The following is a 144,179-nucleotide window of genomic DNA, read 5'->3' on the forward strand; positions in this document are numbered from 1 at the left end:
AAACCGTTAATAACATTTACATAAACTTTTGACATGTCCTGAGACCCACTGAGATTGCGAGTTATAACACACACACAGTAGCACACTTCACTTCCTGACCGCCCCTTCTGATGTGCTCTATTAATATCTAAAAACTGAGACCCTGGATGACCAAAAATGTTGACATGTCTGGATGGCATGTCAACAGTTTGTGTAATTGACAGTTACTCTTTAAGTTAACACTAAGAATTGGGCTTGTTTAATGGAGCCCCGCAACCCCCTTTCCCAATGGTGGCACTTCCGAGTTTGGCTGCATAATGCTACACCAATCAATGGTGAGTGCGTTGTCTCCATTTAATGTGTCCAAACACCTAAGTCAAAGTTGGACAAACTGTTGACTTAACTAGGACTGGCGGACTGTCTAAAGTGTATGGAGGCCTCCCGACTCTCCCCCAGCAGATGATGTCAACAATGAGTCTGATATGTTAGATTTCAGCTATTCAACGCTCTTGTTCTCAAAATGGTAAGCCAACACCAGAGCCACCTGACAGCAGTCAACCACTCTTCTCTCCAATGAGAACACATGAATAGTTCGGCCACGCTGAATGTTCATGTGAATGGGGAGATCGGGAAGGATGGTGGTGGCTGAACAAACATTGGTCCAACAGCTTTTGTAAGTGTATGACCACTTTTAGAACAGACAATCTCAGGATGCGGTCAAATATATCTGGATATCCTGCTCAGTTTTTCTTTGATGTAGTAGAAAAGTGTCAGAGGACATCTGATGATTGAAATGAAATGATCCCATTAATTTGAATGGGACAATTTAGATTAATGCAGCTCCTCTCTCTGAAGGCAGGATGGCCTGACATGCCCAATGGGGAACATGTTGTGCAGTATTTCCCTCTCTAGCAAGCAGAAATTACTGGACAGCGGACGCATAGACAACTGATGCACCTCGCCATCAGTTGTGGTCGGTTACTGAGCTGGATTGCCAAATACATGTGACGGTGCCCTAAGAATGTGCCAGTTTTTTTTAGGATAGCGTCACATGTGGTGCATCCGAAGCGCATTTGACACTGCAGATGCACTACTGACTGTCCCTAGAGTGGGCCTTCTTCTGTGACTGTGTGTCCTGCTTTGGTCTGCTCATAGCAGCAATCCGCTGCAGCGAACTGCAGGTTGTCACGTACATGTGCGGCGTACTCACAGACATCGTGGACACTGCCGGCCTAGCTCAGGGAGAGCGATCTTGATGTCTATGAGTACAATGCGCATGCGCGCTGCAACTCGCAGATCCCTGTGTGTATGTTTGTAAGGGCGGATTGCTGCTATGAGCAGACCAAAGCAGGAGACACGGGCACAGAAGGCAGTCAGTAGCGCATCCGTAGCATCAAATATGCTGAGGATGCGCTATGTGTGACCCTTCCCTTAAACTGTATCCTGCTGTTTGATAAATTTGTTGAAGTTCAGACCAGCTATTCACCGGCTTTCACAGTGCCAGAATTCTTGCGCAAAATGTGCGACATGTCAACGCTTAATTCTACTGGCAGTAACGCAAATGTTATGTCTGTTTGGTGTCGATGGGAAATGTTACATGTGATTGCTTCTATGAAATTCTGTGCCGTGGAAATGTGTTTTGCTCTTTTTAGTTTCCTTATTATATCACATAAACATTAAGTAGTTATTGTATATTTTCCAGTCATTTACACATTTGAACCGTTGAAATGTATTTCTTTACGACTCAATAAAGATCACAATAAGACATTCTTTTCATCTTGTGTTATTTTGTTTGCAAGTGGTGAAGAAGTGATGAAAGAGCAAGAAAAAGGCAACAGGCGACCTCCTCAGATGTGGAGTCGGTGGTGCCTGTACTGGATGGAGCTGCTGAGCTATCCGCGGGACTTGTCATGTCTTACCATCTAATGAAGTACTCAAAGGCCATTCTGACATTTTATTCAAAACAGTGGCACAAGGCCATTGACTCCCAATAGCAAAACCATGGGGTCTTCTCTCCTTGATATGTTTGCTGTGACTGCAGTTCTCCAGCAGGAGGCACCTCTTTGTATAATGTAGTTTGATGTGGCAAATATTCAAATAATACATTGCAAAACATACATCATACATATTAATGTGAATATTGTTGTGTGTGCTGGTTAATCAAAAACCTTTTAGGCAGTAATTAAATTTTTTTGCTACAATTTTTTTTAGTTAGCTTAAGAAGCGAAATAATCACTAAAAGTTATATATATATATATATATATATATATATATATATATATATATATATAATATTTAATAATATATAACAGTAATAATATATAGCAGACTTAAAGGGGTATTCCGGTGGGAAACAAAGTTAATTGGTGCCAGAAAGTTAAACAGATTAGTAAATTACTTCTATTTAAAAATCTTAACCCTTCCAGTACTTATCAGCTGTTGTATGCTGCACAGGATTTTTTTTTCTGTCTGACCACAGTGCTCTCTGTTGCCACCAGAACAACACAACTTCATGTGGAGCATACAGCAGCTGATAAGTACTGGAAGAATTAAGAGTTGTAAATAGTAGTAAATTTTGAAATCTGTTTAACTTTCCGACACCAGTTGATTTAAAAAAAAAATTTCCACTGGAGTACCCCTTTAAAAAAGGCTTTCTAAAATTATTGGGATGACTACAATACCTGTTACGTCCTCTGCGTAGAAGCAATGGAGCTGTGCCTAGCAGAAAAAGAAGAAGCCGCATTGCTTGCATGATTGCAGTGGCCCCTTCAATTGACAAACTAAGTTACAGTAGCTGGAGCCCTCCCATTGATTGGATGTTAAAGAGGTACTCAACCCAAAGACATCTTATCCCCTATTAGAAGAATAGGGAATAAGATGTTTGATCGTGGGGGTGCCGCCGCTGGGAACCCCCACGATCACTGAGCAGCACCCGTCATTATACACAGTATGCTTAGAACACTGGATTCCTGCTGAGGGAGACATGACGTTACACTACGCCCCCTCCATTCATGTCAAGTCCACAACCCCCCCACCCCTAGCAGAAGCACTCTCTGAGATAAACCTTTCCTGTGCATATGAGAGCTATTGTATGTACAAGAGGGACTACAGCCTCTTTCCTTACATTTTGGCTAACTTTTCTCACACTGGCTACATTTCCTGTATTTCACTCCCTGACCTTTCTTTGCAGGTCCACTATTCTCCAAAGCTCCAATACCTATTTTCCTCTTTGTCTTCCATGATGAGACTCCATTTGGATGCTTTCTTCAGCACGATAATGATCATTTCTGGTCATTCTCTATTAAAGAGGTGCTACCAACGATTTTTTTTTATTAATCCTATATACCCGGGCTGCCACCATTAAAATAATAAACTTTAACTTACCTCCCATCGCTCCCGTCGTGCCGCAGAAATCTGTCTCCCATCCTATGTCCCCAGTCTTCCTGGTTTTGGGGCCCGACATGTCACACTGTCCCACATTGGTCAGTCATTGGCTCAGTGTCAGTTTGATGTAATGGACCCAGGCACCAGAAAGGCTGAGCACGGACCTGTTATATGACACTGCTACTCAGGCCATCACCGTCTGAGGCAGAACATTGATTAGGTGAGTGCAATGTGATGCATCTGGTGCAAAAAGCAAGAAGAAGACGAGGGCCGAAAAACTGGAGACTAGTATCAGCAGCATGGGGGTATCGGCAGGAGGTAAGTTAATTATTTTAATGGCAACAAAGGGGGCATAAAGGATAAATAAACAATTTTGTCTGAGTTCCCCTTTAATGACACATAGGTATGCCCTCTGCCTGTGCCATGCCTGTTTGTTTCTGTTTATGCCTCTGTAATTGAATTAACTTGTATAAGATATCAGAGGTTTATGACGGACGTTGGATGTCCTGTTTGACTGTCTTGTTTGTTTTTCGGTTCTTCGGTTTAAATGGGTACCATGACAAAAACTTTTTATATGTTGTACATTTTGGTAAAACATTACTCTTTCTAATATACTTCATAAAAAATATTATATCCTTTTTAGAGAAACCATGGCTTATAAAAAAAAAAGACCACTAGGGGTCCCCATACCATCCAGAACATAATCCTGTCCGACTGCAGCTTCAGCTTTATCACAGCTGAAGCACAGGCTGGAAAAGAGTCCAAGAAGTGAGGGCAGGACTAGCACTCCTCTGTGCTCACTCCTGTCCTATCAGACTGCAGCATGCAAAAAAAGGAGAAGGGGGTTACCGTGTAGACTGCAGTGATTGAATGAGGAGACCCAGCACTCAGGTAGGAAGATGAGCCTTGCAGAGTGAGGACATGCCCCTCAAAGCACAGAATGACAAAGCATGTGAGCAACAGATATTTGTGAAAGAAATATAGGTGCTAGACACATAAAAAATATATTTACATGACCAGGATTAGGTGCTGAGTAACATTTTTTGTGGGATGTGAAAGGTACTGATTTAAACAGAGAAATATAAGAAATAGAGAGAATAAAATGAAAGAAGGATATGAAAAAAAAAAAGAAGAAAAAGATATGTTGAAAGGAAGGGAGTGGGAAGCGGTAGAACGAGAAGTGGATATATGCAATAGGAGCCTGTAGTGTACATTTTAATATTGGAAAGAGATCTTATTGAAGTATCAGCCGGGAAATGAATACGTGGCTCTCGCTGTCGCTTGGCACTCATACACATAGTTTACATTCTTCTCTATTGTCTAAAAGCAGAGAAGCAAACTGGGAGCTGAAATAACTGTTTCCACCATTACAGATGTCACTAAGGAATGTGAGATATACGCCCGCCCTGTCACCGTCTTCTCACTGTTATCTTAGAGGAGTTATGAGTAATGTTTCACTGAGAGATTAACAATTTCATTACCTTCTGAATATTTTTTTATAGATTTGTTTTGTTTTGTGTTAGCATTTGTGAAATTATTATTATTATTATTTCATAGAAATATAGAAGATGGGAGAAAAAGACCACATGGTCCACCCAGTCTTCCCTGATAAAAACTACAGATCATGTAGCAAAAAATGAGCCCTCATATCGCCCCATATACGAAAAAATTAGAAAGTTATAGGTGGTCAAAATAGGGCAATTTCAAACATGCTAATTTTGTTAAAATGGTTTGAGATTTTTTTTTAAGCGGTACAATTATAGAAAAGCATATAACATGGGTATCATTTTAATTGTATTGACCCAAAGAATAAAGAAAACATGTCATTTTTACCGGAAAGTGTACAGCGTGAAAACAAAACCTTCAAAAATTTGCTAAATTGCGGTTTTCTTTTCAATTTTCCCACATAAATAATATTTGTTTGGTTGCGCCATACATTTTGTGGTAAAATAAGTGATTTGATTACAAAGTACAATTGGTGATGCTAAAAACAAGTCCTCATATGGGTCTGTGGACGGAAATATAAGAGAGTTATGATTTTTAGAAGGCGAGGAGGAAAAAACGAAAATGCAAAAACAAAATTGGTCTGGTCCTTAAAGGGGTACTCCGGTGCTTAGACATCTTATCCCCTATCCAAAGGATAGGGGATAAGATGCCTGATCGCTGGAGTCCCGCCGCTGAGGACCCCCGGGATCTTGCACGTGGCACCCCGTTTGTAATCAGTCCCCGGAGAGTGTTCGCTCCGGGTCTGATTACCGGTGACCACACGGCCAGCGGCGTGTGACGTCACGCCTCCGCCCCCATGTGACGTCACGCTCCGCCCCTCAATGCAAGCCTATGGGAGGGGGCGTGATAGCTGTCATGCCCCCTCCCGTAGGCTTGCATTGAGGGTCGGACCAGAAATGAGCAGCTTTGGTATTTTTTTTAATCTGACGAAATTCCCCGTGCAGTTTCCTTATGATTATACTTCAGTAGTTAGGACATTTCTACTAGTAGAGATGCCACATTTGATTATGATTATTTTTACTTTTTTTCACATTGTTTTATTTGAAAAATGGGAAAAGGGAGTGATTCAAACTTTTTTTTAGGAGAGGGGTTTATTCACATTCATATATATTTATTCCCCATAGGGCACTATTACATGTAATCATTGAAATGCAAACACTAAACAATTTTGTGCCATTGAATAGCATTGATCAGTGTTATCGGCACTCCATTACTACAGGCTGCTGAGGCTGCCTGCACATTTGGAGCACCAATGGGACAGGATGGAGTTAGATCAGCTGATCTGGGCACCACGTTTTTGCCACGGTGGTCCAAATAAGCTCAACTGAGCTACCCACAACTTGATTTTGGCACTTTTAGATGCCGGGATCAACATTGTTCATGGCATCTAAAGGCCTGATCAGTGATGCCTGCCATTAGCCATGGGTCCTGGCTGCTTCCAGCAGCCGGGACCCATGGCTAGTGCCGGGCATCACTGGACATCACCCAGTACCATGACTAATGCCGGGCATAACTGGACATCACCAGGAACAGGGCGGCCCTAGGGATTAACCCCTTAACGACAATGGACGTAAATGTATGTCATGGTGCATGAAAAAATAAAGAAAAAAATAAGGGAAAAAAATTTAAATATCCCCTCCCCCAATAAAAATGTCAATCAATAGTTTTTCTCATTTTACACCATCCCCCCTCCCCCCCCCCCCAAAAAAAAAATAAATTAAATTTTAACAAACATATTTTGGTATCGCCACAAGTGTAAAAGTCTGAACTATCAAAATATATGTTTAATTATCCCGTAGAGTGAACAGCATAAATGTAAAAAAAAAGTCCAAAACTACTGCTTTTTTTGTCACATTTTATTCAAGAAAAAATGAATAAAAAATTTATTAAAAGTAAAATATAAGCAAATGTGGTAGCAAATGTGGGCGCAAAAAATGAGCCCTCATACTGCCGCCCCGTATATGGAAAAATTTGAAAGTTATGGATGGTCAAAATAGGGCACTTTCAAACATATTAATTTTATTAAAATAGTTTGAGATTTTTTTTAAGCAGTACAATTATAAAAAAGCGTATAACATGGGTATCATTTTAATCGTATTGACCCATAGAATAAAGAAAACATGTCATTTTCACCGTTAAGTGTTCAATGTGGAAAAAAATTTTGCTAAATTGTGGTTTTCTTTTACATTTTCCCACATAAATAATATTTTTTTGGTTGCACCGTACATTTTATGGTAAAATAAGTGTAGTCATTACAAAATAAAATTGGTGACGCAAAAAACAAGCCCTCATATGGGTCTGTGGATGGAAATTTAAAAGAGTTAGGATTTTTAGAAGGCGATGAGGAAAAAAAGAAAAAGCAAAAATAAAAATGGCCTGGTCCTTAAGGCCAAAATGGGCCTGGTCCTTAAGGGGTTAAAGGGGTTATCCTCTATGTACAATGTTTTGGGTTGAAAGGTTTCCAGAACATTAGGCTGTTCACAGAATGTCTTGCACTTAAACTTTCCCTGATCAGCATAATCGTATGGGAGAACCTGGGTAAGAAAGTACTCAAAATTTCTCTAGCACCCCCACAGGTGAAATGGGGCATTGCACACTTCCTACTGAAATCAATGGCTCCAGATATACCAGGTCATCCAGAGACAAATATAAACTATTTTAGCTGTTCTCTACCCTGGCAAATAGATAAGGGGCCCTGAAAGCAGGGATAATCTCAAATTTCTCGAAACTAAAATTCTAAACAGCAGCTCACCCTGTCGGTCCATTTCGTATCTGTGTAAACAACCTATTTTCTATTCTAAAATAGCCGCCTCAGACATACGGTGCGTTTTGCTCCAATTCACACGTAAGCCCGCACTGACAACTTTTGTGTATTTTGATAAACAACCCCCAATGGAGAATTGCCTGAAACTAAAAGCTCCTCCGCCTCCTCCAGAAGCAGACATAATCTCTCGCTATCTTATACAGATAAGAAGATCCTTTAGCATTTTAACAATTTTCCTTGTTTGATTTTTTTTTTTTTGTGTTTACTACTTAAATTAAGTGCCAGGACACCGCTGAGTGTACAGCTGGTATACAACCATCACAACGGGGATATTTTATCCAACTGTTTAATGCAACTAGTAAATTGCTTAATAAGAAGATTGTAAAACATTTATTAAGTGCTTCCTGTCAAATCAATAATTCATTATTTTTCTCAGGATCTCGCTTTACAGGTCTCGTTTTTAAGAGACAAGGTCACCTTTTTTAACGTTGGGGTGCAGACGTAATACGGATGTAATTAGCGGATAATGGTATACATGGCAAAATCGCACGTGCAAAACGAAGCATTCGTCATTTTATTAGGACTGTTTTTCTTTTTTGCTGGCATAAAATCTAACTGAATAAGTAATAATGTCAAACGAGGCAAATTAATGGTTAATTAAGTTATTTGGGTTTCCCGTTCGTGAATCGCGCTGTGCTTAGACAAGGTAACTTTTTTTTTTGCCTTACAATGAATTTGGGATTTAAATTGGCGCTGGGGAAAATAGCTACTGTATCAAATCAGTGCAGAACATGATACATACAATTACCCAACTCATGTCAAGTATCATCTCCGTATGCAATTGTCATTGCGCTAATTGCCGTCGAAACAAAAGAGTTTTGCATATTTGCTTTTGAGATATGTGTGTTCTAATTAACAAGACACTTCTGAAAACAATACCGGGAAAAATTCTTTTTTTTTTTTTTTTCTCAGATACTAGAATTTATTTCGACTTGTGAATCTCCCACAGCTTGTTCGGAGAGACGTGACAAGTTGCCTTTTGTCCAATTTTTGGTTGATTACCTGATTACAAATCGCGTTCCTTCCACAAAATGAAGATAGGAAAGGGCAAGATCAGATTGAGGGCTTCCAGGTAGAAAGTAAATCGAGACCACACAAAAAAACACCAGCAATAAGAGATGGAGAATTGATTTGGAACAAATTTGTTTTAAAGTAAACAAAATCCCAAGAACTTGTCTTTATCTTCATTTATTTTGAATTTAAATATTTTTACAATTTTTTTTTTTTATTTGTAGGGTCAAATTGTACTAGAACAGGGATTTCTGCTTTTATATGTGGTGAGCGGAGTTGAGCGAGCTTTCTAAAACTCTTGTTCAACGCAAACGGCAGTGAGGGGGTTAAGTTTTTCACAGTAAACCTGTGAATTCGCTGGTCTACTGTAAGGTCTTGGTGGGCTGAGTGCTACGTGCTGGCCAAGCAAGGAAGGAACTGAGCTGAGCAGTGCTCAATGTATACAGTGAAGAGAGTGATATTTACCATCTTGTTGCTGGTCCAGGCCTCTAGCGATGATGTCACAAGTGGGTGGGGCTACCCCAGAAGAGGCCCAGACCAGCGACAACATGGTATGTATCCTTCTTTTCGCTGTATACATTATACAGCAATATATGGCTGTATAATGCAATTCAACCCCCCCTCCTGCCCTCCAGGACTTAACTTGTGCTACATTTGGGGGGCTCAGCCCTCAATCTCACTCCCTTCCCTGTCATTGCTTCTAGACTGAATTTGGGCTTGAGGTGAATAGCTGCTGTAAAAATGCTTTTCTGTGCAACATACACCGCTCTCTGTCCCTCTCTCTCTGCAATAGAACACTGATGTGAGTGGTTGCAAGATGGCTGGCGATAATATAGGGCAGTGACATCACAGGGGTGACTGGCTGCTGATAGGCTGCATGCTGCATGTGATTCAGGGTCATCCCGCCGCCCCTTGTTCCCGCCTTCCCAGGATTCCTTACCCCATGTCCTCACATGTAGATCCACCATTTTGGATACCCGGCCTCTGGAGCCTGGACAGCACTAAATGGAGTTTAATGAAGCGATTTGCGTGATCCAATCACAACGATATTTGCTTTCATTACAAATTGATTTTTTCCTGAAATTCATAACGAATTGGGATTCCTCAGATTCTATTCGCTCATCGCTAAAGGCAACCCTTAAAAAAAATTCTGAGGAATTTTTTTGTGAAATTGAGACGGAATCCGAAATTTATTCTGAATCAGTTTTCCCATCACTATGTTCCAGTTTTTAAATACATCCCTAAGGATGCAAATACTATGGAACTATATACCATGTGGCATTTTTCCATATTTAAAGGCCGTATCCTGACAAGACGATTACATTACCTGGTTTCATCGTTTCACTCATCATCCGCCGTTCTAGTTCTTTCTCTGTTTGTTCCATCAGCTCCTCCAGGAGGTTCTGCACATAATCTCCCCTCCTCTGTATCAGTTAAGCTGCATCTTGCTTTTTATCCATTTTGGTTTTGGAAGCTTCAGTAGTCACTTACTAAAATGAAACAAATGGAAAAACATTTTTGCACTTGTCATTTTACGGGCCAAAATAAGAAATCATTAATCATGGAATTATACTTAGCCCATCTTATGTGATTGCTAAATACACTTTGATTTTCATTCGAGAAGCTTCTTCTTCTGTTTTTTTTCCTCCGGCTGCGGGAGCCAGCTCAAGGCAAAAATTAGAAACTGGATAATGTCCAATAGCGAAATGTAAAATTGTAGTAAATTGCTTGTCTGTAGAAATACTGGGCATTGTTAAAGAAAAATAAATATTTTTTATGGTTTCTTCTGAGTTTGTCATTTTAACCTCTTTCGCGCAAGGTGTAACTAGATATTTCTCTGCAGTAAGGCCTACGGTGGGAAAAATACTTGAGGTTGGACGTACTGAGATATAAAGTGAAAGATAACAAAGCACAATGTCGTGCAGATGTTAGAGGGACGTTATTTATGAAGTGCGGTGATATGAAAGCTGCAGATATTACTCCTGTCCGTATTTTGCATCAGGGTGCTGGGAAAGTAGTTTAAGATCTGCAAATAAAAAATACAGTCTGTTTAGAAGTAGGTATGGTTTGTAATGTTAAACATGTGATTGCACTGACTTGAGAAATGAAAAAATATTTGTCTCTAGCTTAAGAAATGTGGATATAGTTAAGGTTTTCATTCGTCTGAATTGGAACCCTTGATTTACCTTTCATGGACAGTGCAGATCAAGAGTCTTTTTCTCTCTCCTCTCTCCAGCACAGATCATATGGCTAAGCTCCGACCCCACTTCGTATAGTCCATCTATCGGTGACTGTTACCAGGGACAGATTTCCCCTAACAACAGGCAGTGGACAGCAGATTGCAGGGAAGTGAAACATCAATTGGCCAATATTCCAGTGCTGTTTTTCTGGGATAAGTGGTGAATTAAGTGGTTAACATAAACATTAAATTAGGTCTATAAAAGGAGGAAAGTCATTTGAAATGACAGTGACCATTAAAAGACACAGAATTTGTCACCATACATTCTCAAAAACATATTAGTAAAACCCTTTACAAGCTGCAACTCACAAACACCTAGTGGCCACATACAGTGGGGCAAGAAAGTATTTAGTCAGCTACCAATTGTGCAAGTTCTACCACTTAAAAAGATGAGAGAGGCTGTAATTTTCTTCATACCTCAACTATGAGAGACATATGACATGAGAAAAAAAAATTCATAAAATCACATTGCCATATTTTTAAAGAATTTATTTGCAAATGATGGTGGAAAATAAGTATTTGGTCACCTACAAGCAAGATTTCTGGCTCTCACAGACCTGTAACTTCTTCTTTAAGAGTTTCCTCTGTCCTCCACTCGTTACCTGTATTAACCCCTTAAGGTTTTTCAGTTTTTGCACTTTGGTTTTTTCCTCCTTACCTTTTAAAAATCATAACCCTTTCAATTTTCCACCTAAAAATCCATATTATGGCTTATTATTGCGTAACCAATTCTACTTTGCAGTGACATTAGTCATTTTACCCAAAAATTCACGGCGAAACGGAAAAAAAAATCATTGTGCGACAAAATCGAAGAAAAAACGCCATTTTGTAACTTTTGAGGGCTTCCGTGTCTACGCAGTGCATATTTCGGTAAAAATGACACCTTATCATTATTCTGTAGGTCCATATGGTTAAAATGATATCCTACTTATATAGGTTTGATTTTGTCGTACTTCTGGAAAAAATCATAACTACATGCAGGAAAATTTATACATTTAAAAATGTCATCTTCTGACCCCTATAACTTTTTTATTTTTCCACGTACAGGGCGGTATGAGGACTCATTTTTTTGCGAAGTGATCTGAAGTTTTTATCGGTATGATTTTTGTTTTGATCGGACTTTTTGATCACTTTTTATTCATTTTTTAATGGTATAAAAAGTGACCAAAAATAAGCTTTTTTGGACTTTGGAATTTTTTGAGCGTACGCCATTGACCGTGCGGTTTAATTAATGATATATTTTTATAGTTTGGACATTTACACACGCGGCGATAACACATATGTTTATTTTTTTTTTATTTACACTGTTTTATTTTTTTTTATGGGAAAAGGGAGGGATTCAAACTTTTATTAGGGAAGGGGTTAAATGACCTTTATTAACACTTTTTTTTTGCAGCGTTATAGGTCCCATAGGGACCTATAACACTGCACACACTGATCTCTCATCCTGATCACAGGCGTGTATTAGCACGCCTGTGATCAGTGTTATCGGTGCTTGACTGCTCCTGTCTGGATCTCAGGCATGGAGCAGTCATTCGTCGATCGGACACCGAGGAGGCAGGTAAGGGCCCTCCCGGTGTCCTGTAAGCTGTTTGGGACACCGCGATGGTCCCGAACAGCCCGACTGAGCAGCCGCGATCGGTGATGTCCTGTATTAGCCACGGGACCAACCCGATATGACACGGGGACTCCGCGGCATATCGCGGGAGCCGGCGGAGGACGTAAATATACGTCCTGCGTCGTTAAGGGCACCTGTTTGAACTTGTTATCAGTATAGAAGACACCTGTCCCCAACCTCAAACAGTCACACTCCAAACTCCACTATGGCCTAGAGCAAAGAGCTGTCAAAGGACACCAGAAACAAAATTGTAGACCTGCATCAGGATGGGAAGACTGAATCTGCAATGGGCAAGCAGCTTGGTGTGAAGAAATCAACCGTGGGAGCAATTATTAGAAAATGGAAGACATACAAGACCACTGAAAATTTCCTTCGATGGGGAGCTCCACGCAAGATTTCACCCTGTGGTGTCAAAATGATCACAAAAACGGTGAGCAAAAATCCCAGAACCACACTGGAGGGGCCTAGTGAATGACCTGCAGAGAGCTGGGACCAAAGTAACACACTAAGCCACCAGGGACACAAATTATGCAGTGCCAGATGTGTCCCTCTGCTTAAGCCAGTACATGTCCAGGCCCGTCTGAAGTTTGGATGATCAAGAAGAGTATTGGGAGAATGTCATATGGTCAGATAAAACCAAAGTAGAACTTTTCGGCAAAAACTCAACTTGTCATGTTTGGAGGAGAAAGAATGCTGAGTTTCATCCAAAGAACACCATACATACTGTGAAGCATGGGGTGGAAACATGAAATGGAGGTTATCAATTTTTTTGCTAAGGGACCAGGACGACTGATCCGTGTAAAGGAAAGGATGAATGGGGCAATGTATTGTGAGATTTTGAGTGAAAACTAGTGTTGAGCGGCATAGGCCATATTCGAATTCGCGATATTTCGCGAATATATGGGCGAATATTCATCATATATTCGCAAAATTCGCATATCTGTAACATTCACAGTTTATTTTTGCATATGTGGAAATTAGCATATTCAAAAATTTGCCTATGTGAAAATTTGCCTATGCGAAAATTTGTATATGCAAATTTTCACAAATGCGAAAATTCGCACACCAGTCTCAAACAGTTGTATTAGAGCCTTCTTTACACCACACAAGCTGGAAGCAGAGAGGGATGATCACTGTGATGTGTACTGTGAAGGAAAAAAAAAACTATTCGTAATTGCGAATATATAGTGCTATATTCGTAAATATTCGCAAATTCACGAATATGCGATATTTGCGAGCAACACTAGTGAAAACCTCCTGCTATTAGCAATGGTATTGAAGATGAAACGCGGCTGGATCTTTCTGCATGACAATTAGAGATAAGCGAAACGAACATGACGAATCCGAATTTGTAACGAATTTCATGAAAAATTTGATTCTCAACGAATGTGAATATCGACTTGATTCTATCGTGTGAATTGCTTCATTAAACTACATTTAGTGCGGTCCAGACTCAATGGAATCTAAAATGTCAGATCCACATGTGAGGACATGGGGCAAGGAACTCTGGGAAGGAGGGAACAAGGGTAGGCATGATGACCCTGAATCACATGCAGGATGAAGCCTATCAGCCGCCAGTCACCCCTGTGATGTCACAACCCTATGTAATCGTCAGTCATATTCCGGCTAGTCACTTCATCCTTTTACTGCAGAGAGATAGGACTGTTAGCGCTTTATGTGTCACACAGAAAAGCTTTTTCCAGCAGCATTTCACCTCCTAGTCACATCAGCGTTCTGGTGGACAGAGAGCAGCGTGTTTTTCACTAGAAATTTTTTTTACTGCAGCCATTAACCTCCCAGTCACTTTCTACAGCATTGTATTACAGAGAGGGGCAGAGAGCTGTATGTTGCCTCATATATTTGAACAAGCAGGCTCAGCTTGAGAAACCTCAGCAGAGGATGGAGGGGAAAAAAATTTGGCGCAACTCTGTGTCTTTGTTCCACAATAAATGGTCTGCTGGTTATACTAGTCTGTAGACGGCATAATACCCAGCAGTCCATTCCTAATAGTCTTTAAGTGATTGCAATTTTGGGTTTAGTACACAGCGACTGTATGCTGCAGCACTGTTGTGTAATATATTCTTTTTAAGCATACTGCAGCACATTTTTCTGCCCTCATAAGTGCATACCACGTACGTACATCTAAGTAGTGTACTATTTTGTACCTGTTAATCTGTGAAGGGCCTAGATACTGTGAAAGGCCACTCAAAATTAATCACAGGCTGGTGTTTTACTCCAATAAGTTTTTTAAGTTTACTGTAGCGCATTTGTCTGCCCTCATAAGTGCATACCACATACCTACATCTAAGTGGTGTACTATTTTGTACCTATTAATCTGTTAAGGGCCTAGATATTGTGAAAGGCCAGGCAAAAGTAATCACCGGCTGGTGTTTTACTCCAATATGTTTTTGAAGCGTACTGTAGCGCATTTTTCTGCCCTCTTTGTTCCACAACAAATGGTCTGCTGGTTATACTAGTCTGTAGACGGTAAAATACATACCCAGCAGACCATTCCTAATATTCTGTGAGAGAGTGCAATTTTGGGTTTACTACACAGCGACTGTGTGCTGCAGCACGGTTGTGTACTGCTGGTGTTGGGCACAAATACTTATTTAAGGGTACCGCAGCGCATTTTGATGCCCTCATACGTGCATGCCACAAACCTACATGTAAGTAGTGTACTATTTTGTACCTGTTAATCTGTCAAGGGCCTAGATACTGTGTAAGGCCAGGCAAAAGTACTCACCGGCTGGTGTTATACTCAAATACTTTGTTAAGCGTACTATAGCTAATTTTTCTGCCCTCATAAGTGCATACCACATATTAATATCTAAGTAGTGTACTATTTTGTGCCTGTTAATCTGTTAAGGGCCTAGACACTGTGAAAGAACAGCCAAAAGTACATGCCTGCTTATGTTCTAGACAAATAATGTTTTGCTTAGTGAAGCGTATTGTACTCCCCGCATATACGCACTAAGTATGTCAGGCAGAGAAGCGCCAGGACGTGCACAGAGGAGTGGCAGAGACCTAAATTCATCAGGCACAGGCAGAGGTCGCAGAAGACTAGAGGCGAGTAGCAGGAGGAGTCGCAGCGAGAGGCCTGAGCTCCCGGTATCAGCTAGCGGTCATGTCTCGACCAGCAACCCATCTGCCATCATCGATTGGTTAACACGGTCATCCACTTCATCACAAGTGACATCTGATACCCCTAGTAAACAGTCGGTGGGTTCCTCAGATACAACCCTCAGTTGGCATGGCCCAGGAGCAGTGCCTGTCCTCCCATTGCATCTGTCTTATGCTGTTCCCTCCCCTAAAGAAGTGTCTTATGCTGTGGGTTCAGCTCCACTATTCAGTGAGGATGATCTAATAGAGGACAGTCAGCAGCTACTGCCCAGCCAAGAAGTGGAGGAGACATTCGCCGCTTCCTCCGCTGGGCAGGCAAGTAGTGATGAGGAGAGTAACGTGGGAGGCGGTGTTTCCAGCGTTCAGGGTCCTGAAGCAAACACTGTTGAGGAACCTGAGGAGGACATCAGTGATGTGCAGACACTTGTTGATGATGATGAAGCCGATCGCATCAGGAGAAGAGGGTTGCAGGTTGCCCGTGAGGCAGCAACTGAACCAGCAAGGTGGTAGCATGGTTAGCAGTCAGCATGGTGGCAGAAAAGGAAATTCTGGAGCCAAACGTGCCCAGGGGAAACCTCCTGCTTTGCGGCAGCCTACCTTCCCAGGAGGTAGTGGAACAGTGATTCCTGGAGACGGCGGCAGTAGCAGTAGCAGTCAATTAGTGTGGACTGTTGGTGGGAAAATCACCTACTCGGCGGTGTGGCAGTTTTTTTTATCAATCATCCGGAGGAGGTTAACATAGCCACATGCAAGATGTGTCGGCAGAAGGTGAAGCGTGGCCAGGGTCCCAATGTTGGCACCACGGCCCTGCATCATCATATGCTGTGCCACCATAAAGCGAAGAGGCCTGGGAGAACCGTGATTCCTATCTAGTGGTCAAGCCTGCTGCACCACCCAGGGGCACCGCGCTCCCTCTTTCAGCCATCCAAGGCTCCACCACCTCAGCCAAAGGGAGCTGTGTGTCATACCCTCCTTTTGTCTATCCAATTAGTCAGTCAGTCCGCCAACAATCCCTCTGTGAAGCCATGTCCAAGAGACAACAGTATTCTCCTGCTCATCCAACGGCGCAGAAGCTGAATGTGCTCCTGTCCAAGTTGCTGGTGTTGCAGTCCCTCCCTTTTCAAGTGGTGGACTCTGCATCTTTCAGAGAATTAATGGCTTGTGGCGAGCCGTGGTGGAGAATGCCAAGCTGTCATTTCTTTGCGAAGAAGGCAGTACCAGCCCTGCAAAATTTTGTGGAAGAGAAGGTGGGCCAGTCCTTAAGTCTGTCGATGTGTGCCAAAGTGCACGGCAGCGCCGACGTCTGGAGCTGTAATGTGGTCAGGGACAATACATGTCCTTTATGGCCCACTGAGTGAATGTGGTTCCTGCACAGCCACAATACCAACTTGGACAGGTCACACCACTTCTGCCTCCACGCTCTCAGGTGGTGGGTCCTGTGATACTGTGCAACTCCACCTTCCACCGTGTCCTCAGCCTCCACTGCACGGACAAGTCTCAGTGCCCCTCCAGCATACTATTTGTGCAGGGCACGGCGGTGTCATGCTGTTCTTCACATGGTTTGCTTGGCGAACGGAGTCACATAGGGGAGGAACTGGGGCATGGCTTACTCGACAAAAACTAGAAACTGGAACCATAGTGACTTACAACGGGAAGAACATCTTGTCTGCTCTGCGACAAGGAAGGTTGAGCCATGCACCCTGCATGGCACACGCGTTCACTCTGGTTGTCAAGCGGTTCCTGAAGTGTTCCCCCCATTTGGAAGACATTATAACAATGGGAAGGAAACTTTGCATCCACTTGTACACCGCAAAGCACACCCTCCTTGAGCTGCAGCGTCAGAACAGTATTCCCCAATATAATCTGATTAGCGACGTTGCCACACGTTGAAATTCCACCCTTCATATCTTGTACCGACTATATGAACAGAGAAAAGCCAACTCACCTTGAAGATCCGCTGGACCTCTGGGCAGCCAAAATTGATTTGTGGCCGCAACTAGCAGAGTTTGCCCGGGAAAAGCCGTCCTGCCCGGCTAGTAGTGTGCCATCAGAGCGGGTGTTTAGTGCGGCGTGGGTCATAGTCACCTTTTCTAGCTGACCTTTGTGAAGATGAATCAGGCATGGATCAGCCAGGATTTCCACCCACCAATGCCTAATGCTTCAGATGTAGATTAACGATGGTGCTACACCAACATTTCACAAATATGTATAGTGCCAAACAGATTTAAGGCGCTGCTCCCTAGTAACAAACATTCCTCCGCATCAGACCTTTTTTCCCCCACCTTCATCACCGACTACTGGTATTACCACTCACCGCACCACTCTTCAGGACTCCTGATGCTGCTGCTGCCACCTCCAGGCTGTCTCATCTGCCACCATATGGTCTCCTCATGCTTTCGCCACCTCCAGGCTGTACCATTCAGCCACTATATGTTCTACTCATACTTCCACTAACTCCAGGCTGTGTGATTCAGCCACTATATGGTTAACTGATGCTGCTGGGCCTAGGACATTACCTAAAAAAAAAATTATGGTAGCACTAGGTACAATAAATCTTCAATTTATATTTGAATATTCATCTTTTAATCTTAGGGATTGTGAAGCCCTATTGTCTCCTCATGCTGCTGGGAGCTCTAGGCTGTGTCATTCAGCCACTATATGGTTTACTGATGCTGCTGGGCCTGGGACATTACCTAAAAAATGTTAGGTTAGCACTAGCTACCATAAATCTTCAATTTAAATTTGAAATTCATCTTTTAATCTTAGGGATTGTGAAGCCCTATGTCTGTTTATTTGTTTTTGTATTTTTCTGTTTAGGTGTGTATTCACACAGTAGTTTGTTCAGAGCAGTTTGCTATTCCACCTGGATAGGGAATAGTTAATGCTCTGAGCGAATGAAAACTCGGGTGGAGTTATTTAGCCAGCGTTCTCCTGCATTCTGGTGCTGGTTATTGAGTGCAATACTACTATGTCTGTTTGTGCTATATTTTGACTATGTCTGCTTGAGCATTTACCTTGTATTTATCTTGCCATTTTATCTGGGTTTTTAGCCATGGTTATATAGCATGGTCCTTGCATTTTAATCTGTGTTTCATTAGTCGGTTTTAAGATTGTGTCTATTCAGCTTTGTCGGTGTTCACACTATGTCTGAGTCTTGCTTGTTACCTGTGCCCTGTATGTTATATTCCTGTTCTGGAGTTTATTCAGACTAGTGTTTCATGTATTATATTTCCGTTTCCTACTGGGTCAGCATTTTGTCCACACAGGGAAGTGTGTCGGCTGGCCAGTAGCCAATTTGGCTTTATTATTAATGGCTACTCCTCTAGTGGAGTGGGGAGTCCAGTTTGTATTTGCTGTGTCCCAGTGTGAACAGTGTCCTATATTTATATCCTGTTTGGTTGATCTGATCTTTGTCCTTTGTACTTGTATCTGTGAACAGTGTTCTATTTTACCTGTTCAGTTTAGTGTTTTGGCTCTCAGTTCTTCTGTTTATCCCCTTCATCTCCTGGATTCTGCTGTATACTCATATCATGCCTAGTCTTGTTCATTTTATCATGTCTGCTGTTTATCTGATATCCGGTTTATGAACTGTTTGTTTATTCACTATATTCTGCTCTGTTTGTGAGTTTATTTGTATTCTGTTTGGTATTTCTGGTTGTCTAGTAGTTTTCCGTTTCTGTTCTGGCCTTTGACCGACTATGTATTTTATGTGTTTTTACGCCACTGCACTAGCGCAGGAAGGGACCGGCGCCCAGTTGTCGATCCATTCTTTAGAATGGATGGGCAAGTAGGCAGGGAGAGATGTTTTAGGGTCAGTTTAGGGCTCACTCTCCCTGTCCCCTGGTTGATCACTGACGCCTATTCTCTCCTCATGCTGCCCTGAGCTCCAGGCTGTGTCATTCAGCCACTATATGGTTTACTGATGCTGCTGAGCCTGGGACAGTACCTAAAAAAAATGATGGTAGCATAGCTACCATAAATCTTAAATTTGAAATTTGAAAATTCATCTTTTAATTGTAGGGATTGTGAGGCCCTATGGTCTCCTCATGTGGCCGCCAACTCCAGGCTGTGTCATTAAGCCACTATATGATCTCTTCTTGCTGCTGCCAATTCCAGGCTGTGTCATTCTGCCAGATTATGGTCTCCCCCTGCTGCCGCCACATCTAGACTCATTGTGTCATTGTGCCACCATGTGACTCCTTGTTAGTTTGGGTCTTGTGGTCATACAGTAGTATTTCAAAGTAAACACTGGGACATTAAACTTGGGAATCTAATATGAATCTTAAATTTTAATTTAAAAAAATTGATGTAATCTTTTCAAGACTGAGGCCCTATGGTCAGTGACATCATATTACCTATGGAATTATCACAAGAATCCAATGAAACAGCTTGGAGCGATAACAATAAACCATAACTGATTAAATGAAACATTCACACTTTCACAGTCAGGGGGGCGCTGAGAGGCAGGGGCTGAAACAGGTGGTATCTTTCCAAGCTGAGGACCGCAAGCTTGATTTTAAGATACAAGAAGCTGATTGTGCTCCTGTCCAAGTTGCTGGAACTGCAGTCCCTCCCTTTTCAAGTGGACACTCAGAGTATGGGGGTGCACTGAGAGGGGCTGGAACAGGTGGTAGCTTGCCTCATGGCGGACCGCCAGCTCGATGATCACCAGAATGGGTAATTAAAAAATTAAAATAAATTAAAATAAAATAAAAAATAAAATGACATAAAAAATCTGCCACATCCAGATGCTCTGCGGCAGTGATTCTAATAGCGATGCCTGTAATCTGCATGTCACCCCGAATAACAGTATTATTTCACTTACACAGCACACAGCAGTGTTCTACACCCCTATTGAGCCTCTCTGTAGGCCAGCAATAGGTGTTTTTAATAGCGATTTGCCAGGAATAAAATCGTACCGAACAAACTTTTTCGGAAAATTTGGCAAATCGGCTGAATCTAATTTTTCGAAAATTTGCTCATCTCTAATGACAGTGATCCCAAACACACCGCCTGGGCAACGAAGGAGTGGCATCGTAAGAAGCATTTCTAGGTCCTGGCATTGCCTAGCCAATCTCCAGATCTCAACCCCATAGAAATTCTTTGGAGGGAGCAGAAAGTCTGTGCTGCCCAGCAACAGCCCCAAAACATCACTGCTCTAGAGGAGATCTGCATGGAGAAATGGGCCAAAATACCAGCAACAGTGTGTGAAAACCTTGTGAATACTTACAGAAAAGGTTTGACCTCTGTCATTGCCAACAAAGGGTATTTAACAAACTGAGATGAACTTTTGTTATTCACCAAATACTTATTTTCCCACAGTAATTTGCATATAAATTATTTAACCCCTTAAGGACTGAGCCCTTTTTCGCAATTCTGACCACCGTCGCTTTACGAATTAATAACTCAAAAATGCTTTTACGGAATATTCTGATTCTGAGATTGTCTTTTCGTGACATATTCTACTTTATTTTGGTGCTAAATTTTTGGCGTTACTTGCATTCTTTTGGGTGAAAAATCCCCAAATCCCCAAAAATCCCCAAATTGGAGAATAAGTGTAGTTTCCAGGACAACACCTTAAACATGTGTTTACCTCTCTCGTAAAGATAAGATGATTTTAACTGTAGTAGGGCACCATGAAAACTGCATTGTGTGCAGGAAGCATGCGTTGTATGCCTCCTGCTCAGTGAATACTCACTCAGCCAGGTGCAGAATGGACTTCAGTAAAAATGAACAGAATTGTCAATTACCTTCTTGTAGGCAGTAGACAATACTCTACTCTAATACTGCCTCTTGATTGGAAATCAATATTGTAATAAAGCATGACAAGAGGCACTCACCACAGCTTGTGCTCAAAAGAGTTTATTTCTTTTGTGCAGTTAACATTACAGCATGACCGGTTTAGGACTCCATGCTGTGGAGCTGCACAGTGTCCTAACCTGGCCATGCTGTATTGGAAATGAATGCTTATTGTAGAGCAGCAGGGACTGCTATCAAAATGATAGGATTCTCTGCTTCAGGGCAAAGTAAAAATACCTACAGGAATGCCTTTGTCTGTGGTGAAGCCTCAATGGAGTAAGTGCCCCAATGATTTCACCATGCACAGGCTTCTGCAGTCAATCACTGTCACATGCAAGAGTAAGTACATGTAAGCGCTAAGGCCAGTATTTGGCTGTAGCAGCCTGTGCACAATGTACAGAGATGTCACTGAGAAACTTCCGACGTGCAGTGGTGCGGGATTGAGAGTAGAGGTGTAAGTATTTTTTTTTCTTTGTATTTTTTATGTCAACCCTTCCCTGCTTGTCAGCCCTTTTATGAAAAGGGATAGAAAACCTGTTTATTTTAAGAAATGCATTTTTTTTGGCTGTACATATTTTATTTTACATCAGTTATACATTTAATTTAGAATCCAATACAAATACTGAAAAAATAGGTTTTATTGCATTTTGTGTTTTCTACAATAAAATGTAAATTATTTTATTTCAATGACTAACAAAGGAAAAGATAACACTAAAAGATAAAGCAACAAAAATTGAATAAGACACAGGTAGCAATAAGCACTAGGCTCAAGCTAAGAACTGAAGTCTCTACAAAGCCCATAGCCATGAAGAAGCTTTCACATTACAACCCAATACACACCTAGCAAGTACCAGGAGAACATTGACTCATTTCCATCAGTATGAAGCACAAGAGGAGGAATGAAAACCAGTGATGTTATTTTCCTAGATGCAGAAAGAATAACTTATCAATCCGCCTGGAGAAAGAAAATAATTGGAGACTATGTAGCCAGCAAAAAGATAGAAAAAAACTATATAGAAAATAAGCAACATGTCCATAAACCTAAAAGGTTTTCTTCTATAATAGTCAATGAAATACATAAAACCCATAAAAAACGTATAAACTAATGAAACTCTTAAGGACGGCAATGGAGAAACAGCTATCAATGCCGAGACTAATGAGAAAAGAGGAGAGGGTCAAAGCGAACGAAGACAAGAAAGCAAATATCAATGATAATTGGTTAGGAAGAATAAATATGGCTGCTTTCTTTCAAAAACAGTGCCACATGTGTGCACAAGTTGTGTGTGGTATTGCAGCTTAGCCACATGTCTCTCAACAGAGTTCAGCTACACTAAAGCGCATAATATGTTTGTTTTAGTTAAAGGGGTTATAGAGACCCAAGCTAGGCTCACCGAACTTTCAGAAAACTCGCTCAACTCTACTCTTGGGCATAGAGTTCACCAGAGCTTCGTAGGTTATCACTGGAGTCCTCTTCCACTCCTCCATGACAATATCACAGAGCTGGTGGATGTTAGAGAACTGGCAGTGACAGGGTTAAGTTGTGCCGATACATCCATCTCCTCGCTGGTCGGGGCCCCTTCTTGTGAAGCCACACCACTAGCGATGACATCACTAGGGGGCAGAGGCCCGAACCAGTAACAAGATGGTAAGTATCAATCTTTTCACTGTATACATAATCCAGCCATATAGATGGCTGTATAGTGAATACCCCCCCCCCCTCCCCAGGGGTTAACTAGCACTAATTATCTCATTCCTCGGTAGGCTGAGCTGTACTCACGGCTCAACCCCAACATTACCAAGTTCGCACAAGCCAAACCTGGCAAACCCCCTGAAAATGTAATCAAATCTGGGTTCTGGGGGCTCGGATCGCTGAACTCTACCCAAGAGGCCTAAGGCAGTGCTGGAAAGTAATGGTGGCAAAATATTGACACTCTGGGCCAATTTGAACATTTCCACTTTCCACTTTTGTTGCCAAGATTAAGACATTAAAGGGGTACTCAGCCCCTAGACATTTTATCCCCTATCCTTTGGGGACCCCCGCAATCTCAGCTGCAGCACCCCAGACATCTAGTGCACGGAGCAAACTTTCCTCTGTGCTGTATGACTGGCGAGGGGGACTAGCATTGAGGGGGCATGACTGTGACATCACAAGTGGGGCATAGCTGTGATGTCACAGCCATGTCCCTCAATGAAAGTCTATGGGAGGGGGCGTGACGGCTCTAAGCAGGGAGATCGCAGGGGTCCCCAACAGCGGGATCCCAGCAATTAGACATCTTATTCCCTATCATATAACCTTTGATCTCCCATTTAATGGCTGTGTGTTGAGTTATTTTGAGGGGACAGAAACTTTATATATATTCTATACATATATATATAGGCTTTTATTTAAAAATTATATGGGTTTATATATTATCTCTCAATTTTCTGCGGTAAATATTTAACCTTGGAAATGATATGAAGCCATGTTCCCTTCTTGCGGGTAATTTTCTGTCTTATACAGGTTTAACCCACTTAGACAGTGTACACACAGAATAACAACAGAATTAGATGTAGCCTACAGCTTCTCTGAAACAATGGTCAGAAGGAGTTTTAAGCGATTCCCCGGAGACATTATACAAATTAATTACTCCCACAGAGAAGTAACTTCTGGGAAACACTATATACTTGGCTGCCTTCTGAATCATTGTCTTAGGCGCTGAGTATTCAGAGCATGACACCGGGCATTTGTAAGATACATTACAGACAGTGTCACAATTATTTAAGCTCATCAGTAAAAAAAAAAATCTAAAAAAAAATAAATAAATAAAAAACACTTTTCCATTGGGCCTAGAAAGTACAATAGATAAGCTAACCGAATCAGTAAAAGTACAAAGAATGTAAATTCATTCGAAAAAGATAATATGCAAATATTTCACAGAAAATTACATTTGGAAGACATTAGGAAACCAAAGATTGAGGTCATTATTTGCTAAATATGTGCCATATGCCACCGTAAATGCATTTTCCCAGAAATCCATTCTTCTAAATTATAGTATAGCAGGAAAAGGAGGCAATTTGCAGTAGGCCCGTGTTAAAGCCCAGACAGAACGGGGACTTCAGCTGTACAATGCCCAGTACGGACAGTGGTCAGATCTGGCTAATGACTTCTTTCCACTATGGCCTGAGGGAATCCTCCATGTCTGGAGAAAAGAAGGTTTTATTATCATCATGGATTTTTTACTGTTAAAAGATGGTGGGTTCAAGATGGTGGGTTCACACTGCGGAATATCCGATGGGATGTATTCCTGGCAGACATTCTGTGCACAGCCATGACATGCGCAATCTCCATAGATGGCCATGCATTTCAAAGTGGATTCCGCCAAAAGAATGAACATGAGTCCGGAATTTGAGATTCTGCAGCAGAATTTGCACTGTAACGAAGGGAGGCCTTAACAATATAGCCTTAAAGGGGTATTCCGGGACTTAGACATCTGATCCCCTACCCAAAGGATAGGGGATAAGATGCCTGATCACGGGGGTCCCGCCGCTGGGGACCCCCGGGATCTCGGCTGCAGCACCCACCTCAACGGCTTCCGGCAACACTGGATGCTTCGGATCCCAACCACGCGAGCGAAAGAGCGTGACGTCACGACTCTGCCCCCGTGTGATGTCCCGCCCCGCCCCTCAATGCAAGTCTATGGAAGGGGGCGTGATGTCACAACGCTACGGCCCCGTGATCGACAGTAATCAGACCCGGAGCGAACACGCTCCATGGACTGATTTTAATGGGGTGTGGCGTGCAAGATCACAGGGGTCCCCAGCGGCGGGACCCCCGCGATCAGGCATCTTATCCCCTATCCTTTGGAACAAATTTATTAAATGGTCACAGAGCATTGATATTGTGTGTGCAGGTACACATTTTCTGAAATTTCACTCTTCACATACACCAAAAGGCCAAGCTAAGTCTGGGCTGGTGCATTTTTGTGACCTTTTGGTGTTTTGTTTTGTTTTTTGCGCCAAAATTTTAGACTTTTAAAAAAAGTGGTGGTTGATAATTCATAACCACTGCATAAAAAATAATCTTAACCTGTTAAAGACCCATGACATACCTGTACGCCCTGAGTCCGCTCCCGTTCTCTAACAACGGCCAGGACCCGTGGCTAATTGCAATCAGTGCCGCGTGCCATTAACCCTTTAGACACGGCGTTCAAAGTTGAACACGCGTCTAAAGTGAAAGTAAATCATTGCCGGTTAGCTCAGGGGGCTGTTCAGGATGTCCGCGGTGAAATCACGGCATCCTGAAAAGCTGTGAGACAGCGGGAGGGTCCCTACTTGCCTCCTGGTGTGCGATCGCTGAATGAGCAGTCAAGCGGCAGAATCATCGATCACTGGTTTCCTATGAGAAACCAGTGATCAATGTAAAAGATCAGTGTGTGCAGTGTTATAGCCCGTATGGGAGCTATAACATTGCAAAAAAAAAAGTGAATAAAGATCATTTAACCACTTCCCTAAGAAAAGTTTTAATCATCCCCCTTTTCCATATAAAAAAAAAAAAAAACAGTGTAAATAAAAATAAAAATAAACATTTGTGGTATTGCCGCGTGCGGAAATGTCCGAATTATAAAAATATTGTTAATTAAACTGCACGGTCAATGGCGTACGAGCAAAATTCCAAAATAGTGTCTTTTTGGTCACTTTTTATATCATGAAAAAATTAATAAAAAGTGATCAATAAGTCCGATCAATACAAAAATGGTAACGCTAAAAACTCACGGCGCAAAAAATTAGTCCTCATACCACCCCGTATGCGGAATTTTTTTTTAAACGTATACATTTTCCTGCATGTAGTTATGAAAGTACAACAATATTAAACCTATATAAGTAGGATATCATTTTAATCATATGGACCTACAGAATAAAGATAAGGTGTCATTTTTACCGAAAAATTTACTGTCTAGAAACGGAAGCCCCCAAAAGTTACAAAATGGCGTTTTTTTTTTCAATTTTGTCTCACAATGATTTCTTCTCCCTTTCGCTGTAGATTTTTGGGTAAAATGACTGATGTCATTACAAAGTAGAATTGGTGGTGCAAAAAATAAGCCATCATATGGATTTTTAGGTGCAAAATTGAAAGAGTTATGATTTTTTAAAGGTAAGGAGGAAAAACCAAAATGCAAAAACGGAAAAACCCGGGTCCTTAAGGGGTTAAGGGGTTAAAGGCCAGTGGCAAAAAAAAATTAATAAACTGGTGCCAGAAAGTTAAACAGATTTGTAAATTATTTCTATTAAAAAAATCTTAATCCTTCCAGTACTTATCAGCTGCTGTATGCTACAGAGGAAGTTCTTTTCTTTTTGAATTTCTTTTCTGTCTGACCACAGTGCTCTCTGCTGCCACCTCTTTCCATGTCAGGAACTGTCCAAAGCAGGAAAGCTTTGCTGTGGGGATTTGCTCCTGCTCTGGAAAGTTCCTGAGACAGACAGAGGTGTCAACAGAAAGCATTGTGGTCAGACAAAAAAGAAAATCAAAAAGAAAAGAACTTCCTGTGGAGCAAACACCAGCTGCTGAATACTGGAAGAATTAAGATTTTTTAATAGAAGTAATTTACAAATCTGTTTAACTTTTTGGCACCAGTTGATTAAAAAAATGTTTTTCCATCGGATTACCCCTTTAATAGCCGATCTGTACACACTTTAAATAAATTTAAAAAAAGTATAAACCAAAAAGTCGCAAAAAGTAGAGCTGTTCCAAATGTGCAACAATTATACAAACAGAAACATTTAACATTTAACGCAATGATAAATGCCCCCCCATGTCCTTCAGATGAAGATGGCAACTATTTTTTTGGGTGTCTCCTCAAGAGTTAAAGGGGTATTCGAGGCAGAACCTTTTTTTATATATATCAACTGGCTCCGGAAAGTTTAACAGATTTGTAAATTACTTCTATTAAAAAATCTTAATCCTTCCAATAGTTATTAGCTTCTGAAGTTTTCTGTCTAACTGCTCAATGATGATGTCACGTCCCGGGAGCTGTGCATGATGGGAGAATATCCCCATAGGAACTGCACAGCTCCCGGGACGTGAGTTATCAGAGAGCAGTTAGACAGAAAACAACAACTCAACTTCAGAAGCTAATAACTATTGGAAGGATTAAGATTTTTTAATAGAAGTAATTAACAAATCTGTTTAACTTTCCAGACCCAGTTGATATATAAAAAAAAGTTTTGGCCTGGAATACCCCTTTAAAAGTTGTTACTAAAAGCAGACTAATTCCATTATTCAGATACAGAACACCGGTAAAGCCATAATGTTCCAAGCAGACACCCCAGCGTCTTGTTCCGACTCCATTTCCCCCATCGCTCCCCGCAGAACCGAAATAAAATATAAAATATTGCATTTCTTTTAAACATCACAGATTTTATACATGGTTGAAAATAAAGATGCAAATCACCAAACAATAAATTCAAAGCTTTGTTACAAACCCCCTGAAGAAACCCGAACAAATCATAACTGTCAGGGCGATGGATGATGAAAGTTTTTGGCACGGGAAGAGATACAAATCATTTCACCGTTCTGAACATTCCTCCGTCTTTCCTAGTTGCGGGCACATCATCAACCTTAATGATGGGAGCCATCCACGAAAATAATTCCTGAGCCCCAGGAATACACACCTACCTGACGCCATTAGATAGTATTCAACAAACAACATCAATCTCCTTGTGAGGGTGATTTACAGTCTATCCTTCAAGATTGTTGTAGAGATTTCTCGAGCACATCCAACATTGTCAGGCCGGAGATCTCTCCCTCTCTCTAGTTTGCTCTCCAGCCATAAAAAAGTACTGAATGTTGAATAATTTATTTTATTCCAGTGCATAATGTACTCAGTTAATGCAAAAACAACTAGGAACCTTCCGTCAGAGATCTAGTTAGACTTCACTTGGGGCAATTATTTAAGGTGCCCATACACATTTGATGAGAGACACCCAAACCTGCCGGGACCAGCCTATTATCTAAAAGGCTGAAAGGGGTACTCCCACGCAAGACATCTTATCCCCTATCCAAAGGATAGGGGATAAGATGTCTGATCTCGGGGGTCCCGCCGCTGGGGACCCCCGCAGTATTGCATGCGGCACCCACCTGTTTTTTGTGCCGAAGTCCTGGAGGGTCTGAGTCGCGACTACGGGAACGGAAGTCTGTGACATCAGGACTCCGCCCCCGTGTGACGTCACCCCCGTCCCCTCAATGCAAGTCTATGGGAGGGGGCGGCGGGACCCCCTAGATCACACATCTTATTCTTTGGATAGGGGATAAGATGTCTAGGGTGGGAGTACCCCTTTAAGGGTATAGGCAGGGCTCAAGTCCTGCAGGATCGCATGGGAACTGAGTTCCTGCACTTTTTCCACCGCAGAAACACCATTCCAATTAGTTGGAGTCCTGCATGAACAGCCCTTGAGTTGAAATTTTGGGTGAGTTCCCACACATTTTTTTCCCCCAACACCCAACAGTGATGTCAGAGGAATGAAGGATCGGGCATGTTGGATTTAATTTGTCCATATTTTTTTTTAAGGCACCTAAAGGGGTTTTACCACAATAAGAAGATATCCTGTGGATCGGTACGTGTCTGATCAAAGGATCCTGACCAAAACACACAAAATGCAAAGACTGGTCAGGCACAAAAAGCAGGTGTGAATACACGCCAACACAGAGAAACACAGAATACAGACATTACACATATTCCAGGTTTATAGTTTGTCTTTATATTCAGAGAATCAGTCATATGGGCGTAAACTTAATTTTAAAAATAGGAATGACTACCAGGTGATGGGAGGGATTATACAGTCAGGGGTGTGAATGTTATACATTTAGGGGTGTGTACTTCAAGCTATTAATTCTTTTTTGGGTTGGCCACAGGTCTAAAGGTGTCTAAAACTAATAATAAACAGGCACAAGATATAGAAGACATTTTTGGTGTGCAAAATGTGCCAGGATTCTGTTGCACCTGTAATATGACATCTGCAATATTGTTTGTTGTCATATGTAGGATGAGGTGACCTTCTTCTACATGTGGAGATTTTATAACCTAGGATTTGCAGCAATAATGAGATATATCTAACCATCTATTCCTACCTGTATACAATCTAGTTGGAGGCTTCTACCTAAAAAATATATATATAATAAAATATATATATATATATATATATATATATATATATATATATATAATAAAAATAATAAAAAAGATATATAATATATGTTAATAGCTTATAATATGCTATTAACAGCCAAAAGGATTCCTTAGAAAAATGTTATCTAAAAGAAGGGGGCAAATTCAACAATAACTATGATTCCTTTCTACTTCTTTATCCTCTCTTAATCTACAGTTCAGCACGACCCTAAATTTAAAGCTATTTATCATTTCATGGAAAGAAATCATGCTTCTAAATGTTACTCACTAGGTCATGCAGATGTTTTACATGTGTTTGTTATGTGTCTAGCTTCTGTATTTGGCTCACAAATCCCTCTGTTCTGCTGCTCACTCATTCTGACATCCACTGTTCAGGAAGGGCCGTGACCGAGGCAGGCACTGAGCCTGCCCTCACTCACCATGCATTCACTTCCTTCCTGAGTCTGCTGTGCTGTGCTGGGTCTTTTCATCCAATCACTGAAGGCTGCTCTGTAACCCCCTCCTCTCCGATTTCAGACAGAAGTGAGCACAGTGGAGTGCTAGTCCCGCCCTCATTTTCTGGACATTGTCCCAGCCTGTGCTTCAGCTGGGACAAATCTGATGCTGCAGCCAGACAGGATTATGTTCTGGTTGATATGGGGACCACTAGTGGTCTTTTTTTTTTTATAAGCCATGATTTCTTAAAAAAAAATGGGAGGGAAACATATGTTTATGAAGTATATTAAAAAGCATAATACTTTGCCAAGATGTACAACATTTAAAAACGTTTTTCATGCTGACAGTGCCCATTTAGAAAATTAAAAAATACAAATAAAATAAAGTCTCTATATACACAACAGCTACACTCTCTCTTTTCTTCAATGTTGAAGGGGTACTCCACCAAAAAAGATCTTATCCTCTATCCAACGGGGATCTCTGACGTGGCACCCCAGTCATCCATGCACAAGCGAACTCCGTACTGTTCCGGATGGCTGGCAATTACAGCCGTCATGCCCCCTCCCATAGACATGAATGGAGGGGGCGTGGTGTGACATCACTAATGCGGAAGCGCCAAGTTTCTGTGTTTCGGAAGTCGCCGTTGCCGGCCTGGAGATGGGGATAAGATGTTTTTTGGCAGAGTACCCCTTTAAGAGTAAGGATTTATAATTTCTCTAAACAGCGCTATCACCCATCCATAGGTTGTTTTTGGTATTGTGATTTAAGGCTATTGCTTTTAAAGTAGCTCATCTGCAACTTTAGACACAACCCATGAGCAGTCATGGTGCTATTTCAACAAGAAAAACAGCCATTTTTCCCCTAATCCTATCCAATCATTTTAACAAGCATCTTAAATTCTCATACACCCTTAGAGCTGCCTTGTGTTCTCCTCCACTTTTATACAGGAATAAATGTGTAGCAGCTGTAATGTAACGTATTTCATCACTTCAAAACCTGTAGCATATTATACATAGTTGAATTTCCAACGTACAGTTTAGGAAAAAATAAAGAAAAAAAATCTGTAATTTCTAGAACTCTTGACCTACTTTTAAGTTCTTAAAGAAGTGCGTGCGATTCTGTGTAGCCGAATATACTCCGCCGCTGGATCGGATTGCCATTTTTTACAGTCGGCTAATTGCTCGATTTAATATCCTACAATTTTTTTGAGACAGAACAGGAGATGTACAAGATATTTTCCATATGCACGAGAGGCTACAGGAGAGTGATAAACATTTGATCCATCCATATTAATGTTATGGTCCCTAATAATATCTAATAACACAGGAAAGGAAAAAAAAAATACACACGCGGTACCGGTGACGCCAGAAGATTCTTGGTTTGACAGCCCACTTAAGGATCAGCTTCTGCAATAATTGAGTTTCCGCATTTTTCCTTTTAATTTCAACAAATGATGGTATCCGAGAACAGTAGACTTTATTTCAGAATCCCATTAGGTCCCATTATGAGATCTTATTTCCAAGACTTTTAAAATCTAATTGTCAGTCAATGTGTTACAGTAAACTTGGCTTTTCTTTTTGATTCACGTGGCTGTGTGCTGTGGGGAAACACAAAAGAAGGACGCTCCATCATTCTGTCAAGGAGGTTTCTTAACAAATTACTTTCTTTTTTCCCCCCTCTTTTTCCGTAGGAAAACTCAAATATATTTCTTGTGGTTCAACCAATTTTCAAAGTCCATATCAGGAAGACGGTTCTCCGTGCTTCGTATTGAACGTGTAGACATCGGAGTTGGCAGAAACGGTTATTGTTTTGGAGATGTGGGGATTGTTCCATGGAAAAATAGAGATATTTTTGAATTGAGAAATGTTGTGAACAGTAAATTGAGAAAATCCGGTATATACTATATACTATACTATATATCAGGTCTACTGACAAACTACTGAGATGAACACATGAGTATGTAAACTTATATTAGTGTAGCTCCTCTTATGAAGTTCATCACATCTCCTGTCCAAATCCAAAAGGTGTTATCCCGGACTATAACATTAATCGCCTTTCATTAGGATGAACTATCAGTGTTTAACTGATGGGGGTCCCTGGGGAAGGCAGTACTTCCATGAGTGCTCTATGCCTTTCTTTGCCTAATCTGTACTAGCAGCAGTGTCTGGTACTGTAGTTCAACCCATTCACTGGGGTTGATTGCCCGGGGTCCCAGGGGTCAAACCCTAACTTATCAAACACTGATGGATTACACAGTCCATCAGAAGTAATTGAGCTCATTGTCAAGTTTGTCTGAAATAGAATAGAAAATTAGAGACAAACCCTATATAAAATCTATTATCTATAGTAGAGATGAGCAAATTTTTTGAAAAATTTGATTTGGCCGATTTGCTGAATTTTCCAGAAAATTTGGTTTGCTCCAAATTTATTTGCGGAGAATATTAAAACCAGCTATTTCTGGGCTAGAGAGAGACTCAATAGGGTTGTAGAATACTTTGCCTTGTTGTAACACTCGTAGGGATTGAGCTGTGTTAGTGAAATAATACTGTTATTCAGTATGACATGCAGAATAGAGGTGTCGCTATTAGAATCACTGTCGCAGAGTGGCACAATGACAAAACCTGGAGGTGGAATTAGTATGAGGAGACCATATAGTGGCTGAATGACACAGCCTGGAGGTGGCAACAGCCTGAAGAGACCATAGGGCCTCACATTTAAATTGAAGATTTCAGATAGATGAACCTAAAAGTTTTATTTAATGTGCCAGCAGCATGAGGAGACCAAATGGCAGCACAGTGACACAGCCTGGTGGCGGCAACAGCACGAGGAGACCATAATCTGGCAGAATGACACAGCCTGAATTTGGCGGCAGCAAGAGGAGACCATAAAGTGGTGGAATGACACAGCCAGGAGTTGGCAACAGCAAAAGGAGACCATATAGTGGCTGAATGACACAGCCTGGAGTTGGAAGCAGCATATGGTGGCTGAATGACACAGCCTGGAGGTGGCATCAGCATGAGGAGAATATATGGTGGCAGTATGAGACAACCTGGTTCTGCCATCAACATGAGAACATATGGTGGCAGAATGAGACAACCTGGTTCTGCCATCAACATGAGGAGAACATATGGTAGCAGAATGAGACAGCCTGGAAATGGCATCAGCAGTATCAGGAGTCCTGAAAGTGACCCGGTGACAAAGTGGGGTGGTGGGTGGCAATACCAGTACCCGATGATGAACGTGGGTGAAAAAAGGAGAACTTGGCATCAGATGTGTGGCATCAGGCGGGTTTCAGGATCAGAATAGTAGGTGAGGCAGTTAGGCAGAAGAAAATTATCTCTTTTGTAAAAATGCTAGTGTGCACAAGTAAGTATATGCATTACGGAAAACGTAACTTTTAACAATATTCTTAGAATAAAATATATGTACCCCAAATTTTTGGGAAATTAAACAAAAGGAAAAGTGTGCAAAAAACACCATGTGCCACCTACACCACCAAGTATTGATGTGATGTAAAGGCCTCAGAAGGTGGAAGGGCACAGCGTATGGTCCATTGTAACCAGAGGGGGTAAAAACTTCCCCTGTAAGGCCCTACTCTTGCACTATTAATTCCCTTCTTGGCAAGTGTTACTTGCCCTAAAAAGGGTGTCCCCACACAGGAACCTCTCTCTATTTCCACCCACAAATACTGCAATTTCCCAGGGTTTTTAGGTGGAAAAAAGGAGAGGTTCCTGTGTGGGGCTGCCGTTTTTAAGAGTAACACTTTCCTTGAAATGGTGGAAAGGAACAACATATGGTCCATTGTAGCAGGTAGGGATAAACACTTCCCCTGTACGGCCTGCTCTCGCCCTATTAATTCCAATCTTTGCAAGTGATAAAAAGGGCGACCCCACAAAGGAAACTTTCCCTATTTGTACCTAAAAACCCTGTGAAATAGCAGTGTTTGTAGGTGGAAATAGGGAGAGGTTCCTGTGTGGGGACGCCCTTTTTAGGGCGAGTAACACTTGCCAAGAAGGGAATTAATAATGCGAGAGTAGGATATACAGGGGAAGTTTTTACCCCCACCTATTACAATGGACCATACGTTGTTCCTTTCCACCTTTTAGAGGTCTTTCCATCGCATAACTGATGAGCAGCACTTTAAATATGTTTTGTACTATTCATATTTGTGAAGTGTTGGCGTGGCACCATGGTCAATCTACTCTAATGCATCAGGAATTGGTGGATGGAAATCCTGGCTGATCCATGCCTGATTCATCTTCACAAAGGTCAGTCTCTCCAGATTTTTCGTGGACAGACGAGTTCTCCTTGGGGTTACTATGGCCCCTGCCACACTAAACACCCGCTCTGATGGCACACTACTGGTCAGGCAGGACAGCTTTTCCAGGGCAAACTCTGCGGCCACAAATCAAATTTGGCTGCCCAGAAGTCCAGCAAATCTTCAAAGTGTCCACCGGCTGAACCCACCAGTCCTTGTGCCATCTTTCCACATCCCTGCTGTTTGCTATACCTGCATTCCGAATAAAGATGTTATTTTCTGCATGCAACTGTGCCTGAGGTGAGTGCTCCGGTTCAAGTCTTTGATGAAGTTTATGATCTTCAAAGTGTGTTGGCAGGGTCGTATCAAGGTATGCCACTACCAGCTGGTTCAGGTCCTGTTCCAGGTCTACCTGCTGCTTATGAGTTGCTTCACTTTGTGGGTGAAGAAAGCTACTCATCAGTGACTGTAGACTCAGGCTGCTGCTGATGGAGCTGGTACTGCTCCTGCCACCCCTCCCCAGCAGCCATGGCAGTGGAAGGTGAGCGTAGAGGGTCCCCTGAGTCAGACTTGGAAGAGGATGGACAATGGTGCAGATAGGCATCGGCACACTGATTACCTAGGATGTCTCTGTAGTAGGTCAGTTTGTCCTACCTCTCAGTGGGTGTAAAAAAGGCCCCCATTCTGGGACGGTAGCGAGGGTCCAATAAGGTGGAGAGCCAAAAGTCATCCCGCCGCTGAATGGTGACAATTCGGCGGTCACTACGCAAGCAAGTGAGCATGCATCATGCCATTTGTGCAAGTGACTCGGAGGAACTCCCTGCCTCCATCTTCACTGCATACTGTGTGTCTGGGTCCTCTGTCTCGTCTTCCTCATAACCCTCTGGCTGCTCCTGATCCTCCTCTCCAGTCAGATCACTATAAACACCGCCCATTTTGTGAAACCTTAACTGTGCTCCACTGTCCCCCTCCTCTTCCAGTTCAGCCACCACAGGGCTTATGCGGCCGTGAGAAGTAGGCGCCACTTCTCCAGTGCCCTGACCAGCCATCGTTTCCAACATGTGTAGGAAATGAAGCAGTGGAATGACGTTGTTCATCCCGTAATCCTGGCGACTGACTTATAATGTGGCTTCCTCAACGGGCCTGAGTAAACGGCAGGTGTCATGAATGAGCTGTCACTGTTTGACATTAAAGTTACACCGGGGAGTCCCCCTATGCGCTTGGATCATCAAGAAATCGGTGATGGCTTTTCTCTATTTGTATAGTCAGTCACACATATGGAGGTAGGAATTCAAACCTGTGGAAACGTTGCAAATCAGATTTTGTTGGTGGATACCGTTCTGAGAGCGTGGAGGCGGAAGTGTCTGTTGCTGTTGTGGCTGTGCAGGAACCATATTGTATTGTCCCTGACTGTAGTTACAGGTCTACACGTCAGTACTGCCGTGCACTTTGGTACACACCAACAGGCTCAAGGACTGGTACTGGGACTCCCCACTTCAGCTCGGCACAAGCCATCAGTTCTCTGAAAGGTGCAGAATCCACCACATGAAAAGGGAGGGACTGCAGCACCAGCAACTTGGACCGGAGCACATTTAACTTCTGCGCCGTTGGATTAGTGGGCACAAACTGTTGTCTTTTGGACATGGCTTTGCCGATGGATTGTTGGCGGAATGACTGACTCGAAGTAGGAGGAGCAAGAGCATCTGGAACGACAGCAGATGGGTAGGACAGACAGCTCCCCTCCACGGAGGTGGTGGAGCCTTGGCTGGCTGAAAGAGGGAGCGGCGTGCCACTGGGTGATGCAGTAGGCTCGACCACCGCGTGGGAGTTACGGTTCTCCCAGGCCGCTTTATGGTGACGCTGCATATGTTGACGCAGGGCCGTGCTGCCAACATTGGGACCCTACACATTTTGCATGTGGCGAGGTTAACATCCTGTGGATGCTTAATGAAAAACTGCCACACCGCCGAATAGCTGATTTTCCCCCCAACAGTCCGCACTGATTGACTGCTACTGCCCCGACTTCAGGATCCCCTTTTCCACTTCCTCCCTGGAAGGTAAGCTGCCACGAAGCAGGTGGTCTATCCCAGGAACGTTTGGCTCCAGACTTCCCACTTCTGCCACCATGCTGACTGCCAACCATGCTACCACCTTGCTGGCTCAGCTGCTGCCTCACGGGCAACCTGCAATCCTCTTCTCCAGACGATGATGAAGCCCCTTCTGTACCCAGCTCCCAAGTGTGATCGGCTTCATCATCATCAAGTTGTGTCTGCTCGTCACTGATGTCCTCCTCAGGTTCCTCAAAAGTGTGTGCTTTAGGAGCCTGAATGCTTGCAACACCACCTCCCACACCACTCTGTTCATCACTACTTGCCTGCCTAGCAGAGGAAGCGGCGGATGTCTCCTCCCCTTCTTTGCTGGGCAGTAGCTGCTGACTGTCCTCTAGTAGATCGTCCTCAATAAATAGTGGAGCTGCACCCACAGCATAAAATACTTATTTGGGGAGGGAACAGCATAGGACAGAGGAAATGGGAGGACAGGGACTGCTCCCGGGCCATGCCAACTGAGGGTTGTGTCTAAGGAACCCACCGACTGTTGACTGGTGATGGTCGAGACTGTTGACAGATGGGTTGATGGTCGAGACACGACCGCTTGCTGATAACGGGAGCTCAGGCCTCTCGCTGCCACTCGCCCCTAGTCTGCTGCAACCTCTGCCTGATGAATTTATGCTTCTGCCACTCCTCTGTCAAGGTCCTGGCACTTTTCTGCCTGACATAATTAGTGCGCATATGAGGGGAGGACAATATGCTCCATTATGCTTAAAACAGCATTTGTCTACAACACCAGCAGGTGTGCACTTTTGATTGGCCTTCCACAGTAAGTAGGCCCTTAAGACTTTAACAGGACCAAAATCGTACGCCACATATCTACGCACAGGTTGCACACAAAATTGTCCTTTCTCTCTCAATATCTCTCCCTTTCCTATCAGTGCTTCTAGGCTGGATTTGGCCTTGAGGTGAATTGCTGCTGTAAAAATGCTTTTCTATGCAACACACACTGCTCTCTGTCCCTCTCTCTCTCTCTCTCTGCAATAGAACACTGATGTGACTGGCTGCAAGATAGCTGCTGATTATACAGGGCTGTGACATCACAGGGGTGGCTGGCTGCTGATAGGCTGCATGCTGCATGTGATTCAGGGTCCTCCCACCTACCCGTGTTCCCGCCTTCCCAGAGTTTCTTGCCCCATGTCCTGACATGTGGAGCAGCCATCTTAGATGCCTTGAAGCTTGGGCCACACTAAATTGAGTTTAATTAAGCGATTCATGCGATCCAATCGTAGCGATATTCGGATTCGTTGCAAAGCAAATTTTTCAGGAAATTTGTAATGAATTCTGATTCGTCAGATTCGATTCGCTCATCCCTAGTTTATAGGTAGAATATTTGTTTTGAAAAGATATGGTGAAAATCGGCTGTTGGTTTAATAGGGATTTGATGGTTGCTTTGGATTTGGTCCCACACTCATTCTGTGTAAAGAACTAAAGAACCTGTTCCACTGAGTATAGGCTAAATGATTTATCCATTTATTAAAAACTTATCCTGTGTCCAGAGAAGAGCCCAGCTCTCCTTACTGAGCACTCCGGCCTCAACCTGCTAGGAAGGTGTCTCAGAAGGTGGGGACCGGAGCACTCAACAGGGAGAGCTAGGCACCGTTCTGGAGATCTTGGGGGGTCCCTGCGGGGAGACCTTTCCTGCGATCAAACACTTATCCTCTATCCTGTGGATAGGGAATAAATTTTTTTTTATAACTTGATAACCCCTTTAATTTGTTTAAGTATTGTTAGTGATTACCTTACATTGCCACACCACTTCTTACCTCCTTTTGGCCAAACAAATAGATCCCTTTGGCCAGATAAGGCGTAGGGACTCTACGTAGATTATGTGGCACCCTAAGACCAGATCTGTGACGAGCCTCTTTTTTTTTAAAGGTGAACTCCAGCAAAAGTTAACTTATACACTATGCACAGGATAGGGGATAAGTAGTTGAATGCGTGGGTTCAGCTGCTGGGACCACCTGCAATCACCAGGAAGAGACCCTGGTTCTTTCAGTGAGGAGCGCATGTCGTCTAGGTGGTACTCGCTCCATTCAGATCTGTGGGAGCACTCAGGTTTTTTTGGCGCTCCCATAGAAATGAATGGAGCACATCCCTCCTGCAGCACATGCTCCTCACTGAACGACAGGGCCTGTTCATGAAATCATGGGGGGTTGTCAGTGGTTGAACCCCCCACGATCAACTGCTTATCCCCTATTCTTTAACCCCTTAAGGACTCAGCCCATTTTGGCCTTAAGGACTCAGACAATTTAATTTTTACGTTTTCATTTTTTCCTCCTCGCCTTCTAAAAATCATAACTCTTTTATATTTTCATCCACAGACTAGTATGAGGGTGTTTGTTTTTTGCGCGACCAGTTGTCCTTTGTAATGACATCACTCATTATATCATAAAATGTATGGCGCAACCAAAAAACACTATTTTTGTGGGGAAATTAAAACGAAAAACGCAATTTTGCTAATTTTGGAAGGTTTCGTTTTCACGCCGTACAATTTACGGTAAAAATGACATGTGTTCTTTATTCTGAGGGTCAATACGATTAAAATGATACCCATTATTATATACTTTTATATTATTGTTGTGCTTAAAAAAAATCACAAACTTTTTAACCAAATTAGTACGTTTATAATCCCTTTATTTTGATGACCTATAACTTTTTTATTTTTCCGTATAAGCGGCGGTATGGGGGCTCATTTTTTGCGCCATGATCTGTACTTTTTTTTGGTACCACATTTGCATATAAAAAACTTTTAATACATTTTTTATAATTTTTTTTTAATAAAATGTATTTAAAAAGTAGGAATTTTGGACTTTTTAAATTTTTTTTCGTTCACGCCGTTCACCGTACGGGATGATTAACATTTTATTTTAATAGTTCGGACATTTACGCACGCGGCGATACCAAATATGTCTATAAAAAATGTTTTTTACGCTTTTTGGGGGTAAAATAGGAAAAAACGGACATTTTACTTTTTTATTGGGGGAGGGGATTTTTCACTTTTTTTTTTACTTTTACTTTTACATTTTTTTACATTTTTTTTTACACTTGAATAGTCCCCATAGGGGACTATTCATAGCAATACCATGATTGCTAATACTGATCTGTTCTATGTATGGGACATAGAACAGATCAGTATTATCGGTCATCTTCTGCTCTGGTCTGCTCGATCACAGACCAGAGCAGGAGACGCCGGGAGCCGCACGGAGGAAGGAGAGGGGACCTCCGTGCGGCGTTATGAATGATCGGATCCCCGCAGCAGCGCTGCGGGCGATCCGATCGTTCATTTTAATCGCGAACTGCCGCAGATGCCGGGATCTGTATTGATCCCGGCACCTGAGGGGTTAATGGCAGACGCCCGCGAGATCGCGGGCGTCGGCCATTGCCGGCGGGTCCCTGGCTGCGATCAGCAGCCGGGATCAGCCGCGCATGACACGGGCATCGCTCCGATGCCCGCGGTTATGCTTAGGACGTAAATGTACATCCTGGTGCGTTAAGTACCACCTCACCAGGACGTACATTTACGTCCTGCGTCCTTAAGGGGTTAAGTAAACCTGGAAAAATTTTGATTTTAAAAATCAAATTTTTTTTCTGCAAAATTTTGAAAAACATTTGATTAATTCTGAAACGATTCATTCATCTCTACTGACCACCCAAAAGTTAGTTGAAAAAGGGTTGTGACATTGAACCTCTTAGTGATGCAGCAAATTATCAATTTTTGTTTTTGCTTTTTCATCCTCTCCTTTTAACACCTGAAAACTGAGGTTACCTTTCTCCCTGGGTAGATCCAATAATACCGTCATACTAAATATAGATCATCAGTATTCAGATGCTTTTAATGAATGAAAAGAAAATGTTTATAATTTTTACCTTTTCTTGACCCATGTACCTTTCATTTTACTATGGAGCTGTGTGTGGGCTCAATTTAGTCAAATTTTTACACAAATTCAATTTTTGGGAGGAATCAGTTTGACAAAAAAAATAAAACATTTGGAATTGGGTAATTTCATATCACATATTTTACGAGTTTAGACATGTTCAGACTTGTTTTCATTTTAATGTTGTAAATACGGATAGGGAATTGTTTTTTATTTTTTAACTTTACCTGTATTTTTCTTTTTTAACCCCACTAGAGGAGTTAATTAGACAACCTCTTGATTTATTGTACAATACACTGCAATACTTTTATATTGCAGTGTACTGTGAAATCACCGACCTCTAACAGGGTGTAGCAGGAAAACTATCATGGTAGGCCTGGTAGGCCTGGGGGACCTCGCTAGGTCCCTGTCTGCCATGACAACTTATTGGCATCTCACAAACGCATCACAGGTGACCCCATCCCTCTGCTTGACCCCTCAGTTACTTTGGTATCTAAAGGGGTTAAATAGCCAGGATCAGAGTTATGTCACCTGCCACTTGTGGAAGAGGCTCAGCTTGTGCGCACATATACATTGGTTGTTGTTCAGGGGTCAACATACATAGGATAAAAAGTAATAGAAAATAAATTGCAGACAATTGTAATCTAGGCCTCATTTGGCCTGAGGCAAAGATGTGGTCGTTTGGATAGGTTTTACCGTATATTTTTAGGAATTGTTTATGTACAGCAGTTTCCTTGTACAATAATGTGTATTCACTAAAGGTGAATGCTTTTGTATGGATCTTTAAAGGAGAAATATGGCTAAAATTAATTCATCCCCTATCCACAGGATAGAAGATAAGTAGTCAGACCCCCCCCACACACACACACCCACAATCAGCTACTTATCCCCTATCCCGTGTGGATGGGATGTGACACGAACCCGGCTCTCTCAGTGAGGAGCGCGTGTTGTCTACCACTAGACGGCGTGCACTCCATCAATGATGCTCGCGTGCTGTACTCTGCTCTTTACGGTGCATACCGGCTGCAGCACGTACTCCTCAGTAAGTGCCAGGTCCCATCCCAGAGATCGTGGGGGTCCCAGCGGTCGGACCCCCCCGCGATCAACTACTTATTACCGGAGATCTCCTTTAACCAGTAATATTGCTTTCAAATCCATTGACCACCATCATCCGGCCTGTATAAAAATGCCTATAATTTGACTATTTCAGTTCTACAGATATAAGAAAGCTGTCATTCAATGTTTCTTCACCCTACAGCAACCTCTTCTATGTTCTCCATTAAAATGACTAAATGGTTTTCTTTCTTGGATCCAGCACGTTTAAGCCCACCTTGGATATAACTCTTTTTTGGAAGCGTCATTTATGATCCTCAGGAGGAGCAGTAAAGAGAGGCCATGTTTCACGAGACAAGTAGCTCTTATATCATGATTTTTTTTTTTTACAATGTACCGAATACTTTCATGTAACAATTCATCTATCAACTGCTATGCAGGGCCCTTTGGGAACGCTGAGAACGGAATAACAATTTTGCTCGGTTACGCAATGGTTTTCACACAAATATTTCGCCTCCTCCAGTACATAATAATAACGCTGGCCCTGATTTTCTATTGGTGGGTTGTGCACCAAACTGGATGAACTTAAAAAAGGGACGTGACCTGCCTGAAAATAGATGCGTTCTCACAACACGATCTATTTACTATTGATTTTACAAAAAAAAAAAATAATAATAATCTGTGAATAAATGGCTGGAAATATTCACCAGGAAAAAGTTGGTCAAAACTTTCCCAACCTTTGAATCTATGAATCCCTATGGCAGTGTTTCCCAAGCCTCCAGCGGTTGCAAGACTACAATGCCCAGCATGAGCGACTTTGTTCTGCCCTTTTTTCCCCTACAGGTTAATGTTTTTTCAACCAGGGTGCCCCTAGAAGTTACAAAACTACAACGCCCAGCATGAGCAACTTTGTTCTGCTTTTTTTTCCCCTATAGGTTCATGTTTTCCAAACAGGGTGCCCCTAGAAGTTGCAAAACTACAACGCCCAGCATGAGCAACTTTTTCTTTTTCTTTAGGACAGTGTTTCTCAAGCAGGGCACCTCCAGCTGTTGCAAAACTGCAACTCTCAGCATGCCCGGACAGCCAAGGGCTGTCCGGGCATGCTGGGAGTTTTAGTTTTCTGAAACAGCAGGAGGCACCCTGCTTGGGTGCCCTATAGTAATTAGAGTGGAATCCTGCAAGTCTGAAACAACATTCTAAATTTATAAAAAAAACAACACTGCTGAATCACAAGCACAGTGCTCTCTGCTGACATCTGCTGTCCATTTTAGGAACTGTCCAGAGCAGCATATGTTTGCTATGGTTTTTTTTCCCTTACTCTGGACAGTTCTTAAAATGGACAGAGATGTCAGCAGAGAGCACTGTGGTCATGATGTCAGCAGAAAGCTCTGTGTTCCAAAAATAAAATCATTTCCTCTGTAGTATTCAGCAGCTAATAAGTATTAGAAGGATTAAGATTTTTTTAATAGAAGTAATTTACAAATCTAGTTAACTTTCTGGCACCAGTTGATTAAAAAAAAAAAAAAAAAAAGTTTTCCACCAGAGTACCCCTTTAAGATAAACAGACGTGAGCGGTGATGTATGCACTGTACTATGTGCATTGCCATTCTCTATATTTGCTGAGAAAAGCTCTCTCCATATGACAAATGCACAGTGGAGCACTTTGCCATGTGTGCCACTCCCTAAAATACTGTACCGACCAAAGTATGTAATCCAGCAATAGACAAGAGGCTATGCTCCTATATGTCCTTCCCGTGCATATTCTTCAGATATCACCCACCCCATGGAAAAATTCCACCCAAAGTCCGTGAGCAAATTTACTTTCTATGCATATTCCAAATTATCAGCCTAGCATGTGAAAAATCTGCATAATTTGGTGCAGATATGGCTCTGCAAATATACTGTACATATGGAAATACTGCACTGCTGTCTTGGGTGAATGCACCATAAGGCTATGAACACACATTGCAGAATATCTGCAGATTTTCTCTAGCAATTTTTTTTTTTGAGAGCCTTAGCCAGAAGTGGATCCATGAAGAAGAAGAAATATCAGTCCTTCTTTATATTTCCTATTCCATTTGATCCACTTCTGGTTTTGTATTAAAAAAAAATGCACATTTTCTGCTGCAGAAAATCTGCAACATTTCTGCAACATGTGCTCCTAGTCTAAAGCTATGTTCACTCATCATTTTTTTGGGGCTTCATTCTATGCTGTATGCAACTGAAAATAAAGATAAAAAAGAAAAGAAATAATGCTGAAAAAACTGTGTGGACCGAAAAACTGCTGAAAATATGCCACAAAATAACAATCAAAAAATGATGTGTGAAGGTAATCTAAGGGTAAGGCTGATCATGAAATGACTTAAAAAAAAAAAGCCGTAATTTCAGTCTTTAGGCTATGTTCACACATCCGGAATGTCCAAACGGAAAATCCGTATTTGCACAGTGCAGCAGAATCCCATTGAATTTAACAGTACTCTGTAGCTCTGGAAGATTCCGGACATGTGACATGGCCTTATGTTTTTATTTTTTATTTTTTTACAGATTTTACAGCCGTATTTTTTTTTTTTTTTTTTTGTAACAGTGTGTCTGTATTAAATAGGTGTGCATGGCCTGATGTAAAAGGTGGCCTAATCCCATGTTCATTTTATGAGCTGGTGAATATTGTGCAGAAATATATGGCAATCCAACTCGGCGTGCGAGGTAGGCGCAGCAATGCCTGATTCATTAACAGAGATTTACTAAGGCTGCCAGGACTGTACTAATCACTGGATCACGCCTGAAGAAAGGATTATTAATATCCAGAAACGCGTTGTGTGAATAGAATAAAAGAAATTAAGACTTCCACCAGCATCCTTGAACCTTTCTGCAACAGCGCAATCTCAGCTTCCGATTTTCTCCTCCTTCACTGTCTCTCACACGCCGGTGGATCCAGCGTGGGAAGCCGCAGCAGTTGTTACATTAAGCCCACATCAGCGTTGTGCCTGGAATATGCACAACCCGACCAGGTGAGTGCGTTCCTCACTCACCCACATAATCCGACCTGGTCTGGAAGATCGCACACAGAAGCGCTCTGTTGTCTTTTGTCTTATAGGACTGTACTAAGTCTGACCACTGAAATGTCTGTCTGCCTTAGGGTCTATTCACACGTTAGAATTTCTGCAAGCTGGATTCCACAGCAAATTAAAGCCCAATAGACTTCCATGGGATCCCACACTCCCATTCATACTTCTGAATTTCTGCATGCAGATTCAGCACCAATTCCATCCAAAATCCAGACAGAAACCTCAAAAATGAATGCAGAAACGTAATTGGGGCAGATGTGCAGAATTTTCTGCCGTGTGAATAGAACCTAAGTAAATCACCCCCTGTGTGTGCTGCCAGACCTTTTCTATAGACTTTCTTAGAGCACACTGTTACATAAAAAAAAAAAGTATATATATATATATATATATATATATATATATATATATATATATATGTATATATATATATATAAATAAATATTCCAAGTGTTGAGTGGCACTGTGGGGGATTCAGATCCCCGGATCCAGGCAGGTGCTATGTCCTATGTTAGACTCGACCAAAGTGTCTCAACCAGGTATATATCCAAGAAAAAATAGGGCGGCACTACAGCGATCCAAATGTAACTTTAATAAATATAATCCAAATATAACTTTATTCACCCAATAGAGAAGCAACGTTTCAACCTTCAGCATACTTGAGAAAGACCTCATTGAGAAGGTTGAAACGTTAGATAGATATATATTACAGATCTTATAGCCATCTTATAAAACCTAGCCAGAGGCCATACAAGATGGAAGTGGTGCGTGGGTTTTGGTGCGGTTTTGTTACTGAATTGCCACTGCAGATTTGGGAGTGCACAAATGTATTTTTTATTTATTTATTTATTTATTTATTTAAAGTGGTACTCAGCTGGTCAGTGTTTGGAACAAACTGTTCCGAATGCTGGAGCCCGGAGCTTGTGATGTCCTAGCCCCGCCCCCCTCATGATGTCTCACCCCGCCCCCCGGGCGGGGTGTGAAATCACGAGGGGGCGGGGCTATGACATCACAAGCTCCCGGCTCCAGCATTCCAAACGCTGAGGTGCGGAGCACCCCTTTAAACTAAATATTAGATTAGAAATCCCCAGTTGCACAATTTGCAGTGTGTATTTACAACACAGTCTGAGGATTTACTGCATATTTTGTCTTCCCTTTTACAGTAAACGGTAAAATTCACAATATACGGACATGTATTGGAATGCATTGCACCACAGCTCTATTTCCACATGGGTTTTCAGTTGAATTTTCTCCAGATTGAGGAGGCAGATTTCTAGAAAACTCATTCATTTTGCCGCAGCTATAATAGACCATGAATTATCTGAATTGGATAGGTTTCCTCTTGGTACTTTGTGTCCCCCCCCCCCTGCCCCTCGCCACACACACGCACACACTTCGAAAACAAATTTAGATTCTAAGCCCCAGTAGGGCCATGCGACAAATGGACAAAAGGTGCGGTGGGTCTTTTGCGGCGCTGACTCGGAACAGGCACATCAGGTGAGTATAAAAGGTGTATTAAAATGCAACGCGTTTCACCGCACATGGACAGCTTCATCAGGCATAAGGCAAGATGCTTGATGAAGCCGCCCATGTGCGGTGAAACGCATTGCATTTTAATAAACCTTTTATACTCACCTGATGTGCCTGTTCCGAGTCAGCACCGCAAAAGACCCACCGCACCTTTGAAGTCCATTTGTCGCTATCTACTTGGTTGGGAGGCTGCAGACCGGGCTCTAACAATCCTTACCCGCTGTCCATTGTTGTGTGTGAGCTCACATAACCACCTGGGGTAAGAGGCTATAAAAAGAATCCTTCTACCAATACCTGCCCAGTTGGTTTTACGCTATGGAGTGCTCTCTTTTATATTTCCAGTAGGGCCATGGACCAATTTGAGTGAACAGCACCACGGAATCTGTGTGCCCTATAGAAATAAAGAATTATTATTATACTAAGCAGCCATCTACGCATTGGGTGTTGGCGCGTGAGTGACTGTTCATCAGAATTTTGTACCTGTGCACTCTTCACCATAATGCATTGTGCCCTTGTATCTAGTTTGTCTGGAATTCCTATGTGAATTTTACGTAAATTTCATCCCGCTTTTTGTTGTTCATTTTAAATCAGACTTACACTTTTTTGCTTATGGTAAAACCTTGCTTCTACATCAATTTCTGAGTTTTCACTTGAGCCTTCTGAGGAAGAAGATAACTTATTTTAGATACCTATGATTTATCTCTCCCATCTTTTTACTTAACCTCCTCCCCACCATCCTCTTAAAGAAAAGTGCGAAACAGTATTATGTCAGCAAAAACAGAGCCAAAATTGTGTTGCGCAAATTCCACAACGTACAATTGGATATATTTCAATGTGTCACACGATGTCAGTTCCATCACAGTCTGGGTATAAATAGACTATGCCGTGTATCTTAACATCTGGATAAGATATATATTCCCATTTATCTTGTCATTCTGGCTTCCCCAGTGAATGGGAACAGTCTCATAGACACTTTCAGGTAAGGAGAGGGTTTACAGATTCTTGTACTAATATGTCACTTGAGGATGGGTTATGACAGTGTCAGATCACACGGTCTCCGGGGTAAAACAAGAAAGCACTAAACAGCATATTTTGTAACTTCTCAAGAATTCAGATAGAAAAAAATGGAGAAAAGTGACAACATCATTTCTGCTTTGAGATCTTGATTTGTGGTTCTGTGTTTCTGGACTGTAAAACAGGAGGAACAGAGCATGAATCTGTATTCTTAGGCTATTAGATTTAAAGGAGCCCCTAACAAAAGGTCTATCTGTAACAGATTCCCCTGTCCAGGTCCCAGCATTGTTGTCTCCGCCTCTGCTGATGCTGGGCGGTGTCTCAGGTAGCCCTGGGGGTCATAGGATTGATTATCATGCTCTGATGTGGCTGCCCAGGCCAATGGGAAGTGTTTCCAGCTGGGCCAATCAGCAGCAACAGGCAGGATATTGAAATCCCTTCAGTGTGTCCCAGCCCTACTCGTGATTGTAGATTTTACCCACACCAGCCTCATCCCGCTTGTTTGTCCATTTGTATTGCTGTTCCTTGCCTGAGCTCTGATGTTTTTGGCTTGTATCCTGACTACACTACTTTCTGCCAGGGGCAGATCCAGAGTCTAGTCTCGGGTGGGGCACTATCAGAGTATTGTGCGGTGGTGGACACGCCCCTCCCATTGAGGGGCCATGGTGTGACCTCACAACCCCCGCAGCCCACACCCAGAGTTCGGAACAAAATGTTACGAATGCTGGGGCAGTGGAATACTCCTTTAAGTATGCAGCATAGTTCCCCCACAGTACTTAGGCAGCATATTTACCCCACACTAGATAGGCAGCATAGTTCCCCCATACTAGGTAGGCAACATAGTTCCCCCACACTAGGTAGGCAGCATAGTTCCCCCACACTAGGTTGTCAGCATAGTTCCCCCACATTAGGTTGTCAGCATAGTTACACCACATTAGGGTGTCAGAATAGTTCCCCCACATTAGGTTGTCATCATAGTTTCCCCACATTAGGTTGTCAGCATAGTTCACCACATTATTTTGTCTGCATAATTCCCCCCACATTAGGTTGTCCGCATAGTTCCACCACATTAGATTGTCAGCATAGTTCCCCACATTAGGTTGTCAGGAGAGATGAGCGAATCGAATTGGACGAAGTCGAATTCGTTCCGAATTTAATGAAAAATTAGATTTGGATCGAATCCGAACTTAGACTCGATTCAAAATAATGCATTTCTTCATTAGCGATACCCGCTGCGATCATCCTGTATAATGTATAGATGCGAGTGGCTTTCTCCTGCGCTCACATCTCTGCAATAGATAGGATGATTGCAGCTGATGTCAGGAGTGACACCCGCTGTGATCTGTCCTTAACTGCAGGTACAACTGCTCCCAACATGGAGCACACTCGGCTCCATGCTTGGAACTGTAGAACCTGCATTAATAGACAGATCACAGCGGGTGTCACTTCTGACACCTTTTGCGAATTGTCTATTAATGCAGGTACTACAGCTGCCAGCATGGAGCAGAGTGTGCTCCATGTTGGGAGCAGTAGTACCTACAGGTAAGGAAAGATCACAGTGGGTGTCTCTCCTGACATCCGCTAAGATTGTCCTGTATAATGTGTAGATGCGGGTGGTCAGCCGCTCTTCTCTGGTCCCACTGTTCTACTTTTGCACCTTCAGCCTGGGCCTGAGTCTTTTCCGGCTCAGGACTTCTGGTGCAGGCCATTCGCGATGAGACGACGTCATCGCGACTGGCCTGCATGGTAAGAGCCGCGGAGCTATGAGTACAGGAGCAGGGATTCCTGTTCTCTACTTCTGTACAATACTGAGTGGTGATGTGTACATTGTACATACAGCATTTTCCACTTATTTTACTTTCTTAGGGGGACGAGTTAGGTGACCACAAGGCCCCTGCTAATGCGAGGCCTTAAGCGGCCGCCTAACTCACCTAATAGTAGAGCCACCTCTGCCTCCCTTAGAGAGCCTCTTAAAAATTTAGTTTCTTTATATTGTACCAAAATGTTCTCTCTTCACAGACTATGCACCCACAATCACATTCTTATCCTGTTAATGTTAAAATGAAATATTTTTAGGAAGCATAAAAATATATGAACGCAAAGATACTTCATAGAATCCCCCTCACCCTCTCAACCTCAAAGCAGTAAAGGACATGAATTACAGTTTTTTTTTTAAACTATTAATTCCTCTTCTCTGTTGTTGTCGAGCAGCATACAGTATTTGTGTTGTAGTTGTAACTATAGTTAATAATTTAGTGAAATGTACCATAGGAACACACGAGGAATGTGGATATAAATAGTGTCGGGTCCCTTGATAAAATCAAGTGCGTTTTCACGTTTAAAAATTCCAAGGCATCTATCAGATAATTCAATATCCGAAGAAGCAGAGGAATGTCATATAAAAATTTGATAAATGACTTTGTGCCTGTAAATGAGAAAACAGACTTGTAAATTGTGAAATGAACCGTTCTGGCAAAGTCGATTTTGATCTTAAAGTGTAAACAATTGAGTTAATGGCGAAGATATCTCGGAGCCTCTGAAGCTGTGGAACGTTGGGAGGATGAGCGAGAGGTTATGGAATCTCTTCAATATTTAACTTTGAACATCCTTATAGACTTTAATTAGACAGATTACCTGTTATGCATGGTGTGGTATGCTGAGCAGTTTTAAACTGTCTTGTCCTTAAGGCAAATGGAAGGAAAAGTCACATAGAATTAGAGTCTGCGCTGAATGAGAATAGATGTTCTATTAAGGACAAGACAAAATTAAACATTTCCAAGCAATGCACAATTTAAATTTAAACTTAACCAGCTACAGAAATGTTAGTGAAATATTTAACAATTGCTCTTCTATTTTCAGGAAACAGTGTGACCTATTTGTTTTTTAAAGAGGCTCTGCCAGCTCTCCGGATAGAATTGTTTTGTAAAAATGTGTATTTTCCAAGAAATAATAATTCAGCAACTTCATTTTAATTAATGAGTTAAGGAATTCCTTTGTTATTTCACCTAGAAATTAATTAAGTGGCATAATGTGCAGGGACACACCCTTTGACGGGGAATTGGTGACGCCCATACAGATGCGTGAGACAATATTATTATTATTATTTTTTCTTTTTTTTCTTTAAGGCATACCTGTCCTATCACTGAAAATGATATGTTACTCACTAAAACATGCATATGCTTTGCATGTCTTCTTTATGTGTCTAGCTCAAATAAATCTGTTCTGCTGCTCATTCATTCTGCCATCCACTGATTAGGAAGGGGGTGGATCCAATAGAGATGAGCTAAATTTTTTTAAATTTGATTCGTCCGATTCACCGAATTTTGTGAAAAAATTTGGTTCAGGACAAATTTATTCACGCCAAATCTATATTAAAAATGGCTATTTCTGACCTACAGAGAGCCTCAATAGCGGTGTAGAACACTTTGCTTTGTTCTAACACGCATATGGAGTGTGCAGGGGTAGTCAAATAATACTGTTATTCAGTATGACATGCAGATTACAAGCATCGCTATTAGAATCACTGCCGCAGAGCGGCACAATGACAGAGCCTGGTGGTGGCATAAGTATGAGTAGACAATATAGTGGCTGGATGACACAGCATGGAAGTGTTGGCAGCATGAGGAGACCATAAAGTGGCTGAACGACACAGATTGAATGTGGCTGAAGCATGAGGAGACCATGTAGTCCCTGAATGACACAGCTGGAATGTGGCAGAAGCATGAGGAGACCATAGAGTGGCTGAATGACACAGCCTGGAGGTGGCTGAAGCATGAAGATACCATATAGTGGATGAATGGCACAGCCTGAAGTTTGTGGTATTATGAAGAGACCATATAGTGGCTGAATGGCACAGCCTTGAGGTGGCTGAAGTATGAAGAGACCATATAGTGTCTGAATGGCACAGCTTGGATGTGGCTGAAACATGAGGAGACCATATAGTGGCTAAATGACACAGCGTGGAGGTATTGGCAGCATGAGGAGACCGTATAGTTCCTGAATGACAAACCCTGGAGGTGTTGGCAGCATGAGAAGACCATATAGTGGCTGAATGATACAGCCTGGATGTGGCTGAAGCATGAGGAAACCATTTAATGGCTGAATGACACATCCTGGAGGTGGCTGAAGCATGAGGAGATGATATAGTAGCTGAATGACACAGCTTGGATGTGGCTGAAGCATGAGGAGACCATAAAATGGCTGAATGGCACAGCGTGGAGGTTTTGTCAGCATGAGGAGACCATATAGTTGTTGAATGACACAGCCTGAAGCTGGCAGCAGCAGGAGTAGACACTAGGGCTTCAAATCCCTAAGGTTAAAATAAGAATTTTGAAATTTAAATTGAAGATTTATGGTAGCTAGTGCTACCATAGCGTTTTTTAGGCCCAGGCCCAGCAGCATCAATAAACCATATATTGGCTGAATGACACAGCCTGGAGGTGGCTGTATCATGAGGAGACCTATAGTGGCTAAATGGCACAGCCTAGAAGTGGCTGAAGCATGAGCAAACTATATAGTGGCAGAATGGCACAGCCTGGAGGTGGCTGAAGCATGAGGAGGCCATATAGTGGCTGAATGGCACAGCCTGGAGTTGGCTGAAGTATGAGGAGACCAACTGACTACATAGAATGCCTCTGTACTGAATCACATTGTCCTCCCTCTAATTCGGTGTAAAAAAGGCCCCTATTTTGTGGTGGTAGTGAGGGTCCAATAAGGTGGAGATCCAGAAGTCATCCCCATGCCAAATGGTGACAATTTGGCTGTCACTACACAAGCAAGTGAGCATGCATCGTGCCATTTGTGCAAGTGACTCATAGGGACTCCCTGCCTCCATCTCCACTGCATACTGCCACGGTGTGTCTGGGTCCTCTGTCTCGCCTTCTTCATAACCCTCTAGCTCCTCTGGCTGCTCCTTCTCCTCTCCTGTCAGATTACTAGAAAAACTGCCTGGTTGGCGAAACTTAAACTGTGCCCACTGTGCCTCTCATCATCCTCCTCCTCCAGTTCAGCCCCCACAGGGCTCATGTGGCCACGAGATGTAAGCACCATGTCTCCAGCGCCCTCACCAGCCATCGTTTCCAACACGTGTTGTAAGAAATGAAGCAGTGGAATGACGTTGTTCATCCTGTAATCCTGGCGAATGACTAATAATGTTGCTTCCTCAAAGGGCCTGAGCAAACGGCAGGTGTCACATATGAGCTGCCACTGTTTGTCAATGAAGTTACACAGGGGAATGCCCCTATCCACTTGGATCATAAAGAAATTGGTGATGGCTTTTCTCTGTTCGTGCAGTCGGTCCAACATTTGGAGGGTGGAATTCCAACGTGTAGCAACGTCACAAATCAGTCTATGTTGGGGGATACCTTTCTGACGCTGCAGCTCAAGGAGGGTGTGCTTTGCGGTGCACGAGTGGCTGAAGTGCATGCAAAGTTTCCTTCCCATTGTTAGGATGTCTTGCAAATGGGGGAACACTTCAGGAACTGCTTCACAACCTGATTGAACACGTGTGCCATGAGGGGCGCATGGCTCAGCCTTCCCAGTCGCAGCGCAGACAAGATGTTCTTCCCGTTGTCATTCACCATGGTTCCGTGACTTTTAGCAGTTTCTCCCCTGTCAGTTCGCAAAGGTAAACCATGTGAAGAACAGCGTGACACTGCATGGTATGCTGAAGGGCCACTGAGACTTGTCTGGGCACTGGAGGCTGAGGACACGGTGGAGGGTGAGGAGGCGGAGTCACACACTGTCACAGGACCAATGGGCTGAGAGAATGGAGGAGGAAGTGGCATGACCTGTCCAAGTTGGTGTGGTGGTTGTGCAGGAACCATATTCACCTAGTGAGCCGTAAAGGACATGTATTGACCTAGACCATAGTTACAGCTCCAGACACCGGCGCTGCCGATGACAGCCTACCTATTATTATTACTGACCATGTCCATCCCTTTATGAACACAGTGGACCCATCTTCTGATGATACTTCCAACAGGATAGTGCCCCATGTTACATGACATCATCTCATACAGGACAATGAGATCACTGGACTCCAATGGCCTCCACAGTAACCAGATCTGATCCAATAGATCACTTCTGGGATGTGGTGGAACCAGGGATTCTCATCATGGATGTGCAGCAAACAATTCTGTATGATGTCATCATGTCCATATGGAGGAACTGTGTGATGTCATCATGCTCACATGGAGGAACTGTGTGATGTTATCATGCCCATGTGAAGGATCTGTGTGATGTCATCATGTCCATATGGAGGAACTGTGTGATGTCATCATGTCCATATGGAGGAACTGTGTGATGTCATCATGTCCATATAGAGGAACTGTGTGATGTCATCATGTCCATATGGAGGACTGTGTGATGTCATCATGTCCATATGGAGCCAAATCTCTGAGGAATGTTTCCAGCACCTTGTAGTGAGTATGTAATGAAGAATGATGGCAAAAGGGGGCCCAACTGGGTACTAGCAAGGTGTACAGTGTATAAAGTGAATAAATAAAAGTTATTGCTGATATGCAAGCTGGCCGAACATATTACATAAATAGTAATTTAAAGTTTGTTGGCAGCTCAGTGTCCTGCAGTACTTGCCGTCAGAGATAGAAGGATCGGGCAGGTGCCGCCTCCTCTTGTTTTGTTAGGTGGTGTTTACATGGCCCTTGCGATTAATTATAAACTCTGCCGTATCTAAGAACAATGTAGTGCTGGCTCTTACAAGCTACAGAACCGTCGGACTGTGTATCAACAATATCATTACTTGATCCAGTTCCTCCTCCCAATGTACTTGGTGTACAATTATTGTGTATGATAGCTTCAGGGGAAGACTACAAAATATAGAACTTTTTTTTTTTTCCCTCCATTCAGGTGAAATAGATTGTGAGTCTGGTAGTGATTATAATGCTGTTTTATGAGTTAGAGGCAAAAGGGAATATTTTATGTAAATTCTATTTTTTCCTTGTTTAAACACCTGAATACTGGGTACTGTAAAAGGCATTCTAAGCTGCTGCCCCACCGGGCTTGAAGGATATGTAAATCGCACTGATGGAATCTTTTAGGGGCAGTTTGAAAACATTAGAGGTTATAAAGTCTAAATTCAGCAGAAATTACCATTTACTACGCAAGCTAAGCTTTCTCCAAGTATAATGTTATCTTCTCAGTAATGTGACTTGAAGCTTTGCACTTGTGCATCAGTCAGCATGAAAATGAGTCTTGTTATTTAAACAATACATTAGAATGTATGTATGTGAATCAGATACCAGATTTCCCCGATGGGATATTTAGAGGTGACTCTCAAAACTAGCCTGTCTAATTACCGAATCTCCATGACATTTCACCGGTATTCGGCTCATCAATCAATATTTCATGCCTATTTATCCCTCCCCAGGGTATGGTCACCTTGCCAACTGGTATATCTAAAATTAAAAAAAACTGAAGCAATGTTAGAAACCTGTCATTTTGTGTATACAGCTCTTATACCGAGTTAGGTGTCTCCATGGTTACAGACTACAGGCTGTGTGTTGTCTGATTATAGGTGTAGTGTAAGGTATGGAGGAGCTCATCTCCGGCCGCTAATTTTTTGTCATATATAAACCTTTTATTATTTATAAGTTTGAATGTTTTTATGGTTATATTAAAGGTTGGAGAAGTTACAATGGCACCTGAAAGAATTCTGTTCTGAGTAAACTAGCAATCTGCTATTTGGCTCAGTCAGCACAACACCCTGGGAAAGCGGTATTTTTTGCCATTTATGACAGATACAGTGACTCTTTTAAAGGGGTCTCTGCCTCTAGACATCTTATCCCCTATCCAAAGTATATGGGATAAGATGTCTAATCACGGGCCTCCCACCGCTTGGGACCCCTGCAATCTTGGCTGCGGCAAACCAGACATCCGGTGCACGGAGCGAATGGATGATGTGACATCATGGCCATGCCCTGCTCGTGACGTCACAGCCATTCTCCTCCAATACAAGTCTATGAGAGGGGGCGTGATGGCCGTCACACCAACTCCCATTGACTTGCATTGGGGGGGGGGGTGGTCGTGATGTCACAAGCCTCTGGTGTTGCACCTGATTCTCTAAACGAATGTTGGGTGCAGCAGGGAGATTACGGGGGCCCCTGCAATCAGACATCTTATCCCCTATCCTATTCCTCGGCTTTATAAAGTGTAACACATTTTTCACTTTTTCTTGCGCTTTGGGTAATTCGAGAGCACATTCCTCGGCAAAAAAATAATAATTTTTACAGAAATCCCGCCATGTGAACACAGCCTTAAAGGAAAGACCACTTAAAGAAAAGTTTCAAGATCTGCTCTTGAAACTTTGTGCTCTCAAATCACCCAAAGCACAAAAAAAAGTGAAAAATGTGTTACACTAAAAAAACATGCACAAAGGATGCAGTCTATTGCAAGCCCTTCTCCAACAGAAGAGAGGCCCCCCAACAAACCTTACCCTTCGCCTCCGGATCAAAAGGTACCTGCAAGGTTCCAGGTTTGATGTCCATTTTCGCCAAAGCTACTAAGCGACCATAAATGTCTCTGTAATTCCGCAGAAATTCAGCTCAGGAAAGCATCATAAAGATGTATGAAGGCCTGGCATATATTCCTAGTCAATTTCAATGTTGTAGTTGGAGTGAAACACTGACTGTAAGGTAAAGCCTCTTGGAAATAGTGGTGTAATAGCTGCTTTGCATGTCCATTCTTCCCAGAATTCCCAGGGGAGAGTGAATGGCCTATAAGTCTACACATGTCTTTATGATGCTCTCTTCAAGGAGAAACATATCCCTTTTGTTCTAATACTTAGATTGGAAATACGTGACAACTTTCAGCGCTAAGTGAGACAAAGATTGAGGTTCAAGTGTACAGGTTGCTTTAAAAAAAGCGGTCGGGGTCTCAGTGTTCAGACCCTGACAATTATTAGAACGAACTGGGAGAAAAGTGCAGCTTAAAATGTGCTGAATTTCTGCCTGATAAGCAGGGGCGGACATTCTGCACTTGTTTTGGTGGCACAAGGACCGCCCAGAAATGGGCCGTATTCAAAGATGGCAACTAATTTTCTTGCAGAATCTGCAGAAACATTTAACAGGTTAAATGCTTCTGTGGATGCCGGAACTAAGATTTTGAGGGCAGACACATCTGCTTCAGAAATTCCGCCATGTGAACAGTGCAGCAAAATCTCATTGAAATCAATGGGACTCTGCTGCAGTGGAATATTTCTGCAAAATTCTTCTAGAAAAATTCTGCCGTGTGAACATAGCCTAAGAAGAACCGAACAGGAACAAAGAGCATGGTGCACATTTAAATGCTCCCCCCCATTCTGTTTATTGCTGATGACTACCACCGATCAAAACTTCTGTAAGGCTATTAGTGTTGAGCGGCATAGGCCATATTCGAATTCACGAATATTCGCGAATATATGGACGAATATTCGTCATATTCGCGAATATTCGCATATTCGTAATAGTCTCGTTTTATTTTCGCAAATGCGAATATTCGCGCATGCGAAAATTAACATATACGAAAATTTGTACATTCAAAAATTTACATATGCGAAAATTAGCATATGCAAATTTTCGTATATGCGAAAATTCGCACACCCGTCTCACACAGTAGTATTAGAGCCTTCTTACACCACATAAGCTGGAATCAGAGAGGGATGATCACTGTGATGTGTACTGTGAAAAAAAAAAAAAAAAAAAAAGAATATTCGTAATTACGAATATATAGCGCTATATTCGCGAATATTCGCGAATATGCGATATTCGCGAATAAAATTCGAATTGCGAATATTCGCGAGCAACACTAAAGGCTATGTTCACGAGGCGAAATTTTCGCAATTCCCACCAGTTTCTTTTAGTGTACAGAGCCCTGCTTGTCCTCAGTGTACAGAGCCCCGCTTGTCCTCAGTGTACAGAGCCCTGCTTGTCCTCAGTGTAAAGAGCCCTGCTTGTCCTCAGCGCTAGTGTTGCTCGCGAATATTCGCAATTCGAATATTATTCGCGAATATCGCATATTCGCGAATTTCGCGAATATAGCGCTATATATTCGTAATTACGAATTTTCGTTTTATTTTATTTATTTTTTTTCTTCACAGTACACATCACAGTGATCACCCCTCTCTGCTTCCAGCTTGTGTGGTGTAAAGAAGGCTGTAATACTAATGTGTGAGACTGGCGTGCAAAAGTTCGCATATGCGAAAATTAGCCTATGCTAATTTTCGCACATGCGAATTTTCGCGTATGTAAATTTTGTATATGTTAATTTTCACATGTTAATTTTCGCATACGCGAATGTCCGCATATGCGAAAATAAAACGAGAATATAACGAATATGCGAATATTCGCGAATATATGACGAATATTCGTCCATATATTCGCGAATATTCGCGAATTCGAATATGGCCTATGCCGCTCAACACTACTCAGCGCACAGAGCCCTGCTTGTCCTCAGTGCACAGAGCCCTGCTTGTCCTCAGGGCCGAGTCCTGCTTGTCCTCAGTGCACAGAGCAATGCTTGTCCTCAGTGTACAGAGCCCTGCTTGTCCTCAGTGTAGAGAGCCCTGCTCGTCCTCAGTGTACAGAACCTTGCTTGTCCTCAGTGTACAGAACCTTGCTTGTCCTCAGTGTACAGAGCCTTGCTTGTCCTCAGTGTACAGAGCCCTGCTTGTCCTCAGTGTACAGAGCCCTGCTCGTCCTCAGTGTACAGAGACCTGCTTGTCCTCAGTGTACAGAGCCCTGCTTGTCCTCAGTGCACAGAGCCCTGCTTGTCCTCAGTGTACAGAGCCCTGCTTGTCCTCAGTGTAGAGAGCCCTGCTCGTCCTCAGTGTACAGAACCTTGCTTGTCCTCAGTGTACAGAACCTTGCTTGTCCTCAGTGTACAGAGCCCTGCTTGTCCTCAGTGCACAGAGCCCTGCTTGTCCTCAGTGTACTGAGCCCTGCTTGTCCTCAGTGTACAGAGCCCTGCTTGTCCTCAGTGTACTGAGCCCTGCTTGTCCTCAGTGTACAGAACCCTACTTGTCCTCAATGTAAAGAGCCCTGCTTGTCCGCAGTTAACAGAGCCGTGCTTGTGCTCAGTGCATTTCCTGTATTTGGTCTCATCACAGAGACACATGGACAATACCTGCAGGGACATAAATATGTAAATTTTTTAAACAATGTATATTAAAAATATACATATAATGGTACTCTCTATATTGTATAAAAAGTTTTTTGAAAATGACAGGTACACTTTAAGCCAAAAAAAGACTTTAAATGTTTTGTTTTACTCAAAAATCCAGGAGATAAAATGTTTTAGTAAAGTAGAAGATTTAACCATCCTATCCAGTACATGGCAAATCCCATCGCCATATGGGTGCTGTCTTAATCTCCCTGTCCCCCATAACCTTGTGAAGTTTAGACATCCCAAGCCTGCTCCTCTTTAACACACACGCTGATACACATCTTCCTTTCCACTTAAAATAATTGTTAAACACCCATTTAGTTACTTTCAGGCTGGTAAAGAGTATATCAATGGTAATAGCGCTAATTATTGGAACAACTGTGAAGGTTTTCAGCTGTTAGTGAATATGTGTCTCAACCACCTCAAAGACTGAGTGTAGACTCGGGTTACACTCTGGGGGCTTCTGTTTGACTTTCAGAGCTATAGATCAGGTTAGGAACTACAATAACAATTAGCAATTAGTCGCTTCGTCTCAATTTACTTTGTTTGAAGGTCAGATCTCCAGAGTATTTTCTCCGAAGAGGTGGAATGATGTGGGGGGGGGGAAGGTGGGGGATATTTGAAGATCAAGTTAAGCATTGTGAAGAATGGGATAGGTAAGTATGAACTCTCACTATACATATATCCCTTTATAGCAGTGGTCTCAGACTGTGGACCTCCAGATGTTGCAAAACTTCAACTCCCAGCATGCCCGGACAGTCGTTGGCTGTACGGGCATGCTGGGAGTTGAGGTTTTGCAACATCTGCAGGGCCACAGTTTTGACACCACTCCCTTAAAGTAATTTTAGTACGTACCTGGCAGACAGTAATGGACAGGCTTAGGAAGGATCTGTGCTTGTCTTGGGGCTAAATGGCTATGTTGTAAGATTACCATAACACTGTGGCTATCTTTTTGTGAACTGGCTATTTCCTGTTGGAGTTCTGTTCTTCAACTACAAATCCCATAAGTCCTTGTTTGTAAGTGTGAGGTCACTTTTCTCCCTCCCACATATCAGCCACCCCACCCATTGAAACACAAATGAGCTGCATTCCATGCAATAGACCAGTATTTTCTAACCAGGGTGCCTCCATCTGTTGCCAAAATGCAATTAGTTGCAGAATTATCTCTCTCCCACCAATCCCTCTCACTCCACCCATTGAAGCATACAGACTCCCTGTCATCACCTGACTAGTGATGCAATGTCTCAGGCCACACTGCAACCTGGGAAAACCTGAGACTACAGTAATATTTAGCATGCTGTTAAAAATAAACATCAGGGTAAAGATCACAGAAAGAAATAAAATGCATTTTTAACCTTTACTAAAACATTTTTTTAAATGCTGACGTATTTTAACCTCTAAAGGACCAATGACGTTGTGGAACATCATGGCACCCTGGGCTTAAAGGACCAATGACGTCCCACAACATCATGGCGTTTTCCGGTCCCTGCCACTCGCCGGGCAGAGATCGGAACGGCATGCCTGCTGAAATCGTTCAGCAGGCATGCCGTGCAAATGCCTAGGGGGGGTCCCGGGACCCCTGCATGTCGGCGATCGCAGAAAATCGCATGTCAATTCAGACATGCGATTTTCTCCTATTCCGGGCTGATCGAGTCTCTGGTGACCCGATGACCTGGAAAATAGGGATGCTCAGACCTGTGAGTGACAGGCCCCAGCATCCTGCAGGGTAGAAGTAAGGTCGCAATGCTGTGATCTCCTCCCATCCCCTGCCATTGGTCAGAACTGATTCTGACCAAAGGCAGAGCAGGACGGTGGGTTGCCATGGAAACCCCCCATTCTGCCCACCCCTGGATGTCAGGCAGAACGGGGGGAGAACATGGAGGCCGGTACTTGGAGGTGAAGACTCGTGGGGCCCGGCAATCATCGCAGATATTCACCGGAGATCCCGGCTCAGGTAGGGAATCGATGGTGGGGGGGAGAAATGAAACTGAAAGTAAAGTGATTTTTACTGTGGCAACCACTAGGAAGGCCAAACTACAACTCTCAGCATGCCTAGACTGCTCAGGCATGCTGGGAGTTGTAGTTCTGTAACATCTGTCCCTTCAGATTTTGCAATTTTCATGAAATTTTTGAAAATTGCTCCTCTACTTTGAAGTCCTCAAATTTTTTCAAAAAGTTAAAATATGTCCATTTTATGATGCCAACATAAAGTGAACATATTGTATCTGTGAATAAAAATAAAATTTATTTGGAATATCCATTTTCCTTACAATTAGAGAGCTTCAAAGTTAGAAAAATGCTACATTTTCAAAATTTTCATGAAATTTGGGAATTTTTCACAAAAAAAGGATGCAAGTAACGCCGAAAATTTACCAACAAAATAAAGTAAAATATGTCACGAAAAAACAATCTCAGAATCAGAATATTCGGTAAAAGTATCTTAGAGTTATTAATGCTTAAAGTGATGGTGGTCAGATGTGCAAAAAACGCTCTGGTCCTAAGGTGTAAAATGGCCCGGTCCTTAAGGGGTTAAACTGCTATGGCCCTTATTCATACTATGATGACAAGCCACAGGAGCTTGAAACGTTTTGACGTCTACATTTTTCATTATTTATTATACTGGTGGTTTATGTGACAAATGGGGCTTTGGGTGAATCACTAGCATATGGGACAATCCTCTTAACCCCTTAAGGACCAAGGGCGTACAGGTACGCCTTTGCTCCCTGGTACTTAAGGACCAAGGGCGTACCTGTACGCCCGTGGGAATTTCGGTCCCCGCCGCGCGCCGGGCGGGGATCGCGCCGGGGTGACTGCTGATATCTATCAGCAGGCACTCCGCGCAAATGCCCAGGGGGGTCATTAGACCCCCCCATGTCGGCGATCGGCGCAAATCGCAAGTGAATTCACACTTGCGATTTGCGCCGATTCCGGGTCATACGGGTCTATGGTGACCCGGTGACCCGGAATAGAAGGGGGATCGCGGGTGTCCTAGACACCCACGATCCCCCTGTAGCGATAGGAGTGAGGTGGCAGAGGTGCCACCCCTCCTATCTCTGCTATTGGTGGTCTAGACGCGACCACCAATAGCAGATCGGGGGCGGAGGGGTTTACTTTCGTTTTCCCCGTCCTGCCCACCCACAATAGGCGGGGCAGGACGGGGAAACCGACAGGGACCGGCGCCGAAGATCCACTTACCCATCGGCGACGGCAGCGGCGACGATCAGCGGCGGCAGCGGGCGACGATCGGCGGAAGAAGAGGACCGCGACGCAGCTCCCTGGATCCAACGGAAGCCGGTGAGTTACTTAGCAACATCTGGAGGGCTACAGTCTGAGACCACTATAGTGGTCTCTAAACTGTAACCCTCCAGATGTTGCAAAACTACAACTCCCAGCATGCCCAGAGAGCTGTTTAGGCTTGCTGGGAGTTGCAGTTTTGCAACAGCTGGAGGTCTACAGTTTGAGACCACTGCAAAGTGATCTCTATACTGTGCACCTCCAGATCTTGCAAAACTACAACTCCCAGCATGCCCAGACAGCAGTTTGCTGTCTGGACATGCTGGGAGTTGTAGTTTTGCAACATCTGGAGGTCCACAGTTTGGAGACCACTATGCAGTGGTCTCTAAACTATAGCTCTACAGATGTTGCAAAACTGCAACTCCCAGCAAGCCTAAACAGCTCTCTGGGCATGCTGGGAGTTGTAGTTGCGATCCCTCCAGCTGTTGCATAACTACATCTCCCAGCATGCCTTTCGGCGATCAGTACATGCTGGGAGTTGAAGTTTTGCAACAGCTGGAGGCACACTGGTTGGAAAATACTGAGTTAGGTAACAGAACCTAACTGAAGGTTTTCCAACCAGTGTGCCTCCAGCTGTTGCAAAAGTACAACTCCCAGCATGCACGGTCTGTCAGTACATGCTGGGAGTTGTAGTTTTGAAACAGCTGGAGGTTTGCCCCCCCATGTGAACGTACAGGGTACATTCACACTGGCGGGTTTACAGTAAGTTTTCTGCTTCAAGTTTGGGCTGTGGCAAATTTTTCACCGCAGCGCAAACTCCTAGCGGTAAATTCACTGTAAACCCGCCAGTGTGAACGTACCCTAAAAACACTAGACTTACACATAATAAAGAGTAAAACACAACATATACACCCCCTTACACTGTCCCCCTAATAAAAAATAAAAAATGTATTGTACGGCAGTGTTTCCAAAACAGAGCCTCCAGCTGTTGCAAAACAACAACTCCCAGCATTTCCGGACAGCCACTGACTGTCCAGGCATGCTGGGAGTTTAGCAACAGCTGGAGGCACCCTGTTTGGGAATCGCTGGCGTAGAATACCCCTATGTCCACCCCTGTGCAATCCCTAATTTAGTCCTCAAATGCGCATGGCGCTCTCTCACTTCGGAGCCCTGTCGTATTTCAAGGAAACAGTTTAGTGCCACATATGGGGTATCTCTGTACTCGGGAGAAATTGCGTTACTAGTTTTGGGGGCTTTTTTTCCTTTTACCCCTTATGAAAAAGAAAAGTTGGGTCTACACCAGCCTGTTAGTGTAAAAAAAAAATTTTTTTTACATTAACATGCTGGCGTTGTCCTTTACTTTTTATTTTCACGGGAGGTAAAAGGAAAAAAAGACCCCCAAAATTTGTAACGCAATTTCTCCTGAGTACGGAGATACCCCATATGTGGGCGTAAAATGCTCTGCGGGTGCACAACAAGGCTCAGGAGTGAGAGCGCACCATGTACATTTGAGGCCTAAATTGGTGATTTGCACAGGGGTGGCTGATTTTACAGCGGTTCTGACATAAGCGCAAAACAATAAATACAGACATGTGACCCCATTTTGGAAAAGACACCCCTCACGGAACGTAACAAGGGGTATAGTGAGCCTGAACACCCCACAGGTGTTTGACAAATTTTCATTAAAGTTGGATGGGAAAATGAAAAAAAAATTTTTTTTCACTAAAATGCTGGTGTCACCCTAAATTTTTCATTTTCACAAGGGAAAATAAAAAAAAGCCCCCCAAAATTTGTAACTCAATTTCTTCTGAGTAAGAGCATACCCCATATGTGGATGTAAAGTGCTCTATGGGTGCACTACAATGCTCAGAAGAGAGGGTGCGCCATTGGGATTTTGAAGATAAAATTTGTCCGGAATTGAAGGCCACTTGTGTTTACAAAGCCCCCATGGTACCAGAACAATGGACCCCCCCATATGTGACCCCATTTTGGAAACTACACCCCTCATGTAATGTAATAAGGGGCGCAGTGAGCATTTACGCCCCACAGGTGTCTGACAGATTTTTGGAACAGTGATCCGTGAAAATAAAAAATGTAATTTTCCATTTGCACAGCCCACTGTCCCAAAGATCTGTCAAACGCCAGTGGGGTGTAAATGCTCACTGCACCACTTATTAAATTCTGTGAGGGGTGTAGTTTCCAAAATGGGGTCACATGTGGAGGGGGTCCACTGTTCTGGCACCACGGGGGGCTTTGTAAATGCACATGGCCCCTGACTACCATTCCAAACGAATTCTCTTTCCAAAAGCTCAATGGTGCTCCTCCTCTTCTGAGCATTGTAGTTCGCCCGTAGTGCACTTCAGGTCCACTTATGGGGTACCTCCATACTCAGAAGAGATGGGGTTACAAATTTTGGGGGGTATTTTCTGCTATTAACCCTTGTAAAAATGTGAAATTTGGGGGGAAACACATCTTAGTGAAAAAAAATATATATATTTTTTTACATATGCAAAAGTCGTGAAACCCGTGTGGGGTATTAAGGCTCACTTTATTCCTTGTTACGCTCCTCAAGGGGTCTAGTTTCCAAAATGGTATGCCATGTGTTTTTTTTTTGCTGTTCTGGCACCATAGGGGCTTCCTAAATGCGACATGCCCCCCGAGCAAAATTTGCTCTCAAAAAGTCAAATATCACTCCTTCTCTTCGGAGCATTGTAGTTCGCCCGTAATGCACTTCATGCCAACTTATGGGGTGCCTCTATACTCAGAAGAGATGGGGTTACAAATTTTGGGGGGTATTTTCTGCTATTAACCCTTGCAAAAATGTGAAATTTGGGGGGAAACACACATTTTAGTGAAAAAAAAATTTTTTTTTTTTACATATGCAAAAGTCGTGAAACACCTGTAGGGTATTAAGGCTCACTTTATTCCTTGTTACATTCCCCAAGGGGTCTAGTTTCCAAAATGGTATGCCATGTGGGTTATTTTTGCTGTTCTGGCACCATAGGGGCTTCCTAAATGCAACATGCCCCCCAAAAACCATTTCTGAAAAACGTACTCTCCAAAATCCCCTTGTCGCTCCTTCGCTTCTGAGCCCTCTACTGCGCCCGCCGAACACTTTACATAGACATATGAGGTATGTGCTTACTCGAGATAAATTGGGCTACAAATATAAGCATACACTTTCTCCTTTTACCCCTTGTAAAAATTCAAAAATTGGGTTTACAAGAACATGCGAGTGTAAAAAATAAAGATTGTGAATTTTCTCCTTCACTTTGCTGCTATTCCTGTGAAACACCTAAAGGGTTAAAACACTTACTGATTGTAATTTTGAATACTTTGGGGGGTGTAGTTTTTATAATGGGGTCATTTGTGGGGTATTTCTAATGGGAAGACCCTTTAAATCCACTTCAAACCTGAACTGGTCTCTGAAAAAAAGCGAGGTTCAAAATTTTGTGAAAAATTGGAAAAGTGCTGCTGAACTTTGAAGCCCTCTGGTGTCTTCCAAAAGTAAAAACACGTCAATTTTATGATGCAAACATAAAGTAGACATATTGGAAATGTGAATAAAATAAAAAAATATTTTGAATATCCATTTTCCTTACAAGCAGAGAGCTTCAAAGTTAGAAAAATGCAAAATTTTCTAATTTTTCATCAAATTTTGGGATTTTTCACCAAGAAAGGATGCAAGTTACCACAAAATTTTACCACTAGGTTAAAGGAGAATATGTCATGAAAAAACAATCTCGGAATCAGATTGATAACTAAAAGCATTCCAGAGTTATTAATGTTTAAAGTGACAGTGGTCAGATGTTCAAAAAACGCTCTGGTCCTAAGGTGTAAAATGGCCTGGTCCTTAAGGGGTTAAAGGGGTACTCCCGTGGAAAACGTAATTTATTTATTTTTTTAAATCAACTGGTGCCAGAAAGTTAAACAGATTTGTATATTACTTCTATTAAAAAATCTTAATCTTTCCAGAACTTTTTAGGGTCTGTATACTACAGAAGAAATGGTTTTTTTCTTTAACACAGATTTTCCACGGAAGTAGCCCTTTAAGGCTACATTCACACCTCGTTTTTTACATACGGGTGCCGGATTTGGCTGGGGTAGGGGAAAGCCGGGCGCTCCCGTACCCCAGCTGGATCAGCCCATGACTCCATTTACTTTAATGAGCTGACCAGAGTCAAACGGTGACTCCGGTCGGCTCAGTTTTGACCCGTATGCGGTTTCCTGACCGGACCTAAAACCGTAATATATTACGGTTTTACGTCCGGTCAGGAAACCGCATACGGGTCAAAACTGAGCCGACCGGAGTCACCGTTTGACTCTGGTCAGCTCATTAAAGTAAATGGAGTCATGGGCTGATCCGGCTGGGGTACGGGAGCGCCCGGCTTTCCCCTCCCCCAGCTGGATCCGGCACCCGTATGTAAAAAACGAGGTGTGAATGCAGCCTAAGATTGCACAGAACATGATTAGATTGGTTTGTTTTGTCTCTGAATTCTTATCAATTTCATATAAATATCAATTAAAATTTAAGATTGTTTTTTATAACATAACCTTTTATACATCGTTAAATACATTTATACATCACTAGCAAAATTGCTAGTCAACGTTCTCCTAAAGGGGAAAGATGTAAAATCCAGAAATGTTTTAAGCAGCATGTAAGGAGCGCGGCTCTAGAAAAGGGAACAGTACCGTTTATGCTGCTCTGACAGATGTGAGCCTGTATTCAAGTTAAAATAAGACACATCTGAAAAGTGCACTTTCTTCCCACCCTCACTGAAATGACAGAAAAAGAACCTTAAAAGAGCATCTGATTTTGTATAGGTTTTTTTTAACAGTTATTTGAATGTGAAAGGAAAATGATCGCAAAAGTATTCTGGTGTTTGGCAGTCAAGTGTACTGAACTACTGATAAGATTTATAAATTAGTCTTGAGAAAATGGTGTGCTCTTTATTGTGTTCTCCCCAAGATACACCATCAGGATGATTTAAGGAGAATGGATCTGGCGGAGACATTTGCAGTGATTTTTGATATAGAACTGTACACACAGTTAATTACGAGCGGGTCAGAGGTGTCGAATTGCATTGTTGATCACTTGGGGTCTGACTTGTGTGGAAATTAATTTGGCGTGTCTAATGCTATTATAGGAAAGATTAGTCTGTCAAAATTCATCTATGCCCCTTTCAAAGAAAGCCAGGCTAAATTTTAAGAGGGAAGGAAAAAAGAATTGACAGATATAAAAGCCTGAAATAATGGACTTGTGAAAGGCAGTACGGAGGCTTTTATTATTAATACAGTATTATTATTATTATTTCTCGGTCCTAAACCTGTAGATTTTTAGCTATAGCTAAACTACAACTCCCAGCATGCTGAAACAGCTCCAGTCCAGGCATAGTGTTGCAAGTCAGTCTTCAGTAGAACAAAAAAAAATTTTTCATTACATTATCTTCCATTATCTAATAAAGGGAGATGACTCTGCTGACCCTGTCCTAGTCTGCACAGTAAAGCTGAATAGTGAGCTGTAAAACACAGGACATTTCAGATTATTTTAGGATACATTGTGCTTATTATAGGCATTCTGTAGTGAAACACAACTTATCCCCTATTCAAAGGATAGGGCATAAGTTATAGATCGGGGGGTCCGACCGCTGGGACCCCTGTAATCTCTTGAATGGGACCCCGGCAGTCTGCTGGAAGGGGAAGTGTCAACCCCTGCATGGAGTGGCGGCTGAACCGCCCCCTCCATGTATCCCTGTCCTATGTATGCTGAATGTAGGGTCAGTGGTCAAGTAAGGGTGGAGAGGGGGTTAATTACAGGTAATCCACCCCCCCCCCCCCTTACATAATATTGTAGATATGAATCATTAAAGGGTACCTCTCATCAAATAAACTTTTGATATATTTTAGATTAATGAATGTTGAATAACTTTCCAATAGCATGTTAATGAAAAATATGCTTCTTTCTATTGTATTTTTCCCGATCAGTCCTGTCAGCAAGCATTTCTGACTCATACTGGAGTCTTAAACACGCAGAGCTGCCAGCCTGTTTTGTTCACAGCCAAACAGGCTGTGAACAAAGCAGGCTGGCAGCTCTGAGTGTTCTCCTTTGTGAACAAAGCAGACTGGCAGCTCGTAGTGTTTAGGACTCCAGCATGAGTCTGAAATGCTTGCTGCCAGGACTGGTAGGGAGACCCTTAGTGGTCATTTCTTCAAAGTGGAAAATTAAATAGAAAGAAGCATATTTTTTAATAACATGCAATTGTGAAGTTATTCTGCATACATTAATCTATAATATATCAAAAGTTTTTTTGATGAGAGGTACCCTTTAAGAAGCATGCAGTGCTGTGTTGCTATGTCATGTTTACATTGTATGACTATGTATCCCATAGAGTCTGCATGGAACCAGTTTTCTTGGATGGCAACTTGCAGGAAGAAGAGAAGGTGCAGTTGGCAAGGGCCAACATGCTAACAGCCCCCTTTGTTGATAGAACAGTGAGTGCTGTGGCACTGAATACTGCATCACAACATTGGTAGATGATGGAAGAGTCACGTTTATAAAAGTCTGGTTTTCTGGAACCAAATGTATGAATGTTTAAAGTTGCAAAGATACTTGCTTGGGCAGCGAGCAGAAGATAGGTCTGAGGAGGAACTGAGGAGTAAGATGGTGGGATGAAAGGCAATGGTGTTGGAGAGCCTGAAAAAAAGCAGTAAAGGTCTAAAGTAACTGCCACACTGTCTGGTGTACATCCTGTAAAGGACTTCTTCTTTCTGTGTACACTCTAGCTGGGAATGCAGCCAACTCCATCTTCCTCCCACTATGTGGGTGGGAGTTAAAGTCATGAAGGTGTAGTGGGAGGGAGACAGAATTAGCTAAATAACTAGCTAGAGTGTTCTTGTCAGACAATAATTTGGCAAATTAAGACAACGGAGCAGTGTGAAGCAGAAGGGAAGCATAAAAGTATGGAAGACCACAGAAAGGTAGTAAAATACATTTATCAACCAATCTATATGTTCACTTATTAGGCAGTTGAAAATAGGTTTTATTATCTCACAACCCCTCAGAGTAATCTCCCATGTTGGGCATTACTGCCATGTATGTAGTTGGCTTAGACCCCGAGCCTGTGCCAAACTCCCACACCAGACCCATGATTTGGAAAGGAGTTAAACTTTTTACATGATTTGGGGTAAATAGACATCCCAAGTCTAGAGCAGCGTTTCCTAATCAGGGTGCCTCCAGCTGTTGCAGAACTACAACTACCAGCAAGCTCAGACAGACGTTGGTTGGGTAAAAATAAGTACAATAAAGGAGGTCATTAGAAAGTACAAATTGTCCTGCAAAAAAAAAAAAAAACATCAAATGGGTGTGTAGATGAGATAAAAGAGTTATGGCTTGTAAAGGACGAGGAGGGTAAAACGAAAGTGCAAAAGGGAAAATTGGCAATGGGTTAATACAGGTATATAAAGAGAACAAAAATGTACGAAAAACCTCTTCTCTGCTTCTCTAGGCCTAGAATACCATTTATTCATTTCTATTTTCACCTTATTGTAGCAATAGTTAAAGGTGTACTCTTGTGGAAAACATTTTTTTTTTTAAATCAACTGCTGCCAGAAAGTTATACAGATTTGTAAATTACTTCTAAATAAAAATCTTAATTCTTCCAATACTTATCAGCTGCTGTATGCCCCAGAGGAAGTTGTGTAGTTCTTTTCTGTCTGACCACAGTGCTCTCTGCTGCCACTTCTGTCCATATCAGGAACTGTCCAGAGCAGGAACAAATCCCTATAGCAAACCTATCCTGCTGGACAATTCCTGACATGGACAGAGGGGTCAGCAGAGAGCACTGTGGTCAGACTGGAAAGAAATGAAAAAAGAAAGTAACTTCTTCTCTAGCATACAGCAGCTGATCAGTACTGGAAGGATTAAGATTTTTATATAGAAGTAATTTACAAATCTGTTTAACTTTCTGTGTCAAGTGTTTTTTTAAACCTGACTACCCTATTAAATGTACAATATCAGCGAGGCCAGTAGGAAAATCTTCAGTTCCCTGTATTACAGTCTGTGCAAGTAGAAAATACCGAACCAAAGGACCGAAAACATCCAAATCACGGAAATATCTCAACAAGCTGACACCAGAACAGACTGTAAGAAGCCATTTGCATTCATTGTATTTCATAGGCAGCAGAACAATATCGGAATGTCTTATTTTCTGTTTTTAACTCAAAGTTTTTTTTGTTTTTTTTAAAATGACATTTAAATGGTGGTAGGGCATTCTCATTTCTGACTTTCTAAAAATGTGCAATTACACTGTCATCCTTAGCACTTCACGTCGGACACGGATTAATTATTAATGTGTATCCCTCAAAGAATGACTCGATCATGTCACAATTCTAGACAAATAAGGCTAATGCAAAATCATAAAATATTCAATTGACTACTGCTGAACTGACAGGAAATTAATTCTACGAACACTTTTGATATTACCAGAAAATGAGTTTGAAACTCACGCGGCTGAAATAAATGCGCTGGTAATTTGCTCAAGGGTACAACTCATCTTTCAGTAGGTTAGTGTCTTTTTTCAGAAATGCTACAAATACACAGTTTGGAGAAGCGGAGCTTAATATATATTATTTTAAGACACTTTGTTAACAACACAAAATGAGATTTCCCCCCAACCCCCCCCCCCCCCCTGTTTTTACATTCGCAATGACTTTTTATTTGCAGTTCTCAAACGTTTTAGGTTGTGAACTTTTTTTTTTATTTGAAAATGTTGGCATTGTAAGAGGAGATTATTTCTGTCTTGCAGAAAAGTGATTTTTAATTATCGCCGCCGTAAGGCTCAAAGAGTTTTCAATTTCGAAAAACGCTTGGTTTCCATATGAAGTTGTTTTGATCAATTCACTGCTATACTTTTATTTTATTCCTAAAATTAGTGCAAAATATCAGTGGGGGGATCAATCTATGATATACAGTAGGCACAGAGATGGAGATTTCACAAAACCTGTCCAGAGGAAAAGTTGCCCAGTTGCCCATAGCAACCAATCAGATCACTTCTTTCATTTTTCAGAGGACTTGTTAAAAATGAAAGAAGTGATCTGATTGGTTTCTATGGGCAACTGGGCAACTTTTCCTCTGGACAGGTTTTGTGTAGTGGCACGCGCATGCCCAGTGTTACCCAAGATGGCGCCAACGATCGGTTTACACGTGCACAGCGTGTACAGCTATATTAGGTACGCTGTGGCTATATTCTTTCTGATTGGTCTACATTCTATATATAAGCTTCCTATTCACCCTCCTAAGACACTCCCCGAAGGAAGTGAGTGAGCAAAACGGCATAGGGGTAGGCTCCCAACATTATGCGAATATGGCACTATGTCAGGTGACTGGATGTATGGACAGTTTGTTATGTAAATTATTTCCAACAGGGACAATCGATGCTCCAACCATTATGGAGGTTGTTTAGCTCTCCAGCTGTGTATGGATTTCATCCATTGTCCCATATATTACTATAAGCAACACTGTGTGTGGACCGGATCAACTATATAACAAAGAAATGTCCAGTGCCAAGTGCGGTAAAACGACAGGTATTTTATTGTAGGATCAGCAGATAAAAACTTGCATCAGAAAGGAGCCGACGCGTTTTGGACCATTACAGGTCCTTAGTGATGCCATGACTAAGGACATGTAACAGTCCGAAACGCATCGGCTCCTGCCTGATGCAAGTTTGTATCCACTGATCCCACAATAAAAAACCTGTCGTTTTACCGCACTTGGCGCTGGACATTCCTTTGTTATATCATATATTACTATATTACTGTTCTGGGCATTGGCAATTGCCACTTTAGTGCCATACTACTGCATATGTCTCTTTGTTTACATAAGTACTGGGTTTACAGATGTTAGGCTAAGGTGCATATACTTATATGTTGTGTGGACCTATCTAGTTTATTTTGTACATGGTACCACATGTTGACCTATTTATATAACTTTCTGATTTTTATCCCATACTGAGACATGTTTAATTCTCTGTTCAGAGTCTCTTTTTCTTCTGACTGCTGCTGATTTCTTAATGTTGTCATTTTAAATTGTAAACAAAAGTATTTTTCATATTAAGTCTTGTGAGTTTGGTGCACTTTTGATTCTGGTTCTCTCATTCCTAAAATTAGTGCAAAATATCAGTGGGGTGACCAATCTATGATATACAGTAGGCACAGAGATGGAGATTTCACAAAACTTGTGCAAAGGAAAAGTTGCCCAGTGCAACCAATCAGATTGCTTCTTTCATTTTGCAGAGGCCTGGTTAAAAATGAAAGAAACAATCTATGGGCAACTGGGCAAGTTTTCCTCTGGACAGGTTTTGATAAATCTCCCCGATTTTCTAGCATATTAGACTCCACCTATAAAGTAGGCCACACCTTGATGGTGTTATCTAGCCTTAAATCCCTTAACGACCATGGACGTATAGTTACGTCCGTGGACAGCTCCCACTATGTGAAGAGCGCTCAGGAGCTGAGCGCGCTTCACATCTGCTGGGTCCCAGTTGTTATCAGCAACCAGTACCCACAGCTAATACCGGACATCGCCGATTGGGTTGATGTCTGGTATTAACCCTTTAGACGACGCAATCAAAGATGATCATGGCATCTAAACCGGGAGAAAATACTGCCGGTTAGCTCAGCGGAGCTGTTCGGGACCACCGTGGTGAAATTGCGGTGTCCCAAACAGCTGAGAGGACTGCAAGAGGCATCTTACCTTGCTCCTCGCTAAAAAAACGGCATGTGATTGCTACAAGCCTGAGATCCAGGCTGGAGCAATTGGGCACAGATTATACTGATATTACAGCATTCTTCAATGTATTCAATAAATGGATTGCATGTAATAGTCCCCTAAGGGGACTAAAAAAAGAAAAAAATGAGTGCAAAAATTGAAAAACAAAAAAAAGGGAATAAATGTGATTTAACCCCTTCCTGAATAAAAGTTTGAATCACCCCTCTTTTCCCATTTAAAAAAAACTATAAATATGTAAAAAAAATAATAAATAAACATATGTGGTATCAACGTGTGCGTAAATGTCTGAACTATAAAAATATAATGTTAATTAAACCACACTGTCAATGGCATGTACGTTAAAAAAATTGCGGATTTTTGGTAACTTTGTATACCCTAAAAAAATGTATAACAAGCAATCAAAAAGTCCCATCAAAACAATTAGGGTACCAATAAAAACTTCAGATCACGGCACAAAAGATGAGCCCTCATCCCGCACCGTATACGGAAAAATAAAAAAAGTTATAGGGGACAGAAGATGACAATTTTAAACATACTAATTTTGGTGTATGTAGTTATAATTTTTTTAAAGTAGTAAAATAAAAAAAAACTATATAAATTGGGTTTCTTTGTAACCCTATGGACCTACAGAATAAATATATGGTGTAATTTTTACCAAAAAGTGCACTGCGTAGAATTGGAAGCCTCCAAAATTTTCAAAATAGTGTTTTTTTTTATCCAATTTTGCCTCACAAATAATTTTTTTCTGGTTTCGCTATAAATTTTTATGTAAAATGTTTGATGTAAATACAAAGTACAATTGGTGGCACAAAAAACAAGCCCTAATATAGGTCTGTAGGTGCAAATTGAAAGTGTCCTAATTTTTGGAAGGTGAGGTGGAAAATACGAAAGTGCACAGTGTACAGAGCCCTGCTTGTCCCCATTGTACAGAGCCCTGCTTGTCCTCAGTGTTCAGAACCCAGCTTGTCCTCAGTGTACAGAGCCCTGCTTGTCCTCAGTGCACAGGGCCCTGCTTGTCCTCAGTGTACAAAGCCCTGCTTGTCCTCAGTGTACAGAGTCCTGCTTGTCCTCAGTGTACAGAGCCCTGTTTGTCCTCAGTGTACAGAGCCCTGCTTGTCCTCAGTGTACAGAGCCCTGCTTGTCCTCAGTGTACAGAGCCCTGCTTGTCCTCAGTGTACAGAGCCCTGCTTGTCCTCAGTGTACAGAGCCCTGCTTGTCCTCAGTGCAGAGAGCCCTGCTTGTCCTCAGTGTACAGAGCCCTGCTTGTCTTCAGTGTACAGAGCCCCGCTTGTCCTCAGTGTCCGGGAGCCCTGCATGTCCTCAGTGCACAGAGCCCTGCTTGTCCTCAGTGTACAGAGCCCTGCTTGTCCTCAGTGTACAGAGCCCTGCTTGTCCTCAGTGTACAGAGCCCTGCTTGTCCTCAGTGTACAGAGCCCTGCTTGTCCTCAGTGTACAGAGCCCTGCTTGTCCTCAGTGTACAGAGCCCTGCTTGTCCTCAATAGCTGCAGGGACGGCATTTTTCACCCAAAACTATACACATATTTTTAACCAATGTATATCACAAATATATAATGGCACTATCTTCATTATATAAAAATGTTTTTTTTTTCAAATAATAGTACCATTTAATTGTTGATGGGTACAGCAGGGAAATGAGGAGGCTAAGTATAGCTTTTTTTTCTATTTAACTCTGCCCTCTTAAGAATACCCCTTTAATGCACCTTTAAATCAGCTCGCAGAATCTTAAATAGATCTTCTCTTGAGTCCTATTTAGTCCTATTAAATAATACTTAGTAAAATTGGGGTTAAATCTTGCTGTTTACAATGTTAGAATAACTGAGCATTTGATATAAATTTAGTCACAAAGGGGCACTATTTTTTCTTAGGCTCTAGTATAGAATTGAATATGTGGTACCAATAGTGGCACAAGGTTAATGGGGTACTCTGGTGAAAATGTATTAATTTTTTTTTTTTTTTTTTTTTATCAACTGGGGCCAGAAAGTTAAACTGATTTGTAAATTACTGCTATAAAAAAATATTAATCCTTCCAATACTTATCAGTTGCTTTATGCTCCAGTGGAAGTTGTATATCTTTCTGGAGTTCTTTTCTGTCTGACCACAGCACTCTGAAAAAAGGAGTCAACATGGTGATCAGCTAATTTTGTTAAGGCCAATTCTGCAGTGACCATGTCATAATAAATACATTGGGTAACAACATGATAAATACATTGGGTCACAACATGATAAATACATTGGGTAACAGCATGATAAATACATTGGGTCACAACAATAGAAAAGCTGTCCATTTTGGCACATAGATCCCCCTCCCCACAAAATACATATACTCAAATGAGACATAGGAACAGAGTTCCATTTGGTGAGAGAACCTATTTTATGTTGACTAGCACTGTTTGTTTGTTCTGGTAATCCCCCTTTTCAACTTTGCCCTCATGCCACCCATTGTAGTGTTTCACAAATCCCCCGATGTTAACACAAACTGTAAATTACTTAATTAGAAAAGTCATATGATTCAGTGGCTTAGGCAAGACAAATATTTTACAAATGCACTCATCATAGAGGGTATCTAGAATAGAAGTTATTAGAGGGGTTCTCTGGTGGAAAACCAATTTTTTAAAATCAATTGGTGCCAAAAAGATAAACAGATTTGTAAATTTCTTCTATTTAAATATCTTAATCCTTCCAGTACTTTTCAGCTTCTGCATGCTCCACAGGAAGTTGAGTAGTTCTTTCCAGTCTGTCCCTCTGTACCTCTGTCCGTGTCAGGAACTGTCCAGAGCATGACAGATTTGCTTTGGAGATTTGCCTCTGCTCTGGACAGTTCCTGACACGGACAGAGGTGTCAGCAGAGCGTAAGCACTGTGGTCAGACTGGAAAGAACTATACAAATTTCTGTGAAGCAAACAGCAGCTCATAAGTACTGGAAGGATTAAGATTTTTAAATAGAAGTGAAATACCAATCTGTTTAACTTTTTGGCACAAGTTGATTTTAAGCAATTTGTTTTCCACCAGAGTACCCCTTTAGACTCAGTCCATCTGGTAGGTATACACGACCACAGTTAATGGTGAAATGGAGAACCTCTCTGGGTTCATAAGAATAGTTGGCATCCTGCTCTATTTATCATTAAGAGGATCAAGACTTTAGAGCTTCCATCTCAGAAGACTCATTACTGGAGTGAATGTTATAGTTTTAGATTCCACATCGAGTCATAACGTCCCCAATATTTTCCCAGCACTTTGTAAGAGGATATTGTGGAGAAAGGCAAACATTCCAAATTACCAGCCCGAAACCAAAACTTTCATTTATTACAACAATTTATAGAATATCTGTTTAATGTTCATGATCAAAATGTATCAACATTATAAATATCTTATTACAGACTCATAAAATGTTTTATTGTATTTCAGGAGCCTATCGAAACCATCTACAGCAGTGGGTACTTGGTGCTAAGTATCCGATCCCTCAGAACTACTATAAAACTGCTCTATTTTAATATGAAAACTCAACGTTAAAGAGCAAGAAAAATGGTTTTTAGATGTTACAATTCCTATGAAATCGGTCATATTTCCTGCCTGGATAGAAGTGTGAGGCAACGGTTGACTGTTCATTTGGCTGTGCACAAGGGCTCATGTTCTCTAGGGCAGATTAAGGTGTAGCACCCTCTAAGCTGGGGGGCCCGGGGCCAGGTGACTTTCAGTCTGTGTAGCAGTTGTTATCTTATATATTGTTATATGAAAACCCTAATCATTTGTGTAAAAGAGAAAGAGGGAGCACTCCATGGCCTAGTAGGTCAGTACAAGAAGGATAGGTTATTCAGGTAAGGGATACGCTTACCCCAAATAGTTGTGTCAGTGTAAGTGGTTGTTCTGCAGCACTTCTACCCAGGGACAATGGAACCATAGGCGGACTTGCTTCGAATGGACGGTAGATTCTCACAGAGCTGAACAGACCAATCAAAGAGGTAAATGCCAACACAAGTTTATTTTTCCCAAGATGCAATGCGTTTCACGGCACAGCAGGCCACTTCATCAGGCATCATGCCCAGGGATCTGAACTTATTAGACACTTATCTCCTGTCCACAGGGTAGGGGATAAGTGTCTGGTTTTGAGGGGTCCAATTCTACTTTGGTCCCCACTTTCCTGGACGAATGCAAGTGACAGACACTTTGTGAGTTTTGTAGGTGAAGGTCAATCACAGTTTTATTTTCACCACCATAAAGGTTAACCAAAATAGCAGGTAAATGGGTATCATATTTCAACTTGTCTAAGCACCTTGAAGGGGTATGATGGCTGCCAGGTTTCAAGCAAGCAAGTCCACCTGCACCTTTTCCAGTCCCTTAGCTGAGTCTTTTAACTGAAAAAACTTGAAGCAGTCCACTGAAATTAAAGGGATGGACAGGAAAAACCAAGAGTAAGCTATAAAGCAGTGTTTCCCAACCCAGTCCTCAAGGCACACCAACATTCTGGGTTTTTTCAGTTACTCCATTGGAATAGAACAGGGAAAAATTAAAATCCTGGACTGTTGGTGTGCCTCGAGGACTGATTTGGGAAACACTGCTATAAAGGATGGGTGGGTGGAAATTTCTTTCTGAGGAACCTAAATTGGTACGAGATCTAAAGGGGAATGGAACATAATAAACAATAGAATGTGTCAGCAGATAATAACCATAAGGCCCATCTAGTCTGCCCAATATTCTGAACACTATGAATAGTCCCTGGCCCTATCTTATATGAAGGATAGCCTTATGCCTATCCCAAACTCCTTCACTGTATTTGTAGCTACCACTTCTACCAAAAGGCTTTTCCATGCATCCACTATTCTCTCTTCAATAATTATATTTGTGGAGAGTGACAATTCTTCAATTATACTGTAACTTCCAGAATCACATTGCTTTCACTTGGGTACTGCTGCACTGTGCACACGGCAGACATCTCAATTCTTTCGGCAGAGGCCAGAATCGGGATCTCTGAGGGAGTTGTTACATAGTTACATACAGGGAGATTTATCAAAGCCTGTCCAGAGGAAAATTTGCTGAGTTACCCATAGCAACCAATCAGATCACTTCCTATTTTTTCAGGGGCCTTTTCAAAAATGAAAGAAGCAATCTGATTGGTTGCTATGGGCAACCCAGCAACTTTTCCACTGGAAAGGTTTTAACTAATCTCCCCCATAATTCTTAAGATTGAAAAAAGACCAGAGTCCATCAAGTTCGAACTATAACCTTAGTTCGTCCTTACTGTGTTGATCCAGAAGAAGGCAAAAAATCCCTAATGAGGCTGAAGCCAATTGCCTCATACCAGGGGAAAAAATTCCTTTCCGACTCCAAACATCAGAATAAATCTATGGATCAACGTTCTGTCCCTATAAATCTAGTATTCATGTTATTACTCTCCAGAAATGCATCCAAGCCTCTTTTGAACTCTTTTAGGCTTCTTTCACACTACTGTCATGTTCCTGCATTCTAACAGCCGTTCTTCTGCTGAAAGAGGTCATGAAAAAAATAGACAAAATAACTGAACATAATGGATGCTAACGGATGACCAATGTCCCTTATTTTAACGGGCATTCAGTCAAAATAACGGACATGTGTCATCCGTTATCATCCATTATTTCATTCAACCTGCATGTCCGTTTTAACCCCTTCTGGTCCTGATGCTGTACTGAGCATGCTCAGTAGCAATAACGGATCATAACAGAAGGTGAAAATAATGGTCGCTAACGGATGTTCTTTGTGAACATCCGTCAGCCATAGACTTCAATGTCAAAATGTTATGTTATTCATAACGGGACATAACTGATGCCAAAGGATGGTCAAAAAATCCCATTGACATGAATGGAATTCTTTGACGGCCCTTTTATTGACTTTCTCATGGGAGTTCATGAAGGGAGTTTTCGCATGAGTATAAAGGATGGTAATGTGAAAGGGGCCTTATTATGTTCCACAGGACCACTTTCTCTGGAAGACAATTACACAGTCTCACTGCTCTTACTGTAAAGAACCCCCGTCTGTGCTGGTGTAGAAACCTTCTTTCCTCCAGAGGATGCCCTCTTGTTATAGATACAGTCCTGGGTATAAATAGATCATGATAGAGATCTCTGTGCTGTCCCCTGATATATTCATACATAGTTATTACATCGCCCCTAAGCCTTCATTTTCCTAAACAAAATAACCCTAATTCTGATAACCCTAAGTCTCTCTGGGTACTGTAGTCCTCCCATTCCCCATATTTTTCTGCTGCAGAGATCCCGATTCCGGCCTCTGCCCAAAGAATTGACATGTCAATTCTTTTGGCAGAATCTACTCGGAAGCACATTGTCATCTATGGAGACAATGCATTTCCATGTGGTTCCTCTGTGTCCGCCCGAATATTCCACCTAAGGCTGGGTTCACACTGCAGAATTTCTGGGCAGAATTTCTGCTGGAGATCGAGCCAGTGGTGCTAGGACCGACCCCCATAGACTGCAATGCATTTCTGGGTGGATTTTTTGGGAGATCTGCTCAGAAATGAATTGAAATCTATGGGGACGGCAATGTAGTCCGTGTGGTCCTAGTGCCGCCAGCTCGATTTCCGGCTGAAATTCTGCCCAGAAATTCCACAGTGTGAACCTAGCCTAATAGTCAGGCAAGATGATTATTAGAGTCTCTAAGAAGTCAATGACCAATAGAGAAACTGATGCATACACCCTGTGACAGCACAGTGGTGCCCCTAGTGGTGACATTTCACATTGTGTGTTATGTACAGATTAGGTGTAAAATACAAGGCACTTACGTTCAAAGCAGAAACTATAGAACATTCACAGTCTAAAAGTCACTCGCTCAGTCTGTGCATTTGTCAGCACAGTGTGCAATATCCCATTTACATTTTATATCAATTATATACCTTACAGCTTTCACTTTTCTCGCATTTCGACCCAGTTGGCATTGTCATAACAGAAACAGAAAAGCTTTTAGTTCCTCTTAGTATCTTGTTTTTATTACGTTTTATTTAAAGGAAATCGTGTCCTTTCAAGCGGTAGCCGACCATTAAGCCTCACAGTTTTGTTTAGAAACAAGTAATCTTTAAATCATTGTTGACATTGAAATTAAATCATACTTCCAAATAATGGATGGCGGTTTCCTGAAATAGACAGAAATCTCTCCCCGGCAGGAGGATCATGTTACTTCCACCGCAGTGCCTTACCTCTGTACTGCGAGACCTCATTACCAGCATAGCAAGCGCTCCGGCTCTAGTACAGCTCCTACCGGCTCGTGGACAGTCACATCTATCTTATCTAGTGGTCTCAAACTGTGGCCCTCCAGATGTTGCAAAACTTCAGCTACAGTGTCTAGTATGTGTACAGTCACATCTATCTTATCTAGTGGTCTCAAACTGTGGCCCTCCAGATGTTGCAAAACTTCAGCTACAGTGTCTAGTATGTGTACAGTCACATCTATCTTATTAGTGGTCCCAAACTGTGGCCCTCCAGATGTTGCAAAACTTCAGCTACAGTGTCTAGTATGTGTACAGTCACATCTATCTTATTAGTGGTCCCAAACTGTGGCCCTCCAGATGTTGCAAAACTTCAACTGTTGATCTGGAGGGCCACACTTTGAGACCACTAATCTTATCTGATGAAAACTGCTCCAGATTTACTGCCGCTGCATGGGAACTCCTGGTTATCGTACAGAATTTATTATGGTTCCTGAGTCAAGTGTCATGTTGTGGTCTTCTGGAGGAGATTTATCAAAACCTGTGCAGAGGAAAAGTTGCCCAGTTGCCCATAGCAACCAATCAGATCGCTTCTTTCATTTTTAACAAGGCCTCTGCAAAATGAAAGAAGTGATCTGATTGGTTGCTATGGGCAACTGGGCAACTTCTTCTCTGCACATGTATTGATAAATCTCCCCTCTGTCCCTAAAATCACATATTGAAGGGAGTTTTCCTATAAGTGAATGGGGGGAATTTATGAAGGGATTTACACAGGTTTTTTTGTGTATATTGGAGATTTATCAAAACCTGTGCAAAGGAAAAGTTGCCCAGTTGTACATTGCAACCCAATCAGATTGCTTCTTTCATTTTGCAGAGGCCTTGTTAAAAATGAAACAAGCGAGCTGATTGGTTGCTATGGGCAACTGGGTGTAATGTCCCAGTACAGAACATGGTTCTGTACTACCTTTAGGCCCTGTCAGGTAGAGTCCCTCAGGGACCTGGAGGCTCTCCTGCAGTGTCTCCCCTGCTGTTAATATAAGTGTCATTTAGTGTCATAGGATTATAGTCAGTACATTAAAGTATAGATAGTATAAAGGACCTGTGAGATGTTGTCTAAAGGACCTGTGATATGTCACATGTTATGTTTATGTTATCACATGTTTACCCAGAGGGCACCAGCTTAACACATGACCCGCAGCTTGACCAATGGGCTTTAGGTCAGCCCCCCTCTATATAAGGGGGCGGCCATTATAATTTTCTCTCTTTCTGCTGAGGACAGCAAAGCACAGACATCACAGATCCTGTGTCCAGTACACCTTGAGGCCACAAAGCCTGCACACCAGCCACATTGTCAGTAAGTCATCTCCTCTATGTCTACTGTATCTACCAAAGTCAAGACACTGGTCAGGTCTATTCTAGTCTGCATGGCTGAACTAAAGTCTATTACCATAACTACAAGTCCCAGCAAGCTGCAGGGCCCTTTCCGTGTTACTGGTCGACTCTCTGGGATTCTGGCCTAGCTTTGAAGATAATAACACCTGTCAACTCAGTAAAGCCTCCATTAAACCATAACGTGGTTGTGGACTCTCATTTTACTGCATAGCCATTGGAATAGTGGAGATACCATTCGTGTTGTTCCAGTACCCTAAAACCCCTCTGGCGTCATGAACATTAGGGGTTAATAAGACCTTGCCCCTGGGGTTATTACCATCTTGCCCCTCCACCTACACTGCTACACCCCATGGTCCTTCCATCACCGTGGGTCACCACATGGGTTACTTTTCCTCTGCATATATATACAGTATCTCCATTAGTATATATACAGTATCTCCATCTCCGTTAGTCGTAAAATTGTCGTACGTGCAACTTTTGTGCGACTGTTAGTGGTACGCCGGCCTGTACCATTTCTCACAAAACAGATGTTTTTTACACTAGATCTCCTTTTTACTCTGCAGTGGTCAGTGAGTTACGACGTGCGACTGCGATTTGTAGCACAGCCTTCCATTACACACACACACACACACATACACACACAAAAAAAAAAACACTCACCAGAACCGACCTGGCTTACAAAACTGTCTTTCAAAAAGTCTAACGGGTGGAAAAAGTTGCACAAAAGTCGCAGAGAAGGGGGTCATACAAAGCGGTGTTCTAAAGTGAAATTTCACAAAAATGTGTTCTAGCCCCATATTTATCACAGGTCCTGCACCATTTAATAAATCTGGTGCATGTACACTCCAACTACACCATGAAAACCTGTGTATAAAATAAGTGCACCTACACTGACTTTGATAAATCTTCCCCTATGTCCTTAAAGGGGTCAATGAAAGAGAGTTAGCAAAACCGGTGCAGAGGAAGAGTTGACCGGTTGCCCATAGCAACCAATTAGATCGCTCCTTTCATTTTTTTTAAAAAGGCCTATAAAAAATGAAAGAAGTGATTTGATTGTTACTATGGGCAACTGGTCAACTTTTCCTCACAGGTTTTGACAAATCTCCCCCAATGTCCTTAAAGGGAGTCAATGGGGGAGAGTTATCAAAACCTTTGCAGATGAAAATTTTACCTGGTTGCCCATAGCAACCAATGAGATCGCTTTCATTTAAAAAAAAAAGGCTTGTGAAAAATGACAGAAGCAATCTGATTAGTTGCTATGGGCAACTGGTCAATTTTTACTCTGAATGGGTTTTGATTAATCTCCCCCAATGTAGGGGGTCAATGCGGAAGAGTTTTTAAAACCTGGGGCAGGTTTCGTGGTGTCCAACCACTGAGACCCTCGTGATCTCATGCCCGGCGGTGTTCAGAACACCAACTCTTCTCTTGCCCTTAGAAGCCATAGTCAACATGTCCCTCAATGTATCTCTATGGGAGAACCGGAGATACACGTTTGTGTATCTCCTGCTCTCCCATAATGATACATGGAGGGGGCATGTTGGGCCGTGTGCATCTTTATGCAGTGGTCGACAGTCTACTTGCACTGAGCGGACATCGCTCCATTTATGCCGAGAGGCAGGGAACAGGGCCAGAGATTGCTGGAGCCCCCGTCCCACGATCATACACATATTCCCTATCCTGTTGATAGGAGATAAGATGTTATGTTCCGGAGTTTCTCTTTAACTGAACTTATGAAAGGTAGTGGACACATCTATAGGGGATGTTTTTTTTTCTAAACCCAACATTCTATAACCCCCCCCCCCCCCCCTATTGATGGTGACAATGACTGTGCTGTTATAAAATCGATCAGTTTAAAAAACAGTGGGTGAACTGGCCTGTTCATGGTCCACTGCTCATCAGCAGAGAGATGAAAAATGGGTTAGTCTATGTAAGGACAAACAGAAAAAAATGTCAATGGCACTCACCCAATGGTGAATGCCATTGAAATGTTTACTCATTGTCCTGCAATATTGTTGCTTTTTTCTAGTCATGTGCAGCCCAAAACTATTTTCCTTCTCCCAGAGTCTCTGCCGATTAGGCATTTTTTGCATTAAAGGGGTACTCCGCTGGAAAACATTTTTTTTTTAAATCAACTGGTGCCAGAAAGTTAGACAGATTTGTAAATTACTTCTATTAAAAAATCTTAATCCTTCCAGCACTTATCAGCTGCTATATGCTCCACAGGAAGTTATTTTCTTTTTGAATTTCCTTTCTGTCTGACCATAGTGCTCTCTGCTGACACCTCTGTCCATTTTAGGAACTGTCTGGAGCAGGATAGGTTTGCTATGGGGATTTGCTCCTACTCTGGACAGTTCCTAAAATGGACAGAGGTGTCAGCAGAGAGCACTGTGGTCAGACAGAAAGGGAATTCAAAAATAAAGGAACTTCCTGTGGAGCATAGAGCAGCTGATAAGTACTGGAGGGATTAAGATTTTTTAATAGTAGCCCCAGTTGATTTAAAAGAAAAATGTTTTCCAGTGGAGTACCCCTTTAAGTGTTACGCCTGTGTAGTAGTGCCACCAAGCTGTCTTCTAATCATGCGGATCCGTCTATGTGTTTGAGAGCTGGTAGTAAACTGGTGGATCAGTGAATACGAGAATTTATAATGATGGATTCACAGATTGGCCCGATTCTGTAGGGAAAGGAATAATTGGCAGCTCAGTGAGCCAGGAGGATTGGGTAATGTATCTTTATTAATGACATTATTACTGCATTGATTATAATTATTATATAATAAGTAAATAAAATAACAAGTAATAAAATATTTCTCTTATATATATTTTTTTAATATTCAGCTGTAAAATCCAAGAACAGATCCTTATGTTAATAATATTTTTAGTGTTAAAACGTTGTTAATTAATAATAGATTAAGCCGGCTGCCAATGACGAGGAGCAAGTTCTGTTCTTGCGATTAAAGTGAACACAAAGTGAAGAAATATTTTCAACTCTTAATTAGCCATTTTGTATTTTACAGTAGTTCTGCCATTTTTAAATGAGCATATAATGGTTGAATATTTCATTTTCAGACAAGGTTTTAAGTCTAACGATGGATTCAAGAGATGCAAATCACTAATGAGTGGGAGGGCTTCTTCCTAAACGTACTTTTAATATTATGGTCAATAGTCCACTAATGATGATATAATAGCCAATTAGAATGTACATTTCCACACATACACTCATATGTACAACCACATTTTTTTTTATTTGACTATGCTACAGGGGCTGTAAAGTTAGTGTAGTTCATAATATAGTGTCTGTACCTATGTGTGACGATTCTTCCCAGGTTGCAACGAGGCCGAGACCTGACTCACTAGTCAGCTGATGACAGGGAGCCTGTCTGCTTCAATGGGCGGAGCGATTGCTTGATGGGAGAGAGATCAATCTGCAACTAATGAAATAGCTGTAGGCACCCTGATTGAAAACCACAGGTCTTTGGAATGGATGCAGCTCATTTATGTTTCAATAGGTGGTGTGGCTGATGTGTGGGAGGGAGGAAAATTGAATTATGGGATTTGTAGGCAAAGAAGACTCAAACAGGAAATACCAGTTCACAAAAAGCTAGCCACAGTGTTATGGTAATCTCACAACATACCCATTTAGGCCCAAGACAAGCGTAGATCCTAAAATTACTTTTTGGTGAATAGCCCCTATAAAATTTTTGAAGTGTGAACAGGTTATTTTTTTATCAATAAAAAAAAGTCTAGCTCACAATCTCCATTCTGGTTTATCCCAAAAGTGTTGGATGGGAATGAGATCCGATTGCTGGTCACGTGACCCAGTTACAGTAATTGTATGGATGCAGCTGTGCTGGAAAGAAATAAATATCACTGTAGGACTAGTAACTAGTGAGTGTACATGATATTGGAAAAAAATTGAAGATTCTTTGTGCTTCTTTCTTTGGGGCACAGTCGTTGGAACTGGGGACATTTCTGTGGGTTCCACTTTAATGGTACCATTATGAGGCATTGATATTATTGTTACTGGGGCTTTTGCATCTATGACTGCTACTATTATGGAGGTCGTAAAGTCCCTTGGATTTCCACTGTTATGGAGGTACTTTGACTTTAGTTTTCTTAGGCCACACAACCTATGGGGCGCAGCACTTGAATTGAGATGCCAGGCAGATAAATGCATGGGAGATGACATTATAGCAGACATGTAAACATTGTCACTGCTACAAATATCTTACTATTGTATCATTACTTGGATGGTCATTTGCTATTTTTGGTCCTATTCGGACCCTTACAACAACCTTACCCTGTGACCAATTATTGGCTGACATAGTCAAATACAATATCCAGGACTGGACATCATCAGTTCACCCAACTAAACTCGGCCCACCAGAAAAAAAAAAAGAAGATGTAACCCTCAACATCAGAACAGTGTAGATCTTAAGGAGGTACTCCACGGCCCCAGCGATTGGAACAATTTATTCAGAACGCTTGGAGTGTGTGTCTGTGTGGGGGTCGTGATGTCATGTCCACGCCCCTTGTGACATCACAACACGCCCCCTCAATGCAAGTCTATGGGTGGGGCATGGTGGCCACCACGCCTCCTCCCATAGCCCTAAATGAATGCTGGGTGCTGCACAGAAATCGCGGGGGTCCCAGCTAGGGGATAAGATTAAACTATGAGCACTTTCAAAACAAAATGAACTGCCTGCACTGCATAATGCTTCCAAATAATATAATTAATATACTAATATACCCTAAATGGTATTCTACTCTTCTTTATCTTTAGAGTGTTGCTATGCTATTGTTTCTGGTTACTGACAGTATATTTAGTATAAGTGCGGCTTTCAGTTATCCAAATGTAAAATCACTAAAGCTAAAAAAAAATAAAAAAAATCAATAAAAAAATGTAAATAAAAAGCAAAGAGGCAACAAAAACTGATTAAAATATCAATTCTGTAAAAAAAAAAAAAAAAAGAAGGCAGTCTAACACAGTCATAATTCACCTTCTAAGATATATGAGATTATTTTAGAGGAACACTAAGAAACTATTGATAAAAACAATCTATTCTCCAAGAGTCAGAAGGACCCAGGAGAAAATAGTTTTATGCAAATAGGATAATTTCCCAGCAAAGCTCCCAAAAAAATAAAATAAAATAAAAGCTTTGCTACTGAAACAATATATGAGCAGTCAAGATGATAGGAAGAGCCATGGCTTCTCCTCCCGAAATCTTTATTTCTCCGTTACTGTAGATCCGCGGTAAAGTTATCAAGTATTGGTCTCACATTAAACACTTACAAATGGAAGGGGACCCGGCACTTAATACACCAGAGTTTACTATTAAGGGAATATAATCCTGCGCAGACAGGCTGAGATCATTTTTTTTAGAAACCGATACCCATCAGAGGTTTGGGAAAGATTCCACTTTCATGTTGGAGAACTAAAACAGACGGGGGTTTTATGCTGAAACGGCAGAATTATAACATTGAGGAAGTAAAGCGTTTTATCAAATACTTGGAAGATACAGATTGAGATTCCCATGTAACTTTATTAATCTCCGATGATAAAATGTAATCTACTGAGTTTATGTGTAAATATTTCCTCTAGAGTAAAGCTCCTTGTAAATCGATGGCCCCCTTTGATGGATCGGTAAGCCTATAGAGTCGTCTTTGGGATAATGCTTTGCAATGTTTGAAGCGGGGGATACACGCAGATGACATTTTGAGATAACTGCTAAAACTGTAACACGATATGAAAATACTGTACATGTGATTCGTAACAGACACATTCTGATAATATGATTGGGGTTTGTTTTTTTATGTTGATATAGGAAGGAAATAATACATTTAAAGGGGTACTCTGGTGGAAAACATTTTTTTTTTCAAAAATCTACTGGTGCCAGAAAGTTATACAGATTTGTAATTTACTTCTATTTAAAAATCTTAATTCTTCCAGTACTTATCAGCTGCTGTATGCTCCAGGGGAAGTTGTGCAGTTCTTTCCAGTCTGACCACAGTGCTCTCTGCTCTGTCCATGTCAGGAACTGTCCAGAGTAGGAGCAAATCCCCATCGCAAACCTATCCTGCTCTGGACAGTTCCTGACACGGACACAGGTGTCAGCAGAGAGCACTGTGGTCAGACATAAAATAAATTCAAAATGGAATGATCTTCCTGTGGAGCATACAGCAGCTGATAAGTACTGGAAGGATAAAGATTTTTAAGTAGAAGTAATTTACAAATCTGTTTAACTTTCTGGCACCAGTTGATTTAAATAAATTAGTTTTCCACCGGAGTACCCCTTAAAGTTCATGTGATTGTCATTTCTTTGGCGGTGACTAGATTTGTATAGTTCACAGTATACAATAAAGAAAGAATAGCTGCACTCACCAATCTGTAGAAATCTTCATCTCTTTATTACAAATAGTGCAGATACAAATGTGTAGCGGGAGAACATAAAAACAGACTGTGGGAGCGATACCAGGCGAGTACAGCTGTTTCTTGCGTCAACACGCATTACTTTCGGCACTACTTCTTTGAATAGATGGATAGATTATACAGATGTAGTCTGGCAATAGAGAAATTAGATTTGCCACTGTAGAGCTTACACATGAGCACTCTGCTCATTCTTTGTGGGGGTGCTCACTGCTGCATAAGTCCATAAGTAATTTACAGTACACAGTAAAGGAAGAATAGTGGCCATACGTGTTGACACAAGAAATGCGTGTTGACACAAGAAACGGCTGTAGCCGCCTGGTATCGCTTCCGCAATCTGTTTTTATGTCCTCCTGCTGCACATTTGTCTCTGCACTATTTGATATAAAGATATGAAGATTTCTACAGATGGGTTAGTGCCACTATTCTCTTTTAATATGAATGTAGTCACAAGCAAACAAATGGCAGTGGCGCAAAATGAAGGGACCACAACTTTTGACTGCCAGACAAGTTTAGATTAGCAGTGATGCAAATACATGCATCACCATTCACTACAGTGCATATTTTTTATGGTGCCATACTCCAATACTGTTGAGTGTTCAAGAAAACAGAAGCTACAGAATCAGGGACTCCTGTCAAGGTTAAGAGTCCCTAGTCCGCTGCACAAATGAAAATGAATGTAGTACTGTATGTATCGTCAGTTGCTCACTAGAATGTGTATGGCGGCCTAGAACTGAGCAGCAATGCTGTATGTATCAGCGTTCATTCAATACATCCATTGGGCTAAGCACTCTATAGCTGGCCTTGTAAATATGTATGGCTGCTCAGTGTTCAGTTGCAGGGACTCCTGTGTTTAACTGGAATCCATGCTCAGGTGCATATGATATCACAGGGAAATATAGAGAAATTCAGCTCACCGTTGTAGTTCTCAGACCCAGATCATGTATATGGTAACACACCTCTCCAGTTGGAAGACTCGGAGTGAAGCAAGGGCCGTGTTCCCAGGTGCGGCAATTAGGCAGAGGAGAAAGTAGCATCCGGCTCCCAGACTGGATAAAATACTGGCTTTATTGGAAAATATTAAAAACCAAACTAGAACATAAGTTATGTTCTAGTTTGGTTTTTAATATTTTCCAATAAAGCCAGTATTTTATCCAGTCTGGGAGCCGGATGCTACTTTCTCCTCTGCCTCAGGTGCATATGCTCTGTGGTGCCCTACAGTGATAACCTAAAGTATCACATGAAGAGTAGTGTTGAGCGGCATAGGCCATATTCGAATTCGCGAATATTCGCGAATATATGGACGAATATTCGTCATATATTCGCGAATATTCGCATATTCGTTATATTCTCGTTTTATTTTCGCATATGCGAATATTAGCGTATGCGAAAATTAGCATATGTGAATATTAGCAAATACAAAGTTAGCACAACCGAAAATTCGCATATGCGAAAAGTAACATATACTAATTTTCGCATATGCGAATTTTCGCACGCCAGTCTCACACAGTAGTATTACAGCCTTCTTTACACCACACAAGCTGGAAGCAGAGAGGGGTGATCACTGTGATGTGTACTGTGAAGAAAAAAAAAAAAAAAAAAAAAACGAATATTCGTAATTACGAATATATAGCGCAAAATTCGCGAAATTCGCGAATTCGCGAATATGCGATATTCGCGAATAATATTCGAATTGCGAATATTCGCGAGCAACACTAATGAAGAGTAGGGTGTTGCTTATGAAATTGATAGCTACATCTGTATAGGGTGTCCCCAATAAACAATTTCCCTGTGTGAGTGGCTTCCATTCTGGCTGACTAAACTCATTTATGTATTACATGGTAGCCATCCATCTGGCAGCCATGTAGTACTACTGTTCTCCTGCAGGGTTCAATGCACGAGAAAAGCCAAGCTGGATGTGAGCTCCACTCACCAGCTCTAGAGGAACTGCAAATTAAAGCTAGAGCCTGCAGAGCAGAAATCTGTTGCTAAATACAATTATAAGTCATATAATGGCAATAAATATTGTTGCTGTTCATGTTTTCTTATCCTGAAAAGTCACCTGAAATGACTGGTACATTTTAAAGTAGCAAAAAGAAAAATAAAAAAAGAAAACATACTGTTGATTTTCTTGCTCCAAATGTCTTATCAAGGGATTCAAAAACTAAGTTACCTAATGTTAATAAAATTGTTGAGTAGACATGAACAATTGATTCAAGGCAAATCAGATGAAAAGGTATCTGTGATATTCCAGAAAAAAAAAATGATTCTTCTATACTGTATGTTACTCACTAGGCCATGCAGATGCTATAATTTTTTTATGTTTCTGGCTTCTGTATTTCGCTCACAAATTCCTCCATTCTGCTGCTTACTCATTCTGACATCCACTGCTCAGGAAGGGGCATGTTGAGGCAAGCACAGAGCCTGCCCTCACTCTCCATGAAGATACATTTTTTTTATGAAGTGTATTAGATAGGGTAATGTTTTGCTAAGATGTACAACATAAAAATTGTTTTTGATTCAGATACTTTGAGGTAAAAAATTTTTTAACAAATTCAAATGTGTTTGAATATGATTTGTCTGAGTCTGAGTGGTCCGGGAGTCAAGGCTGTAAGCTTTGCAGCTTCCCCACACAACATTTGCAGGCTGTCTTATTTTGCTATACAGGAGCAGGGACTCCTGCCTTTGAGAGGCGTCCCTGCTCCTGTACATAATTTCTTATGGTTATAGCAGTGCAATCGGGGACTTACGAATCTGGAACCACCAGTCAGCAAATCAGACCTGAAAAAAATATTTTGTCTTGCTTCTTTTCTGGATACAGTGACCCCAACCTACGATGCCCCGCATAAACGGCTATCCGGCGGCGCAGACTGCTTCAGCTGCCACCGGATAGCAGTTTAGGGTGCCCCGTGTGGTCCGGTGACGATCACTTACCTGTCCTCGGGGCTCTGGCGCATCCTCTTCGTGATCCCTGCATCATCTGCGCTCTCCACTGTCCTCATTACGTCGCTGCGCACGCCGTGCCGTCATCCATTAGGAGCGGCGTGCGTAGCGACGTGATGGCGGCGACAGAGAGTGAGGATGCCGGGGAAGCAGAGGCCTTGCCGGAGCATTGGGGACACCCCGGGGACGTGGCGACAGCGATGGAAGGCGACATCCAGGGCAGCGGTGACGAGCGGTGACGGTCCAGAGCGGCGGGGACACGTGAGTACAACCTCCAATCCAGTGGTTTTCAACCTGCAGACCTCCAGATGTTGTAAAACTACAACTCCCAGCATGCCCGGACAGCCGTTGGCTGTCCGGGCATTCTGGGTGTTGTAGTTTTGCAACATCTGGAGGTCCACAGGTTGTAGATCCCTCAACATACAATGGTTTCAACAAACGATGGTCCATTTGGAACAGATTACCATCGTATGTTGAGGGACCACTGTATATCTACATATCTATATCAACATATCCACAGAGTGTAGATAATAGTGACCCCAACACAATTCTCCCAAATAATAGAGACAATCTAGTATACTGGACATATGATGGGGACCCCCACCCAAATTCTTAAGATAAATACAGTAAATTAACATTTTCTGTTGTATTTTTACATCTTGGGCATTTTTCTAAATTCAAGGAAAACCTATATCTCTCATGTCTTCCCGCACCAGTGACTAAATTTCCTCTGTAAAGCTTTCTCCCTCTTATCGTCTAGTATAACATACATATCAGCAAATAAATCTTATCATTTTAGAACACAACTGAAATTGTTTTCATCATTCCAACTCTTACTTTACTAATAAAGTGACTGGAGATTTACCGACGTTCTCCGTGTTTATTGCTTTCCCTCATTTCTCTTCATTTTACGATGAAAAAAAGTTCACTCGAAGTTCTCGTCAAGTATTCCACCTATTGTTTCATGTTTTTGGCCACGTACCCAGATGAGTTTATACATTTTGAGTAGAATATTTGACCACTCGTAAAAAGACCATTAGCTAATATAAAACATCCTATCACTTTCCTTGTTGGAAATTTCCTCATCCGCTCCCAAACTGTTATCTCCTACCATAAAAAAAATGGTCTTTAGGTTTATGGGTCATTGAGTAATAGAGCCCATAAAGAACAGTATTTGCACATTAGACATTTCATTAAGCTACACTTATTGTTTATAGGTAGATAAATAAAATGTACAAATGGTTTTATAGATTAAAGGGAAAATTATTAAACATGGAAATGCAAACAAACAGCCATTTAAAGTTTAGAACCGCAGGCGTTCAGGAAGCGTGCTCCCTTATTAAACATGGAGCGTCGTAAACAGAATCATCCATCTACCATAAAGAGTAATTAAGGGATTTGTGGCAAAAAGTCATTTCATGTATTCTATTCTCTGCATATATGTATTTACAATATGGATACAGTACCCATCTCTGGATTTCAATTTTGTAATTTTTAAAATTATTTTTGAAATCTGGAACAGCCATATAAAGGGGTATATATTTATTTGAATTTTTCCTGCATTTCCCTTTTTGGCTTTGCAGTGTGGACTGTAACAGTACCAGCAGAGTCATCTCATTATATTTTGAAAATGGAGCATTAAATAATAAATGGCAGCCTTATTGTAGCACTGGAGACCAAGATAAGACATGACAGCAACACTATATATGCATGTCCCCGGCCACTCCCTGTTCTTTGTTCGGGGGCCAATATTTCATCCCTGTAAAAATCTATAGACACTGTTCTGACTAGTAACTGTTCATTTGAGGTTCCAAAAAGCAAATCTCACACACATCTGCTGCACTAACTATTCATGTAGTGCATGAATTATATTTATGAACTGTAGTGTCCGTTTATTTGTTTTTGTATTTTTCTGTTTAGGTGTGTATTCACACACTAGTTTGTTCTGAGCAGTTTTCTATTCCACCTGGATAGGGAATAGTTAATGCTCTGAGTGAATGAGAACTCGGGTGGAGTTATTTAGCCAGAGTTCTCCTGCATTCTGGGGCTGGTTATTGAGTGCAATACTACTATGTCTGTTTGTGCTATATTCTGACTATGTCTGCTTGAGCATTTACCTTGTATTTATCTTGTCATTTTATCTGGGTTTTTAGCCATGGTTATATAGCATGCTCCTTGTATGTTTGTCTGTGTTACATTAATAAGTTTTACGATTACCTGTTCAGCTCTGTCTGTGTTCACACTATGTCTGAGTCTTGCTTGTTACCTGTGCCCTGTAAGTTATATTCCTGTTCTGGAATCTATTCAGACTCATCCGGTTCTAGTCTAGTGTTTCATGTATTATATTTCCATTTCCTATTCAGTGGAGTGTGTCCGCTGGCCAGTAGCCTATTTGGCTTTATTATTAATGGCTACTCCTATAGTGGAGTGGGGAGTCCAGTTTGTATGTTCTGTGTCCCATTGTGAACAGTGTCCTATATCAATATGCTGTTTGGTTGATCTGCTCTTTGTCCTTTGTACTTGTACATGCTTGTGATGGTTCTTAGTAACTTACCTGTTCAGTTTAGTGTTTTGGCTCTCAGTTCTTCTGTTTATCCCCTTCATGTTTAGTGCGGCGGGGGCCACAGCAACCCCAAGGAGAACTTGTGTGTCCAAGAAAAATGTGGAGAGACTGACCTTTGTGAATATGAATCAGGCATGGATCATCCAGGATTTCCACCCACCAATGCCTGATGCATCAGAGTAGATTGACCATGGTGCCACACCAACACTTCACAAATATGGATAGTGCAAAACATATTTAAGGTGCTGCTCCCCAGTTACAGAAATTCCTCCACTTCAGACCACAAGGAAGTATTGAGGATATGCATTAGATAAAACTTTTCTTAGGATAAAATATATGGACCACAATTTTTTTTTGGGATCTAAGAAAAGGAAAAGGTGGGCAAGAAACACCATGTGCCACCTGGTGTTGATGTGATGCAAAGACCTCTAAAAGGTGGAAGGGAACAATGTATGGTCCATTGTAACTGGTTGGGGTAAAAACTTCCCCTCTAAGGCCCTACTCTCGCATTATTAATGCCCTTCTTGGTAAGTGTTACACGCCTTAAAAAGGGCGGCCCTAAACATGAACCTCTCCCTATTTCCACCTACAAAACTGCGATTTCCCAGGGTTTCTAGGTGGAAAGAGGGAGAGTTTCCTGTGTGGGGCTGCCCTTTTTAGGGCGAGTAACACTTGCCAAGAAGGGAATTAATAGGGCGAGAGTAGTGCCTTACAGGGGAAGTTTTTACCCCCACCTGCTACATATATGTTGTTCTTTTCCACCTTTTCGAGGAAAGTGTTACTCGTCTTTAAAAGGGCGGCCTCACACAGGAACCTCTCCCTATTTCCACCTAAAAACCCTGGGAAATGGCAGTGGAAGTTTTCACCCCCCACCGGTTACAATGTGCCATACATTGTTCCCTTTCAGCATTTAGAGGTCTTTGCATCACATCAATACTTGGTGGTGTAGGTGGCACATGATATTTTTTTGCACACCTTTCCTTTAAAAAAATAAAATAAAATTGGGGTACACATATTTTACCCCAAGAATATTATTAAAAGTTAAGTTTTACATAATGCATATACTTACTTGTGCACACTAGCACTTTTACTAAAGAGACCGTTTTCTTCTGCCTTCCTGCCTCAGCTACTATTCTGATCCTGCCACCTGCCTGATGCCCCACATCTGATGCCAAGTTCTCCTTTTTTCACCCACCTTCATCACCGGGTACTGGTATTGCCACCCACCGCCCCACTCTGTCACCAGGTCACTTTCAGGACTCTTGATGCTGCTGATGCCACCTCCAGGCTGCCTCATTCTCCCACCATATGTTCTCCTCATGCTGATGCCAGCTCCAGGCGGTCTCATTCTGCCACCATATGTTCTCCTCATGCTAATGCCAGCTCCAGGCTGTCTCATTCTGCCACCCTTTTTTCTCCTCATGCTGATGCCAGCTCCAGGCGGTCTCATTCTGCCACCATATGTTCTTCTCATGCTGCCGCCAACTTCCGGCTGTGTCATCCTCCCACTATATGGTATCCTCTTGCTGCTGCCAACTCCAGGCTGTCATTCAGCCACTATATGGTCTCCTCATGCTGCCGCCACCTCCAGGCTGTGTCATTCAGCTACCATATGGTCTCCTCTTGCTGCTGCCTCCTCCAGGCTGTGTCATTCAGCCACTATATGGTCTCCTCATGCTTCCACCATCTCCATAATGGGAGTAGTAATACCTGTACTAATAGACATATCGCCCGATGCGATCGTCCATAATATAGCAGAGATGCGGAGCGGCTCTATACAACGATTGCATCTCTGCTCTGTACTCTGGCCGGTGATGTGAATAGAACGACACTCATTCGTAGTTTCCGCCCAGAGTGGGGATTTGCCAGATGGTTGTAGCCAATCACAGCTCTCAGTGGGAAATATGAATGGGTGATGTTCTATTCACATCACTGGCCGGAGTACAAAGCAGAGATGTGAGCGCTGTATAGAACCGCTCCGTATCTCTGCTATATTATGGACGATCGCATTGGGCGATATGTCTATTAGTACAGGTTCTACTACTCCCATAATGGACAGGATGCTGGGCTGCCAGAGGACCCTATGAATACATTGTATTTCTTTCATGCGAGAAACAGTGTTGTGCCTGCAGTGCAACACTAATAGGTGAGTGGAATAGTATTACCTATCTGCACTCACCATAATCAGTTTATCTGGCTATTTCAATACGTGTTCCAACCATATATATATATATATATATATATATTTTTTTTTTTTTTTTTACGGCACTTAGATAGCGCCATCTTTTTGTTCTCATCTCTTTTTTCTACATATACTGCATCATGGAACAGTAGAGTATAGTTCAGAGATGCGAGCGCTGTATAGAGCCGCTACACATCTCTGCAATAGATAGGACGATCGCATCTGAGTGACATCGTTTTTTGGCTGAAAAAACACCATGCGGCAGAATTGGTGTTTTTCTTGGCGTTTTCCCCCCAAATAAACAAGTAGAAACTTAGCCTTACAAAAACTTGAACTTACCTTCCTCCACGCTCTCATAGCTCCGGTATCAGGGCACTTTGTCTGCAGCCAGTGACCCTGCTTTCCCCAGGGCTGCAGAGCTTGCAGTGATTGGCTGAGCTGCGCTGTGGCAACATCTCTATATCTTTGGCCAGCTCCTTTAAGCGGACATCCGGGGAGACAGCCTGCAGACAGAGCACCCCAATACCGAAGGCCACGAGGGATCGGAGGAAGGTGAGTTAAAGAGGACAAAAGAAAAAAAAATATCACTGGACAATCCATTTAATGAGGTTATGCAAAAATAGAAAAACAAGATAATTTCTTCCATAAACAGCTCTACATCTTAGGCCCAATCACTTCAATAGAACTGAGCTGTAATACCACACCAACCTGCGGAGTGGTGCTGTATTGGGGGGAAAAAACTGCTCTGTTTTTGTAATCCTGGATTTTTCCTTTAAGGTCTTACCTTATTTGTGTTGCCTATCTTTGGACCTGTTCTATTTTAGCCATGTTAAATTTAATGTACAGTCTCATAAAATATCATATCATTGGTTAGAATTGATCTACATTTAATGTATAGGTTGCTAATAATGGCACACATTTGTGGCAGTATTATCCAACAGTTCATATGGAATATTATATTTGTCACATCAATTATTTTGTCAAATAAAAAGCCAATTGTACCATTGGTTATATAAGAGATGATATAAACGTGACCACACATATGGTCGCACTTCCTGCTGTCACTTTTTTTTAAAATGGCTACCAAAGCAAAATCGAAAAAAATATAATTAAGAAAAACAGGCATGACTACCAAAGGTTTGCTCTAGTACCAGTTCTAATAACTTTTAGCTATTTTTTTTTTAAATTCTGTCTTCTTGTTCTAGCTCACGTTTGAAACCTATGATAGACTTGATTGTCTAAGAAATGTTGGACTTCTTAATTTGTACAAATATATTACATCTATATATCATTTTGGCTATGAGCATTAAGACATAAATGCAGAAGATAAATCAATGTAAATGCTTATGACCGACATTTGTATTCATGAGTTTTTGATTAAGAACCCCCAATGTAACAAGCTCAGGGTCGAAAAGAGCTGACACCGAGATAAAAACCAGGCACGGCTACTTCAGAATCAACACCTGTTGTTACTAAGTCAATGATTTATTACAGCTCGGTTTAATAAAATCTGTCTGCCATTATATCTACATTGACTTCCATCCGCTGCAGACGAAAACTGATTGAGGTATTTTGGGTTCTGTTGTTCTGCATTGGTGGTGATGAGTAACTCGTGCGTATACCACTTTTTAGGCAATTGAACTCACGATATTTACACAATTATGGTGATGTTTAGGGATACTTAATATCTCATGTTCATCATGAAAAACATTGAAAGAGGTACCAGATGCAAGTGCATTGCTTTTTTCCCATTTTAAAGAGAATGTGACAGCTAGTTCACCTCACTAAACCCAATATACGGTGTTATAGATCGAATGAATAGCTGTAAAAAGTGGGGTTACTTATATTTTTGAGTTAGGCATTTATTGAGTTCTGCCCCTTCTGTCGCTGTTAGGCAACTTCCTCACCCCTGAGGAAGTTGCCTAACAGCGACAGAATGCGTGGGCTCTGTGGGGGGCACATGTTGCGATCTGTTCATACTTGCATCCACCTAATCCCCAATCTAGTATCCTGCACTCATTTGCATGTCTTATTTTTACCTTCATTGCTATACTTAGAAACAGCAAAAGAGTTATATCCAGCTCACCCTTGGGATAGCACCTGGACTGGACAGCACATAGAAAGAAGAGAATGTCCAGTGCTAGACTCGTGCAAGGAACTTCTTTATATTAACTTAGTCATAACTAAGGCCCTGTGGGCCGAAACGCGTCCCATTACATGAGTTCCTGTCGTTTCCCATGGCAACCTAATAAAGAAGTTCCTTGCACGAGTCTGGCGCTGGACATTGCTATAGTTATGCTCTGTAGGATAGCCAGTCCAGCCTGGGTATAGAGTATAGGGCAGCATTACTTTGTCTTAAAGGGGTACCTGATCTGGGGTCTCGACACTCGTGTTCGCTTAGAGCATCAGGTTTAGCGCTGGAGGCTTGTGATGTCACGACCGTGCCCCACTCGTGATGCCACAGCCACGCCCCTTAATTCAAAAGTTAATGGATGTGTCATGACGGCTACCACGCTCCCTCCCATAGACTTGCATCAAGGGGGCATGGCCTTGACATCACAAGTGGGGCGTGACTGTGACTTCACGTGCTTCCGCCCCACATTGCTAGTAATCCGGCATGGAGCAATGTCTTCTCTGTTGTCTTTTATTTTCTTCCTCATCTGGTCCAGACGTCAGGTCTTCTTCCAGCTACTTATTCTCTGCAGAGTCTGACGCTCGGACATCATTCGCTCCTTACTTTGTTAGCAGATCCCCATCCTCTGTATAAAGACAATAAGCAGTATAATCCTGCCAAATAATGTGCCCCCTGAATATAATATTGCCACACACTGTACCCCCTGAATATAACCACTTAAGGACCAAGCCCATTTTAACCTTAAAGGGGTACTCCGGTACCACAGTTTTATGGTTATCTAGCGTGTTTGTAGCGAGTTTAGCACTTTTGTAATTCACGTGTTATACTGTACATCTGTCCACAGCATATCTGTTTTTTTACTGATATCTTCTTCTGTGACAGAAGTTCAGCAGTTTTTCTGGTTGCTTTTCTCCCGCTGTCAGCCTGCCCTACCCTGTGTCAGCGCTGCGGCTGACATGTAACCCCTTCCCCGCCGTGTGACCATGCACCTGCGGGGGTATCAGGGGAATCGGCTATCATGATTCCCCCCGCGGGCACATGGTCCCCATGGCGGGGGAATTAGTAGCATGTCAGTTGCAGCGCTATCATGATTCCCCCCGCAGTCCCCACATCAGGGAATTAATGAATTGTCATCCGCAGCGTGCTGTCCCCACATTAGAGAACTAATCACAAGTGACCCGCGGGCGCTGCTCTGCTTCCTACCCTCCCAAAGCGAAGTCCCTGCAAGGGTTAAAGGGGTATTCCAGGCAAAAACTTTTTTTTATATATCAACTGGCTCCGGAAAGTTAAACAGATTTGTAAATTACTTCTATTAAAAAATCTTAATCCTTCCAATAGTTATTAGCTTCTGAAGCTGTCTAACTGCTCAATGATGATGTCACGTCCTGGGAGCTGGGCATGATGGGAGAATATCCCCATAGGAGCTGGACAGCTCCCGGGACGTGAGTCATCAGAAAGCAGTTAGACAGAAAACAGCAACTCAACTTCAGAAGCTAATAACTATTGGAAGGATTAAGATTTTTTAATAGAAGTAATTTACAAATCTGTTTAACTTTACGGAACCAGTTGATATGTGAAAAAAAGTTTTGGCCTGGAATTCCCCTTTAACTGTGAGCTGCAGCAGCGCTGTACATTCTTCCCACATCAGGGAATGAATGATTTGTGAGCGCGGGCGCAGGGCTTCTGATCAGCTTCGGTTCTCTGATCAGAAGCCCTGCGCCCGCACTCACAACCTGCTGTGTATGACGCGAGCACTGCTCCAATGCTCTAAGTCATACACAGGATGTAAATGTACGTCCTTGTGCGCTAAGTACCGCCGCACCAGGACGTACATTTACGTCTTTGGTCATTAATGGGATAATATTGCCAAACACTGTACCACCTGAATATAATATTGCCACACACTGTACCCCCTGAATATACAGCCACACACTGAACCCTCTGAATATAATACTGCCTCACACTGTATTCCCTGAATATAATATTGCCACACACTGCACCCTCTGAGTATAATATTGCCACACACTATACCCTCTGAATATAATACTGCCACACACTGTGTATGACGCGAGCACTGCTCCAATGCTCGCGGTCATACACAGGATGTAAATGTACGTCCTTGTGCGCTAAGTACCGCCGCACCAGGACGTACATTTACGTCTGTGGTCATTAATGGGATAATATTGCCAAACACTGTACCACCTGAATATAATATTGCCACACACTGTACCCCCTGAATATACAGCCACACACTGTACCCTCTGAATATAATACTGCCTCACACTGTATTCCCTGAATATAATATTGCCACACACTGCACCCTCTGAGTATAATATTGCCACACACTATACCCTCTGAATATAATACTGCCACACACTGTACCTCCTGAATATAATACTGCCACACACTGTTTCACTGCTCTTCTGCCTTCCTCCACAGACCCCAAAGTCCTCTCCACACTCCTCTACACACATCCATCATACAAATACACATCATACCATCAGACACACACATCCATCATACATATGCACATCATACATACACACACATATCACCAATCCTCGCTCTTCTCACAACCCCTTCTCATCCTCAGTCTCCTCTTTACCGCAAACCCCCCCCCCCCCCCGGACCCCATCCTTGATTTCCTCATCACCCCATGCACCCCATCCCCCCATACACCGCCCCTCCCCCCATGCACCCTATCATCAGTCTCCTCATCACCTCATACACAACTTCATCCTCCCCCGCACCCCATAAACACAAACCCCTTGCCCCATCCTCAGTCTCCTCACCCCTGCTCTCCGTACACCACCCACCCTGGTCTCCTCATCACCTCAAACACTCCACGCACCCCATACAAAGCCCAACAACCCCATACAAACCCCATCCTTGGTTTCCTCAACATTCTCCCCCACCATCGTCAAGCACCCCATACACCCCCCATCCTCAGTATCTTTCCCCCCGCACTCCATACCTAACCCCTACCACTCACCAACTCTTTGGCCTCCTCATCACCCATACAAAGCCCAACAAGCCCCCCCCATCCTTATTCTCATCATAATTAACCACCCCCTGGGCCCTATCCTTGGACTCCTCACATGATACGATCCTGCACCATCTCCCCCTCCCCCTTCCTCGGACACATTATCATCCTTGTCTCAGCACCCCCCACGCGTACCCTATCCGCGGTCTCCTCAAAACCCCTGTCAGTCTCCTAACCACTAGCGAGTACACTTACCCTCGTGGAGTGTTGCTGCCTGCTGCTCATACCACTGCCACTGCCGGGATGGATGACGCAGGGTCAGACACGTCAGGGGCTTGGAGCATACATGCATGCATGTCTGTTCCCAGCAACCTCTGGCCTGTCCCCCCCTGCAATGATCTTTAGAGGGCTCATGCCAGGAAGGAGTGCTGGCAGAGACGGGCCCGGGCTGTGCCCAAGTGCTCTACCTGTTCCTGCAGGCAGGTTATAGTATAGTGTAGTGGAAGAGGGGCCCTATGGGTGCCTTGCGACCTCTATAGCTACGCCACTTTGGATCTATTTTGGAGTGAGCACCACTTATATCAGTTGCTACGGGAGGAGCTTTCTAGTCGGGACTTTACTATTCTTCTAATAGCTTTCTAGGAGTGGTTGCAGCGCCAAGATTCTTTCTTGAAGGTTATTTTACAAGTAGAGTTGATGTCTGTGTTTGGGGATTATTTGAATACCACAAATTTGGTCATTAGGCGGAAAGAATATTTCTTTTATTGAAGCCACAAGTCAATTATAATGACAGACATACATGTCTATTCGTGGATTGAGTGTCAAGACGTGATAGTTCTATAACAATTTCCAACATGAAAAGGATTGTCTGTTGTGATACTAGTACGGAGCAGGTACATTTGCCTTCATTAGACCTGGGCACAAGTCTTCTGTCTCCACACAAGTAGTAGTTGGGTTTCATGTGATGTTTTCAATATGCTCATTTTAAAGAAATTGGCTGTAGTCATGTCTATCTGAAAATAGCTTTTAAGGTTTCATTATAATAAGAACCTGTGTTAACCCTATAATATACAAAAATAAAACCAAAAAAATCCACAACACTGCAGTGCTGTTCATAGAACAAAAGGAAATGGCCCAGACCGGCTAATCATGGCCTTGCGGTATTAGTATACGAAGGTTGCGAATGGTGGCCTCTCAGCTGTAAAAATCAGATTGATTATTTTATTAATGGAATAAGTCTAAGAACAGGGATTTTACTGTTTGGGACACAGACTCTGTTAACTTTCATGCTAACATTGTTTAACTCGCTTTGACATGTCTTTCCGTGTAACCTGATGTTGCAAGAAAACAGCTAATTAAACAAATGGTAGAGCTTTGCCCCTCTGAGCCGGGCTGTGTGACATGTCAGATGTGATCACCACATAAATGTATCCACAGTCTTCAGGCGCTGTAGAAACGTGCCCATAGTACAAGGCACATAAGTGAAGAACATGGTGCAATAGGGAAAAATAGATTGCAACCCAAAGTGATGCCTGACCCAAAATGTGTACTTTACAAATGAAAGTGAGCAAAATGTTCAAAAATTTTATTTAATTAATTAATTAAATTAATTTATTAAAATTAAGATACATATACCTACATTGATGAATCACAATCAAACCATGTCACTTATATTGTGTGGTTCCCCCTAATGTGACCAAAACAATTGTGACTAATCAAGTATGGATTCCACAAGATCTGAGAAGGTGTGCTGTGATATTTGGCCCAAAGGTGTCAGAAGTAAATCCTGTAAATCCTGGACATTCTAAAGGTGTCTCTATGGATCTGTAACAATGAGATGTGAAGAATTTTAAGGCCAAGTCACCACTTTGAGCTTTTTGTCATGTTCCTCGTTTCTGAACAATGTCTGCAGTGTGTCTGGGGAATCATCCTGCTGAAAAAGGTCAATGGCAGGGGATCCCACTGCTGTGAAAGGGGGAACTTGGTCTGTGTAATTTCCCAGGGGTGTGGAACTGCTGTGCCACTCACTGGTTTGGCTTTGGGCCAAACTGGGGAGTAGAGTCTAAGTGTTCATCTGGTTTTCACCCTATATTCCGCTCCAGGATGTGGTACCTCTACTTAGCCACAGGGGAGACACCAGGTCGCTACCACAAGAGTGGACCAGGAAAAGTATCGGCTGACCAAGTAGGTCAAAATGCCCCGTCGCCAAGGGATAAAAGCAGGTGGGGGGAACTAACACTATGGATAGAGCTAGCACAGCAACAGGGTCAGAAAAAGCAGAGCTAACTTGGTGTATAGCAAAGCTGGTGCTTCAAGAACAGCAGAGCTGAGAAGGTCAGATGCAGCCAGATGGAATAGACTAATCAGCAGACAGAGGTGTGGTCGACAATGCGGGTCATGCACAGGAGAAGCAAGCTGAAACAAAGGGATCAGGCAGAGTCAGGTAACAGGCTATGGACAAATACAGGAACACAGGTCAAGAACAAGACAGACATCTTTGATGTAGACAAACTACACTAACAACAGAAAGGGAGGAGTGCTCCCTATTAAATGGTGCTTGGCATGGATTGAAGAAGGACAAGAATCAGGGATGTGCACAGATCTGTGCACGCGTACAGCCCCTATGGGGCGAGCCAGAAACTGTTGTAGCTCACGACAGTACAAAAGAGAATGCCCAGAGTCTGCAGCAGGGTGGTGGAGCCAAGAGTGTTTGGCCAAGGTGAGCAATGTGATGCGCTGTAGGGTGGCAGCTGCCAACCACCAGCAGTACAGTCTGTACAATGTTTAGTTAGGTGGTACATGTCGCAGTAACATACACATAATTAGAGATAAGCACATTTTTGAAAAATGTATTGGATTTTTAATTTTTTTTTATTCGATCTGCTTTCATTTGCAGCGAATCAATATTAAAAATGGCTATTTCCGGGCTATAAAAATAGTGAATTATACGAATTTCTCCAAAAAAGGATGGAGATATTTTTTTTATTAAAATTTCGTAGGGTACCATTAAAAAAAAATAAAGATACAGTAGTGATAGAAAAAAATTATATTTTTTATAACAAAATTTGTATTAATTTTTAAACATGGATCAATTTATGTGGGCGGGCAGGGAACTAAAAATTTAGCCGACAATAATAAAAATGTAGAAAGGGGCCATTTAAATGTAAAAATAATATAGATATATTTTTTATTAATTTTTAATTAAAAACGTTTTATTAGTAATTTATTTCAATAATGTGTTTAATAAAGTGTGTGTGTGTGTGTGTGTTTTTAACTTTTTTAACTTTTTATTATTTTTTTATTTTTTAGGTAGTACTACTACTCCTAGCATGGAACAGACTGTTCCATGATGGAAGTAGTAGTACCTGTACTAAAAAACAGATCACCCCTGGTGTCAGGAGTGACACCCGCTGCGATCATCCTGTATAATGTATAGATGTGGGCAGATTTCTCCTACTCTCGCATCTCTGCAATAGATTATAGATGATTGCATCGGGTATCAGGAGTTACACCTGCTGTGATCTGCTCCATGTAGTAGCTGCATTAATAGACAGATCGCAACAGATTTCACTCCTGACACCCGCTGTGATCGTCCTGTAAAATGTATAGATGTGGGTGGCCAGCCGCTCTTCTCTGGTCCCACTCTATGATTAGTGTTGCTCACGAATATTCGCAATTCGAATATTATTCGCGAATATCGCATATTCGCGAATTCGCGAATTTCGCGAATATAGCGCTATATATTCGTAATTACGAATATTCGTTTTTTTTTTTTAGTTTTTTTTTTTTTTTTCACAGTACACATCACAGTGATCACCCCTCTCTGCTTCCAGCTTGTGTGGTGTAAAGAAGGCTCTAATACTACTGTGTGAGACTGGCGTGCGAAAATTCGTATATGCGAAAATTAGCATATGCGCATTTTCGCATATGCGAATTTTTGCATGTGCTAATTTTGTATATGCTAATATTCACATATGTAAATTTTCGCATACGCGAATTTTCGCATAAGCGAAAATAAAACGAGAATATAACGAATATGCGAATATTCGCGAATATATGACGAATATTCGTCCATATATTCGCGAATATTCGCGAATTCGAATATGGCCTATGCCGCTCAACACTATCTATGATCTGTAGTATATGCCGTTTATATACCTATTATTCATATTTCCTGCAGAGAGCTGTGATTGGCTGGAACCATCTGGAATGTAATTAATTGGCTGGCTGGAATTAATAAAAAAATATATATGTTTACATTTAAATGGCCCCTTTCTACATTTTTATTGTTGTCGGATACATTTTTAGTTCTCTGCCCGCCCACATAAATTGATCCCTGTTTTTTTTTTTTTTTTTTATGGTACCTTACGAAATTTTAATAAAAAAAGGTATCTCCAACCTTTCTTTGGATCGCCAATGAAGAAATTAGTTATTCAGAATCAAGTTGAAATTTGGATTCGGTCCGAATCTAATTTTTCATGAAAGTCGGAACTAACTCGACTTTGTCCGATTTTATTCACCCATCTCTACACATAATGTCTGGATGAAACGTTTCCCAATACTACACTAACCAGGGCATCACACTGCCAAAGCTGACTTTTACCCTCAGAGCTTCTTGAACACATTTCTTCTCCAGGCAGGAGACACATGGGCCCTGACTGTCCGCATGATGTAAAAGAACATGTGATTCAGACCAGGCTGCCCAGCAGTCAGACCCCCGTGATCTGACACTTATCCCCTATCCGTTTTTGTATCCTGGAGTACCGCTTTAACCAATCTAGAATTCATTTTGTGTACTCTGGTGGCTATAAATCTCTATTAATGTTTAATGGTGTGTGTATTTGTATTTATAGAGATAGCCATTATAAGGGTTTCAAGTTTAAAGGGGTAGTCCAGTGGTGAAAAACTTATCCCCTATCCTAAGGATAGGGGATAAGTTTGAGATCGCGGGGGGTCCGACCGCTGGGGCCCCCTGCGATCTCTCTGTACGGGGCCCTGGCTCTCGGCCCAGATAGCGGGTGTCGACCCCCGCACGAGGCGGCGGCCGACACGCCCCCTCAATACATCTCTATGGCAGAGCCGGAGATTGCCGAAGGCAGCGCTTCGGCTCTGCCATAGAGTTGTATTGAGGGGGCGTGTCGGCCGCCGCCTCGTGCGGAGGTCGACACGCCCCCTTCCAGCGGGCTGTCGGGGCTCCGTACAGGAGATCGCGGGGGGCCCCAGGGGTCGGACCCCCCGCGATCTGCAACTTATCCCCTATCCTTAGGATAGGGGATAAGTTGCTCACCACTGAATCACCACTGGACTACTCCTTTAAAAAGGGCTGGCTCTCCGCAAGCTGTCTGCAGCTCTGCAGCTGATTTTCAGGAGTGGAATCTTTGCTGTGGAAAATTAGCCACAGACCATATTGGTTCAAGTATTGATTGTTGACCTAAAGGGTGTTTTTAGTACGTACCTGCCAGACAGTAATGGACATGCTTAGGAAGGATCTGCGCTTGTCTTGGGGCTAAATGGCTATGTTGTGAGATTACCATAACACTGTGACTAGCTTTTTGTGAACTGGTATTTCCTGTTTGAGTTTTATTTTTTGCCTACAAATCCTATAATTCCATTTTCCTCCCTCCATCAGCCACCCCACCCATTGAAACATAAATGAGCTGCATCCATTCAAAAGACCTGTGGTTTTCAATCAGGGTGCCTACAGCTATTGCATTAGTTGCAGATTGATCTCTCTTCCACCAAGCGATCCCTCCACCCATTGAAGCAGACAGGCTCCCTGTCATCAGCTGACTAGTGAGTCAGGTCTCGGCCACATTGCTACCTGGGAAAAATCTGAGACAACAGTCATTTTGTATACTGCTAAAAATAAATATTGGGGTGAAAATCACATAAGAATTGTGAGAAAACTGTCACACACAGGTACAGACACTATATTATGATCTACACTAACTTTACAGCCCCTGCAGCATAGTCAAAAAAAAAAAATCCTGGAATTCCCCTATAATGTCTAAGGACCCCATTTTATGAACCGAATATCGGCTGAACAGAGCGATATTGCCCTGTGTAATATGGCCGGTGATTAGCCGATGGATCAGCAAGTGACCGCACATCTCCCTATGTAATAGGGTACAGTGGGGATCAAAAGTGCAAAGAATGTGCAAAGATACCTCAAACAAGAATTGAAAGACCCTTGGCTGGCTACAAAAAGCGTTTACAAGCTGTGATACTTGCCAACGGTGGCAGTACAAGATATTGACTCTATAGGGTGCCCAATCTTTTGCAAACACCATTTTTTTTGTTTTCTGTTATTTTGAAAGTATACATGATGGAAATAAAATCTAACTTTTGTTGACACATTGTAAGGATGTCTAATCTGTAATTTGATGCCTTTTGGAGATTTTTCCATCTTTCCTTGGCTTCTTTATGCACATTAATACAACATTTTACCTGGGGTGCCCAAATTTTTGATCCCCACTGTATGTGTTGCTGATGGATGAGTTTTAGCAGAAAAGTAATCATGTGAAACAAGGTGAGACAGAAGTGTCAGAATCTATGGGAACGTGTTTTGTGACCCTTCAGTTTCCATGTTTCCGTATATTACAATGGTTTTCACCACAAGCACCAAACTGCCATTATTTATAATAGATCTTTGAGCTGGCACTAAAGTTTAATCTTAGTCGTAGAGTTCTCTTCTAAAATATTGTATAACTGTTGATTCTTTTTTATTCTCCAATTTTTCCTTCTTATTTATCACTATATCCTCAGGCTCTGTTCCCACCACTGTTCCTGACATAATGTTTCCCCCTGCCAGGGCTTCTTTCTTCTCTCTCTTGTCGGGAGCTGCTTACCTGAGGCCAATTTGCAGCTTTATCCTGTAGTTAAACCAGCTGTTTTGTAATAATATTGTTGATTTCTGTGAATGAATGGTACATTTGGTGTCTTAACATAACTTTTGGCAGACGTACGAAGAATGATGAATTTCAGCACTGGGGCAAAATCTCAAATCTTGGCCCTTCTGGTTGCTCAACATGTTAACTCTCGAGTACCTCCGGCTTTGTAACAATCACTTCAATCATTTTTTTAATTACAACGGCAACAAAAGTAGAAGGTGGATTTTTTTTGATGCTCAACTGTTTTTCTATCTCTTATGTCTGTTTATTGGAAAGTTAGAAACTTCGAGAATTATTTATGTGTAATGAAATTTTCGACCTGATGTTTTTCCCTACGTCTTCATCTGCAAAAATACAAATGTGTCTTTTCTTCTTGGCTCAACATATCCTAAAATAATAGCTTTAAAAAAATTATTTTGTGATGCTCATTTAAAGGGTTATTCTAGCCTTATACATTTTATCCCCTAGCCAAAGGATAGGGAAAAAGATGTCTAATTGCAGGGGTTCCACAGCTGGGACCCCCGCGATCTCAGTGCGCTGCCTTCGAGACGTGATGTCACGCCACACCCCTCCATTCATGTGTTTGGGAGGGGGCATGAGGTCATGAGGAGGCGTGGCCATGATGTCACGTCTCAAAGGCAGCGACCATCACAGAATCACTGAGATTGTGGGGGTCCCAGCAGCTGGAAAAGGCCGGAATGCCCCTTTAATTGTAGTTATTGCTCAATGGGGTGGTTGGAATTCAACTGGCATGTATCGGCAAAATTGCGTGCGCAGTGTGTTTCATTTTGCGGGTTGACTTACACCAGAATTATAATCTAATTTTGTGCTATGTTGATGTTGTCTGAGCTGATTTCATAATGTTTCTTATTGTGCACTTACACAACACTGGTTGGTGTGCTGAATTTATTACTTGCACGAAAAATATTTTTTGCAAATATATTCCAGAGACAGGTTGCCATATGAATGTGTGAGCTTTCCACCCTTCTTTGAGCTATCCAGGTGTATGCAGTTTTTTGTGCAAATGTATGAGTGATGTGCGCAGCATAATACATTTTGCACAGCAACTGGGAAAACCACACACTTGGGAAACAGGTTTCCTATTGCACAAAAATCTGAGATAGATTCTCTTCCATGTGTCTATATGTTGGCACTGAATGGTTGCAGTGGGATTTGCAGCCCATTGAGGGTGTTGCCTGTGTGGGAGCACCACAACTTCTTATATGTACTAATTAAAGGGGTACTCTGGTGGAAAACATTTTTTTTTTAAATCAACTGGTGTCAGAAAGTTAAACAAATTTGTAAATGACTTGAATGATTTGAAAAATGTTTACCCTTCCAGTACTTTTTAGCAGCTGTATGCTACAGAGGAAATTCTTTTCATTTTGAATTTCTCTTTTGTGTTTTTCCACAGTGCTCTCTGCTGACACCTGATGGCCATATCAGGAACGGTCCAGAGCAGGAGAAAATCCTCATAGCAAACCTATGCTACTCTGGACAGTTGCTGAGACGGACAAAGGTGTCAGCAGAGAGCACTGTTGTATCACTTACGTTTCAGAAGACAGGAATCCCGATGAATGGGGATCCACTGGACCTGTGTGGCAGATGACTTGGACCGAACCAGGGAGCGGAGTCTAAGGTGCCACTGGTTTTCACCAGAGCCCGCCGCAGAGCGAGATGGACTTGCTGCAGCAGGCGGCAGCCAGGTTGCTACCCCTGGCACAGCTCGACCACACAGGCAACTGAGGAGATGTGAGGCAAAGGAGGGATAAGGCAGCTTGTAGTCTGGATAGCAGAAGGTCAGGGCAGGTGGCATGGTTGCATAGTCAGGACGTAGCAGGAGGTCAATAGGCAGGCGGCAGAGAAGCAAGGTCGGGTCACAAAGCGAAGGATCAGATACACGGCAAGACAGAAACAGGAATGCTTTCTCTCAGGCTCAAGGCAACAAAGATCTGGCAGGGGAGTGAGGAGGGTGGAGGAATATATAAATGAGCCACAGGTGAATCACACTAATGAGCGCACTGGCCCTTTAAATCTTAAAGCTCTGGTACTTGTGCGCCCTAGGGGACGGGGACATGCGCACCGGAGTAGAGAGGCAGAGACTGGGACAGGAGAAGCACCAGGAGACAAACTGGGGCTCCGCCGGAAGCAGCAGGTAACGGGACCATGCGTTCGCGGCCAGCGTATGCGGCCGAAGCGCATAACGTAACAACTGTGGACAAGACAAAAAGGAAATTCAAAAAGCAAAGAATTTCCTCTGTAGCATAAAGCTGCTAATAAGTACTGGATGGATGAGTTTTTTTTATAGAAGTAATTTACAAATCTGTTTAACTTTCCACCAGAGTACACCTTTATGTTCCTAGGGGTTGAGCTCTCACTTACTTAGCTAAGGATAGATCTTCAATGTTTAATTCCCAGAGAACCCCTCTTAAATCCTTATGGACTTTGGTGTAATTTTAAGCCCCTACTTTGTCGTTCAGTTATCATGAATTCCATTAGGTTTCTGCTGCATCAAATGGGCAGAGCAGCATAAATTGCCATGCTATCATGGGAATAACTATAGGGGGTACAGAAGTAGCACCCGCGCCCTGATGCCTAAGGGGGCCCAAAGGCTCCTCTGCCCCATAAGGAAACACCAGTATTATAAATGGCACATGGTAGACACTGGGACCAAAACATGTAGGTGATTGCCAAGGTAGGGGGTATTTTTATTGTTTCAACACAAGATATGCAGTTGCAGAGGTTCATGGAAACAGCGTACATGTTAAGGCTATGTCCCCTGTTGCTATTAAAATCTTTTCCAAATACACATTGAAATTATTATTCAAATGGATTTTCCAATGATAAGACCTATTTTTTTTAACTGTCTAATTAATAAATAAATATTAGTAAATATATTAGCTTTCCAACTTTTCAGTGGTCTTTTATGCTTTCTTGTTGACTCCTTTGCTTTCCTGTCAAGTGTACCTCCTGTGATGGACTTACTGTTCCAGCTATACACTCTAGCTGGGGATACAAACAACTATATATCTCTCCCCATAAAACTTCCTGATGATAGCCCTGCCTAGTACACACACAGGAACCTCCCTTTGTTGGAGGGAGATAGAATTGGCTGAAATCCCAGCTAGAGCAGGAAGTCTATAACAAAATGTAGACCAGACAGGAAGTGGGCAATGAGTGTTAGGCTCAGAATGTGTGTTAGGATCCCATCCTAAATGAGGCCACCTCCCCGTGGTGGATGGGGGACACGTTTTTGATCAAAAAAGTGCGCTAAGAGCCTCAATTTTTTGACCATTGTGTGCTGCTGCAATCTTCTTTTTTGTATACTCTATATTAACCAATAGATTTTAAAATTGATTTCATCATCTGAAAACCCCTTTGAGCCTTTTGTATATGACGTTGTCCCACTATATTTATCTCAATGACGTTAGTCCATCTAAGTAAAAGGTTGACAACATTATCCCTTGGTTATGACCAGATCACAGGTTGCTCCAGAGATCAGCTGTTATTTATTGATAAACCTGAAAGTGTTTAGATTCCCAGCAGCGCCACCACAGGTAAAAAGAAGTGTTACACAGAGGCCATTCAAATCATTGTGTTGTTCAAAGAATACAGGTCCTCCAGAAAGAGAGGTGCTCTTTGTAACCACCCTATATTCTGGACAGATGATGAGGATCCTGAAAAGAGGATGTTTAATAACTAAGACCCTGAAAAGAGGTTTTACAAACTGGATAACCCCTTTAAGCAAACTGTGCAGGTGAAATATTAAAACCTTTTTCTCCAGAACAAGCAAACCTCAAGAGGTCAGTCCTTCTTTGAAGTTGTTGCTGGAATGATCTTGTAATCTCAATGTTCAAATAAAAAATATAGTACCCACCTCCGCATTACCTTATAGTCTTAACCTTAACCCTTACCGGGTGTTAACCTTAACAGAAACTCTAATTACCAACTTAACCAAGGATTTCATTGTATTTAACCCTTCACCTTAATAAGCTGTATCCGTGAGCATGGCTCAAAGAATGAAAGTGTTTATAATCCTTTAGGAATCTAGTGTTACACTTTCAAACTCCAAAATGTATGAAATTCCGAGGGAAGGAGATTTGTACCAAAAAGTGTCCTGGGGTTTTTGCATATATACAACCTTTTTTTAATGGAGATGTCTTGTGAAAAACGTATCTCCTATACGCTGGATAGGGTATAAGTTTTAGATCGCTGGGGTCTGACCGCTGGGGCCCCCCGCAATCTCCTGTATGGAGCCTGGCTTTCCCCTGAGCTGTGCCTAAACAGGAGCTGACACACCCCCTCCATATAGCTCTTTGGGAGAACCGAAGATAGACGAACAAATCTCCCATAGAGATATATGGAGGGGGTGTGGTGACCACTCCCGGGGAGGGCATATAGGAGATCAAGGGGGTCCCCAGCGGTCGGATTCCCCGCAATCTAAAACTTATCCCCTATCCAGCAGATAGGGGATAAGTTTTCCACCATGAGATTTCTCCTTAAATTTTTCAGGACCATTCTCCAATCGTGGGCTATAAATGCATGTTTTATATTTACCAATCAATGTTAAAATTGACCGAGTGGATTTTTTATTTGGGCGCACTGTGGAAATAACACATAGAGATATCTGACTATAGTGTGAAGTAACATTCTCTAAAAATACTCATAGTGATCTTAGCTAGCAGTTAAATTAGACATATAGATCTTATTGTTGTCCCTTGTTGATATCCTACATACAAGGTATTGGTCTCCCTGGAGCTTAGTATTTTTACGCTTGTTTAGATAACTGTTGACCAAATGCTCATTGAGCCAACAGCTATTCCTCCTGCCCACCCCTATACATATACACAGTCAACTAGGCACATTTGTGTTCTTAAGAAGAAACCATTGTAAGACCCCTTGGTTGCAACCTGCTTACAGGAATCAGCATGTTGAAGCCAGGCTATGATCCTTCTATCCCCTGACATCTACCATTGAAGGATAGTCGGGCAGTCACTTATTGATTAGATGGTCAGGGAGCCCAGTCAAAATTGGTAGACTTGCCTGATGTCCACAGGTGGGAGGTTGAAGCTTACCGACAGGCCTTACTGAAAGTTAATTAGAACTGTTCCATTATATACCTGTGGAGGTTAAATAAAAAAAAAAAAATTGATAAAAAGTATGCTTGAAGTTTGCCTGAAAGGGATGAGTGAATGTATTACAGAGTTACACAATAAGCCTACATTTATTTGATAAACCACGGTTGAAATCCAACATGCTTGATCCTTCTCCCTCCCAAAATTGGCAGTCAGGAGTCCCTTGTAACAAACTTACCTTACTCGGCTCAAGCACTGCCTTTGGTTCTCTCTATAGTGGTCTGCAGCACTCCTTGTTGTCTTGATAAACTCCCTGCATGTCAAAGAGCTATTCATCACTGTATGATGCTGTTAACCCAGGAGATAGGAGTGCTGGGCCAATCAGCTTCGGGCCCAGTGCTCAAACCACCCAGTGGTGAGATATGTAAACTTCCCAGTGTAGACATTGCGGATGACTGATGTTTATCCCATCACCAGCAACCCTGATTCCTTTTATTCCTTTATAACCCTGTTATCTACTGTGACACAACCTCTGCTTTTGACCTGATCCTGCCTTGGTCTGCTTATCTTGTACTACTCTACCCTCCTGGTTTGACCTTGGCTTGTCCTGACTCTGTTGTTGCTTATGATTTTGTACTGCACGTCCTTCTAAATTTTGAATCTCTGGCTTGCTTTAAATAAATGCTTTGTCTGCTGACTTGCTACCTATTTTGCCAGGGTATTGCTGACCTGGCCTGTCTGACTTTCCTGACGCCCTGTGCACTTAGTTAGTGTAGGGACTGTCGCCCAATTGGGTCAATGTAATTTAGGATGGGTCATCCAATTAGGAAGGGACAGTAGTGTGGGTTGATCACTAGTTTGCACTGTTCCCTTTCTTGGCGTGACATCGTCCATACACACTTGGACATTGGTTTGGGGCAAGCACTAGTCTGCACTTGTCAGGATCCGGACTGGTATGCGGAGAGGACACGGGTGGTGGATCCTCTGTGTCAGTGAGGCGATGGCGTGGGCCGTACCAGGGGAACGGAATCTAAGGGGTTACTGGTTTTCACCAGAGCCCGCCGCAAAGCGGGATGGACTTGCAGCGGCAGGTAACTCCCAGGTCGTTCCACCCGATAGCAACTCAACCTCACTGACAGCTGAGACAGGCGCGGTACACAGGGACAAGGCAAGAGCAAGGTCGGACGTAGCAGAAGTTCTGGGCAGGCAGCAACGGTTCATAGTCAGGGGCAACGGCAAGGGTCTGGGTACACAGGCAATGGAACACACAGAAACGCTTTCACAGGGCATAAGGCAACAAGATCCATCAGGGACAGGAAGTGGAAGTGGGTTTATATAGCGTAGGGAGTGTAAGGTACCAATTGGGCCAGGCACCAATTAATGGTGCACTGGCCCTTTAAATCTGAGAGACCCGGCGCGCGTGCGCCCTAGAGAGCGGGGCCGCACGCGCCGGGACTCAGCAGGACAACGGGGCATGTGAGAGACACGGGGCGCGATCTGAGAGCGGGCACGTCCCGCACCTCGGATCGCGTCTCCTCCGGAAACATGGAAGCAGCGCTCTCGGTCAGCGGTATCGACCGGAGCGATGCATACAGAAGCACGCCACGAGCGCTCCGGGGAAGCAGCGGGACCCGGAGCGCTCGGCGTGACAGTACCCCCCCCCCTTGGGTCTCCCCCTCTTTTTGGAGCCCAGGAACCTATGGATGAGTTCTTTGTCGAGGATATTGTCCTCGGGCTCCCAAGACCTCTCTTCGGGGCCACAATTCTCCCAGTCAACAATAATTTTTTTTTTTTTACCTCTGACGACCTTGGAGGCGAGGATTTCTTTTACCGAGAAGACGTCAGAGGAGCCAGTGACAGGAGCAGGAACGGTGACCTTGGGGGGAAAGCGGTTAAGAATGAGAGGTTTGAGAAGGGATACATGAAAGGAGTTAGGAATACAAAGAGAAGAAGGAAGATGGAGCTTGTAGGAGACAGAGTTGATTTGACTTTTGACTCTATATGGTCCGAGGTAACGAGGACCCAACTTGTAGCTAGGGACATGAAACCGAATATATTTGGCAGAGAGCCACACTTTGTCACCAGGGGCAAAGACAGGAGGAGCTCTTCTCTTCTTATCCGCATGTTTCTTCATGCGAGAAGAGGCCATTGAGAGCGACTTTTGAGTTTCCTTCCAGATAGAAGAGAAGTCCAGGGTCAAATCATCTACGGCAGGAACTCCAGATGAAGTGGGGATGGGGAGGGGGGGAAGAGGGTGATGGCCGTACACCACAAAGAACGGAGACTTGGCAGATGACTCTGAGAGTTTTTAAAATTGTACGAGAATTCAGCCCAGGGTCGACCAAATCATCTTGACGGGAGGAAACAAAATGTCGCAGGTAGTCAGTCACCAAGGATCTGGTTCACTCTCTCCACTTGTACATTGGACTGCGGGTGGTAGGAGGACGAGAAATTAAATTTGATCTTTAATTGATTGCAGAGAGCTCTCCAAAATTTAGACACAAATTGAACGCCTCTATCCGAGACGATATGCGTGGGAAGCCCGTGAAGACGAAAGATCTGCAGAAATTGCTTCACCAACTGTGGCGCAGAAGGAAGGCCTGGAAGCGGAGTAAAGTGAGCCATTTTGGAAAAACGATCAACGACCACCCAGATGACCGTGTTGCCATGGGATACAGGAAGATCAGTGATGAAGTCCATGGCTATGTGGGACCAAGGCTGTTCAGGCACCAGCAGCGGATGGAGAAGACCTGAAGGCTTCTGACGAGGGGTCTTGTCACGTGCACATACTGTACAGGCTCGTATGAAATCGGTCACATCCTTTTCCAAGGAGGACCACCAATAGTGTCTGGCAATGAACTGTACAGTCTTTTTTATTCCAGCGTGACCAGCCAGAAGGGAGGAATGGCCCCATTTGAGGATCCAGAGGCGAAGACGGGGAGGAACATATGTCTTTCCTGGAGGGACAGGTACCAGAGAAGCAGGAGCAGAAGAGATCAGGCACTCAGGGGGAATGATGTGCTGAGGAAGGGTCTCGGCTTCAGAGGCATCGGTGGTACGAGACAGAGCATCAGCTCTGACATTCTTGTCTGCGGGACGAAAATGGATTTGAAAGTTGAAACGGACAAAAAACAATGACCACCCAGCCTGGCGAGGATTTAGCCGCTGGGCGGATTGGAGATAACACAAATTTTTGTGATCTGTAAAAATAGTGATGGGGTGAAGGTATCCTTCCAAAAGATGTCTCCACTCCTCAAGGGCCGACTTAATCGCCAACAGTTCACGGTCTCCGATGGAATAATTTTTTTCTGGAGGTGAAAAGGTTTTGGAGAAAAGTCCGCAAGTGACATTTTTTCCTTTGGAGGATTTTTGTAGGAGAACAGCTCCGGCTCCAACAGAGGAGGCATCAACCTCGAGGAAGAAGGGCTTCTGAGGATCAGGTCTGGACAAGACTGGAGCAGAGGAGAAAGCGGCTTTGAGGTGGTTAAAGACTTCCTCCGCCTGTGGCGGCCAGGATTTCGGATTAGCATTTTTCTTAGTCAGTGCTACAATAGGAGCAACGATGGTGGAAAAGTGGGGAATGAATTGACGGTAGTAATGTGCAAATCCGAGAAATCTTTGGATTGCTCGCAGGCCAGTGTGACGAAGCCAATCCATTACCGCAGAAAGATTATCAGGGTCCATTTGAAGACCTTGTCCGGACACAATGTAACCCAAGAAGGGAAGACTGCTGCGTTCGAATAGACACTTTTTGATTTTGACGTAAAGTTGATTTTGGCGTAGTCGCTGGAGCACTTGACTAACATGTAGGCGATGTTCCTCTAGGTTGGAGGAAATGAGGATGTCGTCAAAATAGACTACCACACAAGAGTACAGCATATCCCGAAAAATGTCATTAACAAAGTCCTGAAAGACTGCTGGGGCGTTGAATAGACCAAATGGCATAACTAGGTATTCAAAGTGACCATCTCTGGTATTGAAGGCGGTCTTCCATTCATCACCTGCTCGAATACGGATGAGGTTATAAGCGCCCCTTAGATCTAGTTTGGTGAAAATCTTGGCACCTCGCAGTCGGTCGAAGAGTTCGGAGATGAGAGGCAGAGGATAGCGATTTTTTACGGTAATTTTACTGAGGCCGCGGTAATCAATACAAGGGCGGAGAGATCCATCTTTTTTGGCGACACAGAAAAATCCAGCTCCAGCTGGAGAAGAGGATTTCCGGATAAAGCCTCTTTTGAGGTTTTCTTGTATGTACTCAGACATAGCTTGGGTTTCCGGGGCAGAAAGTGGGTAAATCCTACCACGGGGAGGTGTGGTACCAGGGAGCAGGTCGATAGGACAATCATAGGGTCTATGTGGTGGTAAGACCTCTGCCTGTTTTTTACAAAAGACGTCCGAAAAGTCCTGATAGGCCTTAGGAAGACCTGGCAAAGGAGTAGCCATGGAGACTTGGCAGGAAGAAACTGGGTGAAGACATCGGTTGTGGCCAGAAGATCCCCAGCTCTTAATGTCTCCGGTGACCCAGTCGAGGCTAGGCGAATGACGTTGGAGCCAGGGCAAACCCAGAAGAATTTCAGAAGTGCAGTTGGGTATCACAAAAAATTCTATATATTCATGATGGTGAATTCCAACAGTCATGAGTAGCGGTTGAGTGCGGTAATGCACGGTGCAGACCAGTCTCTCTCCATTGACGGATGAAATGAAGAGAGGCTTGACGAGACGGGTAACTGGAATGTTGAATCTGTTTACTAAGGAGGCTTCAATGAAATTTCCTGCTGAACTCGAGTCCAAGAAGGCCACAACGGAGAAGGAAGTAGCATTAGCGGGTATAGCAATCCGCATAGGTAAAGTCAATCGTGGAGAGGTAGAATTCACTCCTAGCAACGACTCTCCTACGTTGACTAGATGAGTGGGTGCGTTTCTCAGACGCGTAGGACAAATAGGACAGTCTTTTAGGAAATGTTCGGTGCTTGCACAGTAAAGACCCAGGTTTTCATTCCTATGGCGAGTCCTCTCTTGTTGGGTCAGGCGAGACCGATCCACTTGCATAGCCTCCTCGGCAGGAGGCACAGGAACAGATTGCAAAGGACGTTGGAAGAGAGGAGCCTGGTAGGAAAACCGCATAGTGTGAACAAGATCCTTTTCCTGAGGAAGCTCCTGGCGTCTTTCCATGAAACGCATGTCGATGCGGGTGGCCAAATGGATGAGTTCAGACAAGTTCGCAGGAATTTCTCGTGCGGCCAGGACATCTTTGATGTGACTGGATAAGCCTTTCTTGAAGGTCGCGCAGAGGACCTCATTATTCCAGTAAAGCTCAGAGGCGAGGGTGCGGAACTGGATGGCGTATTCGCACACAGAAGAACTCCCTTGGACAAGATTCAGCAAAGCAGTCTCGGCTGAGGAAGCCCGGGCTGGCTCCTGAAAGACACTACGTACTTCTGAGAAGAAGGACTGGATTGTAGCTGTGGCAGGATCGTTGTGGTCCCAAAGCGGTGTGGCCCATAACAAGGCCTTTCCAGACAGGAGGCTGACCACGAACGCCACCTTAGACCGTTCTGTAGGAAATAGGTCCGACGTCACCTCCAGGTGTAGGTAACACTGGGACAGGAATCCACGGCATAGTTTAGAGTCCCCATCAAACTTGTCTGGAAGAGACAGGCGGAAACTGGGAGCAGCCACTCGCTGCGGAGGAGATGCAGGAGCTGGCAGAGGAGATGGTTGCTGTTGTTGCGGCAGTAGCTGTTGCAGCATAGCGGTCAACTGAGTCAGCTGTTGTCCTTGTTGCACGATCTGCTGAGATTGCTGAGCGACCACGGAGGTTAGGTCAGCGACACTGGGCAACGGGACCTCAGCGGGATCCATGGCCGTATCTACTGTCAGGATCCGGACTGGTATGCGGAGAGGACACGGGTGGTGGATCCTCTGTGTCAGTGAGGCGATGGCGTGGGCCGTATCAGGGGAAAGGAATCTAAGGGGTAACTGGTTTTCACCAGAGCCCGCCGCAAAGCGGGATGGACTTGCAGCGGCAGGTAACCCCCAGGTCGTTCCACCCGATAGCGACTCAACCTCACTGACAGCTGAGACAGGCGCGGTACACAGGGACAAGGCAAGAGCAAGGTCGGACGTAGCAGAAGGTCTGGGCAGGCAGCAACGGTTCGTAGTCAGGGGCAACGGCAAGGGTCTGGGTACACAGGCAATGGAACACACAGAAACGCTTTCACAGGGCACAAGGCAACAAGATCCGGCAGGGACAGGAAGGGGAAGCGGGTTTATATAGTGTAAGGAACCAATTGGGCCAGGCACCAATTAATGGTGCACTTGCCCTTTAAACTGAGAGACCCGGCGCGCGTGCTGGGACTCAGCAGGAGGACGGGGCAGGTGAGAGACACGGGGTGCAATCCGAGAGCGGGCACATCCCGCACCTCGGCTCGCGTCCCCTCCGGGAACATGGAAGCAGCGCTCGTGGTCAGCGGTGCCGACCGGAGCGCTGCATACAGAAGCACGCCGCGAGCGCTCCGGGGAAGCAGCGGGACCCGGAGTGCTCGGCGTGACAGCACTGTTCTCTACCTGATGTGACATCCCCCATACACATTAGATGGTTATCCAACACATGTCACACTATAAATCACATTTGCTGCAGAAAGGCATACTTCATATATATTTTTTTCCTGCAAGTCAACAAAAGTATTAGCGTTATACTATTCATCATTAGAGATCAAGGAATCTACAGTAAGATTCTCCATGTGTTCTGATTCCCGACTGAAGTCTGATATGACACAGTCCAGGAGACCTCATAATCCTGTATCAAACTTCTCAGGGGAATGGGAACACTTTTTCAGACCAAACAAATCAATGACTGATTACTATGCAAGTCTTTCTGTAGCTCAGCCCATCATTATCCATCATTTATAAACGTATTAACTGTATAATATAGCTACAAATAGAATAAAGTCCTCACAAATGAGCAAATGTACATGATTTTCTTTTCTATCAATGTTCACCCTTTTTTTTCATTGTTTAAACAAGATTGTTTCCTTCACATCACAAATTGCTCTGTGAACTCCCAACCTTAGAAACATTCCCGCCGATAAAAATAAACGATTCTATATTTAATTGACAAGTAAACACTGTGTTTTTTAAAATAATTTAATTTCCTTTTTTTATTTTTTATTCATCTAAATTAAACGCGTGAAGTAAAAACATGCCTGTTTGGTGTCAGCACAGTCTTCGCAAAAAATAGAACAACTTGAATGTGAACCCGCTAATTAGATTTCCCGTTCAAAAACAATGGAAGTCTTCAAAAAGTCAGCGGCAAAGACAGCGTTCGGAATTAACATGAATCCTTCAGCTAACTTGTCATTACAGGATATTAAAATGCCATCTCACTGAGCCTCCGAACCTTCTATTATAGAATAAATAAGATATTGCATAATTCATTATGTGCCAAGAATGATTAAATAAATACCCACCCCACCCCAGCCCCCCTCGAAATGTTTTCAATATTTACATTTAATTAATCTGTGCTAAAGCTTTGTTAACGAAAGTGTTTCTTCTTAAATTGATTCCTCATCGTATCTTCTCAACAGCACACAGCAGGAAGCTATGTCTACATAGAGAAAACAAGATCTTGCTGTAGGCATTGGGTATAAGACAAAAAGACACTGATTAAAGGAAAAAAACAGAGCGCTGTTAGCATTTGATCTTAAAATTATTGATCTTGTCAATCAATTACGGAGACAGAAAGCCCATTTATTCAGTGGCAGCTATTCATGGATGTGGCGCGGGCAATTTATACAGCCGGTTAGGCGGTGGCTCTGATTGAGGTATGGCTAATTCTATGGAGACGGCTACCGGTTTGTGCTACACCCTGCTATGAAACTGAATACCTCAATGCCAGTAAGCTTGTTCAGCTGATTTAGATGCAGTTCTAGATTATTCACTGACCTTTTCATGATAGTGAACATTAAATTACACCTTTTAAAGGTAACTTGTCATCAGGTCTACATTACCTTTAGTGCATAGGAGCCAGTGTTCATGCTGGGAGGCGGATGTCAGAGGAGAAGGGTTCATCATTTGGGTTATGGCAGAAATGATTAGATATTGCACAGACTGTCTTTGGCTTTTTAGCCTAATTTTCTCTTTTTCTGTTTATTTTAATGGGGATTAGGCCTTAACTAAGCTTTTGGTATGGGCCTCAACCAATGGAAAAATAATTTATATCAGCATTTTCTGAGAAGTAGAAACATTTTTGAACCCTTGATCTAAACAAAACTAAAGTAGTGGTTTCAACTTCACTCCACTAATTTGTTCCATTATATCCCAGAAAAAAAGGGTCCTCTGTGAGAACTTGGAGGAAGATATCAATGGTGAGGGATTAGAAAGAGAGCAAGATGCTTTCCATGGTGGAGTATCGTCAAGCAACATAAACTGCACAACATGAAAGATGCGCTTACCAAGGCTGGTTGTGCAGTCCAAGCAGGATGTTGGTGATCGTATAGAGTTGTAACAGAGGGGTCTCCCTGCAGCCTTCCCATCCCACAAACAGACAAACCAATTAGGACACTCCTCCACAGAAGCGATGGGATTCCACTCAGTGCTGGACAGACTCCCAAACAAATGCTCGGTAGCAAAACTTTTTTCCCTACAATGTATCACGTTTTGCGGTGGCACACTGCTTCCTCAGGCATTTGTCACTCATTGTCATGAGGAAGCGGTGAGTCACCGCAAAACTCATTGCATCGTTGGAAAGTTTTTCTACTAAAACTTTGCCTGGAAGTCTGTCCAGTGCCGAGGAGAATCCCATAGCTTCCCTGGAGGGGTGTCCAAAATGGTGAGGGGCTGACCACTTTAGGTTTTGAAAGAAGTGATCACAAACTGCCCAGGGCATTCACTGGCACCAATCTCTCGCTTTTTTTTTTTTTCAAAAAAAAATTGCTCAAGGGGCCCAAAATTATACCCTATATTAAAGGGGTTGTTCGGAGAGCAGAAAAGGTCCTGCCTGTTCTGCTCCCCAATGCTCCACATTCACTCCCTGGTGGTCTTAGAAGTATACTATTCCGAAATGGGAGAGGGTAGGTGCTTGTTGCATTCTTAGTGTGCGGGTGAAACCACACCCACATGTGATGTCCAAAAGCTGCATTATGTTGACAATGCGGATGTAACGCCGAGCGTTCCGGTCCCCGCTCCTGGACCGGAGTGCGTACGGTATGTGTCCCCAGGCAGAGCTCCGGCGTCTCAGTGTGTGCGCCCCTGCTCTCTTGGGCCCGAGACTCTTAGATCTAAAGGGCCAGTGCACCGGTGATTGGTGCCTGGTCCAATGTGGTTGATTAAGGGTTAAGGTTTGTGAGAGGCAGTGCTGCTTGGACTTAATTAGGCCTCACCTGTGCACTGCCTATAAATACCATCTCCTCCCACAGCCTCCTGCCGGATCTTTGTTGCCTTGTGCCTGAGAGAAAGCGTTCTTTGTTCCTGTGTTCCCTGCCTGTTGCCGACCCGTTGCTACTGACTACCGCCTGTGAACCCTTGCTGCCTGCCCTGAACATTTGCTTCGTCCGACTATGCCTTTGCCTCATCCTCTTGTACCTTGCCTTATCTCAGCAGCCAGAGAGGTTGAGTCGCTACTGGGAGGAACGACCTGGGGGTTACTTGCCACAGCAAATCCATCCCGCTTTGCGGCGGGCTCTGGTGAAAAACAGTAACTCCTTAGACTCCGTTCCCCTGGTACGGCCCACGTCATCACCTTTCTGGCACAGCGGAACCACCACCAGCCTCGGCTACCTGCTACCAGCCCGGATCCTGACAGCGGAGATATCATGCAGCTATTGGACATTGTGTGTTGGCGTGATTTCGCCTGCACGCGATGATCAGGACAAGCACCCATCCCCCTCCAATCTTAGAACAGTATATGTCTTAGATGACCAGGAAGTGAAATTGGAGTGCCAAGGAGCAGAAGAGGTAGAGCCTTTTCTGCTTCGCAGACAACTCCTATAATCCCTAACAATTAAAAATAACTTTTATTATACTACTAAAATTTAAAAATTATTTGACAATGATTTAACAACTGACAATATTGCCAAGTGCTAATATTTTATTAGATATAGTACCAGTGTTCTATTGATATTAAATTCTAAGGCCCAGTCTGAATGACCTAATGGTTTGACTGTAGACATTTGGGGTTGAGTAGCACGTCCAGTACCAAGGTTACAATATTAAATAATAAATGAAGGCTCCAATCCATTGTCCAGCATGCAAACTCTGCTACTCTTTATTCATCATAATGTATTAGCATTAAAGGGGTACTCCACTGCCCCAGCGCTCTGAACATTTTGTTCCAAACGCTGGGTGTGGGCTGTGGGGGTCGTGATGTCACGGCCATGCCCCTTATGACATTACGACAGGCAACTCCTGCAAAACAATGTGCGCCTGAAGGAAACCCAACAGACCCCATTCAATGACGATGAAACCATCAGTGTCCATTGTATGACTGACTATCCAGGTCCATTGTTTGTCACTAGAAGGGACTCTGCAATGCATCTCAATGCTAATGTGAACCCAGCCTATTATCAACCTAAAGAATATTTATTGTTTTATTTATTTACTTATTTATTTACATATTTATTCATAATGGATTTGTTTCAAGCACAATTGTTTTCTGCCTTTTTTTTCCCTCTAGAATATTCAGTCTAAGTCTAATCTATGACCTTAACGTATAACATATGTCACTGGGCACATGAATCTGTCAGGAGTTTGATTGCAATCCCGGTCAATGAGGCCTTTGTTGTATTGGGGACTTGTTCATCTGTTAAGTATTTCAACTTATTTCCAAAATAGATTTGAAACAAAGAAAAAAAAAAGTCACTATCTTCACTTTCCGCAATGCGGGCCTTATGGCCACTATTCATAGGGATTTGGAATAACAGATGTATCACACTTCATTGAAATCATATGTCACCTCATCAAGATATAACTGGGTGTGAGAAGTCCAAATAAAAGAATATTCATTTATAGATAGTCCTGCTTTCTATTTTGTATACCCGATCAATGTAGTGCCTGATACAAAAGGACTTCATTACGGACTACAGTTTCGAGGCAGCTGGGACACAGATTAATCTATAAAATACATTCAGAGCTCTCTAAGTTTATAAGTAAAAAGACCAAAAAATAATCAATGCATACATTTATGGGGTCTGACACGTTGGAGTAGTGAATAATTCCCCCCGAATAGTCAGTTTTAGAGCTCTCAATAAAATGGTGTTGCTCGGAGCCTAATGTATTTTTAAGACCCATTGGGGTAAATTTATTACAATATTTTAATAGCTCTTAGTTCCTTTATTTCTACTTCTGTTTTTTCCAACTTTGTGAATGGGTTTTATGAATCATCTACAGCATGTTGTGTTTTATGTCTAAGAGCTAAATCATGACTAAGAAAAAAAAAATTACATGCATTCAAAATAAGTGCAGTACATTTTGGTAACTGCAAGAATGTACATAATTTTTCAGTAGAGATTTCCCGATCTTTATGTCTACACAGTCATATGGACTTTAAAGGCATGCCTGCGACACTTTGTTAATATTTTGGGAGTATAGGTAGTAGTGTCCCTGGAGGGGTTCAGCCGGTTGTTCCCGATTCTCCCCAGTTCATTATAATAACAATCACTTCAGCGAATCTAGGAGAAGACATCCCCAAACCGGTTCACTGGCATTCTCAGTAGGCGCTGGTGTACAGGTGCCCAGCACCACCACTCGGCACTCCCTGTAGGACTTAGGTAGCATGATTATGTAATAACACTGCATGCATCTGCAGCTCAGTGCCAGATCTGGCCAGAGGAGGCCAAAGTGGTACCTAGTGAAGATGATGCAGGAGCAGATATGGGGGAGGTGAGTATGTTAAACAATAGTATAATATTTTGTGGTGGCACAGTATATATTTAATCCAAAATTGAGGGTTCAGTATATAAGGAATTCATATATGGGGCACAGTATATAATCACTTTATACATGGGGCACAGTATATAATAACTTCATATATGGGGCACAGTATATAATCACTTCATACATGGGGCACAGTATATAATCACTTAATGTATGGGGCACAGTATATAATCACTTCATATATGGGGCACAATATATAATCACTTCATATATAGGGGAACAGTATATAATCCCTTCATATATGGGGCACAGTATATAATCACTTCATATATAGGGCACAGTATATAATCACTTTATACATGGGGCACAGTATATAATCACTTCATATATAGGGCACAGTATATAATCACTTCATATATGGGGCACAGTATATAATCCCTTCATATATGGGACACAGTATATAATCCCTTCATATATGGGGCACAGTATATAATCACTTCATATATAGGGCACAGTATATAATCACTTTATACATGGGGCACAGTATATAATCACTACATATATGGGGCACGGTATATAATCACTTCATATATGGGGCACAGTATATGATCATTTCATATATGGGGCACAGTATATAATCATTTGATATATGGGGCACTGTATATAATCACTTCATATATGGGGCACAGTATATTATCCCTTCATATATATGCACATTTAGGACTGAACCTGAAATTCCTGGGTTCTGTTCCTCAACACTATTACTGGATAATTGAAGTGGTGAACCCATGACCAAGATTTCTGACACCAACTTACACATGCACTTAATTTCTGTCCTTTTAGATATGCTGCTTTTCTAAAAAATTTGTCTATTTCTCATATCTATCTATAATCAATCTATGTGTCTGTCTGTATATCTCATATCCCTCTATCAATCTATAATCTATCTATCTATAGTCTATCTATCTATATCTATCTATCTATATCTATCTATATCTATCTATCCATATATATCCATCCATATTTATCTATCTATCTATCTAAAAATAAGAAACTCCAGCAGATCACCAGTATAGTGAAAAACAATTGTGAAGTTTATTCACCCAAAGTCTTGCGACGTTTCGGACGTCCAATTACAGCCTTTCTTAAGCTTGAGAAAGGCTGTAATTGGACGGCCGAAACGTTGCAAGACTTTGGGTGAATAAACTTCACAATTGTTTTTCACTATACTGGTGATCTGCTGGAGTTTCTTATTTTTGGATATCTACTTCAAGTCTCCGGACCAGAACCTATACCAGCTGGCACACGGCACCCGATCAACTTCTAGTTGTGCTGCTTCTTCCGGTATCATCTGTAGTGTTTAGCGGCATAGGCCATATTCGAATTCGCGAACACTCGAGAATATATGGACAAATATTCGTCATATATTCGCGAATATTCGCATTTCCGTAAAATTATCGTCTTATTTTCGCATATGCGAAAATCAATATATGCGAAAATTTGCATATGCAAACATTAACATAAGCGGAAATTCGCATATGCGAACATTAACATAAACGAAAAGTCACGTATGCGAAAATCAACATATGCGAAAATTAGCATATGCGAACATTAACATAAGCAAAAATTAGCATATGCGAACATTAACAAAAGCGGAAATTCGCATATGCGAAAATTAACATATGCTAAATTTAGCGTATGCGAACCTTAACATAAACGAAAATTCGCATATGCGAAAATTCACGCACCAGTCTCACACAGTAGTATTAGAGCCTTCTTTACACCACACAAGCTGGAAGCAGAGAGGGATGATCACTGTGATGTGTAATGTGAAAAAAAAAAACAATATTCGTAATTACGAATATATAGTGCTATATTCGCGAATATTCGTGAATTCAAAATTCACGTTGCAAATATTCGCGAGCAACACTAATCATCTGTATCTATCTATCTATCCACAATGACTCCCCAACCTACGATGGCTCCGACATACGATGCTTTTGTATGTCGGGGCCATCGCATAAACGGCTATCCGGCAGCACAGACTGCTTCAGCTGCCTCCGGATAGCCATTTACGGTGCCTCGTGTGCTCCGGTGATGGTCTCCTACCTGTCCTCGGGGCTCCGGAGCGTCATCTTCACGATCCCCTCCGTCGCCGGCGCTCTTCTTCTCAGTCGTCATCCAATAGGAGCAGTGTGCGTGCGTAGTGACGACGGAGAGCCGAAAGCGAGGATCCCGGGAAAGCAGAGACATTCCGGAGCGTCGGGGACACCATGGGGACGCGGCGACAGCGATGGAGGGCGACATCCAGGGCAGCGGTGACGGGTCCGGAGCGGTGGGGACAGGTGAGTACAGCTTCCTATACTTTACATTGCACGGATCCCTCAACATACGATGGTTTCAACAAACGATGGTTCATTTGGAATGGATTACCATCGTATGTTGAGGGACCACTGTATCTATCTATCTATCTATCTATCTATATATATATATATATATATATATATATATATATATATATCCATATCTATCTATCTAACTATCTATATCTTTCCATATCTATCTGTCTATCTATCTATCTATTAAATGTATCTTTATATCTCATATCCCTCTAATAATCTATGATCTATCTCATATCTATCTATCTATCTATCATATCTATCTATCTATGATCTATCTATCTAGCTAGCTATCCATTTATATCTATCCATATTTATCTATCTATCTATCTATATATATATATATATATATATATCCATATCTATCTATCTATCTATCTTTCCATATTTATCTGTTTATCTATCTATCTCATATCTATCTATCTCATATCTATCATCTATCTATCTATCTATCTATCTCATATCTATCTATCTCATATCTATCATCTATCTATCTATCTTCCTATCTTCTTAACAACATATAATGCTTTCATAATTCAACCCTATAAATAAAGTTATATTTCATTACAGCGTGCTCATTGTGCCCTTCTCTGAATAGCTGGGATATAATATAGGGAAATTGATACAACTTGTCATCTTGACGACGGTGAATGTAGCTGGCTCGCAGCCCCGATGACTTCTTGCTCTGGTTAATAATAAATTCTTCCCTCCTCATTTAAACCAAAGGCGTGAATAAAAGTGATTCAAATAAATAGAGAAAACAATGTGGGTGAATTGGCGGCATTATTATGTGCGCTGGGTGTACGGTGGACGATAATTGCTTCTACTGTCATCGTACGGGATGTAAACCTACTGTTTTGTGCTGCAAATGTTTTCACTGTTGTCTGCAGTCTTGAAGTTTATAAAAAGGAACCTATTGCTTTTGGCTAGGCTGAAAATAAAGATGCTGATGGTAAAATCTACTGGAAATCAAGACTTCGGAGACGCAACCCGTTGATCCCGGCTCATTTTCTCAGCTGTTTTCAATACATTTTGATATCTCAGCTATTCGCCTTTGTGTTCTGTAGCAGATTTTGGCTGACCTCTTGTGGCAACATTTTCATTTCATTTCCCACTACCTAAATGAGCTCGGAATTAATTGTAGCTTTATAATCTTTTATTCATGTTGTCAGCAGTTTTATGTCTTAATAAAAAAAAATAAAAAAAAGAATACATCTGTATTAGAAACAAAAGGGGGGTAAGAAGCCATCCTTGAACACCGGCATCTTCACATGCCGAAGTATCATGGAGCTGATCAGATAAAGTTTCGGAATCAAAGTAATTATGGAACTCGAGATGTAAAACGCTGATGGAATTCAGATTATGAGCCATTTTACGCTATATGGTGTCATTTTCAGGTGAAGCCGGACGCGCAGTACAGAATGTTCCGATCTACTTATGCGTAATTGATTTCTGATTAGTGCTTCAAAGCCTTCTCTACTGTAGACAATACTTGTGAGAAGGGTCCCTTGACATTAAAGGGGTATTCCGGCCAAAGACATCTTATCCCCTATCCAAAGGATAGGAGATAAGATTTCTGATTGCGGGGGGCCCGCCGCTGGGACCCCCCCCCCACCACCACGATCTCCGTGCAGCACCCAGCATTCTATGCAGGGCTGCTGCTCCAGTCTCGGAAACCTCTGTGTTTCCAGGACTGGAGACGTGACGTCATATCTCCAGTGCCAGCGGGTGCTGCACGGAGATCAGACTTTGGATAGGGGATAAGATATCTTTGGCCGAAAAACTCCTTTAGGGTACATTCACACGTACAGGACACGTACGTGCTGATTGGATGCACAGGATTTGTAATTGCAGATTAGAAGCTGTGATCAGTCATTTAGTTGACATTGAAATCTGCAGCAGAAAATCCTTTGCATCAAATCTGCATATGTGTGAACGTACCCTTAAGCTGACTTAGAAGTCCACTGTGTGAACTTGTGCATTGAATAGGTCTTCTCCACTGACTCCTATTCACAAAGGGAAATTTCCTCCGCTAAAATTGATCCGCTGAAAGAATGAACATGTTCATTCTTTTGGTGGAATTACGTGTTCACTTAATTGCCGTCAAGAGTAATGGAGCAGGGGGCCGAAGGATTTCGTCGGCCACCGCCAGACAAACACAATGAGGAGGGGTGCAGTTGTCCATAGCAACCAATCAGATAGCTTCTTTCATTTTTCAGAGGCCTTTAGAAAAATAAAAGAAGCAATCTGATTGGTTGCTATGGGCAACTACACCCCTCTTCCCCTCATGACATCACACCCCACCCCCTCAATGTAAGGCTATGGGAGGGGGCGTGGTGGCTGTCACGCCCCCTCCCATAGACTTGCATTGAGGGGGCGGGGTGTGACATCATTAGGGGGTGTGGCTATGACATCAGGAGCTCCCGGCGCCGGCTCTAAGCGTTCTGAACATTTTGTTCCAAACGCTGAGCAGCGGAGTACCCCTTTAAGGCCACATAGGCTGCTCACAGCTTGGCATTGTCATGATAAAAAAAAACTTCTGAAAATTGGATTCATCAATGTAGAGCTGAGCTGTAAATATACCTGGAATGAAGACTAGAAGGGTCTAACTACAGCACATTATGCCACCCCACACCATAATCGACATAGTAGGACTGGTGGGGCGTTCCCGTCTCAAGATTGGAATTGCAAGACCAAGAAGAACGAGCTGTAATGTTATGGAGCATAACAAGACAGAAATGGAAGCTAGAAGATCCTAGGAGGCCTATCCTCTTCAACAATGATTCCCACTTTTGTCATGGTTACAATAATAGCAGAAGACCACATTGGCAATGCTTGATGAGGCCTTCAGATGGGTACATCACACTGGTCCTAGTCCTGGGATTAAGGTGTAGGGTGTCATAATGTACAGTAGTACTCTAGTTTTTATTCCAGGTACACTAACAGCTTGACGTCACATTGATTCGGCTGTGGAACCAGTGATACAGCCATAGTTTTTTCAATACCACAACACCAGGCTGCATGTTGTTCCTGCATTTCCTGTTATGTATTGGTGAGTTCCTGTTCTTGTCACCTGCCGGCATTAATACTTTGGTGCTATGCATGCTCTTTCTTGTGACTGTCTGCTTGTCATACAATTTTACTTTACTGTAAACCCTAAGAGTATTTGAATATTAGACAATGCAAATAGAGCCCAAAAAGAGGACTGCTATAGGTGAAGCCCTGTTCTCTTGCCTTGTGACCACTTGAGGCAGCAAAGCAGCCCCAAACCATTATCCTCCATGCTTTATGGTTGTGATGAGGATTTCAAGTGGGTGTAAAGTATTCTGTTTCCTCCAAAAATAGTGTTGTACATTTAGGCTACAATGTTCCACTATTGTCTCATCTGTCCAACATTTTCATTGTGGCTGCAATATGGATCATAAGGTATGGCATTAATAACATGAGCCACAAGGGATTACTTTCATACAGAATACAACAGAAAAAAAGAGTTTTAAAGGGGTACTCCACCCCTAGACATCTTATCCCCTATCCAAGGGATAGGTGATAAGATGTCTGATCGCGGGGGTCCTGCTGCTGGGGACCCCCGTGATCTCGGCTGTGAACTTCACTCTGTGCCGGATGACTGGTGATGCGGTGTGGAGGCTCAAGACGTCACGGTCACACTCCATTCGTGACATCATAGCCATGACCCCTCAATGCAAGTCCCATAGACTTGCATTGATGGGACATGGCCAAGACGTCACGAGCGCGGCGTGGTCGCAACGTCACGAGCCTCCGGCACTGAACCTGACTCTCTAAGGATAAGTTTCCACTTGTTTTTTTTTTTTTATGGCAGTTTTTGGAAAACTGCCACTCCAGTTTTTGAGCCAAAGTCAGAAGTGGATCCATAAGGGAGGAGAAGTGTGAGTCCTTCCTTTATATGTCCTATTCCTTTTGAATACACTTCTGGATTTGGCTCAAAAACTGCAGTGGCAGTTTTCCAAAAACTGCCAGAAAAAAAAACAAGTGGAAACTTAGCCTAAACGAACACTGGGTGCAGCACGAAGGTCAGGGGGTCCCCAGCAGCGGGATCCCTGTTATCAGACATATTATAAATCTTATAAGTTGTCTAGGGGTGGAGTACCCCTTTAAGTTCCATTGAATGCTACATTACCACAATTCTCTTCCCTATAATCATTCATTTCTTCTTGTTTTCATTTCTAGGGAGAACTGGGTAACAACCAACATGACTGCCTTTAAAGTTTCTACATGTAAATTACTTTTATTCTCACACTTAAAGGAAAACTGTCATGAGGTTTACCCGCACTAACCTGTCGGTACAGGTGTGTAATGCGGGTGACACTGAGGACAACCATACTTACCTGTCCCCGTTCCGTGGTCCCGTTGGAAGCTCTGCCATTGCCCCAAGCCCTCCACCCGTACAAAAGATACAGAGTAAGATAGTGGGACAGCAGGACCTTGTAATGGGGACAGGTTAGTATGGTTGTCATGAGTGTCACCCCAACAGGTTAGTGCAGGTAACACTGATGACATGATGACATTTTTTCCTTTTAAGGTGGTGGTTAGAGATGAACGAACTTCCAGTAATTTGATTCGTCACAAACTTCCTGGCTCGGTGTTTGCTGACTTTAGCCTGCATAAATCAGTTCAGCTTTCAGGTGCTCCGGTGGGCTGGAAAAGGTGGGTACAGTCCTAGGAGACTCTCTTCTAGGACTGTATCCACCTTTTCCAGCCCACCGGAGAACCTGAAAGCTGAACTCATTTATGCAGGCTAAAGCCAGCAAACACCGAGCCGGGAAGTTCGTGATGAATCGAATTACTGGAAGTTCGCTCATCTCTAGTGGTGGTGCATGGCTGCAAAGAAGCTGGGTGACCAAGTGGTTGGTCAAAGTACCAAAAAAAGGAGCTCTGATTTATTTTTATTTTTTTTTTGTATTAGAAACTGCTCCTCTCTTGACCACAGGCTGTGTCTGGTATTGCAGCTTAGCTACATCATCGTACAACCCCAGCCTTTCTGTAGTCCTGACTCTGAATAGCAGATCTGCCTACGGATGCAACAATACTTCCTCATCTCCAGTATTGCCACATTAACAACAAGACTTAACAGAAGAGGATAACACAAAAAACTGATAACCTCTGATTCTTTGATTTTAAGAGGAAATGATCTTTACAATGATGCCAGATGAATGTGTGAAAGAAAAGCGTATTGACCTGAAGCTTTTTGTGAGTACGGAGAACATGATGTCCTTGACACATCAAATTAAATATACATAGCAAATCTTGTATGTGGCGATACAAACTAGGCATACATACGCAAACCGCTCCTGATGGGCATAACCAGCGTGTAAATATTCATGTAATGTGTCTGATGGACCCTGCACAATGCACTCGTGTCTCAGTCAATGAGATTCATAGTCCTAATGCCTGAATGTGTTTTTCAATTGGAAACTATTGGAAAGGAATAAAACATGATGCATTTCCAGGAAACACGCAGGTGGGATGAGGAGCTTCAAAGGTCAGTAAAGATGGATACGCACGCAGCAAGTTTGGTCGCAGAAGTTTAAGCATCTGAAAATCAATTCCATTTAGCTCCATAGGGTTGTTTCAGTACCAAGCAGATGGATTTCTGATTCAGAGGAATGGGACAGCTTCATAAATTTTGTCGCAAAAAAAATAAATAAAAAATCTGCCATGTGTGAACATACCCTTATGGTGCTATTATGGGAAAGAATGATCATAGTATCACATACAAAGACCTAACTTACTCCTGAGCTGTAATGCACCATGTGTACATAGCTTATCACATACATAAAGGAGTACTCGGGGATAGATAGGGGATGTGTCAGATCACAGGGGGCTGGGTGCTGGGACCCCCATGATCTTCCATACTGAACCCTGACTCTCTTCCTAAATGGAGTGTGTCGACCACCGCATGAAACTGTGTCCGACATGCCCCCTCCATGCAGCTCTATGGGAGGGGTTGAAATACCCGAGTGCAGTGCTCCGGCTCTCCCATAGAGATGCATGGAGGGGGCATGTGGGTTCAGTGGTCTACATGCTCCATTCAGGAGGAGAGCCAGGATGCAGTAAGGGAGATCAAAGTGGGTTCCCAGCAGTTGGAACCACCGCGATCGGACACCTATCTCCTGTCCGTATGATAGAGAATACATTTTTCTATCTTCTTTTAAGGCTGAAGCTACAAAGCGAATTTGGCCACAACAGGGATTATACGACCAAAGATGACTGTGTAACCTTGCATAAGTCATGCTGAATTTCGACAAAGCAAATGAAGTCACACTGCAACCCAAAAGTGGCTGCAATCCTGACCTGATCCTGTGACTCAATTTGCTCTGCTTAGCCACAATGCAGCTTGACTTAAGCAGGAATTTGGTCATGTGACCCATGTTGCAACCAAATTAGCTGTGAAACCCCAGCCTTAAATAGTGTTGTTGTTCTCAAATGTGACAAAGGGGCATTTGGAACCATAAAACATAAAAAAAAAATTAAAAAAAACAGGGTCTCCTCTACATCCAGCCAGGTCAGAGTGCCACAGGCTCTTTGCACAGGCCCAGGCTAATGAAGGTTATGCAGAAGACCATGCCACGCCACTAGGATACATTATACATGGGGTACAATGCAATGCAGTCAAAGCTATGTTCACACATTATCATAATATTGTCATAAGATTGCATTTTGCTATCACAGTTTGTAAAATCACTCAAAAATTTTATGGAAAACATAACATTACTGCAACAATACTACAAAGTATTAATACAGCCTAAAAATAATAATAATAATAATAATAATAATAATAATAATACATATTTTTATTATTGATTATTATTATTATCATCATCATACTACAAAGTATGAATACAGCCTAATAATAATAATAATGTATTATTATTATTATTGTTATTATTATTATTATTATTATTATTATTATTATTATTATTATTACATTCATGATATCATCATACTACAAAGTATGAATACAGCCTAAAATAATAATAATTAATATTATAGTAGTAGTAGTAGTTGTTAAAAATAATGATAATATTATCATTATCATACTACAGTATAAATACAGACTTATAATTATAATAATAATACAAATAATAATCCATTATTATTATTATGAATAAAGGATAGCTGTATTATTATTAGTATTATTATTATTATTATTATTATTATACAAAGTATGAATACAGGCTAAAATGGGACATGAACATGTAAAGATGGAGGCACAGCCTAGAAACCCTAGTCAAACTCCTTTATAGTTACAGATTTAGCCATGGTTATCTTGAATGTGTGAACCCAACACTAACCCAATCCAAATGCACCAGGGATTATTATAGGCTGTCCAGGCATCCTGGAAGTTGTAGTTTTGCCACAGCTGGAGGCGCCATAGTTAAGAAACACAGATGTGTACAGGACAGTACAGAAGCTTTTAAAGTTCCATTCCTTCTCCACATTGCACTTACAGGATGTGACCAGCAGGGGCTCCATAACTTAGAATGATAGAGAATTCAGTTTTCAGTTGTAACATGTTTCCCATAAGGAGCCACCAATCGAGCAAAGTACAATGGAAAGTTTTCTACAAGATCGATTGTGTATTAAACAAGCAAAATTCTTATTTATGGGCAAAACCAGTTTGTATTGTTAAACATTGTAATGTTCTCCTAGAGGTTAAATACAGATAAGTGGGAGAGACAGTCCGTATTAAGCATTAAATAATATTAAAGGATCTGCTATCAGGAAAGCTGTCTAGGGAGTAAGAACATAATAAGTAGTACGGAGCTGAACATACAGTGCAATCTATTACCATTGTAGATGGTTAGTCACAAAATCAATGGATTAGAAGGTCTGCATTTCCAAACTCTGGTGGATATATTCCCCGCTGCATTTAATGCTCATGATTACGTGTCTCCAAATTGACACTAAACCAATTCACTCGAGAAGCTTTTAGATGGAAACAAAAATCATATTTTCCCCGTATCGGTTCACAGATTAAAAGTGGCAATCATTCTCACAAATCCTGTTTTGATCCGTACACATTCACATTCATCAGTATGCAGGATGGAGAGATGTCTCAAGTTCTGGATGAGGATCTTACCGCTCACTTTATTGCTTCCCTAATTCAAGTTGATTGCCCACAGTAAGTAATAAAAGGGAGAAGTGCCGCTCTTAAAGGGTACATGTCCCTTTAAAAAAAATATTTGCTAATTGGAGTCCATGTGTTAAGATGCTCAGTTATTGCTAGTATGAAGGGGTGAGAGTATGCTGCAAAGTGCTTCACTACTTTGGCTCATATTGCCATCTGTCAGTTCCCCTCACCTCTTACAGTTATAGAATTAAAGGTGTAGTCCGGGGAGAGAAACAATCTTCTTGCTGGAGGTGTACTCCCACCTCCCCTTGGATTGCTATTCATTGGCTAATAAATATAAAGGGATTTATCAGGGAGCAGAAAACACACTACCCTTCCTTGCTCTCCAGCGGCCCACTATCTGCTCAGTGCCGACACAGCCTTATAACTCTTTATTTGGAAGGGGATGAACTGTGACGCTGAGGGAATAACTATGTTGCCACACACAGCATGTGGTCTCCAATGGCCACATGGCATTGCAGCAACATCATGTGACCAATGGCCACTGCATGCAGACATGGTGTCATTTGCATGCAGCGGTTGCTACCTAGTGCCGGCCCCACCAACAAAAACCATCCAAATGGGTAGGGAGTTATAAGGATGTGTCAGCATGGAGCAGATAGTGAGCCACTGGGGAGCAAGGAAGGGTTACATATTTTTCACTTCCTGGATAACGCCTTTAATAACTATAGAAAGGCAAAGCAATCCATGGGGAACTGGAAACACAGAGCTCACCAGTACCCCCTACTGGCAGATATCATCAGTTACAATTCCTCACATGTCTTTGAGGAGTGATCTCCAAGTTGTGTCTCTTTACCTATAGCTAAACTATAACTCTGATCATGAGGACTAGTGTTGCTCGCGAATATTCGCAATTAAAATTTTTTTCTCGAATATCGCATATTTGGGAATTTGCGAATATTCGCGAATATAGCACTATATATTCGAAATTACGAATATATATATTTTTTTTCACAGTACACATCACATTGATCATCCCTCTCTGCTTCCAGCTTGTGTGGTCTAAAGAAGGCTCTAGTACTACTGTGTGAGACCGCCGGGCGAATATTCGCATATGCGAATATTCGCGAATATTGATCCCTCTCTTCTGCTGCTTCTATCAAGTTACACTGGTATACTTGCTATAAAGTTAATACATTTTCATATATGCAAATTTTTGCATATGCTAATTTTCGCATATGTGAAAAAATGCGAATATTACGAATATGCGAATTTAGCGAATATATGACGAATATTCGTCCATATATTCGCAAAATATTGCGAATTCGAATATGGCCTATGCCGCTCAACACTAATGGGGACCATATAGAGCACTACTTTAGTTTTATCTCAATTCTACATTATAAGAACCCTCAGGATGCCCACGGTGAGTAAAACTTTGTGGGGGTTTATGATCTGTGGTCCTGAGGGTACCATCCCAGATTATCAGAATATTACTATATTACTGCAAAATATGGCAGACGCCATCATCATCCATGTTCTGCCACTGCTCCTTCGATTTTTATGTTCAACAGCTATTGGTCCTGTTAGTTTCATCATCCAATATGTTATTAAGGATCTTGAATGTCAACTAGGTAGTCATCACCACTCTATTCCCAGTGGAGAGCACTCAGGTCGATGCCCTGTAGATAATAATAGTGACGTCCTCCTTCACAGTCCACAGACTGCAACAATGTCTATAGATGGTCAGGGGGTTGTCAACACTGCTTTTACTGGGTGTGAACTTTATGTGTACCTGTCGTTAACAAAAACTTTTTATATAATGTAGATAATACCGTTATATGTATACTGTATTTGTAATATACATTGGTTAAAAAATTTGTATATTTTTGTGTGAAAAAATGCAGACCCTGCAGATATTGCCTGTGTGTCTATGTGAGGAGTCCAAACACAGAAAGTGAGGGCAGGACAAGTAGAACTCTGTGCAGGCTCCTGCCTTGGCAATCATCCTTCTGTGTGAGCTTTGCTTGTCCTCAGTGTACAGAGCCCTGCTTGTCCTCAGTGCACAGATTTCTGCTTGTCCTCAGTGCACAGAACCCTGCTTGTCCTCAGTATACAGAGCCCTGCTTGTCCTCAGGGCACAGAGCCCTGCTTGTCCTCAGTGCACAGATTCCTGCTTGTCCTCAGTGCACAGAACCCTGCTTGTCCTCAGTATACAGAGCCCTGCTTGTCCTCAGTGCACAGAGCCCTGCTTGTCCTCAGTATACAGAGCCCTGCTTGTCCTCAGTGCACAGAGCCCTGCTTGTCCTCAGTATACAGAGCCCTGCTTGTCCTCAGGGCACAGAGCCCTGCTTGTCCTCAGGGCACAGAGCTCTGCTAGTCCTCAGTGCACAGAGCCCTGCTCATCCTCAGGTTAAAGAGTCCTGTTTGTCCTCAGTGTACAGAGCCCTGCTTGTCCTTAGTGTACAAGGCCCTGTGTGGTAAGCTTGTGGGGGTGTAGGGTATATGGGGTGTAGCTGTGCAGTAATGAAAGGGTGCTGGTTTAACCCTTAACTGTCATGATGCCAGGGTGAGGGCTCCTCTGTATATGCTTGTCCTATCACCACCTGTCCCAAGAGCGATAGGGATGGTATAATAAAAGGATTGTCCACAGCCGGAGGTTTTAGAAAACTGTTGGAACTTTTACTGCAGGTTTTATGCAGAATCAAACAGGAACAGTCTTTGTACAATCAGAGTCTATGAGGATCCTGACAGTTGGTTGGGACCTTTAAGTTTTAAGCTCAGAAGAATTATATGCACTGTTCCGCTGGATTTAGGGGATTGAGTTTAGGTCCAGCAGTCACACGGACTTTAGCAGGGAGATGTATTATAACTCACGGTTTGGTATTATCAGGCTCCGGCCTGGTCTTGTCTTTGAAAGTTCCACGGATCTCTACTCTCTGCTAGTCCGGAATCCAAGAGAGCGAGGATTGGTTGGCAGCTCCCTTATATGGGCAGGGGCTGGCCTTGAGCTCATTGGTCCATACTCCATACCATCTGTCAATCACGTTACAAGGAATTATGGTCTAGACATGTGACCACACATGTGACCTAGGAAGGTCCTTTAACATACCTTAATAGAATTAACATTAGTCACATGACTTAAGGTCCTGCGACACTATATTCACAATTAAATACACAATTAAATATACATATAAACATCACAAAATTAAAGAAGGAAAAGGTGACTAGGGGCTATCCCACCAGGAGGACCCTACTGGAACAAAGTAACTCTGGCTTTGGGGACCATCATACAAGGTACGGTATACTATACGGTACCGGGACACCATACATGCTTGTCCTCAGTGTACAGAGCCCTGCTTGTCCTCAGTGTACAGAGCCCAGCTTGTCCTCAGTGTACAGAGCCCTGCTTGTCCTCAGTGTACAGAGCCCTGCTTGTCCTCAGTGCACAGAGCCCTGCTTGTCCTCAGTGTACAGAGCCCTGCTTGTCCTCAGTATACAGAGCCCTGCTTTTTCTCAGTGTACAGAGCCCTGCTTGTCCTCAGTGTATAGAGCCCTGCTTGTCCTCAGTGTACATAGCCCGGCCTGTCCTCAGTGTACAGAGCCCTGCTTGTCCTCAGTGTACAGAACCCTGCCTGTCCTCAGTGCACAGAGCCCTGTTTGTCCTCAGTGTACAGAGCCCTGCTTGTCCTCAGTGTACAGAACCCTGCTAGCCCTCAGTGTACAGAACCCTGCTAGTCCTCAGTGTACAGAGCCCTGCTAGCTCTCAGTGTACAGAGCCCTGCTAGCCCTCAGTGTTACAGAGCCCTGCCTGTCCTCAGTGCACAGAGCCTTGCTTGTCCTCAGTGTAGAGAGCCCTGCTTGTCCTCAGTGTACAGAGCCCTGCTTGTCCTCAGTGTATAGAGCCCTGCTTGTCCTCAGTGTACAGAGCCCTTCTTGTCCTTAGCACACAGAGTCCTGCTTATACTCAGTCTACAGAGCCCTGCACACAGGCAGTCGCTGCAGAGACAAAAACATACACATTTTTAATCGATGTATATAAAAAATATACAGAGAATGATATTATCTAAAATTATATAAAAACAATCTGTTAACGACAGGTACACTTTAATTCTGCTCACTATTGAGAACTAAGCTGCGGTGACCTCCCAATTGATTGTTTATGCCCTTTCTAATATATCAGCACCAAAGCTATCAGCAACCTAACTCCATGAATCAAGGAGTGGCAACTCCACATACAGACATAATACTTCTAGTTGTACAGTGTCATTCCAGGACACTCACTATGGACAAACCATAACAAAGGGATGAAAAGTGACATTTTCTACAGATTCATCAACTGTAGGTAAACATGACTTCTCATGACATGACAGGTCTGAAAACAGTTTAACATGTAGCATGAAACACTATTTTGCTTTTTTACTGTCATGAGCGGGTATTAGCTACCTCTTCATGTTCTGCATTTCTCATTTACCTCTTGTCGTCGCTGCCAGTGTCCGGCCTCTAAGTAGCGGCAGAGTACAAACTGTTTTAGTTGACAGAAGGTCGAATGACTGAAAATTGCTGGCGGAATTTGACGCTTTAGACTGCTTCCATAACAACCAGCTTTTATATTCTATTCTAGCATTGTGTAACCGTTTTCTTATGATAACTGTAATGTGCTGGGGGGGGGGGGGGAATCTGACTAATTTATAAAAACATAAAATATATAAAAGAAAAAAATAACAGCAGATAAATGTGAAAGGACAAAGCAACATAACTCAGTGTTAAACATGATGGAGAATACAATTGATATTTTATTTGGATTCTTTCAGAGGGTTTTTGCAGTCGATAAATTGAAGCAAAGGTTTTCTTGAAAACAATCTAAGTGGAAAAAGTAAATATAATGTATATAAGTCTCTTAATTGCGCGCCTGTGTGAACCCTGGTGATACTTTTAACTGAAGCCAAGAATTTATTATGTATTTGGTAGGAAACATTATTAAAAAAAAAAAAAAAAAACTACAGTGCATCAGAATTGGTGTTGAATATGAATATTCGAATTGCAAATTTTTACCGCGAATATCGGCACTTTGAGATTTTGCGAATATTTAGAATATAGCCATATATATATATATTCGTAATGACGAATATTCTTTTTTTTTCATAATGATGTGTACTGTGTAAAAAAAAAAGTGATCATCCCTCCCTGCTTCCAGCTTGTGGCCCAAAGAAGGCTCCAATATTATTTACTGTGTCAGTCGGTGTGGAGCGCGAATATTTCGTATATGCGTATATTCGTGAATATCTGCACTTCCAGAGGACACTGATCTCTCCCTTCTTTTAGCTTGAGGGCCAATGAGAAGGATGCACATACAGTTGTCAGAGGTTATCAACATCCCTAGCAACCAATAGGAAAGTTGCCCACAGATAGTTAGTTGAAAGATATAATCGCGCACGCGCACTATACAAAATTAATAACGAATTTTGCATGGAAACAAAGTGAACGAATATGCAAAATTTGCGAACATAGGATGAATATTCATCCATGTATTCGCGAAATATAGCAAATTCGAAAATGGCCTATGCCGCTCATCCCTAATCAGAATCTCCTCCAAAGACTGAATGACTTTCTCCCGATTCTTACTATAGGGGGAGAAATTTGGCATTGCACACGGCCTCTCACTCAAAAGACCCTCTGCCAGACACACTACTGTTGTCACTGTTTTGCTATGTACTGTACATGACAATGCATAGACCCTGTGTGGCATCATACGCTGTAGTCACCACCAAAAAGTGCAACATTCTGGTACCACAGCATTCCAGCTCTTACATGCACATAGGGGGAGATTTATCCTTGCTTTTAGAGCATTTTTTTTGTCTATGTTTTGGCGCACTTCAGGCGCATGCAGCATATTTAGCGACTTTTGATATAGATAGTTTCACTCGTTTTGCCTACTCATAGAACTTTTTCTTTTTGACTATGCAGTGGTCACATATTTATCATTTGCGACTTTTTGTGAAAAGTCGCTATTTTGTGCGCAAAGGTACTTTTTTAAGCGCAAAGCTACACCACCTACCAGTAGGCGTGAGAATCACTTCTACCTTCTGCAATTCAACCTTTAACCTCTTGTGGACGACAGCATCCCAATCCCTTTCTATGACACACGCTCATAGCTGGATGATCTTGGCAGATCTCTGCCACCAGGACCCATCTCTAATGCCAGACCTCACCGATCACGGTGTTGCCTGGCTTTAACCCCTTAGACAATTAAATCAAATTTTATTGTAGTGTGGTGTCCTGTACGGTGGTCCCCTAAGTCAGAGTTACTACGTTCAGGTAGGGGCCCCTCAGGTGGGACAGCCCCTAGTCGCCTCCTTCTTTTCTAATTTTGTAAATGTTTAAGTCTATATGTTTAATATAATGTATATTAGTATGCTTACCTTGGTAGTGTCGCAGGGCCTTCGGTCATGTGGCTATGTTAATTCCTCTACGGTATGTTGGAGGACCTTTGGAGGTCCTTGGGTCATATGATTACCCATAACTCTTTGTACAGATAATTGACAGAAGTATTGGACCAATTAGCTTAAGGCCAGCCCTGCCCATATAAGGGAGCTGTAGTCAATGATCGCTCTCTTGGGTTGCTGCTCTCGTGGATGCCGGACTATCAGGATGGATCTGCGCAACTTTCAAAGACAAGCTAGGCCAGAAGCCTGCCGGCCTCAGCGTTAACTCAAAACATGAGTCCTAATCTAAATCCCCACTAAAGCTAGCGTGACTACTGGACCGAAACTAAATCCCCTAAATCCAGTGGAACAGCGCATATCAGTCTACGGACTCTAAAATGCTTAAGGTTCCAACCACTGTCAATATCTAAGAGACTTTGCTTGTACAGAGACTTTTCCAGTTGTAAAGCTTGCATAAAATCTTCAGTAAAATTCTGACTGTTTTCAGCAAACTCTCCGGTTGTGGACATTCAATTATTTCATACTTCCCTATCGCTCTTGGGAAGGGTGGCGGTAGGACAAGCATTACAAAGGAGCCCTCACCCTGGCATCACGAATAAGAAGGGTTAACCAGACACCCTTTAGCTACCGCACAGCTACACCCCATATACCCTACACCCCCAAGCTACCACAGTAGCATTTAAAATGCAAGTAAAAATGTCCCGGCAGCTCTGTGAAATTAAGTAAAAACACCTAACCTGACAAATTCACTTCCCTCCCTCACAAGCGTCTAGAAAAAGTGTATGTGGTAGAGCTTTTCCCACCACAGCAGAGCTGCGCAAAATTCATCATCCTGCTGCACCTTTCTTGATAAATAGTGCCACATAGCTTTTTGGCGTCTGACGAACAGGATTCGGGTGTATGCCTACAGCTGTTGCCACCAGTTAAAGTGTACTCCACCCTATGTAAAGGACTTTATTAATGTGCTGCAAACCACCATTTAAGTGTATGGAATCATGTGTATGGTGTTGCGTGCAGAGAGTGCACGCGAAAAGTAAGGGGGAGGCAAAAATTTATTGGCTGCAGAAATGTGTGAAGTGAGGAGTGAATACATGTTAAGATCCTCTGGTCCGGTCAGAGAGGCAAGAGTTAACCTGCTGCCGGAAAAGCGCACGAAAAAAGTCCGCACTGCGATAGGGGATAAGATGTTTTTCGGCAGAGTACCTCTTTAAATCCTAGCCCTATTAGTTATGTATAGCAAGAGATGCAGAGAATTTGTATACAATTTGTAACATGACAGAAGACAATGGCTCAAGGTCTAATATTTGCTCATACTGTACTTCACAGGAAAAGACTCTTTAAACCGGGACGTAGAACTGAAGTCAGAGTAGCCTCGACCAAGCAAATTATATTCCTTCAGATAAGAGAAAAGGTGGTTATGGTCTGTTCTTTTCTCTAACTTTGAAAATAGCTTCCATGTATTCAAAGCATTTGTCTGCGGCAAACACCGATAATTGGATTGCCTACCCGTCCTCGTCTTATCTAAAGAGAAATATAAAAAAATAAAATAAAAAATCAAACAATAAAAAAAACTAAAAACTAAACATCAAATAATATATGTTGTCAATTTCCTCTCAGCGGCACACAATTTGGGATACAAATGATGAATAGATGTTATTCAAAGATGATACACTGAATAAACATTTTAAATAAATTTTTTGAGGAGACAAATCACCTATTGAATCTGTAAAAAAAAAAAAAAAAAAAAAAGGTGAATTAAGAACGTCTATCTGGCCCGCTGCTGAGAGTGTAGAAAAACATTGAAGAGAATGTAAAATAGTCATCTCGGGGAAAGAAAGACCCCTTCTAAAAATAATTAGACCATTTATATAATACAAGCGGTGGGGAGACTCGTGAGGTAAGAGATCAGATACAGTTACACAGAAGTATTCATTATTTGCAGCTAGCAGTAAAAATGACTGTGATAGGAATGTCAAACCTGAGAGAGAGAAAGACGGAGAAGACAGCGCCGAGCGGGGAACGTGCGCCGAGATAAATCAGGAGAAAATAACACACAGGTTAAAGGGATGAAAAACGCATCAGGTTATGACATAGGAGGGTTTGAAAAGGAAGCTCGCCATGGTAGCACGACTTAAATTTTTTTATAGCTAGCTAGAAGCAAAAGTAACATTGTATCAAGGTGAGAATGCCGGAAGAGATACGAGTCCTTCTATGTCAACCTACTGTCCATCAAAAACTCTTATGAGATAGTTCTAAATTGATCTCAAATCAAAGGGGTACTCCGATGCTCCAGCGTTCTGAACACTTTGTTCAGAACGTTCGGAGCCGGAGGCCATGACGTAATTGCCACGCCCCCTCATGGCATCACACCACGCCCACTCCATTCATGTCTTGATGTCACGATCATGGCCTACGGTGCACCAGCATTCTGAACATTTTGTTCAGAACGCTCGGAGCCGGAGGCCGTGATCGTGATGTCACAGCCACACCCCCTAGTGGTGTCACACTATGCCCCCTCCCATAGACATGAATGGAGGGGGCGTGGTGTGACATCATGAGGGGCGTGGTCCTGACACCTCGATCACAGCCTCCGATGCTCCAGCATTCTGAACATTTTGTTGAGAACGCTCGTAGCTGGAAGCTGTGATTGTGACGTGACGGCCACGCCCCCTATTGGCGTCACACCACACCCCCTCCATTCATGTCTATGGCACAGTGTGATGACATGAGGGGCGTGGTCATGATGTCATGACCACTGCTGCAGGAGCCCGGCGTTTGTTTAGAACGCTGGGGGCTGCAGGAGATCGCAGGGGTCCCAGCAGCGGGACCCCCATGATCAGACATAATTTCCCCTATCCAGAGTATATGGGATATGATGTCTGATTCTACAAAATATAACATATCCCCTATCCACAGGATAGGGGTTAAAGGGGTAGTCCAGTGCTGAAAAACTTATCCCCTATCCTAAGGATAGGGGATAAGTTTCAGATTGCGGGGGGGTCCGACCGCTGGGGCCCCGGCTTGCTGGAAAGATAGTGGTTTTCGACCATGGCACAAAGCGGCGGCTGACACGCACCCTCAATACATCGTTATGGCACAGCCGGAGATTGCCAAAGACAGTGCTCCGGCTTTGCCACAGAGTTGTATTGAGGGGGTGTGTCAGCCGCCACTTCGTGCGGTGGTCAACACGCCCCCTTCCTGCAGGCTGCTGGGGCCCCATACAAGAGATTGCGGGGGGCCCCAGCGGTTGGACCCCCCGCAATCTGAAACTGATCCCCTATCCTTTTTCAGCACTGGATATCTCCTTTAAGTAGCCGATTGAGGGGAGCCCAACTGCTGGGACACTAGTACGCTACAGCTCACCCAGAGAAAGTTGTGTAGTTCTTTCTAGTCTGACC

General features: G+C 42.5%; 1 long non-coding RNA gene across 1 annotated transcript; it reads right to left on the reverse strand.

Moving 5' to 3' along the window:
- Positions 1–30,557: 30,557 nt before the first annotated feature.
- LOC130282223 (uncharacterized) lies at positions 30,558–79,906 on the reverse strand. Its single transcript, XR_008846288.1, has 4 exons — positions 79,362–79,906; positions 74,215–74,286; positions 49,618–49,664; positions 30,558–31,840 (listed from the first exon to the last, which is right to left on the reverse strand). It is a non-coding gene; the product is annotated as an uncharacterized LOC130282223 (long non-coding RNA).
- Between the last annotated feature and the right edge of the window lie 64,273 nt (positions 79,907–144,179).

This window comes from Hyla sarda, chromosome 7, assembly GCF_029499605.1.
Source record: "Hyla sarda isolate aHylSar1 chromosome 7, aHylSar1.hap1, whole genome shotgun sequence".
Taxonomy (NCBI): Eukaryota; Metazoa; Chordata; class Amphibia; order Anura; family Hylidae; genus Hyla; species Hyla sarda.